The following is a 144,179-nucleotide window of genomic DNA, read 5'->3' as shown; positions in this document are numbered from 1 at the left end:
TATATATTCATCATACTTTTTACATATACTAAATTATTCTAATTAACTATAGTAAGACTTAGGTTACAAACCAAGCTATCTACGGTTGTGGTCAACAAGGTGTGACATTTCGTTTTCGAGGATGATAACTCGATTTAAACATTATTTTAGTCAAGTTACTTGTTCATTGGTTATATATTCATCCTACTTTGACTTATAACTAGTTAAATTATCTATAGTAAGCCTTAGCTTACAAACCAAGCTATCTACGGTTTTGTCAACAATGAGTGACCTTTCGTCTTCCGGGATGAAAACAATATTTAAACATTATTTTAGTCAAGTTACTTGTTCATTGGTTATATATTCATCCTACTTTTTACATATACATTATTCTAATTAACTATATTAAGACTTAGGTTGCAAAACAAGCTATCTACGGTTGTGGTCAACAAGGTGTGACCTTTCTTCTTCTAGGATGATAACCCGATTTAAACATTACTTTCATCAAGTTACTTGTTCATTGGTTATATATTCATCCTACTTTGACTTATACACCAGTCTAATTATATATAGTAAGACTTAGCTTGCAAACAAAGCTATCTACGGTTTTGTTAACAAGGTGTGAACTTTCGTCTTCCAGGATGAAAACTATATTTAAACATTATTTTAGTCAAGTTACTTGTTCATTGGTTATATATTCATGCTACTTTGACTTATACAGTAGTCTAATTATCTATAGTAAGACATAGCTTACAAACAAAGCTATCTACGGTTTTGTCAAGAAGGTGTGACCATTCGTTTTCCAGAATGAAAACTATATTTAAACATTATTTTTGTCAATTTACTTGTTCATGGTCATATATTCATCCTACTTTGACTTATATACTAGTCTAATTATCTATAGTAAGACTTATCTTACAAACAAAGCTACCTACAGTTTTGTCAACAAGGTGTGACCTTTCGTCTTCCAGGATGAAAACTATATTTAAACATTATTTTAGTCAAGTTACTTATCCATTGGTTATATATTCATCCTACTTTTTACTTATACTACATTATTCTAATTAACTATATTAAGACTTAGGTTACAAACCAAGTTATCTACGGTTGTGGTCAACAAGGTGTGACCTTTCGTCTTCCAGGATGATAACTGGATTTAAACATTATTTTAGTCAAGTTACTTGTTCATTGATTATATATTCATCCTACTTTGACTTATACACTAGTTTAATTATCTATAGTAAGACTTAGCTTACAAACCAAGCTATCTACGGTTATGTCAAAAAGGTGTGACATTTCGTCTTCCAGGATTAAAACTATATTTAAACATTATTTTAGTCAAGTTACTTGTTCATTGGTTATATATTCATCCTACTTTTTACATATACTAAATTATTCTAATTAACTATAGTAAGCCTTAGGTTACAAACCAAGCTATCTACGGTTGTGGTCAACAAGGTGTGACATTTCATCTTCGAGGATGATAACTCGATTTAAACATTATTTTAGTCAAGTTACTTGTTCATTGGTTATATATTCATCCTACTTTGACTTATAACTAGTTAAATTATCTATAGTAAGCCTTAGCTTACAAACCAAGCTATCTACGGTTTTGTCAACAATGAGTGACCTTTCGTCTTCCGGGATGAAAACAATATTTAAACATTATTTTAGTCAAGTTACTTGTTCATTGGTTATATATTCATCCTACTTTTTGCATATACATTATTCTAATTAACTATATTAAGACTTGGGTTGCAAACCAAGCTATCTACGGTTGTGGGCAACAAGGTGTGACCTTTCTTCTTCTAGGATAATAACCCGATTTAAGCATTATTTTCATCAAGTTACTTGTTCATTGGTTATATATTCATCCTACTTTGACTTATACACTAGTCTAATTATATATAGTAAGACTTAGCTTGCAAACAAAGCTATCTACGGTTTTGTTAACAAGGTGTGAACTTTCGTCTTCCAGGATGAAAACTATATTTAAACATTATTTTAGTCAAGTTACTTGTTCATTGGTTATATATTCATGCTACTTTGACTTATACATTAGTCTAATTATCTATCATAAGACTTAGCTTAAAAACAAAGCTATCTACCGTTTTGTCAACAATGTGTGACCTTTCGTCTTCCAGGATGAAAACTATATTTAAACATTATTTTATTCAAGTTACTTGTTCATTGGTCATATATTCATCCTACTTTGACTTATACACTAGTCTAATTATCTATAGTAAGACTTATCTTAGAAACAAAGCTATCTACGATTTTGTCAACAAGGTGTGACTTCATTTTTTGGAGGTCAAGGCTATTTGATTAGCTTTTCACTCAATTTTTATTTCACGACTGAACATTTAATTTTTTTTAAGAAAAGGGGAAAAAAGTTCAAACTACCCCATATTTTGAAAAGATTTAGGGTTCGGGGGTTAGTTACATAAAGGGAAGGTATTGACACCCTTTATGTCCGTAGTATCCTTCTGGAACCTTTTGATTTTATTTAATTTATGTGCTATAACTTGCTTATAGGTTATATATTCATCCTACTTTTTACGTATACATTATTCTAATTAACTATATTAAGACTTAGGTTACAAACCAAGCAAACTACGGTTGTGGTGAACAAGGTGTGACCTTTCGTCTTCCAGGATGATAACTCGATTTAAACATTATTTTAGTCAAGTTACTTGTTCATTGATTATATATTCATCCTACTTTGACTTATACACTAGTTTAATTATCTATAGTAAGACTTAGCTTACAAACCAAGCTATCTATTGTTTTGTCAACAAGGAGTGACCTTTCGTCTTCCAGGATGAAAACTATATTTAAACATTATTTTAGTCAAGTTACTTGTTCATTGGTTATATATTCATGCTACTTTGACTTATACATTAGTATAATTAACTATAGTAAGACTTAGGTTACAAACCAAGTTATCTACGGTTGTGGTCAACAAGGTGTGACTTTTCGTCTTCCAGGATGATAACTCGATTTAAACATTATTTTAGTCAAGTTACTTGTTCATTGATTATATATTCATCCTACTTTGACTTATACACAAGTTTAATTTTCTATATTAAGACTTAGCTTACAAACCAAGCTATCGACGGTTTTGTCAACAAGGTGTGACCTTTCGTCTTCCAGGATGAAAACTATATTTAAACACTATTTTAGTCAAGTTAATTGTTCATTGGTTATATATTCATCCTACTTTTTACATATACTACATTATTCTAATTAACTATAGTAAGACTTAGGTTACAAACCAAGCTATCTACGGTTGTGGTCAACAAGGCGTGACCTTTCGTCTTCCAGGATGATAACTCAATTTAAACATTATTTTAGTCAAGTTACTTGTTCATTGGTTATATATTTATCCAACTTTGACTTATACACTAGTTTAATTATCTATAGTAAAACTTAACTTACAAACCAAGCTATCTACGGTTTTGTCAACAAGGTTTGACCATTCGTTTTCCAGGAAGAAAACTATATTTAAACATTATTTTTGTCAAGTTACTTGTTCATTGGTCATATATTCATCATACTTTGACTTATACACTAGTCTAATTAACTATAGTAAGACTTAGCTTACAAACCAAGCTATCTACGGTTGTGTCAACAAGGTGTGACCTTTCGTCTTCCAGGATGAAAACTATTTTTAAACATTATTTTAGTCAGGTTATTTGTTCATTGGTTGTATATTCATCCTACTTTTTACATATACTACTTTATTCTAATTAACTATAGTAAGACTTAGGTTACAAACCAAGCTATCTACGGTTGTGGTCAACAAGGTGTGACCTTTCGTCTTCCAGGATGATAACTCGATTTAAACATTATTTTAGTCAAGTTACTTGTTCATTGATTATATATTCATCCTACTTTGACTTATACACTAGTTTAATTATCTATAGTAAGACTTAGCTTACAAACCAAGCTATCTACGGTTATGTCAAAAAGGTGTGACATTTCGTCTTCCAGGATTAAAACTATATTTAAACATTATTTTAGTCTAGTTACTTGTTCATTGGTCATATATTCATCCTACATTGACTTATACAGTAGTCTAATTATCTATAGTAAGACTTATCTTACAAACAAAGCTATCTACGGTTTTGTGAACAAGGTGCGACCTTTCTTCTTCCAGGATTAAAACTATATTTAAACATTATTTTAGTCAAGTTACTTGTTCCTTGGTTATATATTCATGCTACTTTGACTTATACATTAGTCTAATTATCTATAGTAAGACTTAGCTTACAAACAAAGCTATCTTCGGTTTTGTCAAGAAGGTGTGACCATTCGTTTTCCAGAATGAAAACTATATTTAAACATTATTTTTGTCAATTTACTTGTTCATGGTCATATATTCATCCTACTTTGACTTATATACTAGTCTAATTATCTATAGTAAGACTTATCTTACAAACAAAGCTATCTACGGTTTTGTCAACAAGGTGTGACCTTTCGTCTTCCAGGATGAAAACTATATTTAAACATTATTTTAGTCAAGTTACTTATCCAGTGGTTATATATTCATCCTACTTTTTACTTAAACTACATTATTCTAATTAACTATATTAAGACTTAGGTTACAAACCAAGTTATCTACGGTTGTGGTCAACAAGGTGTGACCTTTCGTCTTCCAGGATGATAACTCGATTTAAACATTACTTTAGTCAAGTTACTTGTTCATTGATTATATATTCATCCTAATTTGACTTATACACTAGTGTAATTATCTATAGTAAAACTTAGCTTACAAACCTAGCTATCTACGGTTTTGTCAACAAGGTGTGACCTTTCATTTTCCAGGATGAAAACTATATTTAAACATTATTTTAGTCAAGTTACTTGTTCATTGGTCGTATATTCATCCTACTTTGACTTACACACTAGACTAATTATCTATAGTAAGACTTAGCTTACAAACCAAGCTATCTACGGTTGTGTCAACAAGGTGTGACCTTTCGTCTTCCAGGATGAAAACTATATTTAAACATTATTTTAGTCAAGTTACTTATCCATTGATTATATATTCATCCTACTTTTTACTTAAACTACATTATTCTAATTAACTATATTAAGACTTAGGTTACAAACCAAGTTATCTACGGTTGTGGTCAACAAGGTGTGACCTTTCGTCTTCCAGGATGATAACTCGATTTAAACATTATTTTAGTCAAGTTACTTGTTCATTGATTATATATTCATCTTACTTTGACTTATACACTAGTTTAATTATCTATAGTAAGACTTAACTTACAAACCAAGCTATCTACGGTTATGTCAAAAAGGTGTGACATTTCGTCTTCCAGGATTAAAACTATATTTAAACATTATTTTAGTCAAGTTACTTGTTCATTGGTCATATATTCATCATACTTTGACTTATACACTAGTCTAATTAACTATATTAAGACTTAGCTTACAAACCAAGCTATCGACGGATTTGTCAACAAGGTGTGACCTTTCGTCTTCCAGGATGAAAACTATATTTAAACACTATTTTAGTCAAGTTACTTGTTCATTGGTTATATATTTATCCAACTTTGACTTATACACTAGTCTAATTATCTATAGTAAGACTTAGCTTACAAACCAAGCTATCTACGGTTTTGTCAACAAGGTGTGACCTTTCATCTTCCAGGATGAAAACTATATCTAAACATTATTTTAGTCAAGTTACTTGTTCATTGGTCATATATTCATCCTACATTATCTTATACACTAGTCTAATTATATATAGTAAGACTTATCTTACAAACAAAGCTATCTACGGTTTTGTCAACAAGGTGTGACCTTTCTTCTTCCAGGATGAAAACTATATTTAAACATTATTTTAGTCAAGTTACTTGTCCATTGGTTATATATTCATCCAACTTTTTACATATACTACATTATTCTAATTAACTATAGTAAGACTTAGGTTACAAACCTAGCTATCTACGGTTGTGGCCAACAAGGTGTGTCCTTTCGTCTTCTAGGATGATAACTCGATTTAAACATTATTTTAGTCAAGTTACTTGTTCATTGATTATATATTCATCCTAATTTGACTTATACACTAGTTTAATTATCTATAGTAAAACTTAGCTTACAAACCAAGCTATCTACGGTTTTGTCAACAAGGTTTGACCATTCGTTTTCCAAGAAGAAAACTATATTTAAACATTATTTTTGTCAAGTTACTTGTTCATTGGTCATATATTCATCATACTTTGACTTATACACTAGTCTAATTAACTATAGTAAGACTTAGCTTACAAACCAAGCTATCTACGGTTGTGTCAACAAGGTGTGACCTTTCGTCTTCCAGGATGAAAACTATTTTTAAACATTATTTTAGTCAGGTTATTTGTTCATTGGTTGTATATTCATCCTACTTTTTACATATACTACTTTATTCTAATTAACTATAGTAAGACTTAGGTTACAAACCAAGCTATCTACGGTTGTGGTCAACAAGGTGTGACCTTTCGTCTTCCAGGATGATAACTCGATTTAAACATTATTTTAGTCAAGTTACTTGTTCATTGATTATATATTCATCCTACTTTGACTTATACACTAGTTTAATTATCTATAGTAAGACTTAGCTTACAAACCAAGCTATCTACGGTTATGTCAAAAAGGTGTGACATTTCGTCTTCCAGGATTAAAACTATATTTAAACATTATTTTAGTCAAGTTACTTGTTCATTGGTCATATATTCATCCTACATTGACTTATACAGTAGTCTAATTATCTATAGTAAGACTTATCTTACAAACAAAGCTATCTACGGTTTTGTCAACAAGGTGCGACCTTTCTTCTTCCAGGATTAAAACTATATTTAAACATTATTTTAGTCAAGTTACTTGTTCCTTGGTTATATATTCATGCTACTTTGACTTATACATTAGTCTAATTATCTATAGTAAGACTTAGCTTACAAACAAAACTATCTTCGGTTTTGTCAAGAAGGTGTGACCATTCGTTTTCCAGAATGAAAACTATATTTAAACATTATTTTTGTCAATTTACTTGTTCATGGTCATATATTCATCCTACTTTGACTTATATACTAGTCTAATTATCTATAGTAAGACTTATCTTACAAACAAAGCTATCTACGGTTTTGTCAACAAGGTGTGACCTTTCGTCTTCCAGGATGAAAACTATATTTAAACATTATTTTAGTCAAGTTACTTATCCAGTGGTTATATATTCATCCTACTTTTTACTTAAACTACATTATTCTAATTAACTATATTAAGACTTAGGTTACAAACCAAGTTATCTACGGTTGTGGTCAACAAGGTGTGACCTTTCGTCTTCCAGGATGATAACTCGATTTAAACATTACTTTAGTCAAGTTACTTGTTCATTGATTATATATTCATCCTAATTTGACTTATACACTAGTGTAATTATCTATAGTAAAACTTAGCTTACAAACCTAGCTATCTACGGTTTTGTCAACAAGGTGTGACCTTTCATTTTCCAGGATGAAAACTATATTTAAACATTATTTTAGTCAAGTTACTTGTTCATTGGTCGTATATTCATCCTACTTTGACTTACACACTAGACTAATTATCTATAGTAAGACTTAGCTTACAAACCAAGCTATCTACGGTTGTGTCAACAAGGTGTGACCTTTCGTCTTCCAGGATGAAAACTATATTTAAACATTATTTTAGTCAAGTTACTTATCCATTGATTATATATTCATCCTACTTTTTACTTAAACTACATTATTCTAATTAACTATATTAAGACTTAGGTTACAAACCAAGTTATCTACGGTTGTGGTCAACAAGGTGTGACCTTTCGTCTTCCAGGATGATAACTCGATTTAAACATTATTTTAGTCAAGTTACTTGTTCATTGATTATATATTCATCTTACTTTGACTTATACACTAGTTTAATTATCTATAGTAAGACTTAACTTACAAACCAAGCTATCTACGGTTATGTCAAAAAGGTGTGACATTTCGTCTTCCAGGATTAAAACTATATTTAAACATTATTTTAGTCAAGTTACTTGTTCATTGGTCATATATTCATCATACTTTGACTTATACACTAGTCTAATTAACTATATTAAGACTTAGCTTACAAACCAAGCTATCGACGGATTTGTCAACAAGGTGTGACCTTTCGTCTTCCAGGATGAAAACTATATTTAAACACTATTTTAGTCAAGTTACTTGTTCATTGGTTATATATTTATCCAACTTTGACTTATACACTAGTCTAATTATCTATAGTAAGACTTAGCTTACAAACCAAGCTATCTACGGTTTTGTCAACAAGGTGTGACCTTTCATCTTCCAGGATGAAAACTATATCTAAACATTATTTTAGTCAAGTTACTTGTTCATTGGTCATATATTCATCCTACATTATCTTATACACTAGTCTAATTATATATAGTAAGACTTATCTTACAAACAAAGCTATCTACGGTTTTGTCAACAAGGTGTGACCTTTCTTCTTCCAGGATGAAAACTATATTTAAACATTATTTTAGTCAAGTTACTTGTCCATTGGTTATATATTCATCCAACTTTTTACATATACTACATTATTCTAATTAACTATAGTAAGACTTAGGTTACAAACCTAGCTATCTACGGTTGTGGCCAACAAGGTGTGTCCTTTCGTCTTCTAGGATGATAACTCGATTTAAACATTATTTTAGTCAAGTTACTTGTTCATTGATTATATATTCATCCTAATTTGACTTATACACTAGTTTAATTATCTATAGTAAAACTTAGCTTACAAACCAAGCTATCTACGGTTTTGTCAACAAGGTTTGACCATTCGTTTTCCAAGAAGAAAACTATATTTAAACATTATTTTTGTCAAGTTACTTGTTCATTGGTCATATATTCATCATACTTTGACTTATACACTAGTCTAATTAACTATAGTAAGACTTAGCTTACAAACCAAGCTATCTACGGTTGTGTCAACAAGGTGTGACCTTTCGTCTTCCAGGATGAAAACTATTTTTAAACATTATTTTAGTCAGGTTATTTGTTCATTGGTTGTATATTCATCCTACTTTTTACATATACTACTTTATTCTAATTAACTATAGTAAGACTTAGGTTACAAACCAAGCTATCTACGGTTGTGGTCAACAAGGTGTGACCTTTCGTCTTCCAGGATGATAACTCGATTTAAACATTATTTTAGTCAAGTTACTTGTTCATTGATTATATATTCATCCTACTTTGACTTATACACTAGTTTAATTATCTATAGTAAGACTTAGCTTACAAACCAAGCTATCTACGGTTATGTCAAAAAGGTGTGACATTTCGTCTTCCAGGATTAAAACTATATTTAAACATTATTTTAGTCAAGTTACTTGTTCATTGGTCATATATTCATCCTACATTGACTTATACAGTAGTCTAATTATCTATAGTAAGACTTATCTTACAAACAAAGCTATCTACGGTTTTGTCAACAAGGTGCGACCTTTCTTCTTCCAGGATTAAAACTATATTTAAACATTATTTTAGTCAAGTTACTTGTTCCTTGGTTATATATTCATGCTACTTTGACTTATACATTAGTCTAATTATCTATAGTAAGACTTAGCTTACAAACAAAACTATCTTCGGTTTTGTCAAGAAGGTGTGACCATTCGTTTTCCAGAATGAAAACTATATTTAAACATTATTTTTGTCAATTTACTTGTTCATGGTCATATATTCATCCTACTTTGACTTATATACTAGTCTAATTATCTATAGTAAGACTTATCTTACAAACAAAGCTATCTACGGTTTTGTCAACAAGGTGTGACCTTTCGTCTTCCAGGATGAAAACTATATTTAAACATTATTTTAGTCAAGTTACTTATCCATTGGTTATATATTCATCCTACTTTTTACTTAAACTACATTATTCTAATTAACTATATTAAGACTTAGGTTACAAACCAAGTTATCTACGGTTGTGGTCAACAAGGTGTGACCTTTCGTCTTCCAGGATGATAACTCGATTTAAACATTACTTTAGTCAAGTTACTTGTTCATTGATTATATATTCATCCTAATTTGACTTATACACTAGTGTAATTATCTATAGTAAAACTTAGCTTACAAACCTAGCTATCTACGGTTTTGTCAACAAGGTGTGACCTTTCATTTTCCAGGATGAAAACTATATTTAAACATTATTTTAGTCAAGTTACTTGTTCATTGGTCGTATATTCATCCTACTTTGACTTACACACTAGACTAATTATCTATAGTAAGACTTAGCTTACAAACCAAGCTATCTACGGTTGTGTCAACAAGGTGTGACCTTTCGTCTTCCAGGATGAAAACTATATTTAAACATTATTTTAGTCAAGTTACTTATCCATTGATTATATATTCATCCTACTTTTTACTTAAACTACATTATTCTAATTAACTATATTAAGACTTAGGTTACAGACCAAGTTATCTACGGTTGTGGTCAACAAGGTGTGACCTTTCGTCTTCCAGGATGATAACTCGATTTAAACATTATTTTAGTCAAGTTACTTGTTCATTGATTATATATTCATCTTACTTTGACTTATACACTAGTTTAATTATCTATAGTAAGACTTAACTTACAAACCAAGCTATCTACGGTTATGTCAAAAAGGTGTGACCTTTCGTCTTCCAGGATGAAAACTATATTTAAACACTATTTTAGTCAAGTTACTTATCCATTGATTATATATTCATCCTACTTTTTACTTAAACTACATTATTCTAATTAACTATATTAAGACTTAGGTTACAAACCAAGTTATCTACGGTTGTGGTCAACAAGGTGTGTCCTTTCGTCTTCTAGGATGATAACTCGATTTAAACATTATTTTAGTCAAGTTACTTGTTCATTGATTATATATTCATCTTACTTTGACTTATACACTAGTTTAATTAACTATATTAAGACTTAGCTTACAAACCAAGCTATCGACGGATTTGTCAACAAGGTGTGACCTTTCGTCTTCCAGGATGAAAACTATATTTAAACACTATTTTAGTCAAGTTACTTGTTCATTGGTTATATATTTATCCAACTTTGACTTATACACTAGTCTAATTATCTATAGTAAGACTTAGCTTACAAACCAAGCTATCTACGGTTTTGTCAACAAGGTGTGACCTTTCATCTTCCAGGATGAAAACTATATTTAAACATTATTTTAGTCAAGTTACTTGTTCATTGGTCATATATTCATCCTACATTATCTTATACACTAGTCTAATTATATATAGTAAGACTTATCTTACAAACAAAGCTATCTACGGTTTTGTCAACAAGGTGTGACCTTTCTTCTTCCAGGATGAAAACTATATTTAAACATTATTTTAGTCAAGTTACTTGTCCATTGGTTATATATTCATCCAACTTTTTACATATACTACATTATTCTAATTAACTATAGTAAGACTTAGGTTACAAACCTAGCTATCTACGGTTGTGGCCAACAAGGTGTGTCCTTTCGTCTTCTAGGATGATAACTCGATTTAAACATTATTTTAGTCAAGTTACTTGTTCATTGATTATATATTCATCCTAATTTGACTTATACACTAGTTTAATTATCTATAGTAAAACTTAGCTTACAAACCAAGCTATCTACGGTTTTGTCAACAAGGTTTGACCATTCGTTTTCCAGGAAGAAAACTATATTTAAACATTATTTTTGTCAAGTTACTTGTTCATTGGTCATATATTCATCATACTTTGACTTATACACTAGTCTAATTAACTATAGTAAGACTTAGCTTACAAACCAAGCTATCTACGGTTGTGTCAACAAGGTGTGACCTTTCGTCTTCCAGGATGAAAACTATTTTTAAACATTATTTTAGTCAGGTTATTTGTTCATTGGTTGTATATTCATCCTACTTTTTACATATACTACTTTATTCTAATTAACTATAGTAAGACTTAGGTTACAAACCAAGCTATCTACGGTTGTGGTCAACAAGGTGTGACCTTTCGTCTTCCAGGATGATAACTCGATTTAAACATTATTTTAGTCAAGTTACTTGTTCATTGATTATATATTCATCCTACTTTGACTTATACACTAGTTTAATTATCTATAGTAAGACTTAGCTTACAAACCAAGCTATCTACGGTTATGTCAAAAAGGTGTGACATTTCGTCTTCCAGGATTAAAACTATATTTAAACATTATTTTAGTCAAGTTACTTGTTCATTGGTCATATATTCATCCTACATTGACTTATACAGTAGTCTAATTATCTATAGTAAGACTTATCTTACAAACAAAGCTATCTACGGTTTTGTCAACAAGGTGCGACCTTTCTTCTTCCAGGATTAAAACTATATTTAAACATTATTTTAGTCAAGTTACTTGTTCCTTGGTTATATATTCATGCTACTTTGACTTATACATTAGTCTAATTATCTATAGTAAGACTTAGCTTACAAACAAAGCTATCTTCGGTTTTGTCAAGAAGGTGTGACCATTCGTTTTCCAGAATGAAAACTATATTTAAACATTATTTTTGTCAATTTACTTGTTCATGGTCATATATTCATCCTACTTTGACTTATATACTAGTCTAATTATCTATAGTAAGACTTATCTTACAAACAAAGCTATCTACGGTTTTGTCAACAAGGTGTGACCTTTCGTCTTCCAGGATGAAAACTATATTTAAACATTATTTTAGTCAAGTTACTTATCCATTGGTTATATATTCATCCTACTTTTTACTTAAACTACATTATTCTAATTAACTATATTAAGACTTAGGTTACAAACCAAGTTATCTACGGTTGTGGTCAACAAGGTGTGACCTTTCGTCTTCCAGGATGATAACTCGATTTAAACATTATTTTAGTCAAGTTACTTGTTCATTGATTATATATTCATCTTACTTTGACTTATACACTAGTTTAATTATCTATAGTAAGACTTAACTTACAAACCAAGCTATCTACGGTTATGTCAAAAAGGTGTGACATTTCGTCTTCCAGGATTAAAACTATATTCAAACATTATTTTAGTCAAGTTACTTGTTCATTGGTCATATATTCATCATACTTTGACTTATACACTAGTCTAATTAACTATATTAAGACTTAGCTTACAAACCAAGCTATCGACGGATTTGTCAACAAGGTGTGACCTTTCGTCTTCCAGGATGAAAACTATATTTAAACACTATTTTAGTCAAGTTAATTGTTCATTGGTTATATATTCATCCTACTTTTTACATATACTACATTATTCTAATTAACTATAGTAAGACTTAGGTTACAAACCAAGCTATCTACGGTTGTGGTCAACAAGGCGTGACCTTTCGTCTTCCAGGATGATAACTCAATTTAAACATTATTTTAGTCAAGTTACTTGTTCATTGGTTATATATTTATCCAACTTTGACTTATACACTAGTCTAATTATCTATAGTAAGACTTAGCTTACAAACCAAGCTATCTACGGTTTTGTCAACAAGGTGTGACCTTTCATCTTCCAGGATGAAAACTATATTTAAACATTATTTTAGTCAAGTTACTTGTTCATTGGTCATATATTCATCCTACATTATCTTATACACTAGTCTAATTATATATAGTAAGACTTATCTTACAAACAAAGCTATCTACGGTTTTGTCAACAAGGTGTGACCTTTCTTCTTCCAGGATGAAAACTATATTTAAACATTATTTTAGTCAAGTTACTTGTCCATTGGTTATATATTCATCCAACTTTTTACATATACTACATTATTCTAATTAACTATAGTAAGACTTAGGTTACAAACCAAGCTATCTACGGTTGTGGCCAACAAGGTGTGTCCTTTCGTCTTCTAGGATGATAACTCGATTTAAACATTATTTTAGTCAAGTTACTTGTTCATTGATTATATATTCATCCTAATTTGACTTATACACTAGTTTAATTATCTATAGTAAAACTTAGCTTACAAACCAAGCTATCTACGGTTTTGTCAACAAGGTTTGACCATTCGCTTTCCAGGAAGAAAACTATATTTAAACATTATTTTTGTCAAGTTACTTGTTCATTGGTCATATATTCAATATACTTTGACTTATACACTAGTCTAATTAACTATAGTAAGACTTAGCTTACAAACCAAGCTATCTACGGTTGTGTCAACAAGGTGTGACCTTTCGTCTTCCAGGATGAAAACTATTTTTAAACATTATTTTAGTCAAGTTATTTGTTCATTGGTTGTATATTCATCCTACTTTTTACATATACTACTTTATTCTAATTAACTATAGTAAGACTTAGGTTACAAACCAAGCTATCTACGGTTGTGGTCAACAAGGTGTGACCTTTCGTCTTCCAGGATGATAACTCGATTTAAACATTATTTTAGTCAAGTTACTTGTTCATTGATTATATATTCATCCTAGTTTGACTTATACACTAGTTTAATTATCTATAGTAAAACTTAGCTTACAAACTAAGATATCTATGGTTTTGTCAACAAAGTGTGACCTTTCGTCTTCCAGGATGAAAACTATATTTAAACATTATTTTAGTCAAGTTACTTGTTCATTGGTTATATATTCATGCTACTTTGACTTATACAGTAGTCTAATTATCTATAGTAAGACTTAGCTTACAAACAAAGCTATCTACGGTTTTGTCAAGAAGGTGTGACCATTCGTTTTCCAGAATGAAAACTATATTTAAACATTATTTTTGTCAATTTACTTGTTCATGGTCATATATTCATCCTACTTTGACTTATATACTAGTCTAATTATCTATAGTAAGACTTATCTTACAAACAAAGCTATCTACGGTTTTGTCAACAAGGTGTGACCTTTCGTCTTCCAGGATGAAAACTATATTTAAACATTATTTTAGTCAAGTTACTTATCCATTGGTTATATATTCATCCTACTTTTTACTTATACTACATTATTCTAATTAACTATATTAAGACTTAGGTTACAAACCAAGTTATCTACGGTTGTGGTCAACAAGGTGTGACCTTTCGTCTTCTAGGATGATAACTCGATTTAAACATTATTTTAGTCAAGTTACTTGTTCATTGATTATATATTGATCCTACTTTGACTTATACACTAGTTTAATTATCTATAGTAAGACTTAGCTTACAAACCAAGCTATCTACGGTTATGTCAAAAAGGTGTGACATTTCGTCTTCCAGGATTAAAACTATATTTAAACATTATTTTAGTCAAGTTACTTGTTCATTGGTCATATATTCATCCTACATTGACTTATACAGTAGTCTAGTTATCTATAGTAAGACTTATCTTACAAACAAAGCTATCTACGATTTTGTCAACAAGGTGCGACCTTTCTTCTTCCAGGATTAAAACTATATTTAAACATTATTTTAGTCAAGTTACTTGTTCCTTGGTTATATATTGATGCTACTTTGACTTATACATTAGTCTAATTATCTATAGTAAGACTTAGCTTACAAACAAAGCTATCTTCGGTTTTGTCAAGAAGGTGTGACCATTCGTTTTCCAGAATGAAAACTATATTTAAACATTATTTTTGTCAATTTACTTGTTCATGGTCATATATTCATCCTACTTTGACTTATATACTAGTCTAATTATCTATAGTAAGACTTATCTTACAAACAAAGCTATCTACGATTTTGTTAACAAGGTGTGACCTTTCGTCTTCCAGGATGAAAACTATATTTAAACATTATTTTAGTCAAGTTACTTATCCATTGGTTATATATTCATCCTACTTTTTACTTATACTACATTATTCTAATTAACTATATTAAGACTTAGGTTACAAACCAAGTTATCTACGGTTGTGGTCAACAAGGTGTGACCTTTCGTCTTCCAGGATGATAACTCGATTTAAACATTATTTTAGTCAAGTTACTTGTTCATTGATTATATATTCATCCTACTTTGACTTATACACTAGTTTAATTATCTATAGTAAGACTTAGCTTACAAACCAAGCTATCTACGGTTATGTCAAAAAGGTGTGACATTTCGTCTTCCAGGATTAAAACTATATTTAAACATTATTTTAGTCAAGTTACTTGTTCATTGGTTATATATTCATCCTACTTTTTACATATACTAAATTATTCTAATTAACTATAGTAAGACTTAGGTTACAAACCAAGCTATTTACGGTTGTGGTCAACAAGGTGTGACCTTTCGTCTTCCAGGATGATAACTCGATTTAAACATTATTTTAGTCAAGTTACTTGTTCATTGATTATATATTCATCCTACTTTGACTTATACACTAGTTTAATTATCTATAGTAAGACTTAGCTTACAAACCAAGCTATCTACGGTTGTGTCAAAAAGGTGTGACATTTCGTCTTCCAGGATTAAAACTATATTTAAACATTATTTTAGTCAAGTTACTTGTTCATTGGTCATATATTCATCCTACATTGACTTATACAGTAGTCTAATTATCTATAGTAAGACTTATCTTACAAACCAAGCTATCGACGGTTTTGTCAACAAGGTGTGACCTTTCGTCTTCCAGGATGATAACTCGATTTAAACATTATTTTAGTCAAGTTACTTGTTCATTGATTATATATTCATCCTAATTTGACTTATACACTAGTTTAATTATCTATAGTAAAACTTAGCTTACAAACCAAGCTATCTACGGTTTTGTCAACAAGGTTTGACCATTCGCTTTCCAGGAAGAAAACTATATTTAAACATTATTTTTGTCAAGTTACTTGTTCATTGGTCATATATTCAATATACTTTGACTTATACACTAGTCTAATTAACTATAGTAAGACTTAGCTTACAAACCAAGCTATCTACGGTTGTGTCAACAAGGTGTGACCTTTCGTCTTCCAGGATGAAAACTATTTTTAAACATTATTTTAGTCAAGTTATTTGTTCATTGGTTGTATATTCATCCTACTTTTTACATATACTACTTTATTCTAATTAACTATAGTAAGACTTAGGTTACAAACCAAGCTATCTACGGTTGTGGTCAACAAGGTGTGACCTTTCGTCTTCCAGGATGATAACTCGATTTAAACATTATTTTAGTCAAGTTACTTGTTCATTGATTATATATTCATCCTAGTTTGACTTATACACTAGTTTAATTATCTATAGTAAAACTTAGCTTACAAACTAAGATATCTATGGTTTTGTCAACAAAGTGTGACCTTTCGTCTTCCAGGATGAAAACTATATTTAAACTTTATTTTAGTCAAGTTACTTGTTCATTGGTTATATATTCATGCTACTTTGACTTATACAGTAGTCTAATTATCTATAGTAAGACTTAGCTTACAAACAAAGCTATCTACGGTTTTGTCAAGAAGGTGTGACCATTCGTTTTCCAGAATGAAAACTATATTTAAACATTATTTTTGTCAATTTACTTGTTCATGGTCATATATTCATCCTACTTTGACTTATATACTAGTCTAATTATCTATAGTAAGACTTATCTTACAAACAAAGCTATCTACGGTTTTGTCAACAAGGTGTGACCTTTCGTCTTCCAGGATGAAAACTATATTTAAACATTATTTTAGTCAAGTTACTTATCCATTGATTATATATTCATCCTACTTTTTACTTATACTACATTATTCTAATTAACTATATTAAGACTTAGGTTACAAACCAAGTTATCTACGGTTGTGGTCAACAAGGTGTGACCTTTCGTCTTCTAGGATGATAACTCGATTTAAACATTATTTTAGTCAAGTTACTTGTTCATTGATTATATATTGATCCTACTTTGACTTATACACTAGTTTAATTATCTATAGTAAGACTTAGCTTACAAACCAAGCTATCTACGGTTATGTCAAAAAGGTGTGACATTTCGTCTTCCAGGATTAAAACTATATTTAAACATTATTTTAGTCAAGTTACTTGTTCATTGGTCATATATTCATCCTACATTGACTTATACAGTAGTCTAGTTATCTATAGTAAGACTTATCTTACAAACAAAGCTATCTACGATTTTGTCAACAAGGTGCGACCTTTCTTCTTCCAGGATTAAAACTATATTTAAACATTATTTTAGTCAAGTTACTTGTTCCTTGGTTATATATTGATGCTACTTTGACTTATACATTAGTCTAATTATCTATAGTAAGACTTAGCTTACAAACAAAGCTATCTTCGGTTTTGTCAAGAAGGTGTGACCATTCGTTTTCCAGAATGAAAACTATATTTAAACATTATTTTTGTCAATTTACTTGTTCATGGTCATATATTCATCCTACTTTGACTTATATACTAGTCTAATTATCTATAGTAAGACTTATCTTACAAACAAAGCTATCTACGATTTTGTTAACAAGGTGTGACCTTTCGTCTTCCAGGATGAAAACTATATTTAAACATTATTTTAGTCAAGTTACTTATCCATTGGTTATATATTCATCCTACTTTTTACTTATACTACATTATTCTAATTAACTATATTAAGACTTAGGTTACAAACCAAGTTATCTACGGTTGTGGTCAACAAGGTGTGACCTTTCGTCTTCCAGGATGATAACTCGATTTAAACATTATTTTAGTCAAGTTACTTGTTCATTGATTATATATTCATCCTACTTTGACTTATACACTAGTTTAATTATCTATAGTAAGACTTAGCTTACAAACCAAGCTATCTACGGTTATGTCAAAAAGGTGTGACATTTCGTCTTCCAGGATTAAAACTATATTTAAACATTATTTTAGTCAAGTTACTTGTTCATTGGTTATATATTCATCCTACTTTTTACATATACTAAATTATTCTAATTAACTATAGTAAGACTTAGGTTACAAACCAAGCTATTTACGGTTGTGGTCAACAAGGTGTGACCTTTCGTCTTCCAGGATGATAACTCGATTTAAACATTATTTTAGTCAAGTTACTTGTTCATTGATTATATATTCATCCTACTTTGACTTATACACTAGTTTAATTATCTATAGTAAGACTTAGCTTACAAACCAAGCTATCTACGGTTGTGTCAAAAAGGTGTGACATTTCGTCTTCCAGGATTAAAACTATATTTAAACATTATTTTAGTCAAGTTACTTGTTCATTGGTCATATATTCATCCTACATTGACTTATACAGTAGTCTAATTATCTATAGTAAGACTTATCTTACAAACCAAGCTATCGACGGTTTTGTCAACAAGGTGTGACCTTTCGTCTTCCAGGATGATAACTCGATTTAAACATTATTTTAGTCAAGTTACTTGTTCATTGGTTATATATTCATCCAACTTTGACTTATACACTTGTCTAATTATCTATAGTAAGACTTAGCTTACAAACCAAGCTATCTACGGTTTTGTCAACAAGGTGTAACCTTTCATCTTCCTGTATGAAAACTATATTTAAACATTATTTTAGTCAAGTTACTTGTTCATTGGTCATATATTCATCCTACATTGACTTATACAATAGTCTAATTATCTATAGTAAGACTTATCTTACAAACAAAGCTATCTACAGTTTTGTCAACAAGGTGCGACCTTTCCTCTTCCACGATGAAAACTATATTTAAACATTATTTTAGGCAAGTTACTTGTTCATTGGTTATATATTCATGCTACTTTGACTGATACATTAGTCTAATTATCTATAGTAAGACTTAGCTTACAAACAAAGTTATCTACGGTTTGTCAAGAAGGTGTGACCATTCGTTTTCCAGAATGAAAACTATATTTAAACATTATTTTTGTCAAGTTACTTGTTCATGGTCATATATTCATCCTACTTTGACTTATACACTAGTCTAATTATCTATAGTAAGACTTATCTTACAAACAAAGCTATCTACGGTTTTGTCAACAAGGTGCGACCTTTCGTCTTCCAGGATGAAAACTATATTTAAACATTATTTTAGTCAAGTTACTTATCCATTGGTTATATATTCATCCTACTTTTTACTTATACTACATTATTCTAATTAACTATGTTAAGACTTAGGTTACAAACCAAGTTATCTACGGTTGTGGTCAACAAGGTGTGACCTTTCGTCTTCCAGGATGATAACTCGATTTAAACATTATTTTAGTCAAGTTACTTGTTCATTGATTATATATTCATCCTACTTTGACTTATACACTAGTTTAATTATCTATAGTAAGACTTAGCTTACAAACCAAGCTATCCACGGTTATGTCAAAAAGGTGTGACATTTCGTCTTCCAGGATTAAAACTATATTTAAACATTATTTTAGTCAAGTTACTTGTTCATTGGTCATATATTCATCCTACATTGATTTATACAGTAGTCTAATTATCTATAGTAAGACTTATCTTACAAACAAAGCTATCTACGGTTTTGTCAACAAGGTGCGACCTTTCTTCTTCCAGGATTAAAACTATATTTAAACATTATTTTAGTCAAGTTACTTGTTCATTGGTTATATATTCATGCTACTTTGACTTATACATTAGTCTAATTATCTATAGTAAGACTTAGCTTACAAACAAAGCTATCTTCGGTTTTGTCAAGAAGGTGTGACCATTCGTTTTCCAGAATGAAAACTATATTTAAACATTATTTTTGTCAATTTACTTGTTCATGGTCATATATTCATCCTACTTTGACTTATATACTAGTGTAATTATCTATAGTAAGACTTATCTTACAAACAAAGCTATCTACGGTTTTGTCAACAAGGTGTGACCTTTCGTCTTCCAGGATGAAAACTATATTTAAACATTATTTTAGTCAAGTTACTTATCCATTGGTTATATATTCATCCTACTTTTTACTTATACTACATTATTCTAATTAACTATATTAAGACTTAGGTTACAAACCAAGTTATCTACGGTTGTGGTCAACAAGGTGTGACCTTTCGTCTTCCAGGATGATAACTCAATTTAAACATTATTTTAGTCAAGTTACTTGTTCATTGATTATATATTCATCCTACTTTGACTTATACACTAGTTTAATTATCTATAGTAAGACTTAGCTTACAAACCAAGCTATCTACGGTTATGTCAAAAAGGTGTGACATTTCGTCTTCCAGGATTAAAACTATATTTAAACATTATTTTAGTCAAGTTACTTGTTCATTGGTTATATATTCATCCTACTTTTTACATATACTAAATTATTCTAATTAACTATAGTAAGACTTAGGTTACAAACCAAGCTATTTACGGTTGTGGTCAACAAGGTGTGACCTTTCGTCTTCCAGGATGATAACTCGATTTAAACATTATTTTAGTCAAGTTACTTGTTCATTGATTATATATTCATCCTACTTTGACTTATACACTAGTTTAATTTTCTATAGTAAGACTTAGCTTACAAACCAAGCTAGCGACGGTTTTGTCAACAAGGTGTGACCTTTCGTCTTCCAGGATGAAAACTATATTTAAACATTATTTTAGTCAAGTTAATTGTTCATTGGTTATATATTCATCCTACTTTTTACATATACTACATTATTCTAATTAACTATAGTAAGACTTAGGTTACAAACCAAGCTATCTACGGTTGTGGTCAACAAGGTGTGACCTTTCGTCTTCCAGGATGATAACTCGATTTAAACATTATTTTAGTCAAGTTACTTGTTCATTGGTTATATATTCATCCAACTTTGACTTATACACTAGTCTAATTATCTATAGTAAGACTTAGCTTACAAACCAAGCTATCTACGGTTTTGTCAACAAGGTGTAACCTTTCATATTCCTGGATGAAAACTATATTTAAACATTATTTTAGTCAAGTTACTTGTTCATTGGTCATATATTCATCCTACATTGACTTATACAGTAGTCTAATTATCTATAGTAAGACTTATCTTACAAACAAAGCTATCTACGGTTTTGTAAACAAGGTGCGACCTTTCTTCTTCCAGGATGAAAACTATATTTAAACATTATTTTAGTCAAGTTACTTGTTCATTGGTTATATATTCATGCTACTTTGACTTATACATTAGTCTAATTATCTATAGTAAAACTTAGCTTACAAACAAAGTTATCTACGGTTTTGTCAAGAAGGTGTGACCATTCGTTTTCCAGAATGAAAACTATATTTAAACATTATTTTTGTCAAGTTACTTGTTCATGGTCATATATTCATCCTACTTTGACTTATACACTAGTCTAATTATCTATCGTAAGACTTAGCTTACAAACCAAGCTATCTACGGTTTTGTCAACAAGGTGTGACCTTTCGTCTTCTAGGATGATAACTCGATTTAAACATTATTTTAGTCAAGTTACTTGTTCATTGATTATATATTCATCTTACTTTGACTTATACACTAGTTTAATTATCTATAGTAAGACTTAGCTTACAAACCAAGCTATCTACGGTTATTTCAAAAAGGTGTGACATTTCGTCTTCCAGGATTAAAACTATATTTAAACATTATTTTAGTCAAGTTACTTGTTCATTGGTTATATATTCATCCTACTTTTTACATATACTAAATTATTCTAATTAACTATAGTAAGACTTAGGTTACAAACCAAGCTATCTACGGTTGTGGTCAACAAGGTGTGACATTTCGTCTTCGAGGATGATAACTCGATTTAAACATTATTTTAGTCAAGTTACTTGTTCATTGGTTATATATTCATCCTACTTTGACTTATAACTAGTTAAATTATCTATAGTAAGCCTTAGCTTACAAACCAAGCTATCTACGGTTTTGTCAACAATGAGTGACCTTTCGTCTTCCGGGATGAAAACAATATTTAAACATTATTTTAGTCAAGTTACTTGTTCATTGGTTATATATTCATCCTACTTTTTACATATACATTATTCTAATTAACTATATTAAGACTTAGGTTGCAAACCAAGCTATCTACGGTTGTGGTCAACAAGGTGTGACCTTTCTTCTTCTAGGATAATAACCCGATTTAAACATTATTTTCATCAAGTTACTTGTTCATTGGTTATATATTCATCCTACTTTGACTTATACACCAGTCTAATTATATATAGTAAGACTTAGCTTGCAAACAAAGCTATCTACGGTTTTGTTAACAAGGTGTGAACTTTCGTCTTCCAGGATGAAAACTATATTTAAACATTATTTTAGTCAAGTTACTTGTTCTTTGGTCATATATTCATCCTACATTGACTTATACAATAGTCTAATTATCTATAGTAAGACTTATCTTACAAACAAAGCTATCTACAGTTTTGTCAACAAGGTGCGACCTTTCCTCTTCCACGATGAAAACTATATTTAAACATTATTTTAGTCAAGTTACTTGTTCATTGGTTATATATTCATGCTACTTTGACTGATACATTAGTCTAATTATCTATAGTAAGACTTAGCTTACAAACAAAGTTATCTACGGTTTGTCAAGAAGGTGTGACCATTCGTTTTCCAGAATGAAAACTATATTTAAACATTATTTTTGTCAAGTTACTTGTTCATGGTCATATATTCATCCTACTTTGACTTATACACTAGTCTAATTATCTATAGTAAGACTTATCTTACAAACAAAGCTATCTACGGTTTTGTCAACAAGGTGCGACCTTTCGTCTTCCAGGATGAAAACTATATTTAAACATTATTTTAGTCAAGTTACTTATCCATTGGTTATATATTCATCCTACTTTTTACTTATACTACATTATTCTAATTAACTATATTAAGACTTAGGTTACAAACCAAGTTATCTACGGTTGTGGTCAACAAGGTGTGACCTTTCGTCTTCCAGGATGATAACTCGATTTAAACATTATTTTAGTCAAGTTACTTGTTCATTGATTATATATTCATCCTACTTTGACTTATACACTAGTTTAATTATCTATAGTAAGACTTAGCTTACAAACCAAGCTATCCACGGTTATGTCAAAAAGGTGTGACATTTCGTCTTCCAGGATTAAAACTATATTTAAACATTATTTTAGTCAAGTTACTTGTTCATTGGTCATATATTCATCCTACATTGATTTATACAGTAGTCTAATTATCTATAGTAAGACTTATCTTACAAACAAAGCTATCTACGGTTTTGTCAACAAGGTGCGACCTTTCTTCTTCCAGGATTAAAACTATATTTAAACATTATTTTAGTCAAGTTACTTGTTCATTGGTTATATATTCATGCTACTTTGACTTATACATTAGTCTAATTATCTATAGTAAGACTTAGCTTACAAACAAAGCTATCTTCGGTTTTGTCAAGAAGGTGTGACCATTCGTTTTCCAGAATGAAAACTATATTTAAACATTATTTTTGTCAATTTACTTGTTCATGGTCATATATTCATCCTACTTTGACTTATATACTAGTGTAATTATCTATAGTAAGACTTATCTTACAAACAAAGCTATCTACGGTTTTGTCAACAAGGTGTGACCTTTCGTCTTCCAGGATGAAAACTATATTTAAACATTATTTTAGTCAAGTTACTTATCCATTGGTTATATATTCATCCTACTTTTTACTTATACTACATTATTCTAATTAACTATATTAAGACTTAGGTTACAAACCAAGTTATCTACGGTTGTGGTCAACAAGGTGTGACCTTTCGTCTTCCAGGATGATAACTCGATTTAAACATTATTTTAGTCAAGTTAGTTGTTCTTTGGTCATATATTCATCCTACTTTGACTTATACAATAGTCTAATTATCTATAGTAAGACTTATCTTACAAACAAAGCTATCTACGGTTATGTCAAAAAGGTGTGACATTTCGTCTTCCAGGATTAAAACTATATTTAAACATTATTTTAGTCAAGTTACTTGTTCATTGGTTATATATTCATCCTACTTTTTACATATACTAAATTATTCTAATTAACTATAGTAAGACTTAGGTTACAAACCAAGCTATTTACGGTTGTGGTCAACAAGGTGTGACCTTTCGTCTTCCAGGATGATAACTCGATTTAAACATTATTTTAGTCAAGTTACTTGTTCATTGATTATATATTCATCCTACTTTGACTTATACACTAGTTTAATTTTCTATAGTAAGACTTAGCTTACAAACCAAGCTATCGACGGTTTTGTCAACAAGGTTTGACCTTTCGTCTTCCAGGATGAAAACTATATTTAAACATTATTTTAGTCAAGTTAATTGTTCATTGGTTATATATTCATCCTACTTTTTACATATACTACATTATTCTAATTAACTATAGTAAGACTTAGGTTACAAACCAAGCTATCTACGGTTGTGGTCAACAAGGTGTGACCTTTCGTCTTCCAGGATGATAACTCGATTTAAACATTATTTTAGTCAAGTTACTTGTTCATTGGTTATATATTCATCCAACTTTGACTTATACACTAGTCTAATTATCTATAGTAAGACTTAGCTTACAAACCAAGCTATCTACGGTTTTGTCAACAAGGTGTAACCTTTCATATTCCTGGATGAAAACTATATTTAAACATTATTTTAGTCAAGTTACTTGTTCATTGGTCATATATTCATCCTACATTGACTTATACAGTAGTCTAATTATCTATAGTAAGACTTATCTTACAAACAAAGCTATCTACAGTTTTGTCAACAAGGTGCGACCTTTCCTCTTCCACGATGAAAACTATATTTAAACATTATTTTAGTCAAGTTACTTGTTCATTGGTTATATATTCATGCTACTTTGACTGATACATTAGTCTAATTATCTATAGTAAGACTTAGCTTACAAACAAAGTTATCTACGGTTTGTCAAGAAGGTGTGACCATTCGTTTTCCAGAATGAAAACTATATTTAAACATTATTTTTGTCAAGTTACTTGTTCATGGTCATATATTCATCCTACTTTGACTTATACACTAGTCTAATTATCTATCGTAAGACTTAGCTTACAAACCAAGCTATCTACGGTTTTGTCAACAAGGTGTGACCTTTCGTCTTCTAGGATGATAACTCGATTTAAACATTATTTTAGTCAAGTTACTTGTTCATTGATTATATATTCATCTTACTTTGACTTATACACTAGTTTAATTATCTATAGTAAGACTTAGCTTACAAACCAAGCTATCTACGGTTATTTCAAAAAGGTGCGACATTTCGTCTTCCAGGATTAAAACTATATTTAAACATTATTTTAGTCAAGTTACTTGTTCATTGGTTATATATTCATCCTACTTTTTACATATACATTATTCTTATTAACTATATTAAGACTTAGGTTGCAAACCAAGCTATCTACGGTTGTGGGCAACAAGGTGTGACCTTTCTTCTTCTAGGATAATAACCCGATTTAAGCATTATTTTCATCAAGTTACTTGTTCATTGGTTATATATTCATCATACTTTGACTTATACACTAGTCTAATTATATATAGTAAGACTTAGCTTGCAAACAAAGCTATCTACGGTTTTGTTAACAAGGTGTGAACTTTCGTCTTCCAGGATGAAAACTATATTTAAACATTATTTTAGTCAAGTTACTTGTTCATTGGTTATATATTCATGCTACTTTGACTTATACATTAGTCTAATTATCTATCATAAGACTTAGCTTAAAAACAAAGCTATCTACCGTTTTGTCAACAATGTGTGACCTTTCGTCTTCCAGGATGAAAACTATATTTAAACATTATTTTATTCAAGTTACTTGTTCATTGGTCATATATTCATCCTACTTTGACTTATACACTAGTCTAATTATCTATAGTAAGACTTATCTTAGAAACAAAGCTATCTACGATTTTGTCAACAAGGTGTGACTTCATTTTTTGGAGGTCAAGGCTATTTGATTAGCTTTTCACTCAATTTTTATTTCACGACTGAACATTTAATTTTTTTTAAGAAAAGGGGAAAAAAGTTCAAACTACCCCATATTTTGAAAAGATTTAGGGTTCGGGGGTTAGTTACATAAAGGGAAGGTATTAACACCCTTTATGTCCGTAGTATCCTTCTGGAACCTTTTGATTTTATTTAATTTATGTGCTATAACTTGCTTATAGGTTATATATTCATCCTACTTTTTACGTATACAATATTCTAATTAACTATATTAAGACTTAGGTTACAAACCAAGCAAACTACGGTTGTGGTGAACAAGGTGTGACCTTTCGTCTTCCAGGATGATAACTCGATTTAAACATTATTTTAGTCAAGTTACTTGTTCATTGATTATATATTCATCCTACTTTGACTTATACACTAGTTTAATTATCTATAGTAAGACTTAGCTTACAAACCAAGCTATCTATTGTTTTGTCAACAAGGAGTGACCTTTCGTCTTCCAGGATGAAAACTATATTTAAACATTATTTTAGTCAAGTTACTTGTTCATTGGTTATATATTCATGCTACTTTGACTTATACATTAGTATAATTAACTATAGTAAGACTTAGGTTACAAACCAAGTTATCTACGGTTGTGGTCAACAAGGTGTGACTTTTCGTCTTCCAGGATGATAACTCGATTTAAACATTATTTTAGTCAAGTTACTTGTTCATTGATTATATATTCATCCTACTTTGACTTATACACTAGTTTAATTTTCTATATTAAGACTTAGCTTACAAACCAAGCTATTGACGGTTTTGTCAACAAGGTGTGACCTTTCGTCTTTCAGGATGAAAACTATATTTAAACACTATTTTAGTCAAGTTAATTGTTCATTGGTTATATATTCATCCTACTTTTTACATATACTACATTATTCTAATTAACTATAGTAAGACTTAGGTTACAAACCAAGCTATCTACGGTTGTGGTCAACAAGGCGTGACCTTTCGTCTTCCAGGATGATAACTCAATTTAAACATTATTTTAGTCAAGTTACTTGTTCATTGGTTATATATTTATCCAACTTTGACTTATACACTAGTCTAATTATCTATAGTAAGACTTAGCTTACAAACCAAGCTATCAACGGTTTTGTCAACAAGGTGTGACCTTTCATCTTCCAGGATGAAAACTATATTTAAACATTATTTTAGTCAAGTTACTTGTTCATTGGTCATATATTCATCCTACATTATCTTATACACTAGTCTAATTATATATAGTAAGACTTATCTTACAAACAAAGCTATCTACGGTTTTGTCAACAAGGTGTGACCTTTCTTCTTCCAGGATGAAAACTATATTTAAACATTATTTTAGTCAAGTTACTTGTCCATTGGTTATATATTCATCCAACTTTTTACATATACTACATTATTCTAATTAACTATAGTAAGACTTAGGTTACAAACCTAGCTATCTACGGTTGTGGCCAACAAGGTGTGTCCTTTCGTCTTCTAGGATGATAACTCGATTTAAACATTATTTTAGTCAAGTTACTTGTTCATTGATTATATATTCATCCTAATTTGACTTATACACTAGTTTAATTATCTATAGTAAAACTTAGCTTACAAACCAAGCTATCTACGGTTTTGTCAACAAGGTTTGACCATTCGTTTTCCAGGAAGAAAACTATACTTAAACATTATTTTTGTCAAGTTACTTGTTCATTGGTCATATATTCATCATACTTTGACTTATACACTAGTCTAATTAACTATAGTAAGACTTAGCTTACAAACCAAGCTATCTACGGTTGTGTCAACAAGGTGTGACCTTTCGTCTTCCAGGATGAAAACTATTTTTAAACATTATTTTAGTCAGGTTATTTGTTCATTGGTTGTATATTCATCCTACTTTTTACATATACTACTTTATTCTAATTAACTATAGTAAGACTTAGGTTACAAACCAAGCTATCTACGGTTGTGGTCAACAAGGTGTGACCTTTCGTCTTCCAGGATGATAAATCGATTTAAACATTATTTTAGTCAAGTTACTTGTTCATTGATTATATATTCATCCTACTTTGACTTATACACTAGTTTAATTATCTATAGTAAGACTTAGCTTACAAACCAAGCTATCTACGGTTATGTCAAAAAGGTGTGACATTTCGTCTTCCAGGATTAAAACTATATTTAAACATTATTTTAGTCAAGTTACTTGTTCATTGGTCATATATTCATCCTACATTGACTTATACAGTAGTCTAATTATCTATAGTAAGACTTATCTTACAAACAAAGCTATCTACGGTTTTGTCAACAAGGTGCGACCTTTCTTCTTCCAGGATTAAAACTATATTTAAACATTATTTTAGTCAAGTTACTTGTTCCTTGGTTATATATTCATGCTACTTTGACTTATACATTAGTCTAATTATCTATAGTAAGACTTAGCTTACAAACAAAGCTATCTTCGGTTTTGTCAAGAAGGTGTGACCATTCGTTTTCCAGAATGAAAACTATATTTAAACATTATTTTTGTCAATTTACTTGTTCATGGTCATATATTCATCCTACTTTGACTTATATACTAGTCTAATTATCTATAGTAAGACTTATCTTACAAACAAAGCTATCTACGGTTTTGTCAACAAGGTGTGACCTTTCGTCTTCCAGGATGAAAACTATATTTAAACATTATTTTAGTCAAGTTACTTATCCATTGGTTATATATTCATCCTACTTTTTACTTAAACTACATTATTCTAATTAACTATATTAAGACTTAGGTTACAAACCAAGTTATCTACGGTTGTGGTCAACAAGGTGTGACCTTTCGTCTTCCAGGATGATAACTCGATTTAAACATTACTTTGGTCAAGTTACTTGTTCATTGATTATATATTCATCCTAATTTGACTTATACACTAGTGTAATTATCTATAGTAAAACTTAGCTTACAAACCTAGCTATCTACGGTTTTGTCAACAAGGTGTGACCTTTCATTTTCCAGGATGAAAACTATATTTAAACATTATTTTAGTCAAGTTACTTGTTCATTGGTCGTATATTCATCCTACTTTGACTTACACACTAGACTAATTATCTATAGTAAGACTTAGCTTACAAACCAAGCTATCTACGGTTGTGTCAACAAGGTGTGACCTTTCGTCTTCCAGGATGAAAACTATATTTAAACATTATTTTAGTCAAGTTACTTATCCATTGATTATATATTCATCCTACTTTTTACTTAAACTACATTATTCTAATTAACTATATTAAGACTTAGGTTACAGACCAAGTTATCTACGGTTGTGGTCAACAAGGTGTGACCTTTCGTCTTCCAGGATGATAACTCGATTTAAACATTATTTTAGTCAAGTTACTTGTTCATTGATTATATATTCATCTTACTTTGACTTATACACTAGTTTAATTATCTATAGTAAGACTTAACTTACAAACCAAGCTATCTACGGTTATGTCAAAAAGGTGTGACATTTCGTCTTCCAGGATTAAAACTATATTTAAACATTATTTTAGTCAAGTTACTTGTTCATTGGTCATATATTCATCATACTTTGACTTATACACTAGTCTAATTAACTATATTAAGACTTAGCTTACAAACCAAGCTATCGACGGATTTGTCAACAAGGTGTGACCTTTCGTCTTCCAGGATGAAAACTATATTTAAACACTATTTTAGTCAAGTTAATTGTTCATTGGTTATATATTCATCCTACTTTTTACATATACTACATTATTCTAATTAACTATAGTAAGACTTAGGTTACAAACCAAGCTATCTACGGTTGTGGTCAACAAGGCGTGACCTTTCGTCTTCCAGGATGATAACTCAATTTAAACATTATTTTAGTCAAGTTACTTGTTCATTGGTTATATATTTATCCAACTTTGACTTATACACTAGTCTAATTATCTATAGTAAGACTTAGCTTACAAACCAAGCTATCTACGGTTTTGTCAACAAGGTGTGACCTTTCATCTTCCAGGATGAAAACTATATTTAAACATTATTTTAGTCAAGTTACTTGTTCATTGGTCATATATTCATCCTACATTATCTTATACACTAGTCTAATTATATATAGTAAGACTTATCTTACAAACAAAGCTATCTACGGTTTTGTCAACAAGGTGTGACCTTTCTTCTTCCAGGATGAAAACTATATTTAAACATTATTTTAGTCAAGTTACTTGTCCATTGGTTATATATTCATCCAACTTTTTACATATACTACATTATTCTAATTAACTATAGTAAGACTTAGGTTACAAACCAAGCTATCTACTGTTGTGGCCAACAAGGTGTGTCCTTTCGTCTTCTAGGATGATAACTCGATTTAAACATTATTTTAGTCAAGTTACTTGTTCATTGATTATATATTCAACCTAATTTGACTTATACACTAGTTTAATTATCTATAGTAAAACTTAGCTTACAAACCAAGCTATCTACGGTTTTGTCAACAAGGTTTGACCATTCGTTTTCCAGGAAGAAAACTATATTTAAACATTATTTTTGTCAAGTTACTTGTTCATTGGTCATATATTCATCCTACATTATCTTATACACTAGTCTAATTATATATAGTAAGACTTATCTTACAAACAAAGCTATCTACGGTTTTGTCAACAAGGTGTGACCTTTCTTCTTCCAGGATGAAAACTATATTTAAACATTATTTTAGTCAAGTTACTTGTCCATTGGTTATATATTCATCCAACTTTTTACATATACTACATTATTCTAATTAACTATAGTAAGACTTAGGTTACAAACCAAGCTATCTACTGTTGTGGCCAACAAGGTGTGTCCTTTCGTCTTCTAGGATGATAACTCGATTTAAACATTATTTTAGTCAAGTTACTTGTTCATTGATTATATATTCAACCTAATTTGACTTATACACTAGTTTAATTATCTATAGTAAAACTTAGCTTACAAACCAAGCTATCTACGGTTTTGTCAACAAGGTTTGACCATTCGTTTTCCAGGAAGAAAACTATATTTAAACATTATTTTTGTCAAGTTACTTGTTCATTGGTCATATATTCATCATACTTTGACTTATACACTAGTCTAATTAACTATAGTAAGACTTAGCTTACAAACCAAGCTATCTACGGTTGTGTCAACAAGGTGTGACCTTTCGTCTTCCAGGATGAAAACTATTTTTAAACATTATTTTAGTCAAGTTATTTGTTCATTGGTTGTATATTCATCCTACTTTTTACATATACTACTTTATTCTAATTAACTATAGTAAGACTTAGGTTACAAACCAAGCTATCTACGGTTGTGGTCAACAAGGTGTGACCTTTCGTCTTCCAGGATGATAACTCGATTTAAACATTATTTTAGTCAAGTTACTTGTTCATTGATTATATATTCATCCTAGTTTGACTTATACACTAGTTTAATTATCTATAGTAAAACTTAGCTTACAAACTAAGATATCTATGGTTTTGTCAACAAAGTGTGACCTTTCGTCTTCCAGGATGAAAACTATATTTAAACATTATTTTAGTCAAGTTACTTGTTCATTGGTTATATATTCATGCTACTTTGACTTATACAGTAGTCTAATTATCTATAGTAAGACTTAGCTTACAAACAAAGCTATCTACGGTTTTGTCAAGAAGGTGTGACCATTCGTTTTCCAGAATGAAAACTATATTTAAACATTATTTTTGTCAATTTACTTGTTCATGGTCATATATTCATCCTACTTTGACTTATATACTAGTCTAATTATCTATAGTAAGACTTATCTTACAAACAAAGCTATCTACGGTTTTGTCAACAAGGTGTGACCTTTCGTCTTCCAGGATGAAAACTATATTTAAACATTATTTTAGTCAAGTTACTTATCCATTGGTTATATATTCATCCTACTTTTTACTTATACTACATTATTCTAATTAACTATATTAAGACTTAGGTTACAAACCAAGTTATCTACGGTTGTGGTCAACAAGGTGTGACCTTTCGTCTTCTAGGATGATAACTCGATTTAAACATTATTTTAGTCAAGTTACTTGTTCATTGATTATATATTGATCCTACTTTGACTTATACACTAGTTTAATTATCTATAGTAAGACTTAGCTTACAAACCAAGCTATCTACGGTTGTGTCAAAAAGGTGTGACATTTCGTCTTCCAGGATTAAAACTATATTTAAACATTATTTTAGTCAAGTTACTTGTTCATTGGTCATATATTCATCCTACATTGACTTATACAGTAGTCTAATTATCTATAGTAAGACTTATCTTACAAACCAAGCTATCGACGGTTTTGTCAACAAGGTGTGACCTTTCGTCTTCCAGGATGATAACTCGATTTAAACATTATTTTAGTCAAGTTACTTGTTCATTGGTTATATATTCATCCAACTTTGACTTATACACTTGTCTAATTATCTATAGTAAGACTTAGCTTACAAACCAAGCTATCTACGGTTTTGTCAACAAGGTGTAACCTTTCATCTTCCTGTATGAAAACTATATTTAAACATTATTCTAGTCAAGTTACTTGTTCATTGGTCATATATTCATCCTACATTGACTTATACAATAGTCTAATTATCTATAGTAAGACTTATCTTACAAACAAAGCTATCTACAGTTTTGTCAACAAGGTGCGACCTTTCCTCTTCCACGATGAAAACTATATTTAAACATTATTTTAGTCAAGTTACTTGTTCATTGGTTATATATTCATGCTACTTTGACTGATACATTAGTCTAATTATCTATAGTAAGACTTAGCTTACAAACAAAGTTATCTACGGTTTGTCAAGAAGGTGTGACCATTCGTTTTCCAGAATGAAAACTATATTTAAACATTATTTTTGTCAAGTTACTTGTTCATGGTCATATATTCATCCTACTTTGACTTATACACTAGTCTAATTATCTATAGTAAGACTTATCTTACAAACAAAGCTATCTACGGTTTTGTCAACAAGGTGCGACCTTTCGTCTTCCAGGATGAAAACTATATTTAAACATTATTTTAGTCAAGTTACTTATCCATTGGTTATATATTCATCCTACTTTTTACTTATACTACATTATTCTAATTAACTATATTAAGACTTAGGTTACAAACCAAGTTATCTACGGTTGTGGTCAACAAGGTGTGACCTTTCGTCTTCCAGGATGATAACTCGATTTAAACATTATTTTAGTCAAGTTACTTGTTCATTGATTATATATTCATCCTACTTTGACTTATACACTAGTTTAATTATCTATAGTAAGACTTAGCTTACAAACCAAGCTATCCACGGTTATGTCAAAAAGGTGTGACATTTCGTCTTTCAGGATTAAAACTATATTTAAACATTATTTTAGTCAAGTTACTTGTTCATTGGTCATATATTCATCCTACATTGATTTATACAGTAGTCTAATTATCTATAGTAAGACTTATCTTACAAACAAAGCTATCTACGGTTTTGTCAACAAGGTGCGACCTTTCTTCTTCCAGGATTAAAACTATATTTAAACATTATTTTAGTCAAGTTACTTGTTCATTGGTTATCTATTCATGCTACTTTGACTTATACATTAGTCTAATTATCTATAGTAAGACTTAGCTTACAAACAAAGCTATCTTCGGTTTTGTCAAGAAGGTGTGACCATTCGTTTTCCAGAATGAAAACTATATTTAAACATTATTTTTGTCAATTTACTTGTTCATGGTCATATATTCATCCTACTTTGACTTATATACTAGTGTAATTATCTATAGTAAGACTTATCTTACAAACAAAGCTATCTACGGTTTTGTCAACAAGGTGTGACCTTTCGTCTTCCAGGATGAAAACTATATTTAAACATTATTTTAGTCAAGTTACTTATCCATTGGTTATATATTCATCCTACTTTTTACTTATACTACATTATTCTAATTAACTATATTAAGACTTAGGTTACAAACCAAGTTATCTACGGTTGTGGTCAACAAGGTGTGACCTTTCGTCTTCCAGGATGATAACTCGATTTAAACATTATTTTAGTCAAGTTACTTGTTCATTGATTATATATTCATCCTACTTTGACTTATACACTAGTTTAATTATCTATAGTAAGACTTAGCTTACAAACCAAGCTATCTACGGTTGTGTCAAAAAGGTGTGACATTTCGTCTTCCAGGATTAAAACTATATTTAAACATTATTTTAGTCAAGTTACTTGTTCATTGGTCATATATTCATCCTACATTGACTTATACAGTAGTCTAATTATCTATAGTAAGACTTATCTTACAAACCAAGCTATCGACGGTTTTGTCAACAAGGTGTGACCTTTCGTCTTCCAGGATGATAACTCGATTTAAACATTATTTTAGTCAAGTTACTTGTTCATTGGTTATATATTCATCCAACTTTGACTTATACACTTGTCTAATTATCTATAGTAAGACTTAGCTTACAAACCAAGCTATCTACGGTTTTGTCAACAAGGTGTAACCTTTCATATTCCTGTATGAAAACTATATTTAAACATTATTCTAGTCAAGTTACTTGTTCATTGGTCATATATTCATCCTACATTGACTTATACAATAGTCTAATTATCTATAGTAAGACTTATCTTACAAACAAAGCTATCTACAGTTTTGTCAACAAGGTGCGACCTTTCCTCTTCCACGATGAAAACTATATTTAAACATTATTTTAGTCAAGTTACTTGTTCATTGGTTATATATTCATGCTACTTTGACTGATACATTAGTCTAATTATCTATAGTAAGACTTAGCTTACAAACAAAGTTATCTACGGTTTGTCAAGAAGGTGTGACCATTCGTTTTCCAGAATGAAAACTATATTTAAACATTATTTTTGTCAAGTTACTTGTTCATGGTCATATATTCATCCTACTTTGACTTATACACTAGTCTAATTATCTATAGTAAGACTTATCTTACAAACAAAGCTATCTACGGTTTTGTCAACAAGGTGCGACCTTTCGTCTTCCAGGATGAAAACTATATTTAAACATTATTTTAGTCAAGTTACTTATCCATTGGTTATATATTCATCCTACTTTTTACTTATACTACATTATTCTAATTAACTATATTAAGACTTAGGTTACAAACCAAGTTATCTACGGTTGTGGTCAACAAGGTGTGACCTTTCGTCTTCCAGGATGATAACTCGATTTAAACATTATTTTAGTCAAGTTACTTGTTCATTGATTATATATTCATCCTACTTTGACTTATACACTAGTTTAATTATCTATAGTAAGACTTAGCTTACAAACCAAGCTATCCACGGTTATGTCAAAAAGGTGTGACATTTCGTCTTTCAGGATTAAAACTATATTTAAACATTATTTTAGTCAAGTTACTTGTTCATTGGTCATATATTCATCCTACATTGATTTATACAGTAGTCTAATTATCTATAGTAAGACTTATCTTACAAACAAAGCTATCTACGGTTTTGTCAACAAGGTGTGACCTTTCGTCTTCCAGGATGAAAACTATATTTAAACATTATTTTAGTCAAGTTACTTATCCATTGGTTATATATTCATCCTACTTTTTACTTATACTACATTATTCTAATTAACTATATTAAGACTTAGGTTACAAACCAAGTTATCTACGGTTGTGGTCAACAAGGTGTGACCTTTCGTCTTCCAGGATGATAACTCGATTTAAACATTATTTTAGTCAAGTTACTTGTTCATTGATTATATATTCATCCTACTTTGACTTATACACTAGTTTAATTATCTATAGTAAGACTTAGCTTACAAACCAAGCTATCTACGGTTATGTCAAAAAGGTGTGACATTTCGTCTTCCAGGATTAAAACTATATTTAAACATTATTTTAGTCAAGTTACTTGTTCATTGGTTATATATTCATCCTACTTTTTACATATACTAAATTATTCTAATTAACTATAGTAAGACTTAGGTTACAAACCAAGCTATTTACGGTTGTGGTCAACAAGGTGTGACCTTTCGTCTTCCAGGATGATAACTCGATTTAAACATTATTTTAGTCAAGTTACTTGTTCATTGATTATATATTCATCCTACTTTGACTTATACACTAGTTTAATTTTCTATAGTAAGACTTAGCTTACAAACCAAGCTATCGACGGTTTTGTCAACAAGGTGTGACCTTTCGTCTTCCAGGATGAAAACTATATTTAAACATTATTTTAGTCAAGTTAATTGTTCATTGGTTATATATTCATCCTACTTTTTACATATACTACATTATTCTAATTAACTATAGTAAGACTTAGGTTACAAACCAAGCTATCTACGGTTGTGGTCAACAAGGTGTGACCTTTCGTCTTCCAGGATGATAACTCGATTTAAACATTATTTTAGTCAAGTTACTTGTTCATTGGTTATATATTCATCCAACTTTGACTTATACACTAGTCTAATTATCTATAGTAAGACTTAGCTTACAAACCAAGCTATCTACGGTTTTGTCAACAAGGTGTAACCTTTCATATTCCTGGATGAAAACTATATTTAAACATTATTTTAGTCAAGTTACTTGTTCATTGGTCATATATTCATCCTACATTGACTTATACAGTAGTCTAATTATCTATAGTAAGACTTATCTTACAAACAAAGCTATCTACGGTTTTGTAAACAAGGTGCGACCTTTCTTCTTCCAGGATGAAAACTATATTTAAACATTATTTTAGTCAAGTTACTTGTTCATTGGTTATATATTCATGCTACTTTGACTTATACATTAGTCTAATTATCTATAGTAAGACTTAGCTTACAAACCAAGCTATCCACGGTTATGTCAAAAAGGTGTGACATTTCGTCTTTCAGGATTAAAACTATATTTAAACATTATTTTAGTCAAGTTACTTGTTCATTGGTCATATATTCATCCTACATTGATTTATACAGTAGTCTAATTATCTATAGTAAGACTTATCTTACAAACAAAGCTATCTACGGTTTTGTCAACAAGGTGCGACCTTTCTTCTTCCAGGATTAAAACTATATTTAAACATTATTTTAGTCAAGTTACTTGTTCATTGGTTATATATTCATGCTACTTTGACTTATACATTAGTCTAATTATCTATAGTAAGACTTAGCTTACAAACAAAGCTATCTTCGGTTTTGTCAAGAAGGTGTGACCATTCGTTTTCCAGAATGAAAACTATATTTAAACATTATTTTTGTCAATTTACTTGTTCATGGTCATATATTCATCCTACTTTGACTTATATACTAGTGTAATTATCTATAGTAAGACTTATCTTACAAACAAAGCTATCTACGGTTTTGTCATCAAGGTGTGACCTTTCGTCTTCCAGGATGAAAACTATATTTAAACATTATTTTAGTCAAGTTACTTATCCATTGGTTATATATTCATCCTACTTTTTACTTATACTACATTATTCTAATTAACTATATTAAGACTTAGGTTACAAACCAAGTTATCTACGGTTGTGGTCAACAAGGTGTGACCTTTCGTCTTCCAGGATGATAACTCGATTTAAACATTATTTTAGTCAAGTTACTTGTTCATTGATTATATATTCATCCTACTTTGACTTATACACTAGTTTAATTATCTATAGTAAGACTTAGCTTACAAACCAAGCTATCTACGGTTATGTCAAAAAGGTGTGACATTTCGTCTTCCAGGATTAAAACTATATTTAAACATTATTTTAGTCAAGTTACTTGTTCATTGGTTATATATTCATCCTACTTTTTACATATACTAAATTATTCTAATTAACTATAGTAAGACTTAGGTTACAAACCAAGCTATTTACGGTTGTGGTCAACAAGGTGTGACCTTTCGTCTTCCAGGATGATAACTCGATTTAAACATTATTTTAGTCAAGTTACTTGTTCATTGATTATATATTCATCCTACTTTGACTTATACACTAGTTTAATTTTCTATAGTAAGACTTAGCTTACAAACCAAGCTATCGACGGTTTTGTCAACAAGGTGTGACCTTTCGTCTTCCAGGATGAAAACTATATTTAAACATTATTTTAGTCAAGTTAATTGTTCATTGGTTATATATTCATCCTACTTTTTACATATACTACATTATTCTAATTAACTATAGTAAGACTTAGGTTACAAACCAAGCTATCTACGGTTGTGGTCAACAAGGTGTGACCTTTCGTCTTCCAGGATGATAACTCGATTTAAACATTATTTTAGTCAAGTTACTTGTTCATTGGTTATATATTCATCCAACTTTGACTTATACACTAGTCTAATTATCTATAGTAAGACTTAGCTTACAAACCAAGCTATCTACGGTTTTGTCAACAAGGTGTAACCTTTCATATTCCTGGATGAAAACTATATTTAAACATTATTTTAGTCAAGTTACTTGTTCATTGGTCATATATTCATCCTACATTGACTTATACAGTAGTCTAATTATCTATAGTAAGACTTATCTTACAAACAAAGCTATCTACGGTTTTGTAAACAAGGTGCGACCTTTCTTCTTCCAGGATGAAAACTATATTTAAACATTATTTTAGTCAAGTTACTTGTTCATTGGTTATATATTCATGCTACTTTGACTTATACATTAGTCTAATTATCTATAGTAAGACTTAGCTTACAAACAAAGTTATCTACGGTTTTGTCAAGAAGGTGTGACCATTCGTTTTCCAGAATGAAAACTATATTTAAACATTATTTTTGTCAAGTTACTTGTTCATGGTCATATATTCATCCTACTTTGACTTATACACTAGTCTAATTATCTATCGTAAGACTTAGCTTACAAACCAAGCTATCTACGGTTTTGTCAACAAGGTGTGACCTTTCGTCTTCTAGGATGATAACTCGATTTAAACATTATTTTAGTCAAGTTACTTGTTCATTGATTATATATTCATCTTACTTTGACTTATACACTAGTTTAATTATCTATAGTAAGACTTAGCTTACAAACCAAGCTATCTACGGTTATTTCAAAAAGGTGTGACATTTCGTCTTCCAGGATTAAAACTATATTTAAACATTATTTTAGTCAAGTTACTTGTTCATTGGTTATATATTCATCCTACTTTTTACATATACTAAATTATTCTAATTAACTATAGTAAGACTTAGGTTACAAACCAAGCTATCTACGGTTGTGGTCAACAAGGTGTGACATTTCGTCTTCGAGGATGATAACTCGATTTAAACATTATTTTAGTCAAGTTACTTGTTCATTGGTTATATATTCATCCTACTTTGACTTATAACTAGTTAAATTATCTATAGTAAGCCTTAGCTTACAAACCAAGCTATATACGGTTTTGTCAACAATGAGTGACCTTTCGTCTTCCGGGATGAAAACAATATTTAAACATTATTTTAGTCAAGTTACTTGTTCATTGGTTATATATTCATCCTACTTTTTACATATACATTATTCTAATTAACTATATTAAGACTTAGGTTGCAAACCAAGCTATCTACGGTTGTGGTCAACAAGGTGTGACCTTTCTTCTTCTAGGATAATAACCCGATTTAAACATTATTTTCATCAAGTTACTTGTTCATTGGTTATATATTCATCCTACTTTGACTTATACACCAGTCTAATTATATATAGTAAGACTTAGCTTGCAAACAAAGCTATCTACGGTTTTGTTAACAAGGTGTGAACTTTCGTCTTCCAGGATGAAAACTATATTTAAACATTATTTTAGTCAAGTTACTTGTTCATTGGTTATATATTCATGCTACTTTGACTTATACATTAGTCTAATTATCTATAATAAGACTTAGCTTAAAAACAAAGCTATCTACCGTTTTGTCAACAATGTGTGACCTTTCGTCTTCCAGGATGAAAACTATATTTAAACATTATTTTATTCAAGTTACTTGTTCATTGGTCATATATTCATCCTACTTTGACTTATACACTAGTCTAATTATCTATAGTAAGACTTATCTTACAAACAAAGCTATCTACGATTTTGTCAACAAGGTGTGACTTCATTTTTCGGAGGTCAAGGCTATTTGATTAGCTTTTCACTCAATTTTTATTTCACGACTGAACATTTAATTTTTTTTAAGAAAAGGGGATAAAAGTTCAAACTACCCCATATTTTGAAAAGATTTAGGGTTCGGGGGTTAGTTACATAAAGGGAAGGTATTGACACCCTTTATGTCCGTAGTATCATTCGGGAACCTTTTGATTTTATTTAATTTATGTGCTATAACTTGCTTGCTAAAAAAAGAAATTAGAGTGATGATTAAAAGAAAAAGAAAGTGTTTTTATTTACATCTTTTATGATTTGGAAGGACGAGTGTCCTCTGCCTACGTACCCGTGAGGGATCAAAACCTCGTAGTTCGGGGTAGAAATTGACGTTTGATTGGTTTTGTGTTTTTTATTAGTTTTGAAAAAGGTGTTAAAATGAAAAGCCAAGTGGCAAATAAGAATTGGTTTGTATTAAATGAATGAGGAAATAATAACTTTTACTAAAGTAGTTTAGTCTCTATTACCATAAGTGCTAGTTGAAAAATATTGAATTGAGAGTGATGTAAGTAGTACAATTGGAAAAAGTTGTTAATATTATGCTGAAAATTAAAAGGGTTGTTTATTTTGTGACAAATATTTTTAACAAATTGGCCATGATTTGTGGGAGGGAGGGAATAATTTCTATAACCTAAAATGTACCAAGTATTTTCTCGTTACACCAGCTGTACTGTAGAAGATAGAGGCACCAAGTTCATAATAAAATATGTTGAAGAAGCATATGAAGCAGTTGAATCTGGTGATGGATACTGTAACAACCCGATTTTCGTTAGATTTATTTTATTGTTTATTTATACGTGTTTATATGTGCTCGTATGTGATTAATTGCCTCTGTGTGTATTTTGGTTGGGATTATTAGAATTCGGTGTTAGAATGATATTTTAGTCATTTTGGACTTAGGGGTATTTTGGTCATTGTGTGACCAAGGGTAATTTAGTAATTTCACTGTGATGATTATTTTTAGTGTTTCAAGGGAGAACCATTATTTTTACTAAGTTACTAGTGGGTTGTGGTAATTAGTTAAGAGCCGGTAACTACCCGTTATTTTTAACCATAAGCGAGTAGAAACTTTGTGAGTTAGTTAATGAGAGCTTTGAGCCCATCAAGACTTTTTAAGGGTTAAGCCCACTAGTGTAGAGCCTATATAAACTCTTCAGAGGAGATAGGGTTTCACATTCATTTCACATAACATTTGAGAGAGGTAGAGAGAGAAAGAGCTAGAGAATGAGAAAAAGGGTTAGAAGAGGAGAGCTTGAAGATCAAGAAGGGGGTAGAGATTCAAGGAGCTAAAGTGAAGCTAAGGCTAGGATTTGCTTGTTGTGAGGTAAGGGGGATAGTGTTCTATCATAATCTTTAAGTTGTAATCTCTATTCTACTTATATTCAAAAGTGCTTATTTGAGAAAAGTGATTATTGTGAATTTAATTGGTGAAATTCGTGCTCTTATTTTGATGCTATGTTTGGGTATGTGAATTTGATAATAATTAAGTTGTTGATGTCGAATTTACATGCTCAAGTTGTATAGATATGAGAACTTTGTTGTTTATGTTCAAATTGGTGAAATATGACATTGTTGTTGTTGAATTGTGAATGAATTCATGATTATGTGATATGGTTGTTGTTGAGTGTTGTTGATAATGTCATTTTGTGGATTGGGTGTTGATGAGTTGAGTTGTTGTTTTTGATTGTGTTGATTTTGAAAGATGTGAATTGTTGTTGTTAAAGTTTTGGTGTTTTAAGAAAAATCAATTCAATTGTTGTATAAGCCATTTTGAGTGTTGTGAAAAGAGCTTATTTGATGTGGTTGAGCCTTGGGATAAGTTGTTAAACACTTTAGGTGAATGGGGAATCAAAATAAGCACTTTTGGGGTGATTTTGAAGGAAACCCGAGGTCAAACAACCCAAATTCGCACTTTTCGCAGCACTGGCGCTTGAACTGGGGCGCTAGGCGCCCAGTTCCAGAGAGCCAGCACTTGAGCTGGTGCTTCTGCACCTTCCTGGCGCCCAGAGCTCTTTTGTGTGCCATTTTTCACCATTTTCCTTTCTGAGTTGGCTTTAGGTGTGAGCATGGAAGTTTTAGGTTAAGATGTTAGCTTTCTAATGGCGTTGGTTTGACTTCAAAATGATTTGTAGAACTTGAGTTATGGTCAAATTACTACACATAGGTCGCGTGGATTTTTGTGAAAACTTATCATAACTTTTTCTATGAGCCGTGAAACTTTTCCAAACTTGATATTGGGTTTAATGAAATTCTTAGAGTGAGAAACTGAGTATGCATTTATGTATTTGGGAATGTGAATGTGTTGATGGTTTGAGAAATGTTTTGGGTGGAATTGAATCGGAGAAAACGGGTTTTTGAGCTAAAATGTCGTTTTAAGTGATTACGTGAAATAAGCTATGTTTTGGCGATGGAACTTGAGGTGTTGAGTTGAAAATGATTTGTTATTTTGCTGTTTTGATTCATATTTTTGTTGGAACATATTTTACTTGGTCAAAACTTGGATTTTATAAATGGTATGAAACTTGGAATTGTGACGTTTTCGGTTTTTGGAAATTATCGAAAAATGAGATTTTTGTGAATAAGGATGAATACATGGTTGATCTATAGTTCATGTGGACTTAGATGAAGCATGTAGGTTTAGTGCAAGGTCTTAATAATGTGAAACTTGGTTTTTCGGAAAAATGGTGGGATATACGAACTTGGGATTTCTTATACGAACTTAGGCTAAACTTCGAACTAATGCTTGATAGTTTGTAAGGGGCCTATGCCATGCTTATATGATTAATTAAGGTTGCATTGTAGGATTTCATACTTGAATAAGTTATCTTGTTTTGAAAAATGTCAATGTTGGCCGTTTTGTAAAACGATACGAACTTTGTCGAAAATGATCTTTAAGATCGAATATCTTGCAAATATTTTGTGAATAGTTTGATATGAGTATATGAAGAGGTGTGAATGATTGATAGGTGTTGAAAACGATGTTTATCATAATGTGATATACTTTCTCCTTTACTTGGTTTGTGAGAAATTGTATGGAGTTGTTGAGTTGTAATGATGTAGTTGATGTTGATTAGTGAACATGCTAAATGTTGATTGTTGATGGTGAGTTTATACATGCTAATTGGATGTAATTGATGATGAATGCATGTATATACATATAGCCGTTGATTATAGCCGTTGAATTGTTGTGAACATATGCATGGTCGATTGAGTCATATGTTCATGCATCATATGTCGTGTCGGATGTTATATCCATATTGCCATTGACCAGATACTTGTATCCATATAGCCGTTGATTATAGCCGTTGACAATGATGTTTTTGTTGCATCATGAGGTGACGACTGATGTATTATGGACCAAATTAACAAGTTACTTCCTTAAAATAAAGTTTAAGCTAAGTTCGTCTCCAAAGGAGGAACCTTTACTGTCCAAACATTAACCAAACTTTGACCAACGTTTATTGGCTTGGATTTTTTCCATATGCCTACTCTAGTTCATTATATTTATGTAATACTCATTGTATGATGTATTATGGACCAAATTAACAAGTTACTTCCCTAAAATAAAGTTTAAACTAAGTTCGTCTCCAAAGGAGGAACCTTTGTTGTCCAAACTTTGACCAAACTTTGACCAACCTTTTTTGGCTTGGATTCTTGCCAAATGCCTCCTCTAGTTCATTCTATTTATGTAATACTCATTGTATGATAATTATGGACCTAATTAACAAGTTACTTCCCTAAAATAAAGTTTAAACTAAATTCATCTCCAAAGGAGGAACCTTTGTTGTCCAAACTTTGACCAAACTTTGACTAAACTTTGACCAACCTTTTTTGGCTTCGATTCTTGCCAAATGCCTACTCTAGTTCATTTTATTTATGTAATACTCATTGTATGTTAATTATGGACCTAAGCGCTCTAAAGGGGGAACTAAGCCTTGGCTGGACGTGTTCGCTTGGGCGGCCAATTAAGCATAAAAGCAAATAAGGTGCCGATGCATGAAACAAAATGCATCAATGCGAGCGGAGAGAAAACCAGCCGCCACATGAATCAAAATGCATCAATGCGGACTGAAAGAGAACCAGGCGCCGCATGAAAAAAAATGCATCAGCGCGAGAAGGCGCCAGGAACTTACACTTACCGTCGCATGTAACAAAAAGCGTTGGAACAAATTAAAGAAAATTGGGGCCAGGAACCTACACTTACCACTGCATCAATGCGAGAAGGCGCCAGGAACCTTCACTTACCGCCATATGAAACAAAATGCATTGGAACAAATTAAATAAAATCGGGCGCCGCATGAAATAAAATGAATCAGTGCGACCTGGACTAGAATGCCCGTGTAATCCTACCCAACATAACATGAAGTAAAAATGCATACATTACAAAACGTGGCATGGAATAAAATGCACTGCTACAAAAGGGAAAGAGAAACCCGGGAAAAACAAAAACAACAAGAAGGAATGAAAAAGGTTTTCAAGCTTCTTTTCATTCAAACATTCAAATCAATTACAAGAAGGGCCGCCACAACGGAAATTAAACAAAAGAAAAGTACAAATAAAAGCTCTACCCTAAGAAGTAGCAGGGAAGATCGTCGACGATCCAGGCTACGTTCGGTTGCCAATATCGAAGACAAACCGGACGAAACCCAACGATAAACTCACACCCGGGAGAAGACTCAACTTCGTGCTAAGCGAGGTCGACAAGGAAGTAGCCTAGTACCGTCGAACTCAATGATGCACGGCCCTAGGAAAAAATCTTTCTTAATCCCCATCCTTAAAGCCGCGATCGAATCACCGCTTGACGGTTCTTGAATCGACCCAGGTAACGGGGCGAAACAAGGCGAGTCTTCTTATTAACGGGGGAAACAAAGCGAGTCCTTCATCTCAACTTCAATGCCTGAAATGTTGACCTTTTTAAAGAAGACAAAGGTCGCCCACCAAGCCATCCATTATGACCCAAGAATAAAAAACCTTCCGAACAAATCAGTTTCTCCTTCGCTCCATCGAACGATCACGAAATACACACAAAGAATGACTTCCATTACCCACAAAAAAGAAAAGGGCCATTCTTACCCAGACCAAAAATACCAAGCAATAGAACACTTGAAAATCAAAAGAAGAAGAGAACAAGTGGGTCTATGTACGAAGACGAAAACGCTTTCTGGCGATAACACCAAAAGAAAGCGATAAACTATGAAGGAAAACAGATAAAACTTCTCCTTAAATAGCCTCGAAACTGTCCACATCAACGGGCCAGATCAAGCGAAATCAAGAGCCAAGATCTGAACGGTGGACAACAACCTTGGAAAAAACATTACTCAGTCAAAGCTACACGCACGTACAACGTTTTCCAGGAGCGCTTTGAACACACTAATCAGACACGTGGAAAGTAAAACTAAACAACTATCAAATTATGACGCTCCGTCTGAAGCATTAAATGCCAACTACTCCTACTAACTCACAGTCGGCCGCCGCTTCCTCGAAGATGGAATCAAAAGTTCCCCGATGAAACACTTTAAGGGTCGTCCGGCTTAGGACATCAACAGACGCCAACTCTTTGCGGGAGGGCTTAAGTTCATAACAAAACGCATCGAGGGCCGCCAAACTAAGCCGTAGACGGACGCCTCCCTTTATCGATAAAGCCATTGAGCCATAAAAGCATCAACGACTTGGAGGGGGGCAAGTATTCAAGACCAGTCACAAGACCAATCCCACGGTTACACGTGGACTATAATACGCCGCCTTAAGGCAACACACTCAAGGGAGCACTCCATCTTGCCTGCATCGTGCCACACTGGAGTACGCCTCCTCGCAAGAATCACGCTACACATGTCCCTTCCCATTCCTAATCTCACGCCGCATAACCCGGAGACGGTTATGATCAACGCGCGCCTATATAAGGGTGAACTTGCTTCACCCTCAACGTACACATTACTTTCCACAACACTTCTTACACTTTCTCTCTCGGTTCCAATACTGACTTGAGCGTTGGAGTGTTAATATACCTGCAGGCACCCTTCGTTCCACCGCGAAGATTCATCACCACCGCACCGGAAGCCGTTACCGATCATCGGAGCATTCTCTACCATCGTTGCAACTCAACCGTTCTCACCAGACAGATCAGAAGAAATAAAGGAATTTAAGAGGGGAGAGATTTGGAGTTTTTTTATAATACAAAAACCCTCTAATTTGTGGGAATTTTAAAAATTGTATTTGATGAGCTATTTGCTCATTCACATATATTAAAAAAATGTATAAGTGAAGGAGGGAGTAAAATTGTTTTAAGTGTGTTTGTTAAGTATTGATACATTCACTTTTATCATAAATGTAAAGATGAATATATTGAATTATATTGAATTGAGAGTGATGAAAATAATAGTAATTAGAGTTATAAATGAAAAAATAATGGATATCGTATCAAAAAGTGAAATGAAACGGTTATTTTGAAACAATATTTTCTTACAAAACTTCATTTATTATGGGATCGAGGGAGCAAGTCCCAAGTACTATGAGCTGTGAATAATATAGGATACGGATGGATTGGGAGAAATAGAAGCTAAAGACCATCAACCTGAACCAAACACTAGAATACACTTCATAATTCAAGATTAAAGAAGAAACAAGTGTTAAGGAGACATATATATGTCATGTCAGTAACGGGGTGGTTACAAGCTGTTTGTGTTAAATTTCCCACTCAACTTGATAGGTTGGTAGTGAAACACTTTTACAGCCAAAAAAACACAAATAGAAACTCGAAATTGAGGTCCAAGAGGTGCCATTGCAAAAGGAAAGAACAAGACACTTCCTTTTACTCAGTGTTACGGGAAGAGGATAGTCCATGGCAGAGTGGTGATGTATGGACCAATCTTGTTCTTTATCTTTTCACTCTTCACATCCCTCTCAGTTTTGGTGGATTCTCCGTCGTTGCGTTCTTCACAGGACAGCAACCTCTTCTTCACCCACAAACTCAGGTAACGTCACCTTTATCCTTTATCCTTATTTTGTTAGTAATTTTATTGGGTTAATAGTGGTTTATCCCTGTAATATAGGTCATTTCCGGGTTTACCCCTGTAAAATATTTTTTTTTATTTATCCCTGTAAAATATTAATTTTTTCATGATACCCACCTAATAGATCATACAAAAAGGAATTTTTATTTTTTTTTACAAAAATTTTGGTTTTTGTATGACCTATTAGGGGTGTTCTGGAAAAAAAAAACTTTTATAGGGTGGTAAATCAAAAAAATATTTTACAGGGGATAAACATGGAAATAACCTATATTACAGGGGTAAAACACCGTTAACCCTAATTTTATACACCAAACTGATTAGCAAAAGAGACATTAGAACAAACAGCATGAGAGAAATGGTTGAAGAGGATCCAAATCCAAACTGTTTGTAATTTAAATACGTTCGACAAGGATTATAGTCATGATTATAGTGACGTCACCTTCCATATTCATGGACTCAAATGATTATTTACTCGTTTATTTAAGTACAAGCGTATAGTGAAAAGAAAAAAGTGAAAATAGTTCTTCTAAATCTGGTCAGTGGTCTACTAGATAGACTCACACACCTTAAGTGGGAATAAATGGGAAATATGAGGTTTGAATCCCGACCTCTGCATATTAGTGTCCTTGCGATTACTAAACATTTGAAATGATACTTCATTTCCTTTTCGTATAGATTTATTTAAGTGGTTAACACATAACAAATTTTAGTTGTAATTGGTTTGTATCCTTATGGAATTAATACGGTGATAAACCTTTAGAAGATTATTTAACATAAGGTTGGTAATTAGAATCCACATCTACTGTAAGCAGTCTTATGTTGCAAATATAACAGGCTGGTGAATAGTAAATTTGTGCAGTTCTGTAAGGTTGAATTGGAATTTTCATTTTAAGGTTCTTAATGATAGCTTTCATTTTCTGAAATGAAAGGCGCTTTTATACAACAAGTTTCTAAGGTAGGTGCTATAGAGCCTTTTCACGTTGTTTTGACTTTTGTTAAGATATTTTAACACATGGTTCTTTTTCATTCACAAATGCAGGCCATATCTCTTCTTACCATTCAAGTTCTTGAGTTTAATGCGGCTCTGGTTGTATTGAAGTCCACGGCTAAACCACAGTATAAATTTTCAAGTTTCTTCGAAAATAACAAATTATTGAGTGACAGGAACTGGTTTTTGTCATCAGCTCTGGGATTTGGGTTTATTGCTCTTCTGGTTTGTCTAACATCACTACTTGCTGACAGATTACTTGGCTTTAAGGTTAGAGATTATATATATCTTTACTGCAATTTCATTCGTATAAGAAAAGCAACAAATGTTACATATCTAATGCGCATTTCTCTTCCGATTATCACTTATAGAAATTTTGCTACTAGGTGTTTTAGAAGTGGGATATTATACACCAAATAGATGTAAATATAGTGAGGATCCTGCTCTCGCCTTTAGACCAAAATAAAAATTCTTGTGTAGAAGAACAGCTTATCAGTCTGGGATGCAAACCATGGGGGTAAATACTTCTTTGATGGAAAGTCTCTCAGCCTCATTGCTATAATTGCCGAACTTTCTTGGTAGAATGGTACATCAGTTCATAGGACCCTTTAACAAATGTTAACTTTAGGGTGTGTTTGGATTGAGGATTTAGGAGGGGAAGGGAGGGGAGGGTTTACTTTTCTTTTTTAAATTACAAACTATATAACTTGTTTTTCTAAGATAAATTTAGTGTGATTAAAGTATTATATGATCGTTTACGATGTTATTATTTTAATTTTTTAAAAAATATTTCTTAGTGTGCGTAATTTAAAAAGCGAAAAGTAAGCCCTCCCCTCCTAAACCCTCCATCCAAACACACCCTTAAGGATTTATGGAGTGTGGGTTGTTTTTGCGAAGAAATGATTTCTAACGATATACGAGGGAGACAAAAGGTTTAAGTTGGATGTGGTATAAGTGAGAAAACTGTGAGGTTGACTGGCGGAGGATATCGGGATGGACAAAGCTCTTAGTTGTGATAGGCTAAGAGGAGATCAGTGTAGTTTGTAGGGAATTCTCTTTGTAAGAAAGATTCCTTGGTTGGTTTACATGCAATTATAGTTATACATAGTGAATTGAGACTGGGAGTTGCACTATCTAGGATGGCATGCTTGGCTTTCTAGTGTTTAGTGTTGCATTGAAGAAGAATGTTCAGACTGGTCATTAGTGTATGACAGTTGAGAAAATGGTATTTGATGGCGCTTCTTTACCTTTCCAAGTCAAGGGAAGCTAAATGTTATTTGTACTTGCTTCGATTTACGTGTGTATGTTTGGATGAGCATTTGTCAAACCTGGTTTTGAATGATCAAGGGGACGCAAGCATAGGTTGAGCTAGAGCATGATGTGGTGACAACATAACGTAGGCATGAGGTGGAGTTTGATGCGGTGGTAGCATAAGCTGTGGAACAGCCTGAAAGGCTGGTGAAGGCATAACTGAAGCAAACTGTTGTGGAGGTGGATGAAACTGTGGACCAGACTGATACGTAGAGTAACATTTCTTCCCCGAGGGGAGAAAACCATTGAGACAGATATGAACCAGGGGAAGGAGGTGGAGCCTAGAGAGGTTTTTGAACATAAATAGGCTCAAATTGGTGATAACATACAGACTGATCATGTCCAGACTCTTTACAAACCTGACACTCACTAAAGCTGCAAGGTCAACGGCCACCATAGCAGCCATCATGACCTCATTTGAATTGGCCCGATCACCAGAGTATGTCAGCAGAGGATTGTATTTTGTTGAGTAAGAAAGATTAGCTTGAGGAGAAGCTGAAGTCTCTGTTACAGAGCTTGCTGGCGAACTCTCTGGTGAAGTGCAGGAATGAGATTGACAAAAGAAACCATGACATTTTTCTTAGAAAACTTGTCAAGTCGTGCTTCATTAAGTAAGAAGCGATGTAGCTACCCCATCTATCGCGAGAGAATCCAACTAGCAACTAATGAGAGAAATTGCAGATTCATATAACTATGGTAAACCTTCAAAGATCGCATTCAAATGCTCTTTCATGGAGATCGAATCACCAACCATGTTGAGAGAGTCAACGAACCTTGGATCCAAAGAAGAAACTCAGAGGCACATTTCAGCAACATGTTGTAGAATTCTGTACGAAGTTTATGCATCTTCACTTACGTTGGGGAAGATTACCAGAGCAGTGGTAAAAGAAGAATCCATAGAAATCATAACCTGAAAAGTGTGTGGTGGTCGAGGTGGTGCTGGTGGAAAATAGTCGATTTTCTACAGAAGTCATTCCTAAGGATCAAACTAAACACCAGATACCATATTGGGATATCTGGAGTGAAACTGAAAGCTCTCAATGATTTGGAAAATGAAAGGTGATTACTATTGAGCATGCAAACGACTATTTATTGAGCTGTGACAACTCTTAACAAAATAGGAAAGAGGAACTAACTGAAGGTGATTCAGTTAGTTATTGTTGTTACAAAAGCGGCTAGAATTAAAAAAATAAATGAAGGGATTGCCAGGTATAACTACTCTAATACACTGGCATGCAATTAGGTATACATTATCAACTAGGAGCTGCTGCACTAGTCAAAGTGGCATGGTATGCTTCCTAGTGTTCAGTGGTGCTGTGATAAAGAATGATATGGCTCAATTAGTCAAAGTAGAAGAAAGATGGTGCTTCTGTACAATTCAAAGTCAAAGGAAGCTCAAGGCTACCTTGTCAAAGTTCTGAATCATTCATGGGATTTTCCTTGCTTAAAAGCCTACCTAGTAGCCACTAAAAGCATGGTTTCCCGTAGCGAAAGAGTCGAAGCTTCTTCAAGGGACCCTAGGCTTTACCAAAGCACATTTAACAACACTAGTAATAGATTGGAAGCAACTTCTCTGCTACATCGTAATTTTCAATCCCAATACTGCTACAGCTAGCGAAAACTGTTATGATTATGTTTTTTCTCTATAGACACCTTTCTGCACAAGCATCGAGTTGTTTGCATTAGTAGTTAGTAGTATATAACTATGATCACTAAACTATTATTAGGAATTCTATAGATTACCTTTTGTTGTAAGGAGCTGCTATCCTTATTTTCTTAATGAAACAAGTTACTATGAAATTGCTCTTTGTTTGTCGTTCTTTTATTTTATTTCTTTAACATGTGAGTTTCTTCATACTCAGTCATACATGTTTGGTAAAGGTTTCTTCATACTCAGTCATACATATTGTGTTTTTCAAAAGCACTCATAAAAGTTTTAATTAAAATATTTTATTTGATTTTTGAGAAATGAAAATTATTAGATCAGAGAACAGTGATTGAAAACTGAATATGCATCATATAATTGAATGATTCAAAAGTGAGATTACAAAAAGAAGCCTAAGAAAACTAACGTCCAACAAACTCTCATGATCCTTCACAAACTCTCACTCTCATGATCCTTCACAAACTCTCACTCTCATGATCCTTCACATACTCCCTAAATAATATATTGTTTTATTTGGTACAAAAGCATTATAAGTTTCATCCCTGGATACGGTCCTAATAAAACAAAAAAATTCCTCCTGAAATTTTGTTAATACACCAACCGACCTCGTGACTGTGTGTAGTTATTCGGAAATGTGCAGTTTTTATTTGCTTTCGTAAGTTTGTACTTTAGCAAAATCAGATGAATTGAAAGCCATCGAATTTTGTGTTTTTTTTCTCCCTTTAATGTAACTTTTACCATATTGCATTGCTGCAGACTGTTAGCAATCCAACATTGAAGGAGATCCTCCTAAACAGTGATATCTCAAGAGTGTGTTGTGTTACTGCTTACTGCATTGTCACTCCTCTTTTGGAAGAAGTTGTTTATAGAGGATTTCTGTTGACATCACTTTCCTCCACCATGAAGTGGCAACAAGCTGTAGTCATAAGCTCTGCTGTATTCAGTGCAATTCACTTCTCTGGTGAAAACTTTGTACAACTGTTCATCATTGGGTGTGTCCTTGGATGCTCCTATTGCTGGACTGGAAATTTGAAGTCTTCCATTGTTATTCATTCTTTGTACAATGCTTTGACCTTATTCATGACTTATTTTTATTAATTTATTTTTATTTAGAGGAATCAATGAGCAATGTTCATTACTTACATTCTTAATTTTACCATTTTTTTCTCCTAATATTTGTTAAAAAAAGAACATGCTGAGGTAATAGTTATTATTTGTAAAAGTTGAAGAACTAAAATAGTTATTCAATTTCTTGTTTTTTTTTGGTACAATAGTTATTCAATTTCTAATTGGCTATTGATTTCGATTCATTTATGTTGAAGTATGCCTTGAATTAGTGTTGGGAAAATGTCCACATTGAATAATATGAAGAAATATGCAAAGATTTGGCCATATAAATAAAAGTCTTGTTGTAAATATTATTTATATTTCAAACGTTTTTCAATTATATTTTATATTCCTTATTTTAAGTGAAAATATTTTTAGCTGATTTATTTGACCAGTTCCATGTAACAAACCATTCCTTAAATCTCTCTTGAGTCATCAAAACATAGATTTTGACTTCTTCTTTATTTAACCTTTAAAACGTGTTTAATAATTTAGCTTAATAGCATTCCTATTTTTATGCCATGACTAAGTTTAATAGAAGTGGAAAATACTCCCACGATTGTTATTGAGCTGAACGGTCATTTTATGAATATAGCATATATATTATATTGTTGTGAGCAAAACAGCGAACACAAAAAAAAAAACAGAAAGTCTGAAACCAAAAATCCTCTCTCACTCTCACAATTTTCTTGGGTTTACACTTCCTGTCGCATAATATATCTTGTCAGTTCTGAATCTTCGGCTCACCGGGAAGGGTCTGTTTTATCCTGGAAGGGTTAGCGGTCTACACACGGAAAACCCTTGAGGACAGTGCGTTCAGCACGTCTCAGATCATCTCACTGTTTTTGTTTTGCAGGTCTTCCACTACAAGAATTCCTCAATATACTAGCCAATTTAAAATTGCATTACTGGGGGATTTAGACCCTCAGTAATTACTGGCGGAATAAATCTCCAATAACATCAAAAAAACGCTCAGTAAAGTTACTGACGGAAAAAACCCTCAATAATTCCATGACTTACATTACTGACGGATAAATCCGTCAATAATGAACCATCGAATTATTACTGGCGGAAGTGATCCGCCAATAATGTAAACAACATGACTTTGTTTTACTGAGGGCTATACATCCGTCAGTAATTTTATAATGAATTAAATAGTCCGCCAGTAATGCAAAATAATCCGCCATTAATACTGTCATTTAATATTCCGTCAGTAACGAATAAAATCCGCCAGTAACTAAAGCATACAATCCGCCAGTAGTCCCCCTTATCCGCCAGTAATGGTCGGTGGCCCCATCCGCCAGTACTGATACCAAATCCGCTAGTAATGTTATGCAGTCTGAATTTTTTTTTGCCGAATGTATACTCCTTCTCAGCTCTCAATCTCTCATTCACAACAAACATTTTCTTTCTTCCTTCCAAAAAAAACAACCATTATCTTTCTAAAACAATTTTCTACCATCTACTAAATTTCTTCAACTTTTTTCTACACAATTCTTTTTCTCATCAAGGTAAAGACTTATATTTTTTTATTAATGTTAGATGTATTGAATTTATTTTCTTAATTATTTTGATATTGATAGATTTTAAATTTTTATATAGTTATTGATATTCTATAGATCTTAGCTGTTTATTGGTGGTGTTGATGGGAGCAATTCTTAAAGTGAGACTCTAATTGACACAAGGTTAGTAGTCAAATTAAAATTGTACAATTTATTTTGTTTAATAATATTTTTTTTAAAGAATTGTTCAATAATTGTTATTTTTTTAATATATATTTTAGTGTTATTGTGATTTTTTTAAGTGTTATCACTGTAACTTGAGTCTAAAGATGAAATTTTGTAAAATTTTATTTTATAATTTATTGACTCCTTCAATTTGTATGTGTGTGAATTTATTTTAAAAATTAAAATTTTTTAGTAATTGAAACAATTTCAAAAATAAATTAAAAAAAGTAGAAATTAAAGTGTTTTAGTGATCTTTATTTTATATTGACCATGTTATATGCATTACAGGTATGGGTGATCGTAGTTGGATGTATGATAGAAATCATCATGATAAAAGAGGGCAAGTTAAGGAGCTTTTTAAGTTAGGTGTTGAACTTTTTTTCAGTATAGTAAAAGTTAAGCCTGTAGTCATAAATGAAGGGGGAATTAGATGTCCGTGTGTGGTTTGTGATTGTAGGTGCATTCGCAGTGAAGACGAAATTAGGTTGCATTTATATAGTAAAGGTTTCAGACCTAACTATTGGATTTGGACAAGTCATGGTGAATCGTCATTTGTGGCACCTCCGATAGTTAATGTAGGTGTCCAAGAGAGTCATGTAGTAGGTTCATCAAGTGGTACCCAACATGTTCAATTTGAAATGATGGATAATATGATAGTGGATGCTCTTGGAGTTAATGCTGGATTAGATGCTGAATATGATGAGGTGCAGGATGATGTCGAGGTAGATGAACCCCCAAATGAAGAGGCCCAAAAATTTTATAATATTTTGAAAGAAACAAATAAACCGTTGTTCCCAGGGTCTCCTCATTCAAAGTTATCAATGTGTGCAAGACTTATAGCCCAAAAGTCTCAATTTCATGTTCCTGAACAAGCTTTAGATTTGACGACCAAAATGATGTTGGATTCAACGCCCTAAACCCCGAAAGCAATAATCATGCGTTTTTAAATAATATATATCCAAAAAGGTCTAGACGTCACGTCGTCATTCGTTTCAAGACATACAAATATTCAGTTTCAAAAAAAATAAAAACTACGCAGCGGAAAATTTCAACAATCAACATAAAAATCTCAGAGACATACAGTCATCCTCAAATACATCTAGTAACCGTCTCAAAGGCCATAACAAGGCTCAAAACACAAGAATATCTCAACAGTCATATAAAAATCTCAACATAAAGCAACGACAAAAGTAAGACTCGATATCCTAATCAGAGCCCGACACTACTAAACTCCAAAGCAGATAAAGGAGGAAGCTTCCGCTATCCTCAAGCAACTCACCAAGCAAGCTAAGCAACTAATCCTGCACACCGTCTACCCATTCAAAAGAATAGGGCAGGCGGTCAACCAAACGACCACTGGGGGTTAGACATCATTCAAATCAATTAAAACATAATCAAATGTAAATAAACGACATAACCAATTTCAGATGATCAACGACGTCTAATTACATTGTTCACAAGGATTCATCGTCATTTATTTAACATTAATCATACAAGTGTGCTATCATAACAAGTGTACTTTCACATCTTCATATATCACCAAATTTCACTAAGTATGCAATCACCAAAATTTCATGAATGTACACAATTCACCAAGGTTCACCAAACACATATCAAACATAACACATTTAAACATTAATGAATGTATGTAATGCGCCTAGACACGACTTTATATGCTCAAAACATCGCCTCTTGATACGAAATTGTATCATAAACATCGCCTCTAAACATCACCACTGGACACTTATGAATGCATGAATATATGACACCACAATGCATACGTTCATACAATGGTTCACCAACATGAACACCGACACCTTTCATACATGCAACCACCATCAATATCATCACCAAATTGCATGTAAGAATTGACATTTTATTACAAATCACCAACACCAAAATCGTCATCAATAACATTCATCTCAAAGAAGCAACAAGGTTCCAAATTCACATTTCATATAACGGACATCACGGTACATCATGATATTCATCGCATTAAACACCCAAACAAAATTAATTCATTCTTATTCTATCACATCATCATGAATACAAAGCCATATACAAAGTTACGGAATCATTAAACTCAATTTTGGCAAACTTCGCCTATTTTTTCAAAGATCGTCCATTTTCAACTAACCAATTCAATTCATCGTCCAAAAATTATTATCTCAAACACATTTAGAACTAGTAGAATAATTTTCAACATAATACTATCATACCTATAGGATCACTATAAAAATATGGTATACTCTTTTAGCCAAAACAGAAGCAATTATTTGATGCCTATGTATATGAAGAGGTGCCTGATACACCATACTTTGAATGAAAGGTGCAGCCACGACACAATAATTGGAATAGCAATGAACCAAGTAAAAATAGGAAAATGATAGCAACTTGGACAGTAGAAGAAATTCTCAAAATCCAACTTGTAAATAAGATAATCACAACTTTAGATAGTACTTCTAAAGATACAAAAAGCACTATAAGATAACTACCAAATTGACTCTTATTGAAAGGCTAAATGGGTAGCATTATTACTAACTTTTATCACATACCAGAGTTCTTGTAAAATAACAGTGTTGTAGCATCATTTACACAGTTTACAATTGATTTATGTCGCTATAGCTTAAGTCTACAATACACTACCTCAAAGTATGATACATTCTTTAGGTCATAATACACATATAGAATCAATTGCAACCATATAAGCATGACCCAAAAGTTTAGTTAGGCTAGACAGATACGAACCAAAGGTATATATAACTACCAAAAAAAAAAACAGCCAATGTGTATTAAACTCAATGGGTTTCCAGCCAACACAAATACACAAACCTCTAAAAATAATGTGTAGTATGAAATGTAGCAAGCAATCGTGAGAGTCTTTGACAATGTGGGGAACAAAAGTCATGTAATAGAAGACTCAATGATATTTCCCTCATGACCCCATCAGCAACACGTGTACCCATGGAATTGAAAATTAGACCCCATCAATTTTCTTTCCTTTAGCAGATGAAATAATATGTGAACATAGGTTTTGAAATCACAGTTTTCGTTTAGCAAAATGAGACGTATAATCACATTAACAACTTAACACAATCGACACATACAAACACCAAGAACGCAACTAATTACATACCCAAATTTACACATAAATTAAGAGCATGAAATTAACTAAGCAAAATCTTCAATTCATCAACTAATCATAAGCTAGAACAAGAAGAAAAGTGATTATGAGAATAATTATCCAACCCCCTTACCTCAAAGCTTTACCAACACTAGCTATGGCTTCACTCTCCCCTTAGCTCTTGAATTTCACCTCTCCTAAGCTCTTGGTCTTCTTTCCTCTAAGCTCTTCTCTTGCTCCCACTTTCTCTCTCTACCTCTCTCTATGTTTATGACAATTTGTGATAATGAGAAATGACATAGTTTTTCTCTTTAGGGATATCCTTATATACACCACATGTTGGGCTAAATTAGGTTAGAGATTAATGGGCCTCTAAAACTCATGTCACTAAATTCTCAAAAAGTTACTACACTTACTTAAACCGTTAAAACACCGGATAATTAATATCCCTAAATTATTACAACTAGTTATTTCTATCTTAGTAAAAATAACTATTCTCACAAAAAAAAATAACCTTCTTAAAAAAAACTAATTTACCCTCGCTCACCAAATGACCAAAATACCCCTAAGTCTAAAATGACTAAAATACCCTTCTTAAGCTGGAATCCAATAATCCCGAATAAAATACACACAAATACAAGTAATCACACACAAACACACATAAAACAAATAAAATAAATCTGACGAAAATCGGGCTGTTACAACTCTCCCCCTCTAAAAAGAATTTTCGCCCTCGAAAATTACCTGAAGGAAACAACTCCGGATACTAAACCTTCATCCTACTCTCCGATTCCCAGGTAGCACTCTCACCAGTTGGTCCAACCCAAATCACCTTCACCAAAATAATCTCTTTTCCTCTTAAGCGCTTCACTTCCCGATCTTCAATTCTAACTGGCCAAGTCTCAACAATCAAATTCTCTTTTACTTCCAAATTATCCACTTGAATCACATGAGACGCATCATACACATACTTCCTTAACTGTGACACATGAAACACATCATGAAGATTCGACAACGACAGCGGTAACGCAATCCGATACGCTACAACTCCAATCTTCTCTATAATCTCAAACGGTCCAACAAAACGAGGTGCCAACTTCCGACACTTCAAAGCACGTCCAACACCGGTTACAGGATTCACTCTTAGAAACACATGATCACCAACCTGAAACTCAATATCCTTTCTCCTTTTGTCATGATAGCTCTTCTGCCTACTCTGAGACGCTTTCATCTTCTCTTGGATCATCTTCACCTTCTCCGTAGTCTCTTGCACCACTTCCGGTCCTAACAAAACACTTTCTCCTGACTCATACCAACACAACGGCGTCCTACACCTCCGTCCATACAAAGCCTCAAACGGTGCCATCCCGATACTAGAGTGAAAACTGTTGTTGTAAGTAAACTCAATCAACGGTAAACATTCAACCCAACTGACACCTTGCTCCAAAGCACAAGCTCTCAACAAATCCTCTAAACTCTGAATCGTCCTCTCCGTCTGCCCATCAGTCTGGGGATGATAAGCAGAACTCAACCTCAACTTGGTTCCCAAAGCTGCTTGCAGACTCTCCCAAAACTTAGAAGTAAACCTCGGATCTCTATTTGACACGATGCTAGAAGGAATACCATGCAACCTGACAATCTGCTCAATGTAGATCTCAGCCAACTTCGCCACGGGCATACCGGTCTTGATAGGAACGAAATGTGCCGACTTCGTTAAACGATCAACAATCACCCAAATCGAATCAAAACCCTTCACAGTCTTCGGCAACGCTCCGACAAAGTCCATAGAGATACTATCCCATTTCCATTCTGGCACAAACAACGGTTGCATCAAACCCGACGGCTTCCGATGTTCAATCTTTGACTTCTGACAAATCAAACAAGCATAAACAAACTCTGCAATTTCCTTTTTCATTCCAGGCCACCAAAACAACTTCTTCAAATCCTGATACATCTTCGTCGCTCCTGGATGAATACTCAGACTACTCCTGTGACCTTCTTCCAAAATCCGTTTCTTAAGCTCAAGTATATCTGGCACACAAACTCGGTCACGAAACATCAAAACACCGTTCTCATTCAATCTGAAGTCCCCACCTTTACCTTGATTAATAAACACCACTCGATCCACAAGTTCCAAATCTTCCTTCTGACCATTCTTGATCTCTTCCAAAATATTACTCGTCAGCTTCAACATTCCCAATCTCACACCATTCGGCGTCAACTCACTAACCAAACTCAAATCTCGAAACTGTTCAATCAACTCCAACTCTTTAACCATCAAAGAAGACATATGTAAAGACTTCCTACTCAAGGCATCTGCCACAACATTCGCCTTCCCGGGATGATAACTCAACTGAAAATCAAAATCCTTAAGATATTCCAACCATCTTCTCTGCCTCATATTCAACTCTTTCTGATCAAACAAGTATTTCAAACTCTTGTGGTCACTGAACACTTCAAACTTAGAACCATACAAATAGTGCCTCCAAATCTTCAACACAAACACAACTGCCGCCAATTCCAAATCATGAGTCGGATAATTCTTCTCATGCACTTTCAACTGCCTTGATGCATAAGCCACAACCTGACGATTCTGCATTAACACACCACCAAGACCCATCTTAGAAGCATCACAATACACAACAAACGATTCCTTTGGATTTGGCAAAATCAGCACTGGCGCTGAAGTCAACCTCTTCTTCAACTCTTGGAAACTCTTCTCACACTTAGCATCCCAAACATACGCTTGCCCCTTCCGAGTCAACTGTGTCAATGGCAACGCCAACTTAGAGAATCCTTCAATAAACCTCCGATAGTAACCTGCCAATCCAAGAAAGCTTCTAATCTCAAAAACTGACTTTGGAGTTTCCCACTGCAATACTGCATCAACCTTTGATGGATCCACCGCTATACCACCCTTCGAAATCACATGACCAAGAAAACTCACTTCCCGCAGCCAAAACTCACACTTTGACAACTTAGCAAACAACTTATTCTCCTTCAAGACACTCAACACGATCCTTAGATGCTCAACATGTTCTTCTTCTGACTTCGAATACACCAAAATATCGTCTATAAACACCACCACAAATTTGTCCAAATAAGGATGGAAGATCCTATTCATATATTCCATAAAGACACCCGGCACATTACTCACACCAAATGGCATCACAGAATACTCATAGTGTCCATACCTTGTTCGGAACGCAGTTTTAGATATATCTTCTGCCTTCACTCTAATCTGATGATATCCAGACCTCAAATCAATCTTGCTAAACACTTCCGCACCAACCAGCTGATCCATCAAATCATCAATCCTCGGAAGCGGATACCGATTCTTGATTGTTACTTTGTTCAACTGCCGATAATCCACACACAACCTCATGCTCCCATCCTTCTTCTTAACCAATAACACTGGAGCACCCCACGGAGAGACACTCGGCCTGATAAACTGCTTCTCGAGCAACTCTTCCAACTGCTTCTTCAATTCACCCAACTCTGATGCAGACATCCGATACGGCGCAATCGAAATAGGACTCGTTCCTGGTACCAAATCAATTGCAAACTCCACTTCTCTCTCCGGTGGCAAATCAATAATGTCGTCCGGGAAAACGTCTGGAAACTCTTGCACTACCGGTAAATCGCTAACTCCTTTCTCACTACTTTCCTTCAAAGAAGCAAACATCATGAACACACTAGCTTCATCGTCCAAAGACTTCTTCACTTGCTCCGCGGTTAAGAACTTCCCACCTACCTCAGCCACTGGCTTAGAGAATGTTATACTCTTGGTTAAACAGTTGATGTTCACACCAAAATATAACATCCAGTCCATACCGAAAATTACATCCATGTGCTTCAACGGAAGGCACACAAGATCCAACTCAAAATCAACATTACCAAAATTAACAGGACATTTAGCACACATCAAGGAAGTAGACACCGAGCCACTAGCCGGGGTGTCGATGACCATCCCTCGCAACAACGGAGTTACAACCAAATTCAAATGCTCAACACAACTAACCGCGATAAAAGAATGAGTGGCACCAGTATCAATAATTGCAATCAAAGGAGTACTATTGATAAAACACATACCTCGGATAAGATTATCCGGCTGCTGCACTTCCTCCGCATTCAAAGCAAACACCCTACCCGCCGCCTTCTTCGGCTTGGTACACTTAGTACTGATATGACCTGCATCTCCACAATTGTAACAAGTAATATCCTGCTTGCACTCAAACGACTTGTGACCAGCTTTGCCACACTTGAAGCAACTATCACCCCTCCTACAATCATTAGCAAAATGACCCAAAGTTCCACACTTGTAGCACCTCACCTCAGCAACATTCGGCTTAGAGCCTCCACCCACCTCTTTCTTCTTCCCTTTGTCCTTGTTGTACGGCTTCCCAAATCCATGACCCTTTCCTTTCTTATCATGCAATGCTTTGTAATGGTTCACCTTGACCTTTCCGGCATCATCAAACATACGACACTTGTGCACCAAAGTATCAAAATCTCTAATCTCCTGAATACACATGTACTGATAGATATCTGGCCTGAGTCCACTTTCAAACTTCACACACTTAGAAACCATCGCATCCTCGGTATTGATATACGGGCAAAACCTCGAAAGCTCTTCAAACTTTGCAGCATACTCTGCCACTGACCGATTCTCCTGCTTCAAGTTCAAGAATTCCACTTCCTTCTTGGTCCTCAAATCCTCAGGAAAGTACTTCCTCAAAAACTCAGTCTTGAACCTAGCCCAAGTCACAGCCTCTCCACTAGCCTCAAGTCTCCCTTTAGCATTCGTCCACCAGTACTCAGCCTCCTCAGCAAGCATGTGTGTAGCCAACCTGACCTTCTGGTCTTCACTGGTCACCATAGCACGGAAGATCCTCTCCATGCCTTGCACCCATGTCTGAGCTCCCTCCGGGTCAAACCTTCCCTTGAACGTTGGCGGCTTGTTTCGCAAGAAACGATCGAGCCTCCGCTCCTCCGCTTCTCCATGATCCTGATGACCATTTGCAACCTGCTGGTTGGTTTGAGCCAACACCTGTGCTAATGCAGCCAATGCCGCTGCAATAGCCGCATCATCTCTACCACCAGCCATCTCTCACTAAACACAAACCACAACTAACATATAAGAACAACAGAACAATTATCGAAGATATTCCTATACCATTCACATACAAACAGAAATAATCACCCAATTCTGGTCCGGACAAGACCGACATGGCTCTGATACCAACTTGTAACGCCCTAAACCCCGAAAGCAATAATCATGCATTTTTAAATAATAAATATCCAAAAAGGTCTAGACGTCACGTCGTCATTCGTTTCAAGACATACAAATATTCAGTTTCAAAAAAAAAAAAAAACTACACAGCGGAAAATTTCAGCAATCAACATAAAAATCTCAGAGACATACAGTCATCCTCAAATACATCTAGTAACCGTCTCAAAGGCCATAACAAGGCTCAAAACACAAGAATATCTCAACAGTCATATAAAAATCTCAACATAAAGCAACGACAAAAGTAAGACTCGATATCCTAATCAGAGCCCGACACTACTAAACTCCAAAGCAGATAAAGGAGGAAGCTTCCGCTATCCTCAAGCAACTCACCAAGCAAGCTAAGCAACTAATCATGCACACCGTCTACCCATTCAAAAGAATAGGGCAGGCGGTCAACCAAACGACCACTGGGGGTTAGACATCATTCAAATCAATTAAAGCATAATCAAATGTAAATAAACGACATAACCAATTTCAGATGATCAACGACGTCTAATTACATTGTTCACAAGGATTCATCGTCATTTATTTAACATTAATCATACAAGTGTGCTATCATAACAAGTGTACTTTCACATCTTCATTGTTATACCCTAATTTTGGGCCTAAAAATACTAACTCAATTCTTCTTTTCTTGCATTATAAGTCATTTGATATATCTCTGATCAATTACATCTTTCTCTGCATTTTATTTCAATGTTATTTGCAAAATCCATGAAAAAGGGTATTTTAGTCATTTCCTGTGTTAAAATTTCTTTCAATCTTTTAAAAAATTGGTTTGAGTCCTTTCAAATAGTTTGAATAAGTCCTTATTCCAATTCCATGTCAAAATCCATTTTTAAAAATTGCATTTGAAGTCATTTTGAGTCAGTTTAGCCCCTAGGGGCATTTTAGTCTTTTCAAGTGTTAAAACCATGTTTAGCCCCTAAAATTTGTCTCTGAGTCTTTTAAATTGCTTGTATAAACTCTTGCTTCAATTCTTTGTTAAAAATCCATTTAAAATTTGCATCTGAGTCATTTTTAGTCGTTTTAGTCCCCAGGGGCATTTTGGTCATTTCACACAAAATTTCGGCAGAGAGAGGTTACTTTAAAGTACCTCATTTAAGCCATTGGTTCGTTTTAGTCCGTTTTGTCAATTTTAATCGTTTCACTTTACGTTTTTTCCAATTTACCAATTTTATTCCAATTTTATTATTATTTTCATTTTTAGTCCCTAAACTTTTTTAATTGCACTTTGGTCCTCTCTTCCTTTTATTTTTTTTCTCTTTCTTTTTTCAATATACATTTTAGTCCTTTAAAGTCAAACTCTTGTTTAAGTCCTTTTTTGGGTCAATTGCAGTCCAGTCCTCTAATTTCCACAAATTGCAGATTAGTCCTTGGTGGTTTTTTGCAGGGCAGTCCTTGAAACTTTCGAAATTGCAAAAAGGTCCCAAAGCCCAGAAATGGTCCAAGGCCGAATTCACACAAGTCCAGTACAGGTGTCACAAGTCCATTGGTCCAGAGTATCACAGTTGGCCTATAAATAGAGGCCAACTCATCAATGCAATGTCAGAATCAATCATTCAACGCCAACTCATCAAAAATCACAGAAACAGATCATCATTTTCTCTCTCTATTCTGTTACGATCAAAATCTCAGAAAACTCAAGAACACAGAAGAACACACAAACCCTAATTCTTTCCAGTAACAAAATTTCTATCAATTTCAATGAATTCAAAGCAGTTCTCAGAGATTCATTGAAGAATCTTCATCATCGAACTCTTGTTTCTGCAATTCGAAGCTCAAGTTCATCACCTAAGTGACAAACCTGAACGATCACAGAAACAAAACATCAAGAGTGGGAAGAAGAGAGAATCGAAGCAAGTTCTGAACCAGTGAAGCAGAAAGAGAAGAGAATAACTGATTTATTTTCAGTTCAAGACTTACCAGAAGCTTCGCAGGATCTATTCGTTCGAATCTCCAAACAAAATCAGGTAAACATACGAAACCTTCTCGTTTTTCGTTCTAAATCATCATCGAAGGCTTAAAATTGAAAACAAACGGTGAATCGAAGTGAAAACTTCGAAAGGATTCGAAAAAGTTTGAAACGAAACCCTAAGATGTAAAATCACGAAGGTTCACCGCTTAGTTTTCAAAACAGAGTTCAGATTCAATGTTAGAGTAGAAAATAGTTCAGATTAGGGTTTCATTCCCAAAGATTTCGAAAAAAATTTGAAACCCTAGGAACGTAAGCTTCAGGCTTAGATCTGCTTGAATCTAAGACTCATTTCCAAAAACAAATGTCAAAACCATGAAGAGGAGTCCAAGACGAACACAACGACATAAAAAGTTTTCAAAAAAGGGTTCAGGTACGGCGGCGCCACCGGCAGCCACCGTACCTCCGTCGTAGTGTTCGTCGGAGAAGACGACGGAGAAGAAGAGAGAAGTGAGAGCTTCTCTCACTAGGTTTAGATTAGAGAGAGAAAGAAGGGGAAGAAATGAACTGGACCGGCCTTTGTATGCTTATATAGAGGCCTGGACCGGTTTGGTTCATCTCTGGTTCACTTCTTCTTCATCTCAGCCATTGGATATAGGTTTGATCCGATTGGATCAATCCAACGGCTGTGTTTGCTCCCTGTGATCCAAGTCTGTTAGGGTTTGGGCCTGGGCCTATTTTTCTGCGCATATCACACTTCCTTGCAGTTTTCTTGCTATTTCATCACTGTATCTTGTTGTTTGCACCCCTGTATGTTCAAAAATTCTCATGAAAATTCCATAAGTTTTTTCATATGTTCTTGATATTTTCCTTGACATTTTTGTGGTATTTTTGTGTGTTAAAACCTAAGAAAAATATATGTGGAATTTCTTGCTAGTTGTCTACTATTTCTTTTATTAAAATTTGTGAAATTGTGCATTTAAAAGTCCTTAAAAAATTCCAATTCTTTTTCATGTATATTCTTTGTTATTTTTGTGATGTTTCTATACATTTGCTTACTGAAAATCCTGATGAAAAATATTAATGTATGTTCTTGCTTCATTTCTTGTCTTTTATGTGAAAATTCATGAAAAAATTGTTTAGTTCTATCTCAAGATTTTGATAATTGTTTGTGACACATGTTATTTGAATTTTGTGAGTTTATTGCTACTGTTGGTATATAATTTTGATGCATGTGTGGGAATCTTGGTTAGTTGCTTGGTTTATAAGTTACATTTGTGAATAAATAATGCAAATATGTCTAAATTCACTTTGAAAATGTCAAGTTCATCATGTTGCCTTAAATCTCATTTTTAGACCTGATTTTAAGCCTTTGAAAAATGTATTAGAATGTGAGAATTTTAGGCAATAGGATTCTTACATTTTGTGAGTGAATTTTAGTTATATTCTTGCACCTTTTTGGCTTGATTTTGTGAAGTTCTCTATGCTTTTGTCTTGATATTTTACTTGTTTTATTTTCTATGATATTACTCTTTGCTACTAACCATTTCCTTTCATATTTCATGCATCCCATAAGCTCCTCTCATCTCATATTCATCTCTATTTTTCTTGCAACCTAATTTTTACCAAGGCTTAGAATGTAAAGACTTAGGAATTTTGTAGTATTTTTCTTATGCAATTTTAAATTCTTGCAAGACCATAGAATGTATCTAGGCCAATGATGTAATAAGGACTATGGACTCTAATAATGTACACCGACACAAGCACCGACACATGCACACACATCACATAGATATTTTAGATGTATGGCTAGGGTATGCATGTTTAGATGTATGTTTAGGATTGTATGTTTAGATGAATGCTTAGGACCTATACTTAGAAAAATCATTTTCCAAAAAAATATGAACAACATCACTCAAATATTTTTCCAAAGAAACCTTGGGATCAAAATCCCATTGAATTTTCCTTTTATTTTCTTAATCAAACTTTAATGAAAATTAATCATACTTGACTTCTTTTTCCAAAATAACTAATCAAACCCCACTTTTTCTTAAATCTCATGCCTTTAAGGCCTCTCTCTCTTATTCTTCAAAATCCCATTTTCAAACTTAAAATCAACTAACAAAAACAAAAACATTTTTTGGAAGAGAACTACGGTGGATTTGATCCCTTAAACGGGTACGTAGGCAAGGAAACAAAATTCCTTCAATTCAAATAAAATGAAAATTCAAACACATTCTTCTCCCTCCAATTCTTCACTTAGAAACTTTTAGGTTTAAATAAACACTTTTCAAAATAGCATTTAAAAATAAAGCGCGCGCGTAGAAATTAAAGACGGTTCCTATAGGTTACTATAGTCGTTATGGGTGCCAAACACCTTCCCGTAGCGAAAACAACTCCCGAACCTCGATTCTCAAGGGTTTTGCTTATTTTTCCCTTCCCAAGAAAAAATGAGATATCACCGGTTAAAAAGGTTCAAACGTAATCAATGTTTGACACCCGAAAACCAAGATAAAACAGCTGGCGACTTCACTGGGGAGATTCGAGAGTTACGCCTAGTCTTTATTTCCACGCTTGCGCTTGTATTTTTACTTGGTTCTTTTACTTGTTTTCCTATGTGAATAAATGTTTAATTTCTTGCAAACGTGTGGGGTGAGAATATCAAAAGTCCTGCAGCCGGGCTGAGTGAACTCAGGATTTAGGAGGGATATAATCGACAATTCATTCCGGGGGTTGCCTCGTGTTTTGGATTATGCGATCAATCCCACATAGCTAAGGCATTTTGGAGGTGATGTTGTCGACGCGTGTTGTCGCGTTTAGGCACTTTACTTCTAATTGTTCTATGACGCTATGAACCGTAGACAACCGAACCCATCCATGGCCATTTTCTAGGATGTAGTGCGGAGGCTAAACCGAGTGTTGTCTCAAGTTTTAGTCGTCACGCGATGCTACACTCAAGTTAGACCTTCTTACGGATAATCATAGAGCGAGTGTTGTCTCGTGACACCGTGATATACGTCGGAGAGGTTGCAACTTGGGAAACTTTTTAGAACCCGGTTACTATTATCCTAAAGCCCTAGATTCACCGGACACCGTGTCCACCCATGTCTCCTTGACTTTGAACCCACCATGTTTTCTCCGAACTTGAACATAATCATGCATTCATGCATACATGCATACATGCATAAACTTTTTCCATGCATTGTTATCAAAGGGCTTAGACAAATTGAATTTGTAAACATTGTAGGAATGGGGAAGACTAAGTCCTACAAGTTCAAGGAAGTGGATTTGGCTAGTTTGAGAGATTTGGCACTCAAGGTTAAGGATCCGACTGGTTTCCGACATCGTTACGGGGCTTTACTTACTATCCTCCAGACTAATGTGGATGAGAAGCTTGTGCACACTCTAGTGCAATTCTATGATCGGGACTATCAGTGCTTTACTTTTCCCGACTTTCAGTTGGTGCCTACCCTAGAGGCTTATTCTCACTTGATGGGTCTATCTATTGCTAAGGGGGTACCCTTCGCGGGACTTGAGAATCCTCCTACTCCATTGGTTATTGCTAAAGATCTCTATCTCAAGACTATCGACGTCTCCAAGAATCTTGTCACTAAGGCTCGCATCCGAGGGTTCACTTCAGAGTATCTTCTTGAGAAAGCCAACCTCAATACCACTTGTTAGGACACTTTCGAGGCTATTCTTGCACTTCTCATCTACGGTTATTCTCTTTCCGAATCTTGATGACTTCGTGGACATGAACGCTATTATGATCTTCCACTCCAAGAATCCGGTTCCTACCTTGCTAGCTGACACATATCATGTTATCCACGATCGATCCGACAAGGGTCGTGGATACATTCTTTGTTGTGTACCTCTCCTCTATAGGTGGTTTATTTCGCACCTACCGGAGTCTTTCCACGACAATCCGGAGAATTGGTCTATTTCACAGAGGATCATGGCTCTCACTCCTAATGAAGTGGTTTGGCTCACCCCAGCCTCTAGGGTTAAGGAAATCATCTTTGGTGGTGGGAAGTTTCTTAATGTACCTCTTCTTGGTACCCGGGGTGGAATCAACTATAACCCGGAGCTCGCCTTGCGACAATTTGGTTTCCCGATGAAAGAAAAGCCCATCAATCTTGCTACAACTCCTTACTTCTTCCACTACTCCAATGCTCCCACGGGAATAAGAGAAGATTTCATGGAAGCTTGGTCTAAACTTCGAAAGAAAGAGGTGAAGCATATGGGTGTAAGGTCTGGTGTTGCTCATGAGGCCTATACACAGTGGGTGATAAACCAAGCTGAGGAGATTGGTATGCCTTACCCCTCTATGAGATATGTGTCTGCATCTATTCCTACCATGCCTTTGCCTCTGCTCCCACCTACCCAGGAGATGTATCAGGAGCATCTAGCTATGGAGAGTCGGGAGAAGCATCAGTGGAAGACTAGATACTATGAGGCCGAGAACTTGATCATGACTTTGGATGGAAAGGATGAGCAGAAGACTCATGAGGTCTTGACACTGAAGAAAGAGTTAGCTAAGGCTAAGAGAGAGATTGAAGAGAAAGATAGGTTGCTTATGAGAGACTCCAAGAGGGCTAGAGGTGCCCGTGACTTCTATGCACGATATTGCAGTTATGAGTCTGAGTCTGAGGACGATGCTTCCACTTCCTATGCTTGAGGGTCCCCATTTCCTGTTGTTATTTCCATTTGTTTATGTTGTTTTACATTTCAAAGTCTATCCCTTGGCTTGCCATTTCAAAGGGAATCGTCTTGTAAAACTATATGTTGGTTGTTTGTTTCCTGTTTATGTTAATTGTTGTTTAGTAATGTTTACAAACTTCTAATTTGTCTAAAACCTTTGATAACACAAAAAAGAGTCTTTTTGCACATGCATTTACACATTTCATGCATCATATGCATTCATTGGTCACAAAAGACTTCCCTCGTGCTCATTTGCCTCCTGGTTTTGTCCGCCACAGTCTGAAAGGTGGCTCGTGTTCGCAAGATTTACCAACCAGATAGAGTTCATCAAACAAGATTTCACAAGAGAAGGATTATGGCTAACTTTGAAGAAGAAAATGCTCAGCTCCGTGCTGAATTGTCTGCTATGAAAGAAGACTTGGCTAAGGCTCATGACACTATGTCTGCTCTGATGGCTGCACAAGAACAACCAGCCACATCTGTTCCAGCTTCTACTGAAGCAATTCCATCTATCCCACTGTCTACTGTGGCTACCGATGCTCGGTTTGTCATGCCCAATGGGCATCCTTATGGTCTCTCAGCTTACTATTCTCCTAATACTGCTGCTGGTATCTCTGGTTTTGCTGGTCAAAGACAGATTCCTGTATCCGCTGCTATGCCTCAGGTGACTACCACTGTTACCGATCCTATTGTCCACACTATGCAATAGGTGATTGATGTCGATACTCCGCGTGGACAAAATCCTGCAATGGAGGCTATGAAACAACAGTTGAGAGAGTTGGCTGGAGAACTCCGTGAGGTCAAAGCTAGCCGTGGAAACAACGTCTCTGCTAAGGCTCGTGATCTGTGCTTGGTATCCCGATTTGAGGTTCCTAAGAAGTTCAAGGTGCCAGATTTTGACAAATACAATGGATCTTCCTGTCCACATAGTCATGTCATTCGGTACGTCCGGAAGATGGCCAATTATGCAGATAATGATGCACTGATGATACATTGCTTCCAAGACAGCCTAGCAGAAGATGCGGCAGATTGGTACACTGGTTTGAGCAAAGACAATATCCATACCTTTGAGGAACTTGCTGCTGCTTTTGAAAATCATGTTTTATCTTGGTTTTCGGGTGTCAAACATTGATTACGTTTGAACCTTTTTAACCGGTGATATCTTATTTTTTCTTGGGAAGGGAAAAAGTAAGCAAAACCCTTGAGAATCGAGGTCCGGGAGTTGTTTTCGCTACGGGAAGGTGTTAGGCACCCATAACGACTATAGTAACCTATAGGAACCGTCTTTACTTTCTACGCGCGCGCTTTATTTTTAAATGCTATTTGAAAATTGATATTTACACCTAAGGTTTACTAAGTGAAGAATTGGAGGGAGAAGAATGTGTTTGAATTTTTATTTTAGTTGAATTGAAGGAATTTTGATCCTTGCCTACGTACCCGTTTAAGGGATCAAATCCACCGTAGTTCTCTTCCAAAAATGTTTTTGTTTTTGTTGGTTGATTTTAAGTTTGAAAATTGGAGTTTGAAGAATGAGAGAGAGAGGCCTCCAAGGGCATGAGATTTAAGGAAAAAGTGAAGTTGGAATTAGTTATTTGCAAAAAACAAGTCAAAGTTGGAATTAGTTTCATTGATGCTTTTATTAAGAAAATCAAGAGAAAAATTCACTTGGAGTGGGTTCCAAGAGTTTATTTGAAAAAAATTTGAGTGAGATGGTTCAAGTTTTTTTTGTTTGGAAAATTGGAATTTTCTCTAAGTGTAAAGCCTAGGCATACATCTAAACATACAATCCTAAACATACATCTAAACATGCATATTCTAGCCATATACCTAAAGTGATGTGTGTGCATGTGTCGGTGCTTGTGTCGGTGTACATCATTAGAGTCCATTGTCCTTATTACATCATTGGCCTAGATACATTCTATGGTCTTGCAAGAAATTAAAAAGCATAATAAAAATATTACAAAAATTCCTAAATTTTTACATTCTAAGCTTTGCATGAATTTTAAAGTGCAAGAGATAAGATGGAGAGGGAGATGAAGTGTGGAATGCTTATGAATGAATGAAACATGAAATGAGATAGTTAGTGGCATGAGGCATAATAGGAATTGGAAATTATAAGCAAGAAAAATACTAAAACTTGTCAAAAATTAATGAAATTCCTAACCTAAAAGTAACTAAATTCACCTAAAATCCTACCATAATATCAAGACAAGTATATGACCCGTAATTCCCATATCATGACAAGGTTTCAAAGGCTTTATTGTGATCAAGAAAGTGAGAATTATGAGGACACACTCAAGTCAAGAATTATGATGTGTCTTTTAGGCATACTTGACACCTTATTTTCACAAATAATGTCCACATAACTTGCAACACAAGAAATCAACAAATTGCATTCACAAACAGTAAGCAAAGGACCCAAAGTAGAGACAAACGTATCACAAGATTGCACATCAAATGTTACTATCAATTTGCCAAAATATCATATCAAAATCATAGCAAGAATTCACAAGAAATTGACCAAAAAGGCTAACAAATCACAAGTGATATTATATATTGTTTTTAATTTTTTTAACATGTAAGACAATCACAAAAAAATATCAAGAAACACATTGAAAACACATAGAAACTTTTCTAGAATTTTATCAAAAAATTTTAAGCTAACAGTGGTGTAAATAACAACCTATAGTGTCAAAATAGCAAGAAATAGCAAAAAACAGGGGCAAAACGAAAGCTGCAGGAAGATTAGGCCCAAGCCCAAAGGGAAAACGGATTCTGGATCATCCAAGTGCCTCAGAGGCGTTGGATTGATCCAGATCAGTTTTAACCTAGATCCAACAGTCAAGAACATACAGCACACCATAAGACACATCAGGCACACACAAAGATCAGATCTACGCCGTACACATTTTTGAGAAACAGATCAAACGGTTATAAACGAAGGAGAGACCGGTTTGGGAGTGAACCAGACTGGTTCTGGTGAACCGGTCCGGTTCACCCCCTATAAAAGCTTGGGAGCCGGTTTAATTTCATTTCAAACCATTTTTTCTCTTTCTTCTCTTCGTAGCTATCTCGTTCTCTCTTCTCTCCAACATGAAACCCTAACGGCGCCGTTTGAGTGAGAGGAAGGTGATAAACACCTCGTAAGCCTTGTAGGACGACGGAATCGTCGTCTTCTCCGATGGGAACGACAGATTCCGTTCATCCTTTCTTTGTATTTTCTTGAAATTTGAGGTTTGACTGGTGTTCTCACCGTTCGTCATTTCAAACCCTAATCTACCTTATTTTGCATGCTGATGACGAATTTGCACTTGATTTCACAAAATAAACGGTGAATCATTACAGATCTAGATCCTAGGGTTTTGGTTTTCGAATCTTTTCGATGTTTCTCACACTTTTTGGAAAGAACGAGTTTCAAAGCTTGCTGATCTATGCTATTTTCACCGTTTATTTTGGAACGTGAACCTTCAATGATGACTTAAACACAAAAGTGAGAAGGATTCGTATGCTTACCTGGTTTCGAATGGAAGTTCGAGTGAGAAGACGAAGAAAACCTTCTCGGATTCTCTCTAAGCTTCTGGTAAGTAATTCGTTGTTGTTCGTCCTCTTCCTCTCTGATTCGCTTTGAATTCGATCCCTCTTCTCCTCTCTTTCACCAAAACCCTTCGTGATCGCAAGAAATTCGTCTTTGTACGAATTCTTGCTTGAATTGTGAAGGTGAAGGTTCAATGATGATGATTTTCAAGGAAAATCACTGAGAACCTTCTGTAAATTCGAACCACTTTTGCTGAATTGAACACATTTTGTTTTTGATATTCTGGAACTTTGAATTGATTTTTGTATGTTGAATGATGAATTTGATGAAGAATTAGTATGAATTTTGAGTTTGTGGTGGTGATTTGAGATGATTGAATTCTGTTACGGCGGAGGGAGTGGTGGTGGGAAGTTTGTTACGGTGGCTGGAGAGAAAATTGTATCACGTGTTTGTTGAGTTGGCAATTGGTGAATGGGCCTCTGTTGAGTTGGCCTTTATTTATAGGTGCCATGTGTTATTCTAGACCAATGTGGACCTGCCACGTGTTTTTGGACCTGTTTTGGACTGGATTCTGGACTAAGCTTGGACTGAAATTGGACAAAAGGACTTTCCTGCAAAAAAGAATAAATTGTGGACTAAACTGCAAAATAAAAAAAAAGACTACTCTGCAATTTTTGGGACTGAAATGTGATTGACCAGAAAAGGACTTTGACCTAAAATAAAATAATAAAAAAAAAACTAAAAAAAAAAACATGACACAAAGGGACCAAAATGCAATTTGTTTAGAGTTTTTTAGGACTAAAGTGAAATTAAAATAAAACTGAACTAAAATTGGTAAAATGGAAAATAACGTAAAGTGAAACAATTAAAAATGACAAAACGGACTAAAATGAACAAACTACTTAAATGAGGTACTTTAAAGTAACCTCTCTCTGCCGAAATTTCATGTGAAATGACCAAAATGCACCTGGGGCTAAAATGACTCAGATGCAAATCAAAGATGGATTTTTAACAGGAAATTAAAGCAAGAATTTATTTAAACCAATTTAAAAGACTCAGAGACAATTTTTAGGATTTAAACAGAGTTTTAACACATGAAAAGACTAAAATGCCCCTAGGGGCTAAACTGACTTAAAATGATTTCAAATGCGATTTTTGAAATGGGTTTTGACATAGAATTGAAACAAGGACTTATACAAACCAATTGAAAGGACTCAAGCAAATTTTTAAAAGACTGAAAGAAATTTTAACATAGGAAATGACTAAAATACCCTTCTATGTGAATTTTGCAAATAATATTGAAATAAAATGCAGAGAAAGATGTAATTGATCAAAGACAAATCAAATGACTTGAAATGCAAGAAAAGAAGAATTGAGTTAGTATTTTTAGGTCCAAAATTAGGGTATAACAGCTGCCCCTATTTAAGTTTCTTTGTCCGGAGAGTCAAGAGACGAAGTCTTTGATTTGACGGGACGAAGATACTTAAATATTAACATTCGCACTGTTTTTGGACATAAAAATACGCTCTCGGATGAATGTCATGCAATATTTTGATTATGAATGCAAGACAAACGAACTGGAGTCTATGGAGCATGTCATGCCATTGGGGATTCAGGTGGACATTGACAGGGTGGACAAACCAGGGGATAGAAAGAAGGGTACAAGCTGTTCTTTGGATCGAACTAGCCACTTGACCAAGGAATACAAAATAGGAGATAGGTACAAGCTGTTCTTGGGATCGAACTTGGCACTTGACCGGAAACATAGACATATAGGCAGATACAAGCTGTTCTTTGGATCGAACTTGACACTTGATTGAAGGTACAAACAGATAGACAGGTACAAACTGTTCTTTGGATCGAACTGGCTGTTTGGCTGGAGATATAGACAAAAGGGTAGATACAAACTGTTCTTTGGATCGAACTTGCCGCTGGATCATCACCACATCATGTAGGTAGGTGCAAACCGTTCTTTGGATCGAACTTGTCGTTTGACTGATAACAAAGCATAAGCTGGGTACAAACTGTTCTTTGGATCAAACTTGTCGTTTGTCCGGAAGTGTAGGTATATAAGCAGGTACAAGCTGTTCTTTGGATCGAACTAGTCACTTGACCGATACAAGATACAAATTGGAAGTTTGATTTGGACAGATACAAATTGAGAGTAAGTTGATATTGATTTGATTTGAAAATAGACATGACCATTTTTGTTGGCCCAAGAGCAAATTGAGAGTGGATTGACATTGACAAAGACATTGAATTGAAAGTTTGAGGTTGAAAGAGAAATTGAAAATTGAGATTAATCAGAGACATAGACACAGACATTGAATTGAGAGTTGAAATTGACATTGAGATTGGATTGAAAATTGAGATTGAATTGAATTGAAATTGAGATTGGATTGAAATTGGAGATCGGGTTGAAATTGAAATTGAGGTTGCTTCGAATTGAGATTGAATTGAATTGAAATTGGGACTGGATTGAATTGAAGTTGAGGTTTGAGAGAGTAGAGATTGCATCGAATTTGAGATTTTGAAATGATTTGAAATTGAGATTGGAGAGTTGAGATTGCATCGAATTTGACAGCTGAAATTGAATTGAATTGAAATTGAGCTTGGATTGAAATTGGAAATTGAATTGAGTTGGAAATTGAAATTGGGTTGAATTGAAAGGGGAAATTGAATTGAAATTGGAAGTGGAGTTGGAAATGCAATATGTATGTATGGTATAACAAGATTATTGAATGTATGAGCACATAAAATGCATGATTATGCATGTATGAATGCTTGAAATGCATGATTGGTTTGTAATTTGACAAAGGGATTTCACAGAGGCAGATGAGACATTGGAAGACTGGGCACGTAGTGGCTCGTGCTGCAACATATTCACGGGGGAAAACCTCTTTGGAGAGACCGTCGTTGAGAGACGTATCGAAACCATGGCTGAGGGCAATAAAACTTGTAAAGGAGGGACCCTTGGAAAGTCCCTGGGTACAGGTCGCCGTTGCTAGGCATGTCAGTGCTGAGTAAACATTGGATGTTTGCATCTGTGGTCAATGCTTTTCAATATTTCATTCTTCATTTTTTTCATTTTTCAATCCCATTTTTGCCTGAACCGCCCTTTCGGGTTTTCGATTCACCGGGGAGTAAGTTTCTTTTCATTGCCCCATTTTTACCTGAATTGCCTTAATAGGTTTTCAATCAGCGGGGTGCTCATTTTTGCCTAAGCCGCCCTTTCGGGTTTTCAACTTAGCGAGCTTTTCATTTGCATTTTTTCCAATTTTCATTCTGTTTTTTCATTCTTGCCATTGACCACAGATCATCCTGGGGAGTAACCTGCTGGTAACATGGATTGAAATAGACATTGGCATTCATTTATTCATGCATGTTTCATTGAAATGTACCCTATTGCTCAGGTTTGCTTTCAAAATAGACAGAGAAGAGAGATTTTTCAATTTTCAAAAATGTTTGTTTCAGACATTGACATTATCAAAGTGGAAGGAAAATATTTTGTGTATAGCATTAAAAGTAGAGAGAAAAATAGAGTTTCAAACAAATAGCACATGCTCAAATTGATGTAGAAGAGTGAGAGTCAGCCAAAGGCATGACTTCACGGATTTACAAGGCTTGGAAAATGGTAATTTTATTGGTTGGTGATACATTGAACACGATGACCGCTACATTTCATAGAAATTTTGAATTCACAAGTGCAGAAGCCTCTGATGAAGATGATCATTGACAGTTGCAGATGCCCAAAGGGGTGATGGTGATTTGCCAGATATAGTTACTTGTCTTTATTGTCAACCTCATTTTTGCATGAACCGCCCTTTTGGGTTTTCGGCTCATCGAGGCGCTCATTATTGCCTGAGTTGCGTACAATCTCAGCGAGCTTTTTCATATTCATTTTTTTGTCCGTAACTTTTGCCTGGATCGCCCTTTCGGGTTTTCGATCCACCGGGAAGCGCATTTTTGCCTAGGCCGCCCTTTCGGGTTTTCGACCTACCACGCTGTTCTTTTCTTTTTAGACAAAGTATTTCTTGACTATATCGGCATTAACAGGATTTGGAAGTTCGACACCATCCATGTGTGTAAGAATCAAAGCACCACCAGAGAAAGCCTTCTTGACAACATACGGACCTTCGTAGTTAGGTGTCCACTTGCCCCTTGGGTCGGGTTGCTGACTTATCCTTCTTTTCAATACAAGTTCGCCTTCCTTGAATTCTCGAGGTCAAACTTTCTTGTCAAAAGCATTCTTCATCCGCACTTGATACAACTGTCCATGAGCCATAGCATCCATACGTTTCTCTTCAATCAAATTCAACTGGTCATACCGACTTTGACACCATTCAGCCTCAGTTAATTTTGCTTCCATGATCACTCGAAGAGATGGAATCTCCACTTCCAGAGGGAGAACTGCTTCCATACCATATACAAGAGAAAAAGGAGTTGCCCCGGTTGAACTGCGCACTGTAGTACGGTAACCATGCAAGGCAAACGGTAGCATCTCATGCCAGTCTTTGTAAGTAGTGACCATCTTCTGAACAATCTTCTTGATGTTCTTGTTAGCAGCCTCAACTGCACCATTCATCTGAGGTCTGTAAGGAGAAGAGTTATGATGTTCGATTTTGAATTCTTCACATAAAGCTTGCATCATGCTATTGTTCAGATTGGAACCATTGTCAGTGATGATTTTGTTGGGAACACCATATCGACAGATGATGTTATTCTTGATAAACTTCACTACCACTTGTTTGGTCACATTTGCATAGGAAGCAGCTTCAACCCATTTGGTGAAATAGTCAATTGCCACTAAAATGAAACGATGTCCGTTGGAAGCTTTTGGCTCAATTCTTCCGATCATGTCAATGCCCCACATAGAGAAAGGCCATGGGGAAGAGATAACATTGAGAGCATGCGGAGGCACATGAATCTTGTCAGCATAAATTTGACACTTGTGGCATCTCTTAGCATGTTTGTGGCAGTCACGCTCCATGGTTATCCAGTAATAGCCGGCTCTTAACAATTTCCTTGACATGGTATGGCCCGAAGCATGGGTCCCAAAAGTGCCATCATGTACATCATGCATCAATTTCTCAGCTTCTTGTTTGTCAACATATCTCAATAAGACCATGTCATAGTTCCTCTTGTATAGGATTTCTCCGTCCAGAAGGAATTTGCTAGCCCATCTTCTCAAAGTTTTTTTATCCCTGTTAGAAGCACCAGGTGGATATTCATGATTCTGCAAGAACTGTTTGATGTTGTAATACCAAGGCTTTTTATCATTCACATCCTCATCAGCCTGATCTGGCATATTTTCAATAGTAAACACATGAGCGGGTCTATCAAGACGCTGCACCTTGAGCACGGGCACATCATTCCAGTGATTGACACGAAACATAGAAGACAAAGTGGCAAGAGCGTCAGCCATCTGGTTTTCATCCCGAGGGATGTGGTGCAGCTCAACCTTGGTAAAGTATGTCAACAGAAGTCTGGCATAGTCACGGTAAGGGATCAGCTTCTCATGATGAGTCTCCCATTCACCCTTTATCTGATTAATGACAAGTGCAGAATCTCCATAGATGTCAAGATGCTTAATTCTCAGATCAAGGGCTTCTTCAATGCCCAAGATGCATGCTTCATATTCAGCTATGTTGTTTGTGCATTCAAAAGTTATTCGAGCAGTGAAAGGAATGTGGTGCCCCTGCGGAGTTACAATGATGGCTCCAATTCCTTTACCATATGCATTGACAGCACCATCAAACACTAGTCCCCATTTGCTATTGGGGTCTGGCCCTTCATTGATCAGTGGCTCTTCACAGTCTTTTGCTTTCAGATACATAATCTCTTCATCAGGGAAATCAAACTTAATTGGCTGGTAATCATCAAGAGGTTGACAAGCAAGATGCTCAGCAAGGATACTTCCTTTGATTGCTTTCTGAGCTTTGTACACAATATCATATTCAGACAACAGCATTTGCCAACGTGCAATCTTTCCAGTAACAGCAGGCTTCTCAAAGATGTACTTGATTGGATCCATTCGGGATATCAACCAAGTTGTATGATTCACCATATAATGACGTAGGCATTTGGCAGCCCAGGCTAAAGCACAACAAGTCTTTTCAAGCATTGTATACCGAGTCTCACAATCGGTGAATTTCTTGCTCAGATAGTAGATGGCATGTTCTTTCTTTCCAGTCTCGTCTTGCTGACCGAGGACACAACCCACAGAATCATCTAACACTGACAGATACATAATCAAAGGCCTTCCTTCCACTGGCGGGATGAGGATAGGTGGTTCTAACAGGTATTTTTTAATGCTATCAAAAGCTTCCTGGCATTCATCATTCCATACAACAGGTTGATTCTTTCTGATCAATTTGAAAATTGGTCCACAGGTAGTAGTCATGTGAGATATAAATCTTGAGATATAATTCAGACGTCCGAGGAAACCTCTGACTTGCTTTTCTGTTTGAGGGGCCGACATCTCTCTGATGGCTCGGACTTTGTCAGGATCAACTTCAATGCCTCTCTGACTGACAATGAAGCCTAGCAACTTTCCAGATCGTACACCGAATGTGCACTTGTTAGGATTTAACCGCAGCTTGTACTTTCTCAATCTTTCAAACATCTTTTTCAAATACACAACATGCTGCTCCTCATTACTTGACTTCACAATCATGTCATCAACATATACTTCAATCTCTTTGTGAATCATATCATGAAACAGAGTTGTCATACCTCTTTGATAGGTAGCACCAACATTTATCAAGCCAAACGGCATCACCTTATAACAGAACGTTCCCCACGGAGTAATGAAGGACGTCTTTTCTCTATCTTCAGGAGACATTTGTATCTGGTTATAGCCAGAGAAACCATCCATAAAGGAGAACACTTTGGATTGAGCAGTACTGTTAACAAGCACATCAATATGAGGCAATGGGAAGTTATCTTTTGGACTGGCTTTGTTCAGATCTCTGTAATCAACACACATTCGAACTCTCCCATCTTTCTTCGGTACTGGCATAATGTTGGCAATCCACTCAGGATATTCAGCTGTCATGAGGAAACCTGCATCAATTTGCTTCTGCACTTCAGCCTTGATCTTAAGAGCCATGTCTGGTCGAGATCTTCTCAATTTCTGTTTGACAGGAAGACATTCAGGTCTTGTCGGTATCCGATGCTCCACAATCTTGGGATCTAGACCCAGCATATCTTCATAAGACCATGCAAAGACATCTGGATAATCGTGGAGAAGCTGAGTGATCTTCTTTTTCACCTCTGGCTCAAGTGCAGCACCGATCTTGATCTCTTGCTTGTTCTCTTCAGTACCCAGGTTGATAAGCTCAATCTCTTCCTGGTGAGGCTGAATGGCTCTTTTTTCTTGTTCGAGCAGTCGAGTGATCTCGTACGGTATCTCTTCATTATCATCCTCATCTTCAGCTTCACATACCGGGAATTCAAAATTTGGAGGAACCATAGGGTCACTGTGTTCAACGGGTTTATTGTGGTTCAATCTGCATAATATGATTGGGATGATTTTTAGAAAAAAGTTTTTCATGCAGATTTTTGAAATTAATAAGAAAATACAGATGTTTTGGTTTTTTCTGGCATTACCATTATTTCCAAGAAAAAGGCACTAAAAAAAAGTAAAAAAACAAAGAGTCGTGGAAGAGACGACAACTTTTATTGATAATGGCAATGCCGAAACAAACATGCCCTTACAATGATATCACTTTCGCCTTGGGCAGAGCGAAAGGATCGTTATTTTGAAAACAAAGAAAACATGAGCGACAAGACACATTACATAGAAGCATGCATGACTAAAGGAACATCAATGGCCTCCCAATTTCTCACAGTGCCTCCTGGTACAACAAATGTAGGCACATGACTTCTTTCAGCAGCATCTTCAGCAATAACATTGATAAACCCAGCACTGTAGAAAGTTCCTGTTGAAACACCTGAGGTCGGGGAGAATCCAAGGCCCTCTTTACGCTTGTTTTCCAAAATCTGAATCACTTTGCCCCAGCCGGCAGCTTGCCCTTCTTGAACAGCCTTCTGGGCGTCTTTCAATGAAGCCATAGCAGTACCGGCTCTTCAAAGCTCCGCGCCTTCAACAGTCAAGCCTTGAAATGACGTCCCTTCAGCGGACCCTGCTTCAACACAAGAGAAAGATGACACTTGGCTAACCAGATATGCTTCTTCACCATGTACAGTGACAATCTTACCATTCCTCATGAACTTGAGTTTCTGATGCAAAGTAGAAGTGACTGCCCCAGCGTCGTGAATCCACGGTCTTCCGAGGAGACAACTGTAAGAGGCATTGATATCCATAACCTGGAAGGTGATCTGAAATGTCTCAGGACCAATGGTAATTGGCAAGTCTACTTCCCCAAGAACATCCTTGCGGGATCCGTCGAAAGCCTTAACCAAATAGCTACTTCCTCTCAGAGAGATTCCATGATGACTCAATTGTCTCAGTGTAGACTCAGGCATTACGTTCAAGGATGACCCAGTGTCCACCAACACATCGGATATCATGTCAGACTTGCAGTGTACGGAGATATGCAGAGCCAAGTTGCGGTGTTTCCCTGCTTCGGGGAGCTCATCATCACCAAACCCCAAGTTATTGCAAGCAGTAATGTTACCCACTATTCCATCGAACTGATCCACATAGACTTCATGATCAACATAAGCCTGTTCCAGTACTTTCATCAACACTTTCCTGTGAGCCTCTGAGCTCAGGAGCAGAGACAAGATGGATATTTTTGATGGAGTTTGCAGCAGCTGGTCTACAATTTTGTAATCACTCTTTTTGATAAGCCTCAGAATTTCGTCCAGATTAGACTCTTCAATAGATTGGCCTGATGGGCCGGTGTTCTTGTCAGTAGGAGGAGCAACTGGTGGAGTTATTGCGGCAATAGGCGTAACCACCTTCTTTTGGAACAAGGGTGGACGGACTTTTCCGCTTCTCAGGGCTGTAATTTCACCCGCAACATTATCAACTGTGGCTGGGGATACCAGAGGCACCTCCACTCCATTCTCAATCATGGTTGCATTGTACTTGTAAGGGATTGCTTTTGTAGAGGCATAAGATACCGGACCAGGTAACCTGATCACTAAGGGCTCGGCACTCCTTGTCTTAGATGCATTTTCAACCGGAGAATCATGAAACACTGGCACAATCACACATACATCACTGGCAGTCAAGTACTTGTCATCCATCAGGCTCTGGATATCATCTTGCACCACACAACAGCCCATAGGATTTTGAAGACATTCTGAACAAGAAGCATGATCGTGACTGAATAAAGAAGCCTGGCAAAGTTTGACATGTAGCGGTACCAAGGGAGTAACAACATTGCGGACATCCAACATGGGATCCTCTTGAGGAACGGGGATTCTTTCGAAAGCCTCGATCATGTTAACAGCAGCATGGTTTGGAAGTGGATTGTCAAGAACATGAGGAATACTATTTTCAAAAGTCAACCGTCCTTTTTCTATCAGGTCTTTCACAATATATTTCAGAGCATAGCAACCTTCAACATCGTGGCCTTGAGCGCCCTGATGGAATTCACATGTGAGATCCTGTCGGAACCTGGGAGGCAATGGATTAGGCGGAGGCTTGCCTGGCCTAGTGACACAGTGTCCCTTAGCAAGTAGAGTTGGGAGCAGCTCAGCATACCGCATAAGTATTGGTGGGAAAGAAGTTCTGGGTCGGGGACCCTGTTGTTGCTGCTGTTGTTGTTGAGCAGGAGGTTGGTGTTGTACTTGCTGGGCAATGGCATTAACAGGCACTGGCGGTTGACCCGGTGGCAGAGGATATTGCTGATAGAATGGCGGGAAGAAAGGATGTTGAGAGTACTGCATGTATTGATAGGGTAAAGGTGACTGTGTAGCAGCTGCAGATGGGTTGCCAGATACCATCCCTACTTCAGATTCTTTCCTCTTATGGTGGCCATTACCGTACTTCTTCGGTGCACTGGCTGAAGATTCACCCTTTTCAAGAACAATGATACCTTCTCTGACGGCCTTTTCTAGACGAGTTCCCATGGTGACCATGTCGGAGAAGTTGTTTGGAGCAGAGACTATCATTCTTTCCTTATATTCCTTCTTTAGAGTCTTCAGGAATGTCTGTGTCAATTCTTCCTCATCAAGTCGAGGAGAAACACGGGCAACTGCCCCTCTCCATCTCTGAGCATATTCACGGAAGGTTTCATCTGATTTCTGAGACAAAGACTTAAGAGAGTCCCTGTTTGGCTTCAGACGGGTGTTGAACTCATAATGACTTTCAGAAGCAGCAGCAAGTTCCTCAAAAGTATGGATATTGTCTTTGCTCAAACCAGTGTACCAATCTGCCGCATCTTCTGCTAGGCTGTCTTGGAAGCAGTGTATCATCAGTGCATCATTATCTGCATAATTGGCCATCTTCCGGACGTACCGAATGACATGGCTATGTGGACAGGAAGATCCATTGTATTTGTCAAAATCTGGCACCTTGAACTTCTTAGGAACCTCAAATCGGGATACCAAGCATAGATCACGAGCCTTAGCAGAGACATTGTTTCCACGGCTAGCCTTGACCTCACGGAGTTCTCCAGCCAACTCTCTTAAATGTTGTTTCATAGCTTCCATTACAGGGTCTTGTTCACGCGGAGTATCGACATCAATCACCTGTTGCACAATGTGGACAATAGGATCGATAACAGTAGTCACCTGAGGCATAGCAGTAGATACGGGAATCTGTCCTTGACCAGCAAACCCAGAGACACCAGCAGCAGTATTAGGAGAATAGAAAGCTGAGAGTCCATAGGGATGCCCATTAGGCATAACAAAACGAGCATCAGTAGCCATAGTAGATATTGGGATAGATGGAATCGCTTCAGTAGAAGCTGGGACAGATGTGGCTGGTTGTTCTTGTGCAGCCATCAGAGCAGACATAGTGTCATGGGCCTTAGCCAAGTCTTCTTTCATAACAGCCAATTCGGCACGGAGCTGAGCATTTTCTTCTTCAAAGTTAGCCATAATTCTTCTCTTGTGAAATCTTGTTTGATGAACTCTATCTGGTTGGTAAACCTTGCGAACACGAGCCACTTTTCAGACTGCGGCGGACAAAACCAGGAGGCAATGAGCACGAGAGAAGTTTCTCGTGACCAATGAATGCATATGATGCATGAAGTGTGTAAATGCATATGCAAAAAGACTCTTTTTGTGTTATCGAAGGGTTTTAGACAAATTAGAAGTTTGTAAGCATTACTAAATAACAATTAACGGGAAACAAACAACCAACATATAGTTTTACAAGACGATTCCCTTTGAAATGCTAAGCCAAGGGATAGACTTTGAAATGTAAAACAACATAAACAAATGGAAATAACAACAGGAAAAAGGAAATCCTCAAGCATATGAAGTGGAAGCATCATCCTCAGACTCAGACTCATAGCTGCAGTATCGTGCATAGAAGTCACGGGCACCCCTAGCCCTCTTAGAGTCTCTCATAAGCAACCTATCTTTTTCTTCAATCTCTCTCTTAGCCTTAGCTAACTCTTTCTTCAGTGTCAAGACCTCATGAGTCTTCTGCTCATCCTTTCCATCCAAAGTCATGATCAAGTTTTCAGCCTCATAGTATCTAGCCCTCCACTGATGCTTCTCCCGACTCTCCACAGCTAGATGCTCCTGATACATCTCCTGAGTAGGTGGGAGTAGAGGCAAAGGCATGGTAGGAACAGATGCAGACACATATCTCATAGAGGGGTAAGGCATACCAATCTCCACAGCTTGGTTTATCACCCGCTGTGTATAGGCCTCATGAGCAACACCGGACCTTATACCCATATGCTTCACCTCTTTCTTCCGAAGTTTAGACCAAGCTTCCATGAAATCTTCTCTTATTCCCGTGGGAGCATTGGAGTAGTGGAAGAAGTAAGGAGTTGTAGCAAGATTGATGGGTTTTTCTTTCATCGGGAAACCAAATTGTCGCAAGGCGAGCTCCGGGTTGTAGTTGATTCCACCCCGGGTACCAAGAAGAGGTACATTAAGAAACTTCCCACCACCAAAGATAATTTCCTTAACCCTAGAAGCGGGAGTGAGCCAAACCACTTCATTAGGAGTGAGAGCCATAATCCTCTGTGAAATAGACCAATTCTCCGGATTGTCGTGGAAAGACTTCGGAAGGTGCGAAATAAACCACCTGTAGAGGAGAGGTACACAACAAAGAATGTATCCACGACCCTTGCCGGAATGATCGTGAATAGCATGATATGTGTCAGCTAGCAAAGTAGGAATCGGATTCTTGGAGTGGAAGATCATAATAGCATTCATGTCCACGAAGTCATCAAGATTCGGAAGGAGAATAAGCCCATAGATGAGAAGTGAAAGAATAGCCTCAAGAGTGTCCTGACAAGTGGTATTGAGGTTGGCTTTCCCAAGAAGATACTCTGAAGTGAACCCTCGGATGCGAGCCTTAGTGACAAGATTCTTGGAGACATCGGTGGTCTTGAGATAGAGATCCTTAGCAATAACCAATGGAGTAGGAGGATTTTCAGGTCCTGAGAAAGGTACCCCCTTGGCAATGGATAGACCCATCAAGTGAGAATAAGCCTCTAGAGTAGGCACCAACTGAAAGTCGGGAAAAGTAAAGCACCGATACTCCCGATCATAGAATTGCACTAGAGTGTGCACAAGCTTCTCATCCACATTAGTCTGGAGAATAGTAAGTAAAGCCCCGTAACGGTGTCGGAAACCAGTCGGATCCTCGACCTTGAGTGCCAAATCTCTCAAACTAGCCAAATCCACTTCCTTGAACTTGTAGGACTTAGTCTTCCCCATTCCTACAATGTTTACAAATTCAACTTGCCTAAGCCCTTCGATAACAATGCGTGGAAAAAGTTTATGCATGTATGCATGAATGCATGGTTATGTTCAAGTTCGGAGAAAACATGGTGGGTTGAAGTTCAAAGTCGGGGAGTCGTGGGTGGACACGGTGTCCGGTGAAACTAGGGCTTTAGGATAATAGTAACCGGGTTCTAAAAAGGTTCCCAAGTTGCAACCTCTCTGACGTATATCATGGTGCCACGAGACAACACTCGCTCCATAATTATCCGTGGAAGGTCTGACTTGAGTGTAGTATCGCGTGACGACTAAAACTCGAGACAACACTCGGTTTAGCCTCCGCACTACATCCTAGAAAATGGCCATGGATGGGTTCGGTTATCTACGGTTCATAGCGTCATAGAACAATTAGAAGTAAAGTGCCTAAACGCGACAACACGCGCCGACAACATCACCTCCAAAATGCCTTAGCTATGTGGGATTGATCGCATAATCCAAAACACGAGGCAACCCCCGGAATGAATTGTCGATTATATCCCTCCTAAATCCTAAGTTCACTCAGCCCGGGTGCAGGACTTTTGATATTCTCACCCCACACGTTTGCAAGAATTTAAACATTTATTCACATAGGAAAGCAAGTAAAAGAAACGAGCAAAAAAGAGCGCAAGCGTGGAAATAAAGACTAGGCGTAACTCTCGAATCTCCCCAGTGAAGTCGCCAGCTGTTTTATCTTGGTTTTCGGGTGTCAAACATTGATTACGTTTGAACCTTTTTAACCGTTGATATCTTGTTTTTTCTTGGGAAGGGAAAAAGTAAGCAAAACCCTTGAGAATCGAGGTCCGGGAGTTGTTTTCGCTACGGGAAGGTGTTAGGCACCCATAACGACTATAGTAACCTATAGGAACCGTCTTTACTTTCTACGCGCGTGCTTTATTTTTAAATGCTATTTGAAAATTGATATTTACACCTAAGGTTTACTAAGTGAAGAATTGGAGGGAGAAGAATGTGTTTGAATTTTTATTTTAGTTGAATTGAAGGAATTTTGTTCCTTGCCTACGTACCCGTTTAAGGGATCAAATCCACCGTAGTTCTCTTCCAAAAATGTTTTTGTTTTTGTTGGTTGATTTTAAGTTTGAAAATTGGAGTTTGAAGAATGAGAGAGAGAGGCCTCCAAGGGCATGAGATTTAAGGAAAAAGTGAAGTTGGAATTAGTTATTTGCAAAAAACAAGTCAAAGTTGGAATTAGTTTCATTGATGCTTTTATTAAGAAAATCAAGAGAAAAATTCACTTGGAGTGGGTTCCAAGAGTTTATTTGAAAAAAATTTGAGTGAGATGGTTCAAGTTTTTTTTGTTTGGAAAATTGGAATTTTCTCTAAGTGTAAAGCCTAGGCATACATCTAAACATACAATCCTAAACATACATCTAAACATGCATATTCTAGCCATATACCTAAAGTGATGTGTGTGCATGTGTCGGTGCTTGTGTCGGTGTACATCATTAGAGTCCATTGTCCTTATTACATCATTGGCCTAGATACATTCTATGGTCTTGCAAGAAATTAAAAAGCATAAGAAAAATATTACAAAAATTCCTAAATTTTTGCATTCTAAGCTTTGCATGAATTTTAAAGTGCAAGAGATAAGATGGAGAGGGAGATGAAGTGTGGAATGCTTATGAATGAATGAAACATGAAATGAGATAGTTAGTGGCATGAGGCATAATAGGAATTGGAAATTATAAGCAAGAAAAATACTAAAACTTGTCAAAAATTAATGAAATTCCTAACCTAAAAGTAACTAAACTCACCTAAAATCCTACCATAATATCAAGACAAGTATATGACCCGTAATTCCCATATCATGACAAGGTTTCAAAGGCTTTATTGTGATCAAGAAAGTGAGAATTATGAGGACACACTCAAGTCAAGAATTATGATGTGTCTTTTAGGCATACTTGACACCTTATTTTCACAAATAATGTCCACATAACTTGCAACACAAGAAATCAACAAATTGCATTCACAAACAGTAAGCAAAGGACCCAAATTAGAGACAAACGTATCACAAGATTGCACATCAAATGTTACTATCAATTTGCCAAAATATCATATCAAAATCATAGCAAGAATTCACAAGAAATTGACCAAAAAGGCTAACAAATCACAAGTGATATTATATATTGTTTTTAATTTTTTTAACATGTAAGACAATCACAAAAAAATATCAAGAAACACATTGAAAACACATAGAAACTTTTCTAGAATTTTATCAAAAAATTTTAAGCTAACAGTGGTGTAAATAACAACCTATAGTGTCAAAATAGCAAGAAATAGCAAAAAACAGGGGCAAAACGAAAGCTGCAGGAAGATTAGGCCCAAGCCCAAAGGGAAAACGGATTCTGGATCATCCAAGTGCCTCAGAGGCGTTGGATTGATCCAGATCAGTTTTGACCTAGATCCAACAGTCAAGAACATACAGCACACCATAAGACACATCAGGCACACACAAAGATCAGATCTACGCCATACACATTTTTGAGAAACAGATCAAACGGTTATAAACGAAGGAGAGACCGGTTTGGGAGTGAACCAGACTGGTTCTGGTGAACCGGTCCGGTTCACCCCCTATAAAAGCTTGGGAGCCGGTTTAATTTCATTTCAAACCATTTTTTCTCTTTCTTCTCTTCGTAGCTATCTCGTTCTCTCTTCTCTCCAACATGAAACCCTAACGGCGCCGTTTGAGTGAGAGGAAGGTGATAAACACCTCGTAAGCCTTGTAGGACGACAGAATCGTCGTCTTCTCCGATGGGAACGACAGATTCCGTTCATCCTTTCTTTGTATTTTCTTGAAATTTGAGGTTTGACTGGTGTTCTCACTGTTCGTCATTTCAAACCCTAATCTACCTTATTTTGCATGCTGATGACGAATTTGCACTTGATTTAACAAAATAAACGGTGAATCATTACAGATCTAGATCCTAGGGTTTTGGTTTTCTAATCTTTTCGATGTTCCTCACACTTTTTGGAAAGAACGAGTTTCAAAGCTTGCTGATCTATGCTATTTTCACCGTTTAATTTGGAACGTGAACCTTCAATGATGACTTAAACACAAAAGTGAGAAGGATTCGTATGCTTACCTGGTTTCGAATGGAAGTTCGAGTGAGAAGACGAAGAAAACCTTCTCGGATTCTCTCTAAGCTTCTGGTAAGTAATTCGTTGTTGTTCGTCCTCTTCCTCTCTGATTCGCTTTGAATTCGATCCCTCTTCTTTTCTCTTTCACCAAAACCCTTCGTGATCGCAAGAAATTCGTCTTTGTACGAATTCTTGCTTGAATTGTGAAGGTGAAGGTTCAATGATGATGATTTTCAAGGAAAATCACTGAGAACCTTCTGTAAATTCGAACCACTTTTGCTGAATTGAACACATTTTGTTTTTGATATTCTGGAACTTTGAATTGATTTTTGTATGTTGAATGATGAATTCGATGAAGAATTAGTATGAATTTTGAGTTTGTGGTGGTGATTTGAGATGATTGAATTCTGTTACGGCGGAGGGAGTGGTGGTGGGAAGTTTGTTACGGTGGCTAGAGAGAAAATTGTATCACGTGTTTGTTGAGTTGGCAATTGGTGAATGGGCCTCTGTTGAGTTGGCCTTTATTTATAGGTGCCATGTGTTATTCTAGACCAATGTGGAACTGCCACGTGTTTTTGGACCTATTTTGGACTGGATTCTGGACTAAGCTTGGACTGAAATTGGACAAAAGGACTTTCCTGCAAAAAAGAATAAATTGTGGACTAAACTGCAAAATAAAAAAAAAGACTACTCTGCAATTTTTGGGACTGAAATGTGATTGACCAGAAAAGGACTTTGACTTAAAATAAAATAATAAAAAAAAAACTAAAAAAAAATGACACAAAGGGACCAAAATGCAATTTTTTTAGAGTTTTTTAGGACAAAAGTGAAATTAAAATAAAACTGAACTAAAATTGGTAAAATGGAAAATAACGTAAAGTGAAACAATTAAAAATGACAAAACGGACTAAAATGAACAAACTACTTAAATGAGGTACTTTAAAGTAACCTCTCTCTGCCGAAATTTCATGTGAAATGACCAAAATGCCCCTGGGGCTAAAATGACTCAGATGCAAATCAAAGATGGATTTTTAACAGGAAATTAAAGCAAGAATTTATTTAAACCAATTTAAAAGACTCAGAGACAATTTTTACGATTTAAACAGAGTTTTAACACATGAAAAGACTAAAATGCCCCTAGGGGCTAAACTGACTTAAAATGATTTCAAATGCGATTTTTGAAATGGGTTTTGACATAGAATTGAAACAAGGACTTATACAAACCAATTGAAAGGACTCAAGCAAATTTTTAAAAGAATGAAAGAAATTTTAACATAGGAAATGACTAAAATACCCTTCTATGTGAATTTTGCAAATAATATTGAAATAAAATGCAGAGAAAGATGTAATTGATCAAAGACAAATCAAATGACTTGAAATGCAAGAAAAGAAGAATTGAGTTAGTATTTTTAGGTCCAAAATTAGGGTATAACAAGTCATTATGAATTCAATACCCGCTTGAAGCCAAATAGGGACTCTCTTAAGTCTTTGTCTCAAAAATCAGATGAAACCTTCCGTGAGTATGCCCAGAGATGGAGAGGGGCCGCTGCCCGTGTTTCTCCTCGGCTTGATGAGGAAGAATTAACGCAGACATTCCTGAAGACCCTGAAGAAGGAATATAAGGAAAGAATGATAGTCTCTGCTCCAAACAACTTCTCCGACATGGTTACTATGGGAACTCGTCTAGAGGAGGCTGTCAGAGAGGGTATCATTGTTCTTGAGAAGGGTGAATCTTCAGCCAGTGCACCAAAGAAGTATGGTAATGGCCACCATAAGAGGAAAGAATCTGAAGTAGGGATGGTATCTGGTAACCCATCTGCAGCTGCTACTCAATTACCTCTGCCCTATCAATATATGCAATACTCTCAACATCCTTTCTTCCCGCCATTCTATCAGCAATATCATCCGCCACCGGGTCAACCACCAGTGCCCGTTAATGCCATTGCTCAGCAAGTACAACATCAACCTCCTGCTCAACAACAACAGCAGCAACAACAGGGTCCCCGACCCAGAACTTCTTTCCCACCAATACCTACGCGGTATGCTGAGCTGCTCCCAACTCTACTTGCCAAGGGACACTGTGTTACTAGACCAGGCAAACTTCCACCTAATCCATTGCCCCCCAGGTTCCGACAGGATCTCACATGTGAATTCCATCAGGGTGCTCAAGGCCACGATGTTGAAGGGTGCTATGCTCTGAAATATATTGTGAAAGACCTGATAGAAAAGGGACGGTTGACTTTTGAAAATAGCGTTCCTCATGTTCTTGACAATCCACTTCCAAACCATGCTGCTGTTAACATGATTGAAGCTTTTGAAAGGATCCTCATTCCTCAAGGGGATCCCACATTGAATGTCCATAATGTTGTTACTCCCTTGGTACCTCTACATGTTAAACTTTGCCAGGCTTCTTTGTTCAACCACGATCATGCTTCTTGTTCAGAATGTCTTCAAAATCCTATGGGCTGTTGTGTGGTGCGAGATGATATCCAGAGCCTGATGGATGACAAGCACTTGATTGCCAGTGATGTATGTGTGATCGTGCCAGTGTTTCATGATTCTCCTGCTGGAAGTGCATCTCAGACAAGGAATGTTGAGCCCTTGGTGATCAGGTTACCTGGTCCGATATCTTATGCCTCTACAAAAGCAATCCCTTACAAGTACAATGCAACCATGATTGAAAACGGAGTGGAGGTGCCTCTGGTATCCCCAGCTACAGTTGATAATGTTGCAGGAGAAATTACAGCCCTGAGAAGCAGAAAAATCCATCCACCCTTGTTTCAAAAGAAGGTGGTTACACCTATTGCCATAGTGACTCCACCAGTTGCTCCTCCTATTGACAAGGGCCCCAGCCCATCAGGCCAATCTATTGACGAGTCTAATCTGGACGAAATTCTGAGGCTTATCAAAAAGAGTGACTATAAAATTGTTGACCAGCTGCTGCAAACTCCGTCAAAGATATCCATCTTGTCTCTGCTCTTGAGCTCAGAGGCTCACAGGAAAGTGTTGATGAAAGTACTGGAACAAGCTTATGTTGACCATGAAGTCTCTGTGGATCAGTTCGATGGAATAGTGAGTAACATTACTGCCTGCAATAGCTTGGGATTTGGTGATGATGAACTCCCCGAAGCAGGAAAGCACCACAACTTAGCTCTGCATATCTCTGTACACTGCAAGTCCGACATGATATCCAATGTGTTGGTGGACACTGGATCATCCTTGAATGCCTAAGTCTACGCTAAGACAGTTGAGTCATCATGGAATTGCTCTGAGGGGAAGTAGCTATTTGGTTAAGGCTTTCGACGGATCTCGCAAGGATGTTCTTGGGGAGGTAGACTTACCAATCACCATCGGTCCTGAGACATTTCAGATCACTTTCCAGGTCATGGACATCAATGCTTCTTACAGTTGTCTCCTCGGAAGACCGTGGATTCACGACGCTGGGGCAGTAACTTCTACTTTGCATCAAAAGCTCAAGTTTGTGAAGAACGGTAAGATTGTCACTGTGCATGGTGAAGAAGCATATATGGTTAGCCAAGTGTCATCTTTCTCTTGTGTTGAAGCAGGGTCCGCTGAAGGGACGTCATTTCAAGGCTTGACTGTTGAGGGAGCGGAGCCTCGAAGAGCTGGTACTGCTATGGCCTCATTGAAAGATGCCCAGAAAGCTGTTCGAGAAGGGCAAGCTGCCGGCTGGGGCAAAGTAATTCAGATTCTAGAAAACAAGCGTAAAGAGGGCCTTGGATTCTCCCCAACCTCTGGTGTTTCAACAGGAACTTTCTACAGTGCTGGGTTTATCAATGCTATTGCTGAAGATGCTGCTGAAAGTAGTTACGTGCCTACATTTGTTGTACCAGGAGGCACTGTGAGAAATTGGGAGGCCATTGATGTTCCTTTAGTCATGCATGCTTCCATGTAGTGTGTCTTGTTGCTCATGTTTTTCTTTGTTTTCAACATAACAATCCTTTCGCTCTGCCCAAGGCGAAAGTGATATCATTGTAAGGGCATGTTTGTTTCGGCATTGCCGTTATCAATAAAAGTTGTCGTCTTTCTCGCGACTCTTTGTTTTTTACTTTTTAGTGCCTTTTTCTTGGAAATAATGGTAATGCCAGAAAAAACCAAAACATCTGTATTTTCTTATTAATTTCAAAAATCTGAATGAAAAACTTTTTCTCAAAATCATCCCAATCATATTATGTAGAGTGAACCACAATAAACCCGTTGAACACAGTGACCCTATGGTTCCTCCAAATTTTGAATTCCCTGTATATGAAGCTGAAGATGAAGAAGATGATGAAGAGATACCGTATGAGATTACTCGACTGCTTGAACAAGAAAGAAGAGCCATTCAGCCTCACCAGGAAGAGATTGAGCTTATCAACCTGGGTACTGAAGAGAACAAGCGAGAGATCTAGATTGGTGCTGCACTTGAGCCAGAAGTGAAAAGGAAGATTGTTCAGCTTCTCCATGATTATCCAGATGTCTTTGCATGGTCCTATGAAGATATGCCGGGTCTAGATCCCAAGATTGTGGAACATCGGATACCGACAAGACCTGAATGTCCTCCTGTCAAACAGAAATTGAGAAGGTCTTGTCTAGACATGGCTCTTAAGATCAAGGCTGAGGTGCAGAAGCAAATTGATGCAGGTTTCCTCATGACAGCTGAATACCCTGAGTGGATTGCCAACATTGTACCAGTACCGAAGTAAGATGGGAAAGTTCAAATGTGTGTTGATTACAGAGATCTGAATAAAGCCAGTCCAAAAGATAACTTCCCATTGCCTCATATTGATGTGCTTGTTGACAGTACTGCCCAATCCAAAGTGTTCTCTTTTATGGATGGTTTCTCTGGTTATAATCAGATACAAATGTCACCTGAAGATAGAGAAAAGACGTCCTTCATCACTCCGTGGGGAACGTTCTGTTATAAGGTGATGCCGTTTGGCTTGATAAACGCTGGTGCTACCTATCAAAGAGGTATGACTACTCTATTCCATGATATGATCCACAAAGAGATTGAGGTATATGTTGATGATATGATTGTGAAATCAAGTGATGAAGAGCAGCATATTGTGTATTTGAAAAAGATGTTTGAAAGGTTAAGAAAGTACAAGCTGCGGTTGAATCCCAACAAGTGGACATTTGGTGTAAGATCTGGAAAGTTGCTAGGCTTCATTGTCAGCCAAAGAGGCATTGAAGTTGATCCCGACAAAGTCCGAGCCATCAGAGAAATGTCGGCCCCTCAAACTGAAAAGCAAGTCAGAGGTTTCCTCGGACGTCTGAATTACATTTCAAGATTCATATCTCACATGACTACTACTTGTGGTCCAATTTTCAAATTGCTCAGAAAGAATCAACCTGTTGTATGGAATGATGAATGTCAGGAAGCTTTTGATAGCATCAAAAGATACCTGTTAGAACCACCTATCCTTATCCCGCCAGTGGAAGGAAGGCCTTTGATTATGTATCTGTCAGTATTAGATGATTCTGTGGGTTGTGTTCTCGGTCAGCAAGATGAGACCGGTAAGAAAGAGCATGCTATCTACTATCTGAGCAAGAAGTTCACCGACTGTGAGACTCGGTATACGATGCTTGAAAAAACTTGTTGTGCTTTAGCCTGGGCTGCCAAACGCCTGCGTCATTATATGGTGAATCATACAACTTGGTTGATATCCCAAATGGATCCGATCAAGTACATCTTTGAGAAACCTGCTGTTACTGGAAAGATTGCACGTTGGCAAATGTTGTTGTCTGAATATGATATTGTGTACAAGGCTCAGAAAGTAATCAAAGGAAGCATCCTTGCTGAGCATCTTGCTTGTCAACCTCTTGATGATTACCAGCCAATTAAATTTGATTTCCCTAATGAAGAGATTATGTATTTAAAAGCGAAAGACTGTGAAGAACCACTGATCAATGAAGGGCCGGATCCCAACAGCAAGTGGGGATTGGTGTTTGATGGTGCTGTTAATGCTTATGGTAAAGGAATTGGGGCCATCATTGTAACTCCACAGGGGCACCACATTCCTTTCACCACTCGAATAACTTTTGAATGCACGAACAACATAGCTGAATATGAAGCATGCATTTTGGGCATTGAAGAAGCCATTGACCTGAGAATTAAGCACCTTGGCATCTATGGAGATTCTGCACTTGTTATTAATCAGATAAAGGGTGAATGGGAGACTCGTCATGAGAAGCTGATCCCATACCGTGACTATGCAAGACGTCTGTTGACATACTTTACAAAGGTTGAACTGCACCACATCCCTCAGGACGAAAATCAGATGGCTGACGCTCTTGCTACTTTGTCTTCCATGTTTCGTGTGAACCATTGGAATGACGTGCCCGTAATCAAAGTACAGCGTCTTGATAGACCCGCTCATGTGTTTACTATTGAAAATATGCCAGTTCAAGTTGATAAAGAAAAGCCTTGGTATTACAACATCAAACAATTCTTGCAGAATCATGAATATCCACCTGGTGCTTCCAACATGGATAAAAAGACCTTGAGACGATGGGCTAGTAAGTTCCTTCTGGACGGAGAAATCCTATACAAGAGGAACTATGACATGGTCTTGTTGAGATGTGTTGATAAACAAGAAGCTGAGAAATTGATGCACGATGTACATGATGGTACTTTTTGGACCCATGCTTCGGGCCACACCATGTCAAGGAAACTGTTAAGAGCCGGCTATTACTGGATAACTATGGAGCGTGATTGCCACAAACATGCTAAGAGATGCCACAAGTGTCAAATTTATGCTGACAAGATTCATGTGCCTCCACATGCTCTCAATGTTATGACCTCCCCATGGCCTTTCTCTATGTGGGGCATTGACATGATCGGAAGAATTGAACCAAAAGCTTCCAATGGACATCGTTTCATTCTAGTGGCAATTGACTATTTCACCAAGTGGGTTGAAGCCGCTTCCTATGCAAATGTGACCAAGCAAGTGGTAGTGAAGTTTATCAAGAATAACATCATCTGTCGATATGGTGTTCCTAACAAGATCATCACTGATAATGGTTCCAATCTGAACAATAGCATGATGCAAGCTTTATGTGAAGAATTCAAAATTGAACATCACAACTCTTCTCCTTATAGACCTCAGATGAATGGTGCAGTTGAGGCCGCTAACAAGAACATCAAGAAGATTGTTCAGAAGATGGTCACCACTTACAAAGACTGGCATGAGATGCTACCGTTTGCCTTGCATGGTTACCGTACTACAGTGCGCAGTTCAACCGGGGCAACACCTTTTTCCTTAGTATATGGTATGGAAGCAGTTCTCCCTCTGGAAGTGGAGATTCCATCTCTTCGAGTGATCATGGAAGCAAAATTAACTGAGGCTGAATGGTGTCAAAGTCGGTACGATCAATTAAATCTGATTGAAGAGAAACGTATGGATGCTATGGCTCATGGACAGTTGTATCAAGTGCGAATGAAGAATGCTTTTGACAAGAAAGTCCGACCTAGAGAATTCAAGGAAGGCGAACTTGTATTGAAAAGGAGGATAAGTCAGCAACCCGACCCAAGGGGCAAGTGGACACCTAACTATGAAGGTCCTTATGTTGTCAAGAAGGCTTTCTCAGGTGGTGCTTTGATTCTTACACACATGAATGGTGTTGAACTCCCAAATCCTGTTAATGCCGATATAGTCAAGAAATACTTTGTCTAAAAAGAAAAGAACAGCGTGGTAGGTCGGAAACCCGAAAGGGCGGCCTAGGCAAAAATGCGCTTCCCGGTGGATCAAAAACCCGAAAGGGCGATCCAGGCAAAAGTTAGGGACAAAAAAATGAATATGGAGAGCTCGCTGAGATTGTACGCAACTCAGGCAAGAATGAGCGCCTCGATGAGCCGAAAACCCGAAAGGGCGGTTCATGCAAAAATGAGGTTGACAATAAAAGACAAGTAACTATATCTGGCAAATCACCATCACCCCTTGGGGCATCTACAACTGTCAATGATCATCTTCATCAGAAGCTTCTGTACTTGTGAATTCAAAATTTCTATGAAATGTAGCGGTCATCGTGTTCAATGTATCACCAACCAATAAAATTACCATTTTCCAAGCTTTGTAAATCCGTGAAGTCATGCCTTTGGCTGACTCTCACTCTTCTACATCAATTTGAGCCTGTGCTATTGTTTGAAACTCTATTTTTCTTTCCACTTTCAATGCTATATACAAAACATTTTCTTTCTATTTGATAATGTTAATGTCTGAAACAAACATCTTTTGAAAATTGAAAAATCTTTTCCTGTCTATTTTGAAGGCAAACCTGAGCAATGGGGTACATTTCAATGAAACATGCATGAATGAATGAGTGTCAATACATGTTATAAGCAGGTTACTCCCCAGGGTGACTTGTGGTCAATGGCAAGAATGAAAAAAACAGAATGAAAAATTTGAAAAAAAATGAAAATGAAAGGCTCGCTAAGTTGAAAACCCGAAAGGGCGGCTTAGGCAAAAATGAGCACCCCGCTGATTGACAACCTATGAAGGCAATTCAGGCAAAAATGGGGCAATGAAAAGAATCTTTATCCCCCGGTGAATCGAAAACCCGAAAGGGCGGTTCAGGCAAAAATGGGCTTGAAAAATGAGAAAAGAAAAGAATATAAAAGCATTGACCACAGATGCAAGTACCCAATGTTTACCTAGCACTGACATGCCTAACAACGGCGACCTGTATCCAAGAACTTTCCAAGGGTCCCTCCTTTACAAGTTTTATTGCCCTCAGCCTTGGTTTCGATACGTCTCTCAACGACGGTTTCTCCAAAGAGGTTTTCCCCCGTGAATATGTTGCAGCACGAGCCACTACGTGCCCAATCTTCCAATGTTTTGTCTATCTCTGTGAAACTTCTCTGTCAAACTACAAGCCAATCATGCATTTCAAGCATTCATACATGCATAATCATGCATTTTTATGTGCTCATACATTCAATAATCTTGTTATACCATACATACATATTGCATTTCCAACTTCAACTTTCAATCCAACTTCAACTGTCAAACTCAATTTCAATCTCCAATCTCAATCCAATCACAATTTCAACTTTAACTGTCAAAATCAATTCAATTTCAATTTCCAATTTCAATTCAAATCTCAATTTCAATTCATTTTCAACTGTCAAATTCAATGCAATCTCAACTCTCCAATCTCAATTTTAAATCATTTCAAATCTCAAATTCGATGCAATCTCAACTCTCAAACCTCAATTTCAGTTCAATCCAATCTCAGTTTCAGTTTCAACTCAATTCCAATTCCAATTGTCAAATTCAATCCAATTTCAAATGTCAAAATTCAACTTCAATTCAATCCAATTTCAACGTCAATCTCCAATTCAATTCAATTTCAACTCTCAATTCGATGTCAATGTCTATGTCTCAATTTAATTTCAATCTCCAATTCAATTCAATTTCAACTCTCAATTTCTATGTCTCTGCTCAACCTCAACTTTCAATCTCTCTCAGTGTCAACTTTCAATTCAATACAAATCAATGTCAATTCACTCTCAATTTGCTTTTGGGCCAACAAAAATGGTCATGTCTATCTTCAAATCAAGTCAATGACAATTTACCCTCAATGGGTATCTTTCTAGATCCAATTTCCGATTCATATCTTGTTATCGGTCAAGTGACTAGTTCGATCCAAAGAACAAACTTGTACCTGCTTATATGCCTACATTTCTGGTCAAACAACAAGTTCGATCCAAAGAACAGTTTGTAACCAGCTTATGCTTTGTTATCGGTCAAACAACAAGTTCGATCCAAAGAACAGTTTGTATCTACCCTTTTGACTATATCTCCAGCCAAACAGCCAGTTCGATCCAAAGAACAGTTTGTACCTGTCTATCTGTTTGTATTTTCAATCAAGCGTCAAGTTCGATCCAAAGAACAGCTTGTGTTTGCCTATATGTCTATGTTTCCGGTCAAGTGCCAAGTTCGATCCCAAGAACAACTTGCACCTATCTCCTGTTTTGTATTCCTTGGTCAAGTGGCTAGTTCGATCCAAAGAACAGCTTGTACCTTATTTTCTATCCCCTGGTTTGTCTACCCTGTCAATGTCCACCTGGATCCCCAGTGACATGACATGCTCCATAGACTCCAGTCGTTTGTCTTGCATTCATAATCAAAATATTGCATGGCATTCATATCTTTGAAAATCTGAAAACGTATTTTTATGCCCAAAAATAGTGCAAATGTTAATATTTAAGTATCTTCGTCCCGTCAACTCAAAGACTTCGTCTCTTGACTCTTCAGACAAAGAAACTTAAATAGGGGCAGCTGTTATACCCTAATTTTGGGCCTAAAAATACTAACTCAATTCTTCTTTTCTTGCATTATAAGTCATTTGATATATCTCTGATCAATTACATCTTTCTCTGCATTTTATTTCAATGTTATTTGCAAAATCCATGAAAAAGGGTATTTTAGTCATTTCCTGTGTTAAAATTTCTTTCAATCTTTTAAAAAATTGGTTTGAGTCCTTTCAAATAGTTTGAATAAGTCCTTATTCCAATTCCATGTCAAAATCCATTTTTAAAAATTGCATTTGAAGTCATTTTGAGTCAGTTTAGCCCCTAGGGGCATTTTAGTCTTTTCAAGTGTTAAAACCATGTTTAGCCCCTAAAATTTGTCTTTGAGTCTTTTAAATTGCTTGTATAAACTCTTGCTTCAATTCTTTGTTAAAAATCCATTAAAAATTTGCATCTGAGTCATTTTTAGTCGTTTTAGTCCCCAGGGGCATTTTGGTCATTTCACACAAAATTTCGGCAGAGAGAGGTTACTTTAAAGTACCTTATTTAAGCCATTGGTTCGTTTTAGTCCGTTTTGTCAATTTTAATCGTTTCACTTTACGTTTTTTCCAATTTACCAATTTTATTCCTATTTTATTATTATTTTCATTTTTAGTCCCTAAACTTTTTTAATTGCACTTTGGTCCTCTCTTCCTTTTATTTTTTTTCTCTTTCTTTTTTCAATTTACATTTTAGTCCTTTAAAGTCAAACTCTTGTTTAAGTCCTTTTTTGGGTCAATTGCAGTCCAGTCCTCTAATTTCCACAAATTGCAGATTAGTCCTTGGTGGTTTTTTGCAGGGCAGTCCTTGAAACTTTCGAAATTGCAAAAAGGTCCCAAAGCCCAGAAATGGTCCAAGGCCGAATTCACACAAGTCCAGTACAGGTGTCACAAGTCCATTGGTCCAGAGTATCACAGTTGGCCTATAAATAGAGGCCAACTCATCAATGCAATGTCAGAATCAATCATTCAACGCCAACTCATCAAAAATCACAGAAACAGATCATCATTTTCTCTCTCTATTCTGTTACGATCAAAATCTCAGAAAACTCAAGAACACAGAAGAACACACAAACCCTAATTCTTTCCAGTAACAAAATTTCTATCAATTTCAATGAATTCAAAGCAGTTCTCAGAGATTCATTGAAGAATCTTCATCATCGAACTCTTGTTTCTGCAATTCGAAGCTCAAGTTCATCACCTAAGTGACAAACCTGAACGATCACAGAAACAAAGCATCAAGAGTGGGAAGAAGAGAGAATCGAAGCAAGTTCTGAACCAGTGAAGCAGAAAGAGAAGAGAATAACTGATTTATTTTCAGTTCAAGACTTACCAGAAGCTTCGCAGGATCTATTCGTTCGAATCTCCAAACAAAATCAGGTAAACATACGAAACCTTCTCGTTTTTCGTTCTAAATCATCATCGAAGGCTTAAAATTGAAAACAAACGGTGAATCGAAGTGAAAACTTCGAAAGGATTCGAAAAAGTTTGAAACGAAACCCTAAGATGTAAAATCACGAAGGTTCACCGCTTAGTTTTCAAAACAGAGTTCATATTCAATGTTAGAGTAGAAAATAGTTCAGATTAGGGTTTCATTCCCAAAGATTTCGAAAAAAATTTGAAACCCTAGGAACGTAAGCTTCAGGCTTAGATCTGCTTGAATCTAAGACTCATTTCCAAAAACAAATGTCAAAACCATGAAGAGGAGTCCAAGACGAACACAACGACATAAAAAGTTTTCAAAAAAGGGTTCAGGTACGGCGGCGCCACCGGCAGCCACCGTACCTCCGTCGTAGTGTTCGTCGGAGAAGACGACGGAGAAGAAGAGAGAAGTGAGAGCTTCTCTCACTAGGTTTAGATTAGAGAGAGAAAGAAGGGGAAGAAATGAACTGGACCGGCCTTTGTATGCTTATATAGAGGCCTGGACCGGTTTGGTTCATCTCTGGTTCACTTCTTCTTCATCTCAGCCATTGGATCTAGGTTTGATCCGATTGGATCAATCCAACGGCTGTGTTTGCTCCCTGTGATCCAAGTCTGTTAGGGTTTGGGCCTGGGCCTATTTTTCTGCGCAGATCACACTTCCTTGCAGTTTTCTTGCTATTTCATCACTGTATCTTGCTGTTTGCACCCCTGTATGTTCAAAAATTCTCATGAAAATTCCATAAGTTTTTTCATATGTTCTTGATATTTTCCTTGACATTTTTGTGGTATTTTTGTGTGTTAAAACCTGAGAAAAATATATGTGGAATTTCTTGCTAGTTGTCTACTATTTCTTTTATTAAAATTTGTGAAATTGTGCATTTAAAAGTCCTTAAAAAATTCCAATTCTTTTTCATGTATATTCTTTGTTATTTTTGTGATGTTTCTATACATTTGCTTACTGAAAATCCTGATGAAAAATATTAGTGTATGTTCTTGCTTCATTTCTTGTCTTTTATGTGAAAATTCATGAAAAAATTGTTTAGTTCTATCTCAAGATTTTGATAATTGTTTGTGACACATGTTATTTGAATTTTGTGAGTTTATTGCTACTGTTGGTATATAATTTTGATGCATGTGTGGGAATCTTGGTTAGTTGCTTGGTTTATAAGTTACATTTGTGAATAAATAATGCAAATATGTCTAAATTCACTTTGAAAATGTCAAGTTCATCATGTTGCCTTAAATCTCATTTTTAGACCTGATTTTAAGCCTTTGAAAAATGTATTAGAATGTGAGAATTTTAGGCAATAGGATTCTTACATTTTGTGAGTGAATTTTAGTTATATTCTTGCACCTTTTTGGCTTGATTTTGTGAAGTTCTCTATGCTTTTGTCTTGATATTTTACTTGCTTTATTTTCTATGATATTACTCTTTGCTACTAACCATTTCCTTTCATATTTCATGCATCCCATAAGCTCCTCTCATCTCATATTCATCTCTATTTTTCTTGCAACCTAATTTTTACCAAGGCTTAGAATGTAAAGACTTAGGAATTTTGTAGTATTTTTCTTATGCAATTTTAAATTCTTGCAAGACCATAGAATGTATCTAGGCCAATGATGTAATAAGGACTATGGACTCTAATAATGTACACCGACACAAGCACCGACACATGCACACACATCACATAGATATTTTAGATGTATGGCTAGGGTATGCATGTTTAGATGTATGTTTAGGATTGTATGTTTAGATGAATGCTTAGGACCTATACTTAGAAAAATCATTTTCCAAAAAAATATGAACAACATCACTCAAATATTTTTCCAAAGAAACTTTGGGATCAAAATCCCATTGAATTTTCCTTTTATTTTCTTAATCAAACTTTAATGAAAATTAATCATACTTGACTTCTTTTTCCAAAATAACTAATCAAACCCCACTTTTTCTTAAATCTCATGCCTTTAAGGCCTCTCTCTCTTATTCTTCAAAATCCCATTTTCAAACTTAAAATCAACTAACAAAAACAAAAACATTTTTTGGAAGAGAACTACGGTGGATTTGATCCCTTAAACGGGTACGTAGGCAAGGAAACAAAATTCCTTCAATTCAAATAAAATGAAAATTCAAACACATTCTTCTCCCTCCAATTCTTCACTTAGAAACTTTTAGGTTTAAATAAACACTTTTCAAAATAGCATTTAAAAATAAAACGCGCGCGTAGAAATTAAAGACGGTTCCTATAGGTTACTATAGTCGTTATGGGTGCCTAACACCTTCCCGTAGCGAAAACAACTCCCGAACCTCGATTCTCAAGGGTTTTGCTTATTTTTCCCTTCCCAAGAAAAAATTTGATATCACCGGTTAAAAAGGTTCAAACGTAATCAATGTTTGACACCCGAAAACCAAGATAAAACATTCATATATCACCAAATTTCACTAAGTATGCAATCACCAAAATTTCATGAATGTACACAATTCACCAAGGTTCACCAAACACATATCAAACATAACACATTTAAACATTAATGAATGTATGTAATGCGCCTAGACACGACTTTATATGCATGTGGTACCGAATCATCGTCAAGGTCGTCACTTTAAAACATCGCCTCTTGATACGAAATTGTATCATAAACATCGCCTCTAAACATCACCTCTGGACACTTATGAATGCATGAATATATGACACCACAATGCATACGTTCATACAATGGTTCACCAACATGAACACCGACACCTTTCATACATGCAACCACCATCAATATCATCACCAAATTGCATGTAAGAATTGACATTTTATTACAAATCACCAACACCAAAATCGTCATCAATAACATTCATCTCAAAGAAGCAACAAGGTTCCAAATTCACATTTCATATAACGGACATCACGGTACATCATGATATTCATCGCATTAAACACCCAAACAAAATTAATTCATTCTTATTCTATCACATCATCATGAATACAAAGCCATATACAAAGTTACGGAATCATTAAACTCAATTTTGGCAAACTTCGCCTATTTTTTCAAAGATCGTCCATTTTCAACTAACCAATTCAATTCATCGTCCAAAAATTATTATCTCAAACACATTTAGAACTAGTAGAATAATTTTCAACATAATACTATCATACCTATAGGATCACTATAAAAATATGGTATACTCTTTTAGCCAAAACAGAAGCAATTATTTGATGCCTATGTATATGAAGAGGTGCCTGATACACCATACTTTGAATGAAAGGTGCAGCCACGACACAATAATTGGAATAGCAATGAACCAAGTAAAAATAGGAAAATGATAGCAACTTGGACAGTAGAAGAAATTCTCAAAATCCAACTTGTAAATAAGATAATCACAACTTTAGCTAGTACTTCTAAAGATACAAAAAGCACTATAAGATAACTACCAAATTGACTCTTATTGAAAGGCTAAATGGGTAGCATTATTACTAACTTTTATCACATACCAGAGTTCTTGTAAAATAACAGTGTTGTAGCATCATTTACACAGTTTACAATTGATTTATGTCGCTATAGCTTAAGTCTACAATACACTACCTCAAAGTATGATACATTCTTTAGGTCATAATACACATATAGAATCAATTGCAACCATATAAGCATGACCCAAAAGTTTAGTTAGGCTAGACAGATACGAACCAAAGGTATATATAACTACCAAAAAAAAAATGTGTATTAAACTCAATGGGTTTCCAGCCAACACAAATACACAAACCTCTAAAAATAATGTGTAGTATGAAATGTAGCAAGCAATCGTGAGAGTCTTTGACAATGTGGGGAACAAAAGTCATGTAATAGAAGACTCAATGATATTTCCCTCATGACCCCATCAGCAACACGTGTACCCATGGAATTGAAAATTAGACCCCATCAATTTTCTTTCCTTTAGCAGATGAAATAATATGTGAACATAGGTTTTGAAATCACAGTTTTCGTTTAGCAAAATGAGACGTATAATCACACTAACAACTTAACACAATCGACACATACAAACACCAAGAACGCAACTAATTACATACCCAAATTTACACATAAATTAAGAGCATGAAATTAACTAAGCAAAATCTTCAATTCATCAACTAATCATAAGCTAGAACAAGAAGAAAAGTGATTATGAGAATAATTATCCAACCCCCTTACCTCAAAGCTTTACCAACACTAGCTATGGCTTCACTCTCCCCTTAGCTCTTGAATTTCACCTCTCCTAAGCTCTTGGTCTTCTTTCCTCTAAGCTCTTCTCTTGCTCCCACTTTCTCTCTCTACCTCTCTCTATGTTTATGACAATTTGTGATAATGAGAAATGACCTAGTTTTTCTCTTAAGGGATATCCTTATATACACCACATGTTGGGCTAAATTAGGTTAGAGATTAATGGGCCTCTAAAACTCATGTCACTAAATTCTCAAAAAGTTACTACACTTACTTAAACCGTTAAAACACCGGATAATTAATATCCCTAAATTATTACAACTAGTTATTTCTATCTTAGTAAAAATAACTATTCTCACAAAAAAAAATAACCTTCTTAAAAAAAAACTAATTTACCCTCGCTCACCAAATGACCAAAATACCCCTAAGTCTAAAATGACTAAAATACCCTTCTTAAGCTGGAATCCAATAATCCCGAATAAAATACACACAAATACAAGTAATCACACACAAACACACATAAAACAAATAAAATAAATCTGACGAAAATCGGGCTGTTACACAACACCCATACCTGATGGCTTGCCAAAAAGTTTTTACGAAGCGAAGCAGCTAGTGTCGAAGTTAGGACTTGGTGTGAAGAGAATTGATTGTTGTGTTAAAGGTTGCATGTTGTTCTACGACAACGAATTTGGTGTAAAAGATGGACATCTAGTCGAATGTAAATTTTGTCAGGAACCAAAGGTATAAAGGAAGCAAACACTCTAGATCAAGCAAGGGAAAACCCGTTCCAAGAAAGGCATTGTTTTACTTACCTATTATACCAAGACTACAGAGGATGTATGCATCAATGCAAACTGCAGAGAAAATGACTTGGCATTCTCAAAACTACGAAAGAAGAAATAATTCAGGTGAGCTACGACATCCGTCTGATGGTCTGGCATGGAAGCATTTTGATCAGAAACATCCCAGTTTTGCCTTAGAGCCACGCAATGTAAGACTGGGTCTATGCTCTGATGGATTTACACCACACATTCAAGGTTCGGGTAAACCTTATTCATGTTGGCCTATAATTGTCACTCCATATAATCTTCCACCTGATATGTGCATGTCGAAACCATACATGTTTTTAGCTGCCGTAATACCAGGTCCAAATAATCCAAAAGTAGGCATTGATATATATTTGCAACCTTTGATTGATGATTTAAAGAGACTATAGAATGGTGTTCACACATACGATATTTCCCGGAAACAAAATTTTGTGATGAGGGCAGCTTTGATGTGGACCATTAATGACTTTCCAGCGTATGGGATGTTGTCAGGATGGGGGACACATGGTAGACTTGCATGTCCAATATGCATGGAAGATACTGACACGTTCAGATTAGAGCATGGAGGGAAGACAACATGGTTTGGTTGTACTCGTAGGTGGCTTCCTGATGATCATCCATTTAGAAGGAATAAAAATGCATTTCTGAAGGGTAAAACTGAAAATCGTGGACCACCTCCCAATCTGACATCAGAACAAGTTTGGAACAAAGTGAAAAAAAAGCCAAAGGTGCAGATAGTGGGTGGTGTTGCTTCTAAACCTTCAGGTTACGGGCAAACACATAATTGGACAAAAAGAAGTATTTTTTGGGATTTGCCATATTGGAAAGATAATCTATTAAGGCACAATCTCGATGTCATGCATATTGAGAAGAATTTTTTTGACAATATATTTAACACTGTCATGAATGTGAAAGGCAAGACTAAAGACAATGAGAAAGCTAGGAAAGACATTGAGTTGTATTGCAGACGGAAGGATTTGTTGTTGGTGGAGAAGTCTAATGGGAAGTTTTTGAAACCTTGTGCTAACTACACTTTACCCATTGAAGAAGCAAAAGCTGTTTATCGATGGGTTAAAGAATTGAAGATGCCAGATGGTTATTCATCAAATTTAGCAAGATGTGCTGATGTTGAAAATGGAAGGATGCATGGAATGAAAAGTCACGATACTCATATTTTTATGGAGTGTTTAATACCTACGGCATTTAGTTCTTTGGAACCACATGTATTAAATCCACTTATTGAAATAAGCCAGTATTTTAAGAATCTGTGTTCAGCAACGTTGAGAGAAGATGATCTTATAAAGATGGAAAATGAGATTCCAATGATATTGTGCAAGTTGGAGAGAATATTTCCCCCTGGATTTTTTGATTCTATGGAACATCTTGCAATTCATCTTGCATATGAAGCTAGACTTGGTGGACCGGTTCAATATAGATGGATGTACCCATTTGAAAGGTATATAATGATTTTATATATTGAATATCATTATAAATTATGGCACACTTATTTTTTTAATTAAGCTTATTGATTTTCATTATACTCAGGTTCATGGGTGATTCAAAACGATCGGTTAAAAATCGGGCTAGAGTTGAAGGATCAATTGTTGCATCATACGTAGAACGGGAAACATCTCGCTTTCTTTCTCATTATTTCATACATCCATTGACACCAAGACACCGTAGGAATGAAACTTATGGTGATCAAAGACGTCATCCGTTAGCCCTATCGGTATTCTGCTTGCTTGGACGCCCTGCTGGTGCGTGTACGACACTTTTTCCAGGTGATAGGGTTTTAAATGCAGCACATGTCCACGTGCTTATTAACTGCAATGAAGTTGAGCCATACTTACAGTAAGTAATTATACATGCTAATTTAATTAGTTTAAATTACACTTGAATCACAATTAGTTATAATAAATGTTATATTTTATATCAGGGCATTCAATCAACAATATTCTGTTGCTCAAATACATTCTCATTTTCCATCATGGTTCAGACATCAAGTATATCAGGCACCAACCACTCCTATCATCGAACATCTAAGAAACTTATCTAATGGCCCAAAATCATGTGTTAGACAATGGCACACCTACTTTGTCAACGGATACAAATTTCATACAGAAAGTTGGACTGAAGGAAAAGAAACAGTAAATAGTGGAGTGTGTATGAAAAGTGTTGGCGAAAATGGTGATAACTATGATTTCTACGGTGTGATTCAGAACATAATAGAAATTTCATACACTTACCTCGATTATGAGAAAACCGTAGTGTTATTTTATTGTGATTGGTTTGATCCATCATTTAGGGGTACTACAAAGGTAAATCCAAAGACTAACACCGTAGACATTAAAATGAATAGGAGATATCAGGCATTTGATCCATTTGCTATGGCACATAATGTCAGACAGGTGTACTATATCCCTTATCCAGTCACAAAAGTAGACAAACGAGGTTGGTGTGTCGCAATAAAAACAAAGCCAAGGGGTCGAATTGAAAGTGATGGAACAAACCAAACAGATGAACCGTATCAGGAGGATGAGATGTCTAATGTAGATGATGTGATAGAAGTTGAGCCTTTTAGTCGCCTTTTTAATGGAGAAGAATTAGAAGAAGTGGTACCTGAGGAGGAAGAAGAAGAAGAAGAAGAAGAAGAAGAAGAAGAAGAAGAAGAAGAAGAAGAAGAAGAAGAAGAAGAAGAAGAAGAAGAAGAAGAAGAAGAAGAAGAAGAAGAAGAAGAAGAAGAAGACTTCCAACAAGTAGAAGAAGTGGTAGAAGAGGTCGCGACAAATAGAGATGAAGAAGCGGATGAAGATGAAGACGATTGGGATGTATAATGCATTTTATTTTATTTTATTTTATTTTGTTATAAATTTAAATTAATACCATATTTGTAATAATTAGTGACAATATTAACATAACACTTCCTTAAAAAAATATTGACATAACACTTATTAAAAAAACCAAAAAAAAAAAGTATATAAGCTGACCTTAGTGTGTTTTACTCACGCATGTGAGTACTGAAGCATCGTGTTTCTGTTCTCTGTCTCACAAACAAATCGCTCACCGCCGCTGCCGTTTCTCCTCTGCTCGCCTCCTCTGATTCTTTCTCTCAGTTCTCAATCTCCTTAAGCCATGGTACGCCAACCGATTCTCTAATTTCTCATTCATTCTCCAATTTCTTATTTTAGGGTTTTGAATTGGGATTTTTTTAGGGTTTTAGAATATTTTTTTATGGTTTTAGAATTCGGGGGGATTGTTAGCCCAATTCCTAAATCTCTGTTCAATTTGAGTTAGTTAGGGTTAAACGTATATATAGAGTTTGTTTAGGCTGGTTGTACTTGTTATACCTTTTGTCTCAATATTTAAGTGCACTTGAATGTTGTCTCTTGATTGGAAAGTGCTGGTTGTACTGGTTATCCATGAAAACAATATCAATCCGTGTATTCTTTCCTCATGTGAAGAACAATCAGTTTATAGGTAAAAGATTGTCCCTGTTGTAAATTTAATGGCCACTTGCAAGAAGTTTGTTCATCAAGGCCTCATTTATGGTTTTAGTTCTCATTCTGTTTTAATTTCAAACTCTATTATTTTGTTTAGAAGCCAATTTTTCTGTCCCCTTTTCTGTGAAAGATTGTCCCTGTTTATAGTGTAAATTTAATGGCCAAAACCTTGTTTTCTTTATAAAAAATTCTGTTGTTTTACTTTAACTTGTGAACTATTTCAGAGGATTGTATGTATAGAGATTGTCACTTAAGGATAGAACATTATGATATCATCTCTATATAATATTTTTCTGTTGTTGTATGCTAGACTTTGTATTTTGATGCTGCATAGTGTATATTTTATATCAAGAGAATTTTTCTGTTTGTCCCTGTTTATAGTGTAAATTTAATGGCCAAGAGAATTTTATATCTATACCAACATCCTTACAGAATTGCAATATTTGTTGGTTTAATCTCATTTTTCTTTTCAACTCTGTTCTTATATGTTCTTATAATTCATTTTCTTTTCTTCTTTCGTTTGCTATATATAGACGGAGGGAGAAGAGCCACCACAGCCACCCCTGCCACTACAACCACCACAGCCACGCCTGCCACCACAACCACGATCAAATAGGAGAGGACCAAAAATAAGAATCCATAACTCTTCCTTCGTTCCGATGCCACAGACTCAGCGACCCGATGGACAACCACAGTTAGATCCGCCTGCTGATCCTAATCTTCCGGAATTCGATTATACACGTCTAGACATCTTTGATCCTAATGTGAAGATTTTAGTTGATCGACATGACCGATATGTCATTACCGCCGTCTCTGGGACGTAAGTGTTTATAATCTTGGTCCTAATATGTGATTCTAATGTGTTGGTAATGCTGTAAGATTTTGGTTGTTCCTAATGTGTTCTAATGTTGATCAACAATTAAGTTTTTTTTTTTCATTTAGGTTTTTGCCTAACAGGTTGGCCACGGAGTCGATCACAGCAGTTATTGAAGCCAGATATCAGAAACCATGGCTATCATGGGGTGAAATCATTAATGAAGGCAAGAATATGGCTAACAACAAGCCAAGGGATGAATTTTGGAATATGTTCAAAGTAAGTTAAAAATTAATATATTTAACTAAATATATTTTATGGAAGCCTTTCAAGCATGCTGTTATTTTAACTAAATATATTTTAACATCACATTTATTTAAGAAAGATATTAGGTAATTGGCTACTGTTATTATTTAACATCACATTTATTTAAGTAAGTGTTTTTTGGTAATTGGCTACTGTTATTATTTTTGCAGGAGAAATGTACTTGGAAAAAAGATGAGGATCGTGAAATTAGTAAAGCTTTTGACAGTGCATGCTGCACGCGCCTCTCAAGCATGCTTTTGGTTGCGCGCAACAAGCGTGGACCGAACGATGAAAATCGTCCAAAATGGATTGGCGAAGGCACATGGCCTGAGTTGTGTAAGAAGTGGAATACACCAGAATACGAAAAGAAGTGTGCGCAGAATAAACTTAATAGACATTCAGCAAAGGCAGTTACCAACACACACTCAGGGGGGGTCTGTAAATGCTACTACATCGAGCTTCAGACACGAATCACAATATGGACGACTTCCAACCTTATTGGAGACTTTTGATTATTTTCATTTTAAAGATGGATTGCCTCGTGATAAAAGATCAGAAAGCATACATGTATGTATAATATTAATATTAATATTTTTATTTTTATTAAATATATCAATTAATGGCTTCACTGTTGGTGTTTTTATGGTTTCACTGTTGGCTTTCACTCAATAGTTCTAGTTGGACTGTTGGTTTTTTCACTGTTGTGTTTAGAGCAGTTCAGATGTTTGGTTTGTTTTAGACAAGATAACTTCAATTTTATTTTGAATATATGTGCAGGAGACCATGAAAGAATTTATTGAAGTTTTCCAAAGTCAGCAGGATAGTCTTCCCCCTTCTGATCGAGTTGATTCCGACACTGCTAGTGAAATTATAATGAACAAATATATAGAGACTACGGGTGGGAAGAACAAGGGCCGTATTGTTGGTGCTGGTAGCAACTCTTCGTTATATCAAAAGGATTCATTTGGCAAATTTATAGATACTCGCCTTAACTCATATGGTAGCACAAGTCGGTCATCTCGTAGACACGACGATCCTATTTATACTGAGGTTGAGCAGTTGAGGGCTGAGAATGCGATATTGAAGGCACAACAAGAACAACTTGTTGAATCACAAGAAGAAATGAAGAGCCAAGTAGCTGAATTGATGCAAATGCAAAGAACCATGCTAGAGCAACAACGGCGATCTCGTGGGGATACATCACAACTTGAACCATATGATCACGCGAGAACACCGCAATATGATGATTTTGGGGTATGATCTTATATCTGATTCATTTTTTATTTTATTTTTAAGTTTTATTACTTTTTTTTTGTTCTGTTTTATTAGCAATTTAGTACTAAGATTTCTGGTGGATTCTGGCTACATTATATTCTGCTTAATTCATTCTTTCCTTTATTCGTTCAGTACATAAGGTAGAGAATAATAAGATAGCTTCCTTGAAAATAACAGTTGTATACAATAAGATAGCTTCCTTTAGTTGAGTGATTTAATTGACATATCCTTTTTGCATTTGATTGGGTCATAAGTTAGATATGCATGAGAGCTTTAATGGTGAGCTCGCTTAAATTTGTCCAATTGTATGGTAAGGTTATGATGAACATCTTAGCAATTTGAAAAGGCAAGGCTTTCCCGTCTCTCGTCTGTCAAGATAGTTTTGGTATAAAGATGTTTAGGTGCAGCTCTCTTTGTGTCCGCGCCTTGCCTTCTGGTTTTCTGCTGCTGTGCTACCTTTTTGGTGGTTCTGTTCCTGGTTTGTTGCTGTTGTGAGGCTGGCAACTTGCGTCCTGTTGCTGGGGGCTGTCAGCTGGTCCTGTGGTGCTTCTTTTAGGTTGTCTGGACTGTCTTTTTGGGTGTGCACCATCTGTGCTGGCTTCTGCTGGGCTCGGTTCTGTTACTGTCGGAAGGGAGTGTTTGCCTGGGGTATTTTTTCCTGCTGTCAGCTGCTGTTCTGGTGTGTCATTCTGGGTTCTGCTTCGGCAGTTTGGTTTGTGGCGACTGTCCTTGTTTTGTGTGGGTGGCCTTTGAGTTTATTACTGTTTAGATTTGAAATATGTTATCAAAATTGAGAGAACACGCATAACCTTAGTTGATATATGCATTTCTTTTAATATCATTGTCCTTGCTCAAACTCTTGTTCTAGGTAGATGAATAAATTAGTTTTCTTTTCAAATAATTGGTATTTAGAAACTCTATGCTAATTGGTCTACCATTCATTTCCTGAAAACTATTCTGTTCCTAAAATCAGAACATTTAGTCAGAGGCTTTCCAGGAAAAACATATGATTTTTGCAGGTATATATAAATATGAATTCAATATTTCACTGGAATTCTTTTATTTCCAAAAATAATCATTTTCTTTTCCTATCATCACAGCAGCCGTCGATGGTTAGGAGCATAATACCGCACTTAAACAAACGCCCTCGCCTACAACCCCAACCTGTGCGTGGTGATCATGAAGAGCATCATAGACCTCATATTCCTGTAGGTGATCGCCAGACGTCTTCTTCGACGAGATCCGCTATCAATGCTGCTGATTTCAACATACCAGATGGTGAAATATTTTTGCGAAACTATAGTAATTTTCTGGATAATGCTTCACAAGATAATCCCCATAATATGGGTAGAGGAGGAAATAGATCATCAGGTGGGAGATCCGGATCAAATTTGCCTCAATACTATAATGATTAGTTTTGACAATTCTCTGTGATGTGGTGGTTTAGGGAACTAGACAGTGGTTTTTTTGTTTTTGTTTTGTAGACTAGTTGGTTGGTCTTTATTTTGCTGCTGTTAGAATGGTTCAGTTTGTGTCTTAGCTGTGCAGAATCAGGGAGCACACAAGGACTGTTTGTGTGTGCTGCACTTGTTATATTTTGTTGTTTTTTGCTGCTTGTTGAACTTGCTGATGTTATAACTTTGTATTTGTGTACTTTGCTAGAGTTGGTAGTTCTTATACCTTCCTATGCTAATGAAAATTGTTGATCCAACAAAAAAAAATGATTTCTTTAATTTATTTGTCAAATTAATTTTATTTCATTAGGATGTGCTGTAATTAATTAGACCTATTTTTTATTTAAATATAAAGAGAATTACTGGCAGATATTTTAGCCAGTAGTGTCTTTCACCACATTGATTACTGGCGGACCACATTGATTACTGGCGGATTTTCTTTTTAATATTATTTTTAAAGCGAAATTACTGGCGGATAAAATGGCCAGTACATTTGGTCGTAACATTACTGTCGGAATAAATCAGCCAGTATTTATTTGTCAAAAACCTTGTAATACATTACTGGCGGATTATTCTGACAGTAATTACTGGCGGAATATTCAGCCAGTAATTACTGACGGAAAAATCCCTCGGTATTGTTTCCTCAAATCACCCCAAACACTACTGACGGAAAATTCCGCCAGTAACATTTCTGACGCTCATATTACTGAGGGACTCGAATCCGCCAGTAATGCGTATTACTGAGGGATTTTTTGCATTACTGGGGGATTATTTCCACCAGTAATAAGGAAAATTCTTGTAGTGTTCGTAGCATATATCTACAACAATTAACATATTCATTAGTTTTGGCTGGCAAGACGGATAGCTTTCCAGCATCATACAAAGATTCATTGTCTGCAATTTTGTCTCCAATTGAAGGTATTTATAGCAGCTCCTTTCAACAATCTCAAGGGTCTTCCCTGGCTGCTCAGAGAAATATGGTGCAAAACATGGCTGCAATGAAAAGGTACGATAACAAAGAGTCTGATCATAATAACCATAAATTTGATTTTGTCCATGATCTTGTTAACCCCAATTTTAAAAGAAGAGGTATGTCTTACGTTAGTGGACAGTCAAGTCTTGAAATGAGAAATGACAATCTTCCGAAAGCTAAGGTCAACTTGGCTGAAGCTATAGGAGATAATATAATTGCGGTCATTTCTCATGTCAAATTGACCAATGTGAGTAAATGGGTAGTAGATTCAGGAGCTACAAGGCATATCTGTGTAAACAGAGATGCTTTCACCTCATACACTATTCTAGGGGATAATGAAAAACTTGTTTATCTTACTGATTCTCAAACTGCGACAGTTTCTGGAAAAGGGAAAATTCTTTTAAAACTCACATCGGGAAAGACCTTGGCTCTCACTAACATACTTCATGTACCTAGTATAAGGACAAATTTAATTTTAGTGTCCTTATTGGTAAAGAATGGGGTTAATGTATCATTTGAATCTGACAAGATTATATTGACAAAGCAAAATATATTTGTGGGAAAAGGTTATTGTGATCAAGGACACTTTATACTTAATATCTCTGAAATTATTAATTATAAAGCTTCTTCTTTTGCTTACTTGATTGATTCATATGATATATGGCATGCTAGATTAGGACATGTTAATTCTTCTTATGTTAATAAATTGCAAAGTCTAGGCATGATTACTTTAAATGATAAGCAATCTGGTATATGTGATATTTGTTTAGAATCAAAATTGACTAAAAAGAAATGTATGTCTGTGCAACGTGAATATGATCTTCTTAGTTTAATTCATACTGATTTAGGAGATTTAAAGCAAACTACGTCTAGAGGAGGTAATAAATATTATATAACTTTTATAGATGATTTTTCTCGATACACCAAAGTTTATTTATTGAAACATAAAGATGAAGCGTTTGATAAGTTTCTTTTATACAAAGCTGAGGTAGAAAATCAATTGAGTAGAAAAATCAAAAGGGTTAGATCTGATAGAGGTGGAGAGTATATTTCTTTTAATGATTTTTGTGAAAAAGAAGGTATAATTCATGAAGTAACTCCCCCTTATTCTCCCGAATCAAATGGAGTGGCAGAAAGGAAAAATAGAACTTTAAAAGAAATGATGAATGCTATGCTTGTTAGTTCTTCTGCACCTGACAACCTTTGGGGTGAAGCTTTGTTAACTGCATGTTTTTTACAAAATAGAATTCCACATAGATTTACTGGAAAAACACCCTATGAATTGTGGAAAGGTTATAAGCCTAGTCTTAAATATTTAAAAGTGTGGGGGTGTTTAGCTAAAGTTATGTTACCTGATCCTAAGAAAAGGAAAATAGGTTCTAAAACCTCTGATTGTTTATTTATTGGATATGCTGAAAATAGTGCTGCATATAGATTTCTTGTTCTTAAAAGTGATGTGCTTTCTTGTAACACTATTGTTGAAACTAAAAATGTGGAATTTTTGGAAAATGTTTTTCCTTTGAAAGTTGAAAGTATAAGTGATAATCCTTCTTTGAATAAAGAAGATGTAAACTCATATGATGATTTAAGAAGAAGTAAAAGACAAAGAAAAGAGACATCCTTCGGAAATGATTTTTATACATATCTTGTTGAAAATGAACCTCAAACTTTTTATGAAGCAATTTCTTCCTCTGATGCAAAATTTTGGAAAGAAGCTATTAAAGTTGAAATGGATTCAATTTCTAAAAACCATACATGGATTTTGGTTGACTTACCTAAAGGAGCAAAACCAATTGGTTGCAAATGGATTTTTAAGAAAAAATATTTTCCTGATGGTTCTATTGAAAAAAAGGATTTTTCTCAAAAACAAAATATTGATTATTTTGATACGTTTGCTCCTGTGACCAGAATTTCATCAATTCGTGTTTTAATAGCTCTTGCTTCTATTTATAAACTTGTTATTCATCAAATGGATGTAAAAACAGCTTTTTTGAATGGTGATTTAGAGGAAGAAATTTATATGTCACAACCCGAAGGATGTGTAGTTTCTGGTCAAGAAAATAAAGTTTGTAAACTTCTTAAATCATTATATGGTTTGAAACAAGCACCAAAACAATGGCATGAAAAGTTTAATCAAGTTTTGATTAGTGATGGGTTTTCATCAATTGAAGGTGATAAATGTGTTTACACTAAATGTGTGAACAATGAATGTGTGATTATAAGTTTATATGTTGATGACATGCTCATTTTTGGTACTTGTATTGATATTGTGATTAGAACCAAGTCCTTTCTTGATTCTAAATTTGATATGAAAGACATGGGTGAAGCAAGTGTAATTTTGGGAGTTAAAATCATAAGGAAGGATGATAGTATAATACTATCTCAAGAACATTATGTTGAGAAACTTCTAAGAAAGTTTGGTTATTATGACTCTAAGTCAGTGAGTACCCCTTATGATGCTAACTCTCAATTAAAGAAAAATAAAGGTGATCCTGTTGATCAAACTCAATATGCCCAAATTATTGGGAGCTTACTGCATTTAATGAATTTTTCTCGTCCTGACATTGCATATGCAGTAGGTAGATTGAGTAGATATACACATAATCCTAACCAGGATCACTAGGAGGCGCTTGCTAGAGTAATGAAATATTTAAGAGGTACCATGAATTATGGTATTGAGTATAGTGGATTTCCCGCTGTGTTAGAAGGATACAGCGATGCTAACTGGATCTCTGATTCAGATGAGACAAAATCTACTAGTGGTTATGTATTTACACTTGGTGGAGGTGCAGTTGTGTGAAGATCATCCAAACAATCCATAATTGCTAGATCAACTATGGAATCAGAGTTCATAGCTCTAGAATTGGCTGGTAGTGAGGCTGAGTGGTTAAGATATCTCTTAGCTAATATTCCGTTAGGAATAAAACCAACTCCATCAGTGTCAATGCATTGGGATTGTAAATCGGCAATTGCCGTGGCAAAGAACAAATCGTTCAATGGTAAGAATAGACATATTCAATTGAGACATAATGTGGTAAAACAGCTGTTAAAAGATGGAACAATATCGATCGATTATGTGAGGTCATAAGTGAACTTAGCTGACCCTTTGACAAAACCCCTGGGGAGGAAAATAATTTGTGACACATCGAGGGGAATGGGACTTAAAGCCACTCGAAATTAATAAGTGATGGGAACCTAACCTTTGTGATTGGAGATCCCATGAATAAGGTTCATATGGGTAAGAACAAGTCACTTATTAGTTCTGCTAGCACCAAAAATTAGATAATTAATTTTTGTTTTCGTCCCTTTCCTATGGTGTGAGTGAGAAGTGCTAGACACTGCATTATTGAGAGGATAAGCATTTGTAGCTTTCAATGATTTTCATATCCCTTATGGGTGGTGTATGAATTGCAACATACACTTGATGAAATCACCTATGTGAGTGTCAAGTGGGGCCGCTTGTATGAGATTTTGGCAAAATCTCTGGAGCACTCATGAATTAACCAGGCACGTGCACAGCCTATTAGCGCACCACAGCGTTATCGGCAAGAATTGCGGGGGTGTGATGCGAGTGGTAGACCACTAACATACATAAATGTCTTTGGTTCATATAGCTTGCTACACCAATTTCATTGTGTGTTAAGTTTATCATTCTAGGACTGGTTCATATAGCTTGCTACACCAGTTTGATGCATCACATCCAGGTGTTAACCCATAAAGTCTTTTTAATATTTTTTAACTTTTGAAATATGTGGGGGATTGTTGTAAATATTATTTATATTTCAAAAGTTTTTCAATTATATTTTATATTCGTTATTTTAAGTGAAAATATTTTTAGCTGATTTATTTGACCAGTTCCATGTAACAAACCATTCCTTAAATCTCTCTTGAGTCATCAAAACATAGATTTTGACTTCTTCTTTATTTAAACTTTAAAACGTGTTTAATAATTTAGCTTAATAGCATTCCTATTTTTATGCCATGACTAAGTTTAATAGAAGTGGAAAATACTCCCACGATTGTTATTGAGCTGAACGGTCATTTTATGAATATAGCATATATATTATATTGTTGTGAGCAAAACAGCGAACACAAAAAAAAAACAGAAAGTCTGAAACCAAAAATCCTCTCTCACTCTCACAATTTTCTTGGGTTTACACTTCCTGTCACATAATATCTCTTGTCAGTTCTGAATCCTCGGCTCACCGGGAAGGGTCTGTTTTATCCTGGAAGGGTTAGCGGTCTACACACGGAAAACCCTTGAGGACAGTGTGTTCAGCACGTCTCAGATCATCTCACTGTTTTTGTTTTGCAGGTCTTCGTAGCATCTATCTACAACAATTAACATATTCATTAGTTTTGGCTGGCAAGGCGGATAGCTTTCCAGCATCATACAAAGATTCATTGTCTGCAATTTTGTCTCCAATTGAAGGTATTTATAGCCGGTCCTTTCAACAAGTCTTGTGTGTTAATATATCTTTCACCGATAGTTAATGAATTTTGTTATAGCTGGCATTACCTCTATTATTCAGTATCTGTAATTGCCGATTATAGTCTTTTACTATTATTGTCATTATTCTTACGCCCTGTTATAACAATTTATTTATATGACTAGTTGTCATGCCCATATTCTTATCCGATGTAATTTTTCGGTTTGACAATGTGGATAGATTGAACAAAATTTAACTTGACTACATTAACATGAATTATGTAATACATGAATTTGAGCAATTCATTAATCGACTAACAAACAATCAATTAAAAACTCTGTAAACACCATGTTAGCTATAATAGAAGGACTGGAGCCCAAAATATAGCAAATCAATGTTTGAATATCGACTAAACAAAAATAAAGTGTCCAACATGCATCAAATAAGATTAACTATAGTTGAAGGAATCTATGAAGAAGAAAAAAAAATAGTAAAATAGTAAAACAATCAAATCTATCATCCATTTAAAAATAAGAGTTTTGTTAACCAGTGCCGCAGACAATTGTCAAGCAATTCACAAATAGAAGTTGTGTCTTAAAAATATAAGTTTTGACTTTTGATAGCATTGAAAATATACGTTTTGACTTTTGATAGCATTGTCCTAAAAATAAACGTCCAATAATAGTAGTTGAACAATAAATTTAAGTTTAAAATTTGTTCTGGACTTAGCAAAATCCTTTAAGGCACATATTCATAGGGACAATCCAATAATATTTAAATCCCGCATTTGGGCCGTTTACTCGCAACACACCCCTCCTTGCAAGGAGGGGTGCTCGTAGCGTGTCAAGAGACTAATTCAAACCTGAATGATAGCATCTCCTTCCACGTTTACGCGAATCTCGCTCGGCGGTTACGATTCACATGAATCTGTAACCGTTAAGCCCCATGTGTGTCCTACAATGGCTCATGTACCTTCACACTATATAAGGGAACTCTCAATGGTCCCTAAAGTTAAATTCTCTCTATTCTCCTAACCCTGCTTCTAAAACTCATAACCAACTTGAGCGTCAGAGTGTATGCAAGTACACATCTCTCATTGTTCTAATCAAAACAAGTTGCTCACAATCACCGCAAAAACATCGCTTCAACAGTCACCTTCTAGTCAAGTACCTTCAAAAATCAATTTTAAAATGAAAGGCTTCGATTGAGATGAGTATTCAAATTCGTTATATGTGTTGGTGATTCTAATTGGTTATTACTGTTAATTGATTTATTTAAAATACATATTCCTATCCTATCCTATGTATGTAGTTTCGTCATCCAAGCTGACATGTATCAATTGTTGGTGATTTCCAAAATAATATAATCACTTTAGAACCAAAAGTTGTAACTCTTCACCAAGAGTTGTAACTCTTTATGGGAATCTTTCATATACATTGAAACCTTCTGCAAAAGGGTGCTTAATGAACCTTTGCATTGATTCAAGTGTATATGATCATGATATTTGGCAAAGGGGTGCTTAATGAACCTTAGCATTGATTCAAGTGTATATGATCATAACCTTTGGCAAAAAGGTACTTAGTGAACCATAATGTTGATTCAAGTCAAAAGGGTGTTTTTTCTCATGTTAAGGGTTATATAATGCACTATAAATGCTTGACATTTGGGCATTAGTTTGACACAACAATAACAACACAATTTTGGACATAATTTTGTTACATTAACAACATAATTCTCCATCATTCTGTTACTCTAAATCATCCATCAATTCTCTAACGCATGAGTGAATTGTTGGAACCATAAATCTGTAAAATATTGTTTGGAGATACGCTTGGTGTGGTTGTACAATACACGTCAAGGAACTCATAGTATCCTGAAGGGGATTCGCTGGTCATTCTTATCGCATCCAATATACAGTTATTGGTGGGGGCGATCAAACCGAAAGGTTAGTGTGACAACCCCATGCGCTTTGAGTTTTACATACATAACCATTAAAATTTTCATGTTTCAAGTGCAGCAGCATCTTCCCAACAATCAAGATATACAACGATCTTTGGAATTTATGTGCACACTTCATCATATTCATCCTCATCATCTTCTTGATCAAGTTATTGCAGCAGACCCTCAACACAAGATCCAAGAAGATGATGAAGATGACATCAATTTTATAATGAAAGGCACAATTGAGATGAGTATTCAAATTTGTTATATGAGTTGATTCGCTATATAAGTGCAGCAATATCTTCCCAACAATCAAGATATACAATCTTTAGAATTTATGTGCACCCTTCATCATATTCATCTTCATCATCTTCTTGGTCAAGTTATTGCAACAAACCCTCAACACAAGATCCAAGAAGATGATGAAGATGACATCAATTTTATAATGAAAGGCACAATTGAGATGAGAGTATTCAAATTCGTTATATGAGTTGATTCGTTATATGAGTTGGTGTTTCTAATTGTTTATTACTTTTAATTTAAAGTACATATTCCTATTCTATGTATGTAGTTTCGTCATCCAAGCTGGAATGTATCAATCATTTATTAAATGTATTAATTATTATTTATTTTTTTAGGGAAATTAATTATTAATTAATTAAAAGAAGAGAACAAAGGAGTGACACGGAACCAATATAATGGGCCCGGGGCTATGCTGGGGCCTTAATTGAAAACTCAGCTTCGAGTTGTGTTAACGTCGGTTGATGTGAACTTTATGCTTATCCCGCAAGCAAGCAAAGCAACTTGCGATCAGACATGAAACAAACGGCTCAGATTTAAGTTTAAGGCCATGGCATCCACTAATCAACGCCACGTGTCCTTTGATGCGTTGGATCCCACTCCTTTCCTTGTTTAGTTTAATAAATATCTTTCTCTATTGTTTTCTTCTAGTACTATAAGTTGTTAGTAATAGCCATCCCTCTTTCTTCACCTAAAGCATATCTCTCTCTCTCACTATGGGTGGATTTGAACGACAGGTGAAGTACAGAGCCAAGGAGGTGGAGAGATTTTTCAAGAAGGGAATCCATACTGTTGGAAATTCATTCAAAAAAGGATGGAACAAAATCAAGCATCTCAAACGCTAGATATAGGTCATCCATAAATAAATATTTGTTTGTATTATTTTCTCTTCATAGGTTTGCTTTGCATGTATAATTTCTTCCAAGTCTATATTCCTAATTTTGGATGTTGTTTGACTCCTTTTACGTATTTACTTATTTTTGTCTTTCTTGTTTGCCCGTTTGTTGGGTTTAATTAATGTAATATAATAAATATTAATTGACATATATTTGTTTATGTTTTGTGTTTATTCTCTTTTTTCTTTTTTTAAGGATATCTTTTAATTTTGTTTTCATTCATTTTGTTTTTGAACGCACTAATCAACGAGTTCTATAAAAAAAAATGGCGCGTCAAAAATGTTGAGAAGATAAAAAAGGAAGATAAGCTGGATATATTGAATCCATATTGAAGAGTCTTGTGCTTTTAGAGCACATGTTGAGGATTCCATAAATAATAAATATTTATTACAAAACATTAATTTTCAATCTCAAAAAGAATAAATTGACACAATTTTATAGGTAAAATTTTTAATTTAAGTTTCTTAAAAGATGTCCTTTAACATTTCTCTATATTTAAAAATGCTCTACAAAATCAGAAATCAATTTAACTGATTAGAAAATAGGAGATATATGGGGATTAGAAAATTATGCACAAAATGAGAAAGGAGTGGACGAGAGAGAGAACACGGGAATTGGAATCACACAACAACAATCAGCAAAGGAAAGTGAAGAAGCTTACTATCAAGTACCAGTAAGGCAAGAGGAGGAAACGAAAACAGATGCCTATAATCATCATAGTACTGAGGAGGTACACAAGGATAAGGAAACGAAAACAGATGCCTATAATCATCATAGTACTGAGGAGGTACACAAGGATAACAAAAGGCAACAGATTCAAACATGCAGAGATAGAAGGAGGAGAAGGATTGCAATTCTGAAAGAAAAAAAGAAATCCAGAAAGAAAGGAAAAAAATAAGCAGTGAGATGTACGTGCAGTCAGCGCAAGCATCACCAAAAGCAGGTACCATCCAGTTCTAATTTTAATTTGGTGGTTGATGAGGTAGATAGGAACAATTGGGTGTTGTTACATGGGGGAGCAAAAGAAATTGCAATAGATGTTTGGGATTTGGGAAAAGAATTTGGTTTAGTGCACAGAGGAGAGGAAGGTGAAATTGTTCAAGAACTGATGGTTGGAGTGGAGAGGGGCGAAGAAGCGGCGTAATATTTAGGGTGTGTCTAAGGTGTAGGAGTTGAAATAAGTTAAACATGAAACTGATTAGTTACAATATAAGGGGATTAGGAGGGATGACTAAGAAGAAAGAAATTCAAAGATTAATCCAGAAACAAAATCCAGACGTCATTTGTATTCAGGAAACCAAAATGGAAAAAATAGAGAGGAATATTTGTGGTATGATGTGGGGATCATCTAACGAGTTTGAATTTGCGTTCAAGCCTTCAGAAGGGAGGTCCGGTGGGTTATTGACTATGTGGGACAACAAACTGATTTCAATGAGCAGAATGCATATATTCTATCATGTTCTTTGGTTGGAAGGGGTGTGGAACGAAGATAACAAAGAAGTTAATATAGTAAACATATACGCTCCGTGTGATGGAAGAAGAAAGCGAGCCCTTTGGGAGGAATTGTTAAGGAGAATTCAAGTAAAGGGTGAAGAAAGAATGTGTTTGATGGGAGACTTTAACGCAATAAGAGATGAATCTGAACGAAAAGGAATCAATGAAGATATCAGGAGGGAAGAGATGAAAACGTTTGATGAGTTTATATCGGACGCAGAGCTGATAGATTTACCACTACACGGCAGAAGATTCACTTGGTCCCGGTCCAGGTGTTCGGCAATGAGCCGACTGGATAGGTTTCTCATCACAGAAGCATGGTTTAGAGAATGGCCAGAAAGTGTTCAATGGTGTTTAGATAAAGAACTTTCTGACCATTGTCCAATTATGTTAAGTGAAGCAAAGAAAAATTGGGGTCCAAAACCTTTTCGTATGCTAAACTGTTGGAAGGATCTTGAGGGATACCATACTTTTGTCAAAGAACAGTGGCAGAATTTAAAAGTGGATGGATGGGGAATGTATGTGTTAAAGGAAAAGCTGAAGCAAATCAAAGGGAGGCTCAAAGTTTGGCACAAAGGGCACACTCAGAATTTGGGCTCAAAAATTAAGGCGATGAAAGAAGAAATAAATAAGCTAGAAAGTAAAAGTGAAGTGTCGAATTTGTCGGATGAGGAGATCAAGTACAAGAGAGAACTTTCAGCAAGTTTGTCCAAGCTCTTGAAACTCAATTGCAGTATACAATGGCAAAGATCCAGGTCAAGATGGTTGAGAGACGGAGATGCAAACACCAAATATTTCCATGGATGCATTAATAAGAGAAGGAAGGATAATGAAATTTTGTCTTTAGAAGTGAACGGAAAAAGAATATCAGGGGTGGAAGAAATAAAAGATGCAATTGTTGATCATTTTAAGGGTCATTTTGCGGCTAAGGGGGAGAGACCGATTCCGGATAACATTATTTTCAAGATTCTTCAAGGCTCACAGAGTGTTGAGTTAGTTAGAGAATTTTCAGAAGACGAAGTTCGTAGGGCAGTATGGGAGTGTGATGGCTCAAAAAGTCCAGGTCCTGACGGAGTAAATTTTGAATTTTTAAAAGAGTTTTGGGAGGATATCAAAGATGATTTTTTAAGAGTGATGGCTGAATTTCATGCAAACGGTCGAATGGTCAAAGGAGCAAATAGTTCGTTTGTGGTATTGATTCCTAAGAAGAAAAATGCAGTGAAAATCACAGATTTCAGACCAATTTCTTTGATAGGATGCATATACAAAGTGATATCAAAGGTTCTGGTGAATAGGTTGAAATGTGTGATCGGTTCTATCATATCAGATACACAGTCAGCATTCATTTCAGGCAGACATATTTTAGATGGGATACTAATCGCGAATGAAATTGTGGATGAGGCAAAGAAAAAAGACAAAGAAGTATTGTTGTTTAAAGTGGATTTCGAAAAGGCGTACGATTCAGTTGATTGGAATTTTCTGGATTTTGTGATGGCAAAGATGGGGTTCCATGAGAAATGGAGAAAATGGATAGCAGAATGTTTGAAGACAGCAACTATTTCTGTGTTGGTAAATGGCAGTCCAACAAAAGAATTTGGGATGGGTCGTGGGTTAAGGCAAGGAGATCCATTGTCGCCGTTTCTTTTTCTAATAGCTGCGGAGGGATTCAACATGTTGATGAGGAGGGCGGTGGAGGAGGGAAAATTCACAGGCTACAAATTTGACATGGGAGAAGACATACTCACACACTTGCAATATGCTGACGATACATTGATTATTGGTGAGAAAAAGTGGTCAAATATTAGAACGTTTAAGGCTAACCTGCTGTTATTTGAAGTAATGTCGGGTCTAAAAGTGAACTTCCACAAAAGTTTATTAGTGGGAGTCGATATATCTCAAAAGTGGGTGGAAGAGGCGGCTAATGTTCTAAGATGTAAAATAGGATCTACGCCGTTTAAGTATCTTGGTTTACCAATCGGGGCAAATCCGAGGCGTTTGGAGACATGGCATCCAGTGATTGAGGCTGTGAGATCTAGAATGTCAAAGTGGAAGAATAAACAATTGTCCATTGGAGGTCGGGTCGTACTATTAAAATCAGTCTTGTCTGCGCTTCCTGTTTACTTTCTTTCCTTTTTCAAGGCTCCGACAGGTATAATCTCAAAACTTGAATCTCTTTTTAAACAATTTTTGTGGGGAGGATGTGAGGATTTGAGAAAAATAAATTGGGTTAAATGGGAAAAGGTGTGTCGACCTCTGGAAGAGGGAGGGCTGGGAATTAGGAACTTGAGGATTTTTAACTTAGCTCTATTAGGAAAATGGTGCAGGAAAATCAGAAACAAAAGTAATGGCTTGTGGTACAAAACTCTAGTAAATAGATATGGTTTGAGCAGAGAGACTATTAGTTTAGAGAGTAGAGGTGATTCAGTTTGGTGAAAAGACATTCGTAACATAGTCTTAGGAGGTGTGGAGCATCATAACTTGTATTCAGTTAAAGAGACTTATAAGGGATTGATCTCTAATCTGTCAAGCTCTTCGGATTCTATATGGTCGAAAGTTTGGCACAAATCAGTCCCGTTAAAAGTTTCGTGTCTTGTTTGGAGATTATTTCATAATAGATTAGTAACAAGGGATAACCTACTTAGAAGATGTGTTCTGGACCAAAATTCAGTGCATTGCGTGGGAGGATGCGGGTGTGCAGAATCGATAACTCATTTGTTTATTGAGTGTCCTGTGTTTTCAGGTGTTTGGTTCGGTATATGTAAATGGCTTAGGATATCAACAACTTTACAAAAGGAAGGACATCTGCATCTTGAGCAGTTTGGAGGCCTGTTATGTAACAAAAAAGTGATTTCATCTTGCATAAGAGTGATTTGGTTTGCTTGCATTTGGATTATTTGGAAAGCAAAGAACGATAAATGTTTTCAGAATAAAGGAGTGAGCATCGATAAAATGGTGGACGACACAAAGGTATTCTCTTGGAAGTGGTGGCGTTTTAAATCAAAGTCCTTTGCATATAACATCGATCACTGGTACATGGATCCGAGGGCTTGTATGGGAGTTTTATGGTGACTTACGGATGCATAGCAATTCGATTCTTTATTGTTTTGTTACTAGGATCAGGTTCTGGTGTGTTTTTGGTGTCGAAAAGACACGTCTCGGGAGGAATTGCAAGTGGTTCTTGTGCTTGACTAGCTTAATCCTTTGAGGTAAGTCTTTGTTAGTGCTGTGCCATCTTGGTTGTATCTCATTATTCCTGTCCGTATGACTGCGGCTGAAGAATGTGAGTTTTTTTTCATTTTCTTTGTAAGCCCGTTAGTTGTGTGTGGCAAGAAACAAGATCCTAAGAGAACAATACTATCTTAAAGGATTTCCGGCGCTGAAAGTTATGTGTAAATTGAGGAGTCTGCGTTTTGTGGCTTTTATTCGTTTTCTCGACACTGTCATCAGCTTCTGTGCTCATTTTGATGTAGGTGCTGAAGTGGGGTTGGTTAGATGTATATTTAGAGATTTGATGGCAGCTATCATATTGTGTTTATGGACTGATATTTGTTTTTCTGTTTAGGGTGGATGATCAGGCTAGTTGGTTACAGTGTTGGTGTCTTGAGTATTGAGGTTCATCTGTGTAATTTGTAAACTTTATTCTGGTACTTCTGGTACCAATTTATAAAGCAATATTAATTTTGCCTTTCCAAAAAAAAGAAATCAATTTAACTATGTTTTTCAGCTTGTTGAAAGACACATGTGGACTATATGCTTATCCAGCAAAATGCGATCGACATGAAAGGACGACTCAAATCAAAGTTTAAGTCCGGTGGCCTCCCATGATCAAAGTGACGTGTTGGATCCCACTAGCTCTTTCATTGTTTATAAAGGTTTCTTTCTCTATTTGTTTTCACTCGACCACCTCAATACTAAGTTGTTGTCTCACTTTAAAGCAGGTGAAGCATAGCATATCTCTCTCTATAGTATGGGTAGGTTTAAGCAGCAGGTGAAGTACAGAGCCCAGGAGGTGAAGAGAATTTTCAAGAAGTATACCAATATTGTTGGAAATTCATGGCAGAGAGGGTGGAACAAAGTCAAGTATATCAGACGCTAGCTAATTAAGAAGTTGACTATAAGGGTTTGAGGTTTGTAAGCTCCCCCTAAGTCTAATAGTACTTTAAGGTGAGGTTTGTAAGCTCCCCCTGAGTTCTATCCATGTTAATTAAATTCATCATTTAAAAGCGCAATAACACTTAGAATATTCTCACATAAATAGACTAAGAGATAAGAATTAGGTACTATTAATTTAATTTTAAATTTAAATTAATGGGGCTCAGAGCCTATAAATACTATACATCTACTCCCTCTTTTGTCATCAACAAAAAGTTTTAAAAACTAAAGACAAAAAGAAAGAAATAGGAAAAAGATAGTGAGAAAAAAAATTCTATAAACAGAGCATTAAACACATATATATATATATATATCTATATCAGAGCAAAACACAAAATTAGAGATATAAACATAAGTTCAGAAGCATAATAATTGATCAGAAGCGCAAAAAGTTGAGTTCATAAGCAAAATTAGATCAGTAGAAAAATTTGAAGCGAGAAGCACAAAAAGTTTAGAACAAAGAAACTAAAGACTAAAACTAAACAAGCAAAAAAAAATGTGTGCTGTAATACCCCGTTTTCCCAACCAATAAATATTTATATAATATATCAGAGATCATCACAACGGGATGTCATATTTTGTTCTTCAAGATCTCACTAAATATAAATAGAGTTAAAATCTACTCTTTTTTTAAAACAACTGTTGTCAATAACTTCAAAAATGTCGCAGCGGAAAAATTCTTAAATGTTTAAACAAATACTTGACACTAAAGGCCTCAACATCATAAACAACTTATTAAACATTCCATCTCAACGGTTCATCAACACAATTCATAAAGACACGTAACAAAAAGGAAGCAATGCAAAGATCCCCGTCCCGTTACGTATCAGAGCAACCCTAAGACGATGCATGAGGGAGTCAACTCACATCAACAGCTAATCCTGGTTATCTGCACGTTACCCACGTAGAGGCAACATTCAAACAAAAGGGGTGAGATTCACATTCAATAATAATAAGCATATAATTCATCAACAGAATTTAACAACATAAACAACAACAAATTTAACAATATAAAACAACAACAATTAAACAACGCTAATGTTTCACATAATTCCTCAATATCAACTCATTAATTATATTGACAACTTGACAACATCGACAACTCAACATCAACGACAATGCAACAATAACTACATCAACTTGACAATGTATTATGCATGTGGTACCAATCAGGGCATCAAGCCCCCAACTTATAGAGCATAGGCTCTTAACGTGGTATGAATGATTAAGCATTCAACAGGGCATCAAACCCCCAACTTATATATGAATGACTATGCATTCAACAGGGCATCAAGCCCCCAACTTTATATATGAATGACTATCCATTCAACAGGGAATCAAACCCCCAACTTTATATATGAATGACTATACATTCAACAGGGCATCAATCCCCCAACTTTATATATGAATATGCATGGACTCAGTAACAAATGCAACAACAACCAACAACTTTAACGACATCAACAACAACTTACAACTTTAACGATATTGACGACAACAGCGGCAACGACAACAACAACGACTTCGCATCATAATATCATAATTCATCCATCATAAACAACATCGTATAACATTGTATTTAAACTACAACAATTTATCATGCATCTTTATAAAACATAATAAATTATCCACAATAGATTTTCAGGTCAATCCATGGCTACTGGAAAGGTATCACAATTATCAACAACTTTCATGTTTATACCAAGGACCAATTTAAAACAGAAACGTATGAAACAGACGCATGAACGTGAACAGGGAAGACTGCCACTGAACAACTCGCGAGGCGAGCCAATCTACTCGCTATGGCGAGTTCAACTTTTGAACTACTCGCCGAGGCGAGCAAGGTACTCGCGAGGTGAGCTAGAGTCTAATAGCTCTCGGGTTCTTGACATTTTTCACGCAAAAATCCCATTTTTAACTTCCCTATGCCCAAATTTGATCCAAAAACTTGTCTAATCATTTCTATACCTATTAAGGCACTCAAAACCATATAAGACACGACCCAAAACAACGTTTGCAAAAATCATGATTTCTCACTGGGTTACTCGCTATGGCGAGCAAATCACTCGCTGTGGCGAGCGATAAATGGGTTGCTCGCGAGGCAAGCGAAGTTTACTCGCGAGGCGAGTTGTGTCAGTTCAGGTTACGGGAATATGACAGTTTCTCATCAAAAACCCCAATTCTCTTCCCCCAAATCCCAGAAACTAACTGGAACATTACACTATGAATAACCTATGATCTGAACATCAACGTTATGCAAATTCATTGGGTTTTCTATTCTATTAACAACCTATTACAATTTTCAAACCTAAATCCCAAATCATAAATTCACAACCAAACATGTTAAACCCAATTTCAGAATTATACCACTTAGAATTAAAGAAGGTTAATCCCACCCTTACCTTAGATTGGTTGATTGCAACGTTCTACAGACCTTCTATTCTCTGACTCTTCTCTTCTCTTGGTTTCTCCCTTTTCTCCCAAAAACGGTTTTCACGTATTCTAATTTTTTTCTAACTCTCACTCTTCCCTTTTTATAAATCCTTATCCTACTTATTTTCCCTTATTTCAAAATCTGCCCCCCAAAGCCTCATAATTCTAAATAATTATATTCCTCCACTAAATAATAAAATAGGGGCTACTAATAAATATCAATACACAACAAAAATATCACTCATCAAATAAATCAATTAAATTATAAAAGACTCTTAAATAAATAAATAATAAAATGGGTGTTACAATTCTCCCGAACTTATAGAATTTTCGTCCTCGAAAATGTACCTCATGCAAACAACTCTGGATAAGACTCCAGCATCTTACTTTCTAACTCCCACGTTAAACTTTCACCAGTCGCTCCACCCCAAACGACCTTCAAAAGAGGTATCTCCTTGCCTCTCAACTTCTTCACTTCACGACCTTCAATTCTTACTGGTAAGGTCTCAACCGTAAGGTTATCTCTAACTTGCACATCATCCCTTGGAATCACATGAGATGGATGCGAAACATACTTCCGAAGTTGCGACACATGACACACATCATGCAAATTCGAGAGATGCGGTGGTAAACCCACTCGGTACTCCACTGTTCCAATTCTTTCTGATATCTGATACGGACCAATAAACCTCGGAGTCAGTTTCTTTGACTTCAATGCACGTCCCACACCAGTCACATGAGTGACTCTCAAAAATACATGGTCTCCTTCTTGAAACTCAAGGTCCTTCCTACGCTTATCATGATAACTCTTTTGTCGGATCTACGACGCTTTCATCTTTTCTTGGATCAACTTAACCTTCTAAGTAGTTTTTTGAACGATATCTGGTCCCAAAACTACACTTTCCCCTGACTCGAACCAACACAACGAAGTTCTGCACCTCCGACCATACAAAGCTTCGAATGGTGTCATTCCAATACTAGAATGATAACTGTTATTGTACGTGAACTCTATCAACGGTAGATGACTATCCCAAGTCCCACCTTTCTCAAGTACACAAATTCTCAGCAAGTCCTCCAACGACTGAATTGTTCTTTCCGACTGACCATCTGTATGCGGGTGATACGCTGAACTCAACCTCAACTTAGAACCCAAAGCCTCTTGCAAACTCTACCAAAATGTAGAAGTAAACCTTGGATCTCTATCTGACACAATGCTGGACGGAACACCATGTAGCTTCAAAATCTCGCGAATGTAAATCTCCGCCAACTGAGATATAGGAAAACTGATGTTAATCGGAATAAAATGAGCCGACTTCGTCATACTATCCACAATCACCCAAATAGTGTCATGCCCTCTTGGAGTATTCGGCAAACTCGTCACAAAATCCATGGATATACTATCCCATTTCCATTCTGGCACATCTAACGATGTTAGCAACCCAGCAGGTTTCTGATGTTCAACTTTTGACTTCTAACAAATTAGACATGAATACACAAACTGTGCAACATCACGTTTCAACCCAGACCATCAAAACAACTTCTTCAAATCATGATACATCTTTGTAGCTCCTGGATGAATACTTAAGCTACTTCTGTGACTTTCTTCAAGAATCTTCTTCTTCATCTCATCATTGTCAGGAATACAAATTCTGCCTCGAAATCGCAACACTCCATGATCATCAACCTTAAACTCACTATCTTCAGTCTGATCTCTACCAACCATTAAATCTACAAACCTTACATCCACTTTTTGCGCTTCTTTAATACTGTTTAAAAATTCACTATTAATCTTCAACATTCCCAACTTCACACTTGGAGGTGACAATTCACAAACTAAACTCAGGTGTCTAAACTGTTTGAGCAGCTCCAACTCTTTAACCATCATAGCAGACATATGTGAAGTTTTCCTACTTAAAGCATCTGCAACCACATTAGCTTTACCTGGATGATGATTCAACCCAAAATCATAATCTTTCAACAATTCGAGCCACCTCCGCTGTCTCATATTCAATTCCTTCTGATCAAACAAATACTTCATACTTTTATGATCACTGAACACTTCAAATCTAAAACCATACAAATAATGTCTTCAAATCTTAAGCACAAAGACCACTGCAGCTAACTCAAGATCATGAGTAGGATAATTTCGTTCATGAATCCTCAACTGCCTCGATGCTTAAGCCACTACCTTGTTATTCTGCATAAGCATACCATCTAAACCCTAATTGGATGCATCGCAATACACAACAAAAGGTTCACCAGACCTTGGTAAAATCAAAACCGGAGTCGTCGTCAACCGCTGCTTCAATTCATTAAAGCTATTCTCACACTGAACATGCCACACAAAAGTTCTACCTTTACAGGTCAACTGAGTTAACGGAAGTGCTAACTTTGAAAATCCTTCTATAAACATGCGGTAATAACCTGCCAAACCCAAAAAGCTTCTAACCTCGGTAACCGACTTAGGAGTCTCCCATCATGATACTGCATCAACTTTAGACGGGTCTACAACAATACCACTACCAGAAATAATATGGCCAAGAAAACTCACCTCGTTCAACCAGAATTCACACTTTGATAACTTGGCATATAACTTCTTCTCTTTCAACACTTGCAAAACAATTCTCAAATGCTCAGCATGTTCCTCCTCGGACTTGGAGTATATAAGAATATCATCTATAAACACAACAACAAATCGATCCAAATAAGCATGAAAAATACGATTCATATATTCCATAAACACTCCCAGCGCGTTAGTAACACCGAAAGGCATCACTGAATATTCGTAATGTCCGTAACGTGTCCTAAAGGTCGTCTTCTGCATATCCTCATCCTTCACTTTAATCTGATGATAGCCCGATCTGAAATCAATCTTGCTAAACACACGTGCACCCACTAACTGATCCATCAAATCATCGATTCTTGGAAATGGATACCTATTCTTTATCATCACTTTATTCAACTGCCGATAATCGATACACAACCTCATGCTACCATCTTTCTTCTTGACCAGCAACACCGGCGCCCCCCAAGGTGAAACACTTGGTCTTATAAACTTCTTATCAAACAAATCCTCTAACTTTTTCTTCAACTCAGCCAACTCAGAAGCCGACATACGGTAAGGTGCCATAGACACAGGCTTCGTACCCGGAACAAGATCAATAAACAATTCAACTTCCCTCTCCGGTGGCACGTCAGGAATTTCATCGGGAAAAACTTCTGGAAATTCACACAACACTTGAAACTTATCAATCACTGCTTGATTCTTAATAGACAGGGACGCTATCAAGGAAAACATCAAAATTCCATCATGCGCTAACTGTTTCAGCTGCTTAGTAGTCAAGAGCTCAACTCCACAGTCTTCTTCAGCGGAAGAAAAATGCACCGTCTTACTAAAACAATTAATATGAACATGGTTATACTCCAACCAGTTCATACCAAGGATTACATCCATTCCACTCAAAGGCAAACAGACTAAATCAACTTCAAAGTCTCGACCAAACATTGACAAAGGACACTTCAGACACACTAGAGAAGTAGTCACCGAACCCTTAGCTGGAGTTTCGACAACCATTTCCCCATTCATACATGACATAACAAGACCAAACTTAGAAGCATGATCAGCAGCAATAAAATAATGCGTAGCACCAATATCAATAATAGCAATTAAAGGAGTATTATTAACGGAACATGTACCTCTGATCAGCCGGTCCTCATTTACTGTTTGCGTACCAGACAAAGCAAACACTTTCCCACTAGCCTGAGCCTTCTTAGGTTTCTTACACTGCGAACCAATGTGACCTTCTTCATTGCAGTTGAAACACACCACATCATCATGCTTACACTCGGTAATAGTATGCCCTTTCTTCCCACAACGGAAACACTGTTTTACATCACCAGAACAAGCATTACTCTTGTGGCCCTTCTCACCACACTTATAGCAAACAACCTCAGCAGGAGTATCCTTATTTCCAGGCTTCCTCTCATCATTCACCCTTTGCTTACCTTTATCAGCAGGAGCACTGTAAGGCTTGGGACGACTCTGCTGACTCTTACCTCTTCGATCACTCATAACCTTGTAATGAGATTTGGTATCTTCCTCATAGATCCTACAACTGCTGACCAATTCAAAAAATTGACGGATCTTCTGATATCCAATGGCCCGCTTGATCTCAGCACTTAAGTCATTCTCAAACTTAATACACTTGGAGAATTCAGCAGTCTCAGCAGTGTAGTGTGGATAAAACTTAGCCAATTCCACAAACTTAGCAGCATACTCAGTCATCGACATGTCACCCTGCTTCAACTCAAGGAATTCAATCTCTTTCTTCCCGCGAACATCTTCCGAAAAATACCTGTTCAGGAATTCCCTCCTAAACACAGCCCATGTAACAACTTCACCTCCGTTCTCTAGGATTGGTTGAACACTCACCCACCAATCATCAGCTTCCTCTGGTAACATGTGCGTACCAAAACGCACCTTCTGAACCTCATTGCATTGCATGACCTGGAAAATTCTTTCAATTTCTTTGAGCCACATCTGAGCTCCATCAGGGTCATACCTTCCTTTGAAGTAGGTGACTCAACTGTCAAAACAACACAATGTCAGTATCTCAACTGTCACACGACACTACGCGACTCAACTACTTGGCCGGACGGACCGACCTGCTCTGATACCAATTGTAACACCCCATTTTTCCAACATAGAAATATTTATATAATATATCAGAGATCATCGCAACGGGATGTCATGTAACGACCAAATTCTATTAAAGCAATAGAACATTTGAATATAGCAAATATTCAAGAATTAGACGCTACGTCTCACATAATCCAAAACTCAACATGCATATCTATATAAAATATCCTAACAGTCACAGCGGATAAAATTCATGTACAAAATCTCCAACATAATATGTCATGGTCAACAATACATCAACATAAAACTCTCCAAATCTCAACAATGAGTACATCTCAAATGAATAAAATAAGTCCAACACAGCTAAAAGACACTGACTCAACCTAATCAGAGCCCTAAACTATTACTCCAAAATGATAGCGGTGGCTAGCTCCAGCTATCCAAGCACTCACCGCAAGCGGACTACTCCTGCACAGTGTCTACCCATCCATACAGACAGGTAGGCGGTCAAAAACCACTGGAGGTTAGCATTACATTAATCATAATCAATAATAAACAACTTGACATAATTAAATCAATTATTCAATCCTCATAAAATAACACGGACAATTAACCTTTAATACAAGTTCACACCACAATTCCAATCATCACAATATAGATATTCATCACACATTCATCAATCAACATCCTTCATACAACGGCAATATGCAAGACTTATGCTATTATGCCATGCACCTATACTTGACGCATACATGCATGTGGTACCAAATCTCCTTAAGGTCGTCACCCATGATGCAACAAAAACATCATTATCAACGGCTATGGTCAACGGCAATATGGATATAACATCCGACACGACATATGATGCATGAACATATGACTCAATCCACTATGCATATGTTCACAACAATTCAACGGCTATATTCAACGGCTATAATCAACGGCTATCATCAACATTCAACTTTATCATAAAGTCCAACAACTCCATTCAATACAACACATGATAACAAACATCATATTCTTCACCTAACAATCATTCAAACATCTTCTTACAATCATATCAAACTATCCTTAGAGGATTTATAAAGCATTCGGCTCATAAAACCATTTTCATCAAAGTTCGTCTCTAACTTCACCATTTTAAAAATAATTGAAGCTTTTGAACTAAAACCAAGTAAACAAGTTCCAATGCCTCAACTAAGCATACCTCTAGGCCACATATGAGTGCAGTAGAGGATACCTTGGCGTTTCACCGGCTAAAAATGACGAAATCACGAAAATCACAAAGTTCGTCTCACTTTGTCATTTTTACAAAAGAATCCCATTTTCAAAGCAAAACATGTCAAGACTTGATGAAACCAACCACCACTATTTTTAGAAATCATATAAACATTATACAACCTTAATCCTACTTCAATTTCCGAAGAAAAACGAGTTTCCGAAAAATCGGCGTTCTTGGACCATTTTTCAAAAGTTTAAGTTCAATTCACAAACCAAGTCCAATTCAATTCAAATGAAGTTCCAGTAGGATTAATTGTATAAAAAGAGGTTAAACAAGTCCAAAGAAACATTTTAGAAAGCTCGGATTGGTCCCCAAGTACACGAAATAAAAGAATCAAAATGGCTGAACTGGGCTTGGCTCGCTTAAGCGAAGTCCTCTCGCTTAAGCGACCAGCTTACAAAGGCTTCTGGACCTCGCTCGCTTGGAGCTCGCTTAAGCGAACTGCATCCAGAACCTACAGATGAGGCTTGCTTACAGCTCGCTTAAGCGAACTGTGTCCAGAAGGTTCTGAGCACGCTCGCTTAGAGCTCGCTGATGGCTCGCTTAAGCGAGGTCTCATCAGTTCAGTCTCCAACTTTCGGGTTTTAAACCCATTTCACCCCAAAATCCCAATTTTGATCATTCCAAACCCCAAAACTTAATTCCAAAGATGTTTATAGGTCATATATGTTCCAAAACACTTAAACATACACAAGTTTTGAGATTACAACATCAAATCATCAAAATTCATCAATTCACCAAAACTTTTACAACTTTCAACAACAACAACAATTCTCATCACCAATTCATCAAATCATGATACCCAATGCATCAATTCATCAAGAACACCTGTTAACACAACAACAACAACATTTGAACATGATTTCATCAACAATTCAACAACCACAACATTATTCATCATCAATTTCACCCAAAACCCATCATGTTCATATATACCCATTTTTAACATACAAATTCAACAACAACAACATAATTATCATTAAATTCATGTACATAATCATGTCAACAAAATTAAGCATGAAATTCTACAACCAAAATCAAATTAAGCACTTAACCACAATTATGCAAAGAATTAGGGTAGGAGTTAAACTACTAGATTATGATTAAAGACTAACCCCCTTACCTTAATTCTTCAAAATCAACTCTAAGGCTTCACTTTAGCTCCCAAAACTTGAATCTCTAGCTCCCTCTAGCCTCCTCTAGGTCTCCTCTTCAAACCCTTATCTTCTCTCTATCTCAATCTCTTCTCAATTGTGAAAAATGTTGGTAAAACCCTATTCTCTCTACCAACTAGAGTTTATATAGGTTCTATCTAATTGGGCTCAACTCACAATGCCTTAATGGGCCTAACCCATTACTATTTTAACCCAAAATGCTACTTCTCACTTAACGGTAAAAATGTAATATTAACGGTCACTTACCGGTAAATAAATAATTACTACACTCTCCCTAGTAACTTAGTAAAATAACACTTATCTCACTAAGCACTAAAAATAATCTTTAACAAAATTACAAAATTACCCTTACTCTCAAAATGACCAAAATACCCCTAAGTCCAAAATGACTAAAATACCCCTCTAACACCGAATTCCACAATCCCAACCAAAATACACACAGAGGCAATTAATCACATAAGAGCACACATAATACACATAAATAAATAATAAAATAAATCTAACAAAAATCGGGCTGTTACATGTCACATTTCGTTCTTCAAAATATCACTAAATATAAATAGAGTTAAAATCTACTCTTTATTTAAAACAACTGCTGTCAATAACTTCAAATATGTCGCAGCGGAAAAATTCTTAAATGTTTAAACAAATACTTGGCACTAAAGGCCTCAACATCATAAACAACTTATTAAACATTCCATCTCAATGATTCATCAACACAATTCATAAAGACACGTAACAAAAAGGAAGCAATGCAAAGATCCCCATCCCGTTACGTATCAGAGCAACCCTAAGACGAAGCGTGAGGGAGTCAACTCACATCAACAACTAATCCTGGTTATCTGCACGTTAACCAAGTAGAGGCAACATTCAAACAGAAGGGGTGAGATTCACATTCAATAGTTATAGGCGTATAATTCATCAACATAATTTAACAACATAAACAACAATAAATTTAACAATATAAAACAACAACAATTAAAGAACGCTAATGCTTCACATAATTCCTCAATATCAATGATAGGCCAAACCGCAAGTGCACGGTCTAGCGAAGTAATAGTAGTAAAAGAGTATCGTTCCGCTAGGGAGTTGGTCAATCTAATTAACTTTCAGAAAGTGATTAGAGGAGAAAAGAGATTTAAAAGAGGAGGTTCAGTTGTTGAAAGTAAATAACAATTAATAAAAATAGCCTTGGGATCATTGGTTCGTCATAATAACAAACCCTTCACTAGACAAGGCTTTAACTTCTTATTTCATGGTTTACACCTTAATTTCTAAAGACCGGTTTCCCTTTAGCCCCTCACCTTTCCGATGAAAGTCCGGTGAGAGTTTACCCCTAGTAACCAAGCCTATTTCGCTGACTTGATTACTAGAAGATGCTTATAAGGATTGAAACTACTTGTGTCTCAAGAATTGCAAAGACTATTTCACTGCCTTTGCAATTCTTGTCTAAATTCACTTGTTCCAACATCAAAGCTCCGCTTTCGCATTATGAATTGATGTTTGAGATGATGGATTACCAATTATCAAACCCTCCACTTTCGCTTCTACAATTTGATAATGGTTAATTCATGTTAAAGTGGTGAATTTAGATTAGAAATTAAAGTTACATGAAATTAGGGTTAAAGCATTGGTTCGATTAGGATTACGTCATTAGACTTATCCAATAATCCCAAGACAAAGAAGTCTACTCACTCATGTTCATCATAGACATGGGGGAAGAAGAGAGAAGACAATAAAATAAATTGTGAGAAAGAAAGTAAAGAAATAAAAGAACTTTATTAAAATAATTGTTGCTGAAATATTCTAAGAAAAGGTGAATGTTTATGATGGAGTGCCACTCTATTTATAGCTTTACAATTGACTTAAAATCTAAGCAACTATAAGGGCTAATCAGTAAAACTACATCAGAGTAACTTGGACTTAAAGAAAAGCAGCAAAAGAGCATCCTGGAGGGTGGCACGGCCGTGCCACATGTTCGCACGGGCCGTGCCAAGCTTCTGACTTTGTGGAGACATATTTTTGTCTCCGTATCTTCGTATTTCTGCACTGTATTTGCTCCAGTCCTCTTTCTTTTGCTCCAAGACACCTTCCACCATATATTCATTCCTGAAATAAAATAAAATGCAATTTAAAGTAAAAGATTCAAAAAGGAAATAAATTTGCAATAATATAAAATCAAATCTTAATAAAACTAAACTAAATAATGCATTAAAATAGACTAAATTATGACTCATCAAACTCCCCCACACTTGAATCTTTGCTTGTCCTCAAGCAAAAGGCAATGGACATAGCAGCAACAAAAAGATTAATCATGGCAATGCAATTGAAAACATCATGTCTCTCTGAAGGTTTTTTTTCAAGTACACTAATCACAATTTCAAACATTCCTCGTGAACTTTATTCAACCCAACATCAAGTCTCAAGTGAGTGTGTGTGTGTGCAGTCCAACCTTTTTCTTGCTCCTATATAAGGCAGATATTATGAGGAACAGGTTCTATCCATAATGCTAAAGTAACCGAGAAAAGCCCTTTCTTCATTTCATATAAGAGTGATGCGAATTTAGTTAAAATTAAATTAGATCAACAATTTAAGCACAAGGGGCTACAGATGCTTAGGGGCTATCTATCCTCGTAGGAAGTCTTTATGGATGAGTTGTCCTTTCCCCATAGATTCAAAATCACCCTAAGTAGTGCTGCAAAATTTTATCATCTCCGCGTAGGAAGTCTTTTTGGAGAGGGTGTCCTGTCCCCCTAGCATTGATGAATTTATTTTCCTCATTTGAGGGATTTGGAACTTAAGTTCAATTAGAGTGTCACCACCACAATTAGGAAGTTAAGGAGTGTCCTTTCCTCCACATGTTGGTGCCATTCTCCCGCCCTATTTTAACTTTATCAATTAAGAGAATATAACAATAAAGCACAATTAATTATTTCCCACACAAACTTATACTACTTTTTACTCTAAAGACTTTTAAGGGTCTAAGTTAACACTAAAGATAGAACGTGTTCCTTAAAATACCTACTCATACATTTACTCAAAGATTGCAACCGGGTGCTTTTCTCATTGGAGATTTTTCACAATAAAACATGATGTGGGTATAGCAAGAACACAAAAAACACAAGAAATCATTTTTATGTACAAGAAACAACCTTTAAAGAAGAGACAAAACAAAAATTTTATGTCATATTTTACATTAAAAACAAGCTACTAATCATGTCTTTCGCTATAAAAACAAAACAAAAGAATAAAGTTCAAGGAAGTTTGGACACTACGACTCTAGACACTTTATTAGGCCTCCCCCCCACACTTAGGGGAAGCATTGTCCTCAATGATTCAAAAGAAAAGCAAAATTAAAAGAAAAGAGAAGAAGAAGGAGTAGAAGAAGAAGGAGTAGGAGAGGAAGGAGAAGAGAGAAGGGAGGAGAGGAAGAGGAAAGCTCACAATTTATTGGGGTCCATAAGGAGGACCTTGGAGATGAAGGTGTTGCATCATCTGGCGGAGCATCTCATTGTTTTCTTGTGTTAAGCGGTTGCCCCTTTGAACATCATTTCGAAGCCTGGAGATTTCAACACCTTGCCTTTGTTTCTCGGTGCTCATCCTTTCAACCTCATTGTGTATCCATGCCCATCTTTGATCTTCATTTAGCTCACCGGCTTCATGGTCACGGTGTTCTTCCTCATGGTGCAAGTTAGCACCTTCTCCTTCTTCATGGTGCATGTGAGCACCTTCTCCCGCATCATGATCTTGCTCTTCAAGTACCTGCACATCATCAACATACAACCAATTCTCTTCCACCTCGGTGGTAGTCCGAGATGGGTTAGGAAGTAAAAACAAGATAGGCACATTTAGCTTGAGTTGGTAATGGAGGGGTGGATGGTGTTTAATGAAATTCATAGCAATGAGGGTATCTTTGTTGAGCCTATTGTTTCCCTCTATTGGTTTTATTCCCTCATCCTCACCCACTCCAAAACTCCTAGCTATGTAAGTGATGATGCCTCCTACCACTATCTCTCCTATACCGGCTTTTCTAGTTCCGACGAAGTCAAGGTACTCAAGCATGTAAAAACAAGTGTTTACGGGGTGGTCATAAAGCATTCCCCATAACATGAAGAGTTCATCGCTTCTAGTATTACCTAGCTCGGTTCTACCCCAAATAGTGCAAGCCATTACCCTCTGAAGGTACCTAAGTACGAGGTTGTGAATGTTGCTATCTTTATTGGCTCTAGTGATGAATTTGTTAAGACCGGTGATTTGTTTCCAAAAGTCAGCGGGTTGATAGTCAACCGGCTTTAGGCTAGGATCCCAAGAATCATGGATATACCCCTCGTTTGCAAAGCCTAAGTAATCACAAAAGTGCTGTAGAGACATATCATAATCAATATTCATTAGCCGAAAAGAAACTCTATGGTTGGGGTTATCAAAATTCAACTTATCTTTAGTAAAAACAATTGAGCTTAAAAATTCATAAGTGAAATTCTCATAACCCCTCATAGGTTTCAACATATTAGTCCAATCTAACTTTCCTATCTGTTATACCCTAATTTTGGACCTAAAAATACTTGTTCAAATTTTCTTTCATCTTTGATATATGTCTATTATTCTCGAAGAATTGCCAATTTGCTATTGTTTACACTGACATTTCACTCTGCTTTACCTCTCAATTTAGCTTTAAAAATCTTTTTCAACTGTGTATTTGTCCATGTTTTCTTGCATTTCAAGTCATCCAAAACATCTTTCTTGCACCTCAAGTCATTTGAATTTGTCTCTGATCAATTGCATCTTTCTCTGCATCTTATTTCAGTATTGTTTGCAAAATTCATGAAAAAGGGTATTTTAGTCATTTCCTGTATCCAAACTCATTTTAGTCCTTTAAAAATTGTTTGAGTCTTTTAAATTGGTTTGAGTAAGTCTTTATTTCAATTCTATGTCAAAATCCATTTTAAGAATCACAGTTGAAGTCATTTTGAGTCAGTCTAGCTCCTAGGGGCATTTTAGTCATTTCCTATGTTAAAAACTTTGTTTAATTTCTAAAAATTGTCTCTGAGTCTTTTCAATTGGTTTGAGTAAGTCTTTATTTCAATTCTATGTCAAAATCCATTTTAAGAATCACAGTTGAAGTCATTTTGAGTCAGTCTAGCTCCTAGGGGCATTTTAGTCTTTTCACACGAAATTTTGACAGAGAGAGGTTACTTTAAAGTACCTCATTTAAGTAATTGGTTCGTTTTAGTCCGTTTTGTCATTTTTAATCATTTCACTTTACGTTATTTTCAAATTACATTTTTTACCAATTTTATTTTAATTACATTTTTAGTCCTTTTGCTATTTTTGCATTTTAGTCCTTTATTTTTAGTTAATTGCAGATTAGTCCAAAAGTTTGTTACAAGTCCAGTCCACGTGGCAGATTGTTATTGGTCCAGAACATCACATGTGTCAGCTATAAAAGCCCAGTCACAGGCCAAATCATCACAGATCCATTCATTACAGTACACATCATCACAAACAGATTTTCTTTTCTCTCTCTCTCTCTCTCTCTCTGTATTTTCGATCAAACTCCACCAAAGAGGCCAAAAATCTCAAGAACATTCAAGAATGTTCTTGAATGTTCATAACAGACTCATCATCCAATAACCCTAACCAATTCCAGAATCGTCCAAAACCAACACAATTCCACCAAACATGTTAATCCCAATTTCAGAATTATACCACTTAGAATTAAAGAAGGTTAATCCCACCCTTACCTTAGATTGGTTGATTGCAACGTTCTACAGACCTTCTATTCTCTGACTCTTCTCTTCTCTTGGTTTCTCCCTTTTCTCCCAAAAACGGTTTTCACGTATTCTAATTTTTTTCTAACTCTCACTCTTCCCTTTTTATAAATCCTTATCCTACTTATTTTCCCTTATTTCAAAATCTGCCCCCCAAAGCCTCATAATTCTAAATAATTATATTCCTCCACTAAATAATAAAATAGGGGCTACTAATAAATATCAATACACAACAAAAATATCACTCATCAAATAAATCAATTAAATTATAAAAGACTCTTAAATAAATAAATAATAAAATGGGTGTTACAATTCTCCCGAACTTATAGAATTTTCGTCCTCGAAAATGTACCTCATGCAAACAACTCTGGATAAGACTCCAGCATCTTACTTTCTAACTCCCACGTTAAACTTTCACCAGTCGCTCCACCCCAAACGACCTTCAAAAGAGGTATCTCCTTGCCTCTCAACTTCTTCACTTCACGACCTTCAATTCTTACTGGTAAGGTCTCAACCGTAAGGTTATCTCTAACTTGCACATCATCCCTTGGAATCACATGAGATGGATCCGAAACATACTTCCGAAGTTGCGACACATGACACACATCATGCAAATTCGAGAGATGCGGTGGTAAACCCACTCGGTACTCCACTGTTCCAATTCTTTCTGATATCTGATACGGACCAATAAACCTCGGAGTCAGTTTCTTTGACTTCAATGCACGTCCCACACCAGTCACATGAGTGACTCTCAAAAATACATGGTCTCCTTCTTAAAACTCAAGGTCCTTCCTACGCTTATCATGATAACTCTTTTGTCGGATCTACGACGCTTTCATCTTTTCTTGGATCAACTTAACCTTCTAAGTAGTTTTTTGAACGATATCTGGTCCCAAAACTACACTTTCCCCTGACTCGAACCAACACAACGAAGTTCTGCACCTCCGACCATACAAAGCTTCGAATGGTGTCATTCCAATACTAGAATGATAACTGTTATTGTACGTGAACTCTATCAACGGTAGATGACTATCCCAAGTCCCACCTTTCTCAAGTACACAAATTCTCAGCAAGTCCTCCAACGACTGAATTGTTCTTTCCGACTGACCATCTGTATGCGGGTGATACGCTGAACTCAACCTCAACTTAGAACCCAAAGCCTCTTGCAAACTCTACCAAAATGTAGAAGTAAACCTTGGATCTCTATCTGACACAATGCTGGACGGAACACCATGTAGCTTCAAAATCTCGCGAATGTAAATCTCCGCCAACTGAGATATAGGAAAACTGATGTTAATCGGAATAAAATGAGCCGACTTCGTCATACTATCCACAATCACCCAAATAGTGTCATGCCCTCTTGGAGTATTCGGCAAACTCGTCACAAAATCCATGGATATACTATCCCATTTCCATTCTGGCACATCTAACGATGTCAGCAACCCAGCAGGTTTCTGATGTTCAACTTTTGACTTCTAACAAATTAGACATGAATACACAAACT

The 144,179-nt window shown here is 35.5% G+C and overlaps 3 protein-coding genes and 1 long non-coding RNA gene across 4 annotated transcripts; 3 read left to right on the top strand and 1 right to left on the bottom strand.

Annotated features, from left to right (window-relative positions):
- Positions 1-41,957: 41,957 nt before the first annotated feature.
- LOC146929361 (CAAX amino terminal protease family protein) lies at positions 41,958-53,022 on the top strand. Its single transcript, XM_085701329.1, has 3 exons — positions 41,958-47,750; positions 48,829-49,047; positions 52,511-53,022. Exons 1-3 carry the CDS (start codon positions 47,427-47,429, stop codon positions 52,850-52,852), a joined length of 885 nt encoding a protein of 294 aa, XP_085557455.1. The 5' UTR covers positions 41,958-47,426; the 3' UTR covers positions 52,853-53,022.
- A 9,973-nt stretch (positions 53,023-62,995) lies between these two features.
- On the bottom strand, positions 62,996-105,575 carry LOC146929360 (uncharacterized). Its single transcript, XR_015006000.1, has 2 exons — positions 103,250-105,575; positions 62,996-63,583 (listed from the first exon to the last, which is right to left on the bottom strand). It is a non-coding gene; the product is annotated as an uncharacterized LOC146929360 (long non-coding RNA).
- A 668-nt stretch (positions 105,576-106,243) lies between these two features.
- Positions 106,244-110,129, top strand: LOC146929359 (uncharacterized). Its single transcript, XM_085701328.1, has 4 exons — positions 106,244-107,299; positions 107,389-107,694; positions 107,780-108,978; positions 109,877-110,129. The coding sequence occupies exons 1-3, from the start codon at positions 106,278-106,280 to the stop codon at positions 108,675-108,677; spliced, it is 2,226 nt and encodes a 741-aa protein (XP_085557454.1). The 5' UTR covers positions 106,244-106,277; the 3' UTR covers positions 108,678-108,978; positions 109,877-110,129.
- LOC146929358 (uncharacterized) lies at positions 110,003-113,306 on the top strand. The gene is made up of 6 exons (XM_085707296.1): positions 110,003-110,163; positions 110,286-110,436; positions 110,539-110,549; positions 110,634-111,030; positions 111,241-111,717; positions 112,839-113,306. Exons 1-6 carry the CDS (start codon positions 110,003-110,005, stop codon positions 113,151-113,153), a joined length of 1,512 nt encoding a protein of 503 aa, XP_085563422.1. The 3' UTR covers positions 113,154-113,306.
- The last annotated feature ends 30,873 nt before the right edge of the window (positions 113,307-144,179 follow it).

This window comes from Medicago sativa, chromosome 4, assembly GCF_051527215.1.
Source record: "Medicago sativa cultivar Bolivia chromosome 4, Bolivia_mono, whole genome shotgun sequence".
Classification (NCBI taxonomy): Eukaryota; Viridiplantae; Streptophyta; class Magnoliopsida; order Fabales; family Fabaceae; genus Medicago; species Medicago sativa.
This window is presented reverse-complemented; position numbering and strand designations above follow the sequence as displayed.

What these genes read in the sequence shown, in the direction of transcription:
- LOC146929359 (XM_085701328.1), top strand. Translation starts at nt 106,278, where the DNA reads ATGAGGGCAGCTTTGATGTGGACCATTAATGACTTTCCAGCGTATGGG. An exon ending in TGGATGTACCCATTTGAAAG is followed by an intron (nt 107,300 to 107,388) that starts GTATATAATGAT and finishes CATTATACTCAG; the next exon opens with GTTCATGGGTGATTCAAAAC. An exon ending in GAAGTTGAGCCATACTTACA is followed by an intron (nt 107,695 to 107,779) that starts GTAAGTAATTAT and finishes ATTTTATATCAG; the next exon opens with GGCATTCAATCAACAATATT.
- LOC146929358 (XM_085707296.1), top strand. Translation starts at nt 110,003, where the DNA reads ATGCCACAGACTCAGCGACCCGATGGACAACCACAGTTAGATCCGCCT. An exon ending in AAAGATCAGAAAGCATACAT is followed by an intron (nt 111,031 to 111,240) that starts GTATGTATAATA and finishes ATATATGTGCAG; the next exon opens with GAGACCATGAAAGAATTTAT. An exon ending in CGCAATATGATGATTTTGGG is followed by an intron (nt 111,718 to 112,838) that starts GTATGATCTTAT and finishes CTATCATCACAG; the next exon opens with CAGCCGTCGATGGTTAGGAG.
- LOC146929361 (XM_085701329.1), top strand. Translation starts at nt 47,427, where the DNA reads ATGTCAGTAACGGGGTGGTTACAAGCTGTTTGTGTTAAATTTCCCACT. An exon ending in TTCTTCACCCACAAACTCAG is followed by an intron (nt 47,751 to 48,828) that starts GTAACGTCACCT and finishes TCACAAATGCAG; the next exon opens with GCCATATCTCTTCTTACCAT. An exon ending in ACAGATTACTTGGCTTTAAG is followed by an intron (nt 49,048 to 52,510) that starts GTTAGAGATTAT and finishes GCATTGCTGCAG; the next exon opens with ACTGTTAGCAATCCAACATT.